Genomic DNA, 144,179 nt, shown 5'->3' with positions numbered 1-144,179 from the left:
TTGGCAGCATGTGAGATTGCATGGCTGCTCAAGCTTATGACTGATTTGGATATACAGGTAGATGCTCCAGTGACTCTGCTATGTAACAATCTTAGTAGTGTACTCCTGGCCATGAATCCAGTATACCATGCCAGGACAAAACACATTGAGCTACACTACCACTTCATTAGAGAGATAGTTCTTACAGGAAGAGTTGATCTCATGCATGTGAAGACTGATGAACAAGTTGTGGATATCTTTACCAAGTCTCTGGGTAAAGATAAGTTCAGTGTTTTCAAACTATTGCTTGGTGTATAGATGATGTATTGAGCTTGAGGGGGAGTGTTAGACTTCAAGTCAGAGCTCGGGGAAATGGCCACAAAAAGTTCAAGATATGAAAAGGTGGACACTTGGGAGGCCAAAATTGGGCATGCCTTTTGAGTTTGGACTCCCCCCCTAAAATTTTATGCACCTTATGAAGCAAAAAACATGGAGAGAGAATGAGGGATAAAGAAAAAATGTGGAGCAACATGGCGGCCGTTTTTTGCGTCCTCTCATGATGGAGATGGAGTATGCAGGCTGAAAGCAACCCATACAACTGATCATGGGCTGATCTTCTCCTTTCTTGCTGGTCTTATCGCCTGTCTTCGCTCGTCAAATGGCTGTGGGAATGAAAAGATGGAAATCTAGTCTTTCTCTCTCCTCCCTCTCTCTCTTCTAAGGGCTGATTCATGTGGTGAAGAAGAAGAAGAAGAATGGATGGCGGATGCTTGTCCAATGGAGATGGGATTGCTCCGTGATGCAAGAGGAGGGTAGATTGCTGATTCCGGACTGTCATCGACATTAATGGTTGCTGAAAATCAGTCCCGAAACATAGCAAATAAAAACCCGCAACCCGCAAAGAACGGTAATTTTATTTTTACAAAGGGAATTGATGTTTTATGCAATTTGCTTCATGAATATTTGTTCCCATGGGTTGATTATACATTATGTTGTTGTTTGCTATGAGTTTGATCAGTTTATGCTCAGAAAATCAGAAAATCATAAGTGTTGTGACTAAAATTAATGGTGTAAAACCCGTAAAACACGCGAAATATGAGAAAATTGGGTATTTTTTATCTATAAATGGAAAATATGATAAGACATCCCAAATAAATTTGTGTTTTTGCTGCAAATGAACCTAAGGGCCACAGCCCACAACTCATTTTGTATTTTTAGTTATTTAATATTGTAAAAAATACAAGAAAAATAGGAAAAATTGAGAAAAATATGGAAAAAATAGATTTTGAGTGCCGAAAATTAAGGAAAAATAAGATTCATGTTTGTGAATGTATGGGGGGTCTGAAGTATGAGGTTTAGCCTTAGTTCGGCCTTACCTTTATGTTTTAGTGAGTGTTTATTGTTTTTATACAATAAAAACATAGAAAAATGAACCCTAAACCGATCAATAATGCACAACCTAAGCGGGTGAGGGGGTAGAGTGTATAAAAGATGTTTAAATGCTAAATGAAATGATGAAAAGCTTTCTGGTTTTTATGCATACCATTTAGGTTGGTCGATAATTAAAAAATAAGGATCTAGTAGCACGAGGTCTCCTTGGTGCCAGGTTCGTGCAACGTAGCAATTACACGTTAGAGAAATTCATTGAAAGAATGCTTTTGCACTAAGCACAATGCTAATTTTCTTAATTGTTTGAGCACATGGACATTCACAATTTTCATAAATCAAAAAGAAACTAAAAGGTATCAGACAATATCTCTTGGATGCATAGCACCTGTATTCTCTAGATTGTGACCAACGTTGAGTGAGTGAAGTTGTCCAAGCTATAGGCTAGGTGTTGGGTCCTAGGGGAAAGTAAAGTGAAGAATGGTACATTCTTGGATACGAAATAATTGGTACCTTGAGTGGAAATATGTGCGATATTGTGTTATATATGTTTAGCGACGCATCGAGGGGCCAATCCCCAAGATGTAGGAGAGTCGCAGTGAGGTAGTGGCAGTTAGCTATGGGAGGACCTCCTATGTTTGTACTTTGTGCTATTTGGCAATGTGTTGGGTCTCCCTCTGAGGAGTGTTAATTGGTTTAGAGTTGGACTACGAGATGTGATACAAACGCAAGATGTTTAGGAAGGCAGTGTATGATGTATGTGTCATCAACGCTCCTGGCCGCAAGGCCGTGGGGTTGTTGAGCGCATGATAGAGGTCTGGCTAGTGCATGAGCCAGTGCCGGCCCATTTTAGGTCCCATCAGTATGACTGTACCCAATACTTGAGTTGTCCAGTTGTACTACATGATGCGGACATTGAATAAGTTGGTGCTTAGGACTTAGTTGTTTGATGTGAATGGTCCTTGAGACCTTAGGTTGTAAACAGTCATTTGAGTTATGGGAAAAATATATAATAAAAGATACATGAGAGAGCAAATGGCTTCTCACTATGTGTTAGCTCCAACCTCTCTCTCTGACTTTTAACAAAGAGTATTACCTTACACACTGCTATAGAGAGATGCACAATAACAATGAGAAGCGGTGAGGCAATAACTATGGACATGGCATCATATCAAATTAACACACGTATTACAGAGCATCAAGATGGTAAGCTTGCTTTTGCACAAAACTCATGATGTGAAGACACGTAATTCTTGTTCACCACCAAAGTAACAACAATAATATTTTCTGTTGTGTAAAGGGTAGAAGAAATGAAGATCTTGGATTTGAGGTGATATCGGATGTGGATGGTGCATAGAGAGGTAAAGAAATGATGCTCATAAATTCCACACGTATCGTGATTGGATGACATTAGAGCTTTAAAATATTCTATCATTATACGATGTTAATAGTGATGTGTGTCCCTATGTAGGGAAGGAAAGAATGCAAGAACACGGACTAGCCATGCCAAGGGACATGGCAGCTATCTATCGATAAACAAGCATGACTCGTGGTTTTTTTCCCACCAATACAATGCCAATAATAATGGTCTATATTTTTGCAAAAGAGGATACAATTTTTTATTATCAAGCTATAATGTTGGAGGATGTGCCAGCCACAGACGTTGGTGAACTAACTTTCCTCAAGAATACTATCTACAATAATATTTTGAAGGAAGAATATGTTGTTAATTGTGAACTCATTATACAAAGGGCCATATTGAAAGTCACATGGAAGTCCCTTTGCAAGACATTGTCTCCCACAAAGCTACAATGGTGCAAGTTGTGCCAACCACACACATAGATAAACAAACGTGTATCAAGAATATTATCTATAGTAACATTCAGTAAGAAGAATATGTTACCAATTGAGGAGTCAATGCGCAAAGGTCTGCACTGAAAGCCCCATGAAAGTCCCCTTGCAAGTCACTGTCTTCCATGCCACTATGATGGCAAAGGTGGAGTGGCATACTGTTTTGTGCAATGCATTCGAGACAAGAAATTCATTATGAAGTGATCAGCCGAGTGAGGCATTCTCTCAATTGATAAAGGCATTGGAGGAAGTCAACCAACACAAGATGGTTGAGGTTGATGAGGAAACCACAAACACAACATATGATATCATGGTGGTTTGTCTCCTTGAAGATAGTGCCGTGCATGGATTGGGGGATGGAATTCTGTCATGGAACTCCCATACTAAGCTAGAGTCAGTCAATGCCATGCACCTGGTTGATTGTGTTCTCAAGGATACATGGATGTTACTTTTCTTTGCCACAACATACTCCATAGTGGAGCTTGTCAAGCAAGTTGTGGAGGATGGACACCGACAGATGGAGCAGATCGAAACAATTCCTTGCATTCATCATGAAGAAGTCCCCCCAAGAGATCTTCATCTCCACACCACCAATTAGATTATCAATCCCTGAGATAATGCCTCTTCTCCACTTATCTTAAAACATGGTGTGTTTCCTCTGTCGTTCGTTGTCATCCATAGTCATAAAAGCTACCTTCAAGCACATCAAGATTAATAAAATCAGCCCATCTCTTCGTGGTTTTGCCACCTAGACACACTAAGAGAAACGGGTTCATGTCATATCCTCCACCAAATCATCTCTCCGTAGTCTTCCATCCCCCCTCAAACACAACGCCGTCCTCATATTTATAGCCTGCCACTTGATCTATGTTCCATAAGATTTTTCAATCTTCTTCATTTGTTGAGAGGCTTTTAGCCTTAGCTTAAAAGCTATATCACCTTTTTCTATTGTAATTGTTTGTAATAAAAATCTTGTGATGCTAAAGCACGTGCTTTTCGAGACCTTCCCTTGAAAACTATGATAAACTACCCTTTGTCATGTCTTCGTATTTCATTATTGGACATTATATTTGGGCACAACCCGACTTTTGGGATGCCCAACCACTTTATTCTTTATTTGGGCAAAAGCAAACACAAAAACCAAAGCATGCTAATTGTAAATTGGGATATTTTTTATCTTGGAGATCAATTAATTTATAAATACATGCATTGTGGAGCGTTCACACAAGGCATGGGGGGAGATTGTACCCAATTTGTCTTTTTGTCTCATGTTGTGCAAACCTTTCTTCTTGATTTATGAGCTTTTGTAGAGTTCTTTGTTCCTGGGGACCTTCCAGTGTTCACTACGCACACATACAACATCCGATTTTCCCACCAACTACCTCCCTGGGTATGCCTCTTGATCAACCGATCCAAGTTGGCATCATTAACGCACACAAAGCTAATCTTCATCGACAAACCTTGAGTGATGAGCACTATCATCCTAACTAGACAGGGATGTGAGTATGGGTTTCCCTCTGTATTCATCAATAGATTGTAAGACTGAGGGTGGGGTGAGTGACCAGTCCTTGCCCTTTAAATTTCACAGAGAGGTGAGATGTGTGAATGGAGCATTGCACGCATGGGATGGGCCTCTCAATGCACAAAGCATAAATTTGTTCCTGTGTGCATGACACTATAAGGCTCCCTGGCCATCCTTCTTGCACCGTATGCTAGCACAGGGCAGGATGGACTATTACACCATCAATTGCACACAAGGTGACATACAACCTTCAGACAAGTTGCAATGAGGATTCAACCAATGGGGTGTAAGGAACTCGGTTGCCCTCCTGTAAAACATCACCAAAGCATGAGACAGAGGGGGGGCTGAGTGTGATTGATTTCCCTTTTATCAACTAAGAGGTGAGGATTGAGAAACATTCTACCAATTGGAGATATGTACATTCTTGTTTTCCCATGCACACACGGGACAGGCCTCCTCCACCATTATTATACACCTCATTCTATTTGGTGCACCATATGATGATTCTCCCTGGCCTTCCTTCTTGCACCTATGCCAAATGGGTTGGGATGCACTGATGCACCATCAATTGTGCACATTGGCATACTCCTTTTGAACCATTCCCATTGTCAATTTCTAAACCAAGTGTGAGCTATGGGTTTCCATCATTATTCTCTAAGTGATGTGAATCATGGGGCAAGCGACTGATCTACCATTCCAACATGAGTGACGGTCGAGATTGAGTGTTATATACTTTGCCACCACTGATAACCTAACCAACACTTCATCAACAAAGCTACCTTCATGGGTGCTGTTGCATGGTCCTTGCCATGCTCAACGCATATGATGTGGTGAGTTGTGGTACCTCCTACCGACGACTACGATTCTTCATGCGATAGCGACAGTTTCCCTCAACCATCTATAAATTGGGCCTAGTTCTTCTAACCCTACCACTTTTGATTGCAAGAGTGATCCATGTTTTAAGTGTGGGGATGTACGTGTATAGGTTGTGATTAAGGGTTAGGCCCCTGTTGATTAGTCAATCCAATTTATTAAGATTTTAAGTGTGGGGGCACGTCCTTGCACGTTTGCTTTGCATACTCTCCTAGAAACCTCCCTATGAGCTAACTTGAACATACCATATCCTACTTTTGCCTTGCTGGGGTCCCTTCCCTACCTAGTTGTTGCGTTTTTACCCCGTCTTGCGGTCGGTCCTTGACTATTTGGCTTTATCCTTCGTTTTGTCATTTTTCCATGTGAATGCATCCTATATTTTCCAATATAAACATCTGGTCTTACACCCCTATTTATCCCTTTGAATTGGTCACTTTGTTTTTTACAGCCCTCAATTTTGATCCATGATTCATGAGTTATTAATTTTTAATGGATTTTTAGACCCTTTAATGTGTTTCCATGCAAATGTGTCTTCTTCACTTCAGAACAATAATCAAATGGAACAGCCCTGACCTATACCTTCCTATTGATATTTTTTCTTTTTACTGCCCATCATTTTTATGTATGGTTTGTCCATTATTTATGTTTTTGTATTTTCGAGTATTCTCACGTATATTTTTTGCCTTTTTCCATGAGAACCTGCCCTAAACACCTTGGCATTCACTTTTGATTAGATAGTCTTGTCTAGCTTGCTCCCTTGCACAATTTTCCTTTTTCCCCCACCCTATTCTGGCCCATCAATTTTATGTGATTAAATTTTTTGTGAGTCTTTGTGCTTGTTTTTCCTATTTTTCCCCATGTGAACGTCCCTTCACACCACCAAAAATGCATTCTAACCTGATAACCCTATCCCACAAATTTTCCATGATATTTTTTCTTTTTGTTGCACTTCTTTTCGATGCATAAATTTTCTCTGATTAATTTTTTACTATGTTTTTGTTGGTATTTTTGCAGTTTTTTCCATGCGAATGCGGTGTACCGACCCCGAAACCGCGTTGTACCTTATCCATCCTATTTGTCACTTTCTTGCATACATTTTTATTTTTATTCTGCTTCATTTTGATTGCTGATTTTTTAATGTTAATTTTTATTTCCATTTTTGGATGTGTTGTTATCATTTTTTCCATGCAAACATGTCTTATCCTTGTCGGAACCACATGCTAAGGTGACAAGCCCATCCGCCACATCATCTTGGATATTTTTCCTTTTGATTGCCCTTCGTTTTGGTAGACAAATTTTTTGGTTTTAATTTTTGTGTGTGTTCTTACGCCTGATTTTTGCCTTTTTTCTATGTGAACGCCCTTCCTTGTCCAATGGGAGATGACGGGACCGTCCAACAGTAGGGTGGTCCCAATTAGCTGGGAGCTTTTTATAAATTTGTGATAGAAATAGGAAAACCCTCTTACCTTGGCATTCACGTCAACCCTCTTACCCATACGGCAAAATCCCATTCCCGTCTCCTAAAACAATGCAAGTCGGTTCTACCTAGCAATTAGATGGTCATTTTATCGTTTTCCTATTTCTATCACAAATTTATAAAAAGCTCCCAGCTAATTGGGACCACCCTACTGTTGGACGGTCCCGTCGGGGGTCATGCCCACCCGCTTTTCTTCAATGATGGTATCATCTTTAGTTTTTTTAATTACCTATAGTACATTTATTGAAACATATACAACCAACTTCCTTAATTAGTCCCTTAAATCACATGTTCCTTCACGTAATTTATCTCACAGACACACATACAATTCAAGCAATCCTTGAATAAAACAATTTCCTTTATTATATTGGAAGTTTATTACAATTTCCATCTTTTCGACTCTGTGGAAGATATACCCCCCTTCCATTCCTTTTTTAAAATTACATGTAAAATTCAAAAAAAACACCCATTTATATATATATATATATATATATATATACTTTTTTAAAAGCTAGTCCCTAAACACCCCCACCTTTTCAAAAAATCTATTTCAATTAAAAAAAAATCAAACTTAATTTAATACAAACACAAAAAAAATCACTCTAATAATACTAATCACATAAACACAACAACTTACCTTTCCCCTCTTGATTTTTGGTCTTCGTCGTGTATATTTCATTCTTCATCATGTGACCATCTTTTTTTTCCACCGTGTCATACGCATGTCCCTTCCCAAGGTCTCGTATGCGTGCGGGGTTTTGGACCGTGTTGCGCGAGTTCGTGATTGTGGTCGTTCATGTATGAGAATGCACGAGCTAGCTGTTATTCACACGTAGCTTTTCGGGTATATTTTTCTAAAATTTTAATCTTTCAAAATTGAAAAACTTTAAAATCACATTAGAAATTATAAAAACCCATACAAAACCATAAATTTTCCAAAAAAATCTGAAAAAAAAATTAAAAAATTAATACAATTTTACACTTTCTAAAAATTTTAAGAATTTTTCTTAGCTACAAATGCCAATAGAAATTAGAAAATTTTTAAAAACCTTCAATTTAAAGAAAATTTATCCAAAACTTCTTGAAATTTTGTTTAAAAATAAAGTAAAAATCCAAAAAACCATACTAACTTTTATTTATATTTTTGGATTATTTACATATGCAAAAATTATCAAAATTAGTTGGGAACCAATTATTTGCATAATACATCCTTATTAAATATGTATATTCTTGGAAAATTCTTTTTAAACTCCAAAAAATGGCTAGAAACATTCTTAAAAATCTATTGGACTTTTGTGCTTAGCTTTCAACCTACATTGGTGAATGAACCAAAAAAAAAAATCACATATCCATATCAAAACTAATTAAGAAGAAAGACAAAAAATTACAAAAAATTTCCAAATTGACAAACAAACCAAAACACATATAGTACAAACAAATTCATCACATTTTATGGACATAATTAAATGAAAACATGACAAAAAAATATATCATAATTTATTGAAAATTATTTGCCATGGTGTTTGGTTTGTTTTACTTATGTTGACAAAAATTTTCAGGTCGTTGGATTTTCTTTTTGGATTCCATTGTGGTTGTATTATCTCAGTTTACTAATTGTGCATCCATATTGTACTTGCATACACACCCTCCTCTAGGTACTCTATTTTTTTCTTATTTTTCTTTTTGTACTAACATCACAAATAATTATTAAAAATAAACTAGTTGATCACATTTTCCACGCGCATTCGTGCTAAACACACCTTTTAATTAATTAAAAAGACTAACTGTTCACGAAGCACGCACTTCGTGCATCAAACACATTATTGATTTGTAATAAAATAAACCCGCCCGTCACAAGTGCATGCACTAAACAAAAAGTGCTCCACGCACAGTAATTTATAAAATCGAACTTGCAATTAGAGATCCAAAGTTGGAATGTAGTCCCGATGGCACGTTAATAAGCACCGTCAACTTAATAAGTTTTTAATGGATAAAATAAACTATTGTTTTTTATTAAGGTTTATCACCTAATTAAAATTTTCCTTTGATAACTAATTTGTAAAATGAATCTACAATTAAATCCCCATTTCCCCTCACATTGCACAATCCCCCTTTCAATGAAGTGTTACGTGGGGTGGGTGACGTTCCAGTTAGTCAAAGTCAACAATAGATTTGGATTTTGGTTTGGTAGTTTTTTTTGGGTTATTTGATTAAAGTCAAGGTTATGGTGTATATTTATTTTTCTTTTCTGCGTGATACAGGAATATTGGGTGCTTATATATATGCATCGCATGAAGTATTCGATTGCATAAGTGCAGAGGTCATGCCAAAATTTTTCTAGGATGCGGATTGCTTGGGGTGGTCAGTCAATTGGTCAAGTCCGTGAGAGTTTCTTTTTTGTGGTCGATATCTTATCTCTTGTTATTTTGGTTGTTTTGCAAGCATTATTTGTGATTATCTGTGTGTGAGTGTGATGTGTGTAAACCATCTGAATGGTGCCTCGTACTCCTCCCCCAGTCCAATATGTTCCTTTGGTGTCTCATGATTACTCATTATTGCTGGATTCAAATATTATCACTAAGGTAGGCTTAGCCAAGTTTGTGACCTCGGGGGGGGGGGGGGGGGGTTGTCACTCATAAATAAATAAATATATATATATATATATAACGTGAGTTCAAAATAAGGGGCTTTTAAAATACCATTTTTATAGATTTTTTACATACAGAAGGGTATCATATAAAGGGATTACTTACAGATTTAATAGAAAAGGGTTGTGTTTTATTCAAGAAAAATTCACATATTAGGATATTTATAAAGAGGCCATGAACGCACATTATATAGAGAATATATATATAGTGAACCCCCCGAGTTTGTGACGCTTTCCTTGCCGCTTATCCCAGAGGATATTGATGTTTGTGTGATCATTTTTTAGCCTCTTACAATAAGATGTTTGGTTCTTTTTGAGGAACAATTATCCATATGACGCCTAAAAGCTTGGGCAAAGCTCTATCCTTATTGTATCGAGGAGATCCTTTTCCTATTGCTCGACAATTATTCTCTAATGAGGATATTTTCAAGTTGTTGTAGAAGTAGACCCAGGATGTCTTGGACCCTAAGAGGGTTATTACTACTTCAGGCATTAGTGTGTCCATGATCTCTAATCATGTCTGTAAGTAGTCATGTCAATTCCTTCACGACAAGTTTATGTCTGTCAAAACACCTTCTAACTACCTTTCGAAGGAGTTATTCACAACTTCTTGAATGGTGTTGAAAGAAATTACTATTGATTGGAGTTCCTATCCCTTGTCAAAGATGGATCAACATTTTTTCAGAGCCACAGCAAGGGGTAATGTGACTAATGTCACATTTGGTTCATATCTTTCTATTTTCTTGGCATATGCTACCCTTGTAAAGGAATTTCCTACCTTATTAGTTAATCCTCCAGAGGTTCCTCTTCCTCCTACTGAAAGCATTGATGTTGTTATTAAGGATCTTGATCCCCTCTGGCTTGTGGTAATTCAGAGGAAGCGACTTAAACAAGTGGCTGAATCAGTCCCAGCTCCTCCTCCAATCTCCATTTCTATTCAATCTAGTAGTTAGCTCTACAAGCTTTCCTCACAATGCCGAATCTTTTTAGAGCACATCGAAATGGTACTCTAGAGATTCCCATTCCCTCTATACAACGCTTGGTGACAGGAGATGCAATTCCTTTCTTGTGCAAAGATATCCAAAGTTCTATTGAACTCTCAATGATGATTGCATGTATTTAATAGCTCTATTATTCTTGTTATGACGAAGCTCAATAAACCAAAGAAGAGTTGAATAAAGCAAATGATGAGCTCGCTTCTTCTCAAGAAAGGTTTTTTGATCTTTGTACCCAAATGGAGCAGCATACTAAGATTATTGATGCTTAGAAATTGGAGAAGAGTCTCAAGAGCTTAAAGCTTTGATAGCTGCCTAGACAAAAGAGCTTAAATCAGCTAATACAACCCTAGATCAGAGGAACATTCAGATTCATTAACTTAAGGAACAATTGGCTCAATCTCATTCTACTTTGCAGAGTCCTATTGTGTAGCCAGTTCCTTCCTTATCCTCTGTGGATGTTATATTGTGGTCTTCATTTGAGCTATTTCAGGAATTTGTTCCTCCAGACCACTCTTTCTTTGTTCATTATCAGCAACACAAGCTGGCCTTCTATATTAAGCTTTCAATGATGGATTTTCCTCTTCTAGATGATGGTTGAAGTGGAGCTTGGTATATTGATTTGTTGTTGACTAAAGTGGCTAGAATGATTTTTTAGGACTCTGTGACTACATACACTATGCTGATGTCTTATATATACTTGAGAGGTAATTTGTTAATTTTCGATGATGAAGATTTGGCTTGGTATGTAGGGGATGTGGTATTACAAGCTACATTGTATGTTAGATATTTGGAGTTGCAGATTAATCAAATGTTCTAGGCCTATTCTTCTAAAGTGACTAATTGCCATGAAACCTCTTGGCATAAAATGATTGACTTTGTGATCTCGAATCTAGGACCAAACAAAGCCTCTATACATGTATAGAGCACTAACCAATTGAGGGTGGACCTCTTAGCCCACCTCTCAAAACAACCTCCTTTCGATTCATCTTTCTTTGATTCTTACCATTGTTGATCGATCTTAGGTCCATTAGTTTCTGGCTTATCTTATTATAAGCAGATGGCCCATAGATATGATGCTTATCTTTCCCTTTATAAATCTAACTCACCAATTATTTTACTCCTCAAATTCCTATTTTCACTTAGTGTTTTTTTTATTGAGGATCGAGTATTTTCCCCTCCTCCGACTTGTCCTTCCCCATCCATAAATATTCCTTCCACTTTTCCAGCCTATTTATTAACATCATTTTTAACATAATGTCCTAAGTTCTCAGCTAATCCCTCTTTAGCACATTCTTCCTTTTATAATTTTACTTACCATTCCTTCATCCTCTTTCACTAGTTCCTCTTTCCTCTCCTACCACTTCTATCCCTCATCCCCCTCAGTTGTTTAGTGGTTATGTAGGCTTTGGTCAAAAGATTCCTAGAAGATGAGAATGGAGTGCAAAAGATTCACTTACAAGACCTCAGATCAATTGGCCATTGATTCCAAGAGAATTGACAACTACTAGCCAAGCTTTTCAGAACTATCTTTATTTTTCTCAGCAAAGCATTCATAGTCTTTAGACCCTTCAGTGAGATTGACTGCTCACTTGGCTTGGTATATGGCGCATATGCATAGGAATTCACATAATGATCAATACCAAAGCTGTGCATGAATGTGAATGTGACTATTGGTCCTCAACAGCTCGATATTCTATATTTTTATGCTCTTAGTTTACCTAACAGATATCTTGTCTTGGTGGAGAGGATGTGTTGTTTGCAAATTTTCCAAAATCTTCCTAAGACTTTTGTAGATCTATGGATCACTTTCGTAATCACAATCCTTCAAAATGGATCATCTTCATCGATACCCATGAATGTAATTTTGATTATTCATAATGATATCTCTTTTGGCGATGCCATTCAGATGGTTGTTTTATGTAAGTGTGTGTGTGATAGTTATTTTGTTTTATGATGGGGTCGTGGTGGTTAGAGATTCAACACTATTCAAAAAGTTATCTTTTTGAAGATTTGTGGTGGTGGTGATGCTGAATGGATAGCTCAAGATGCAAAGATGCATAACCTCTTATATCCTTGAACAATTTGTCATGTTTTTATGTTTCAAAGTTGTGATAATGGATATAGGTGTTTTCCTTTCGTTGTATTCTTTATTAAATGCCTGTTATGAGTTGGGATCGTACTTGGATGGTGTTTTTGAAGATACTAAAGAAGATCGAGATTGAAATTTTATCCTCTTTTTCCCAGGTCAAAGGATGCTCCCTGATTGTGGGGATATGTTGAGGGTTGAGATGACTTGATTTTTTGACTGATTTTTGTTGTTTTAATGGAATGAATGGTTGATTTTTGATGGATTTTGTATTTTAATTAGTTGTTTTAGAAGTGTTTTGGAGTGTTTTGGATGAGATTGATTATGTTTTGGAAGCTCATGATGGTTTATAGTGGAGATATAATGTTCTAATATCTTCTGTTGATGTCTTGTTAATGTCTCATTGGTTCTGTTTGAGTCTGTTGACCTTCTTTTTTGCTCTGGTTTCCTTCTGTATGAGGTGTTGGAATAAGAATTGATGAATTTTGAGAGTTTTTGGAAGCTTATTGATTGATTATTGATGGTTTTGAGTGATTTAAGATAAGCTCAAGACTTTCTGATGACCTTCTATATGGTACTGTAAACCCTCTGTTGACCATCTGTAGAGCCTCTATCTATGTTTTGTTCTATTCATGCCTCTATAAGTGTGATGATGGATGAATATGTAGCTTGGGAAATTTTTCCAACCTTGAGATGAATATAAGTTCAAATTAGCTCAAAGAAGTGGAAGAAGTAGCTGTTGAAGACTTGAAGTAAAGATTGAAGTGATAGTGACCCTAGAGTTACGAGGAGACATTGTAGTGGCTCTAGCGATCTTTCTTATCAGAAATACCTCTTGGGAGGAGTGAGAGCAAGTTTTGAGCCCGGGATGTGCCTAAAATTTGCCAAAAAATCCGAAATTTAGGGGAAAAATATTTAACATCGAAGGCGGCGGGCTGCAGCTAGGACGATTTTAAGCACCAAGTGAAAGACGGCTTTTAAAAGGCACCCGAGCAACACTTGTGGATTTTTGATAATTTTTTCGACTGCCCTACGGGATGCCAGGAGTTGCTACTCAGTGTGGGATGCTGAGACGGATACATAGGATTTTTCAAAGGTTGAAATGGAGCCCGGACACGAAAGAGGCCACAAATTGGCCAAGATACGAAAGGGTGGACACAACTTGGACCAAAGGGGGGGTGCCCTTTGGGGACTTTAACCCCCCCCTCAAATTTTAATGCAACAAATCATGGAGATGGCATGAAGAAGCGTGAAAAGGATGGCGCCGATTTTTTCGCCCTCATCCTCATGGATGATGATTCCAGGCTGTAAGTAACCTATCCAATTGACATTAAGGCTCAACTTCTCCCTCTTGGCTGATCATATCACCAGTCTTCACGCGAGGAATGGCAGTCTGGATGAAGAGATCAGATTCTAGTCTTTCTCTCTCCTCCCTCTCTCTCTTCTCTATGGGCTGTTCATGTGAACCATCTTGAAGGAGGAATCGGGGAAGGAGAATGAAGGAAGTGGTGATGGAGATTGATGGAGATGATGAAGATTGATGTACAACATTGGATTAAGAGCAATGGAGACTCCATTTGCTAGTTATGTAGTTATTCAAGGCATCTCGGGTTACATAAAAACACAGTATGACTATTTTTATGAAGAAAATGAAGGATTTTTTATAGTTTATGATGATAATTATGTTCTTATTGGATGAAAATTTGTTTGTGTGCTGGTTGCATTATGAGTAATTGCTGTTTATAAAAAAAAATTGATTTTGCAATGATTTACATGCTTTATTTACTTTTCGTAGACCCGAAATGCGGTTTTTAAGCAGTAAAATGGTAGTTTTTCCATTTCGGGTGGGTAAAAGGTGTTGCCATGGGGGGAATATGGAAGATAAATTGAATGTTAGTATGCTGAAGTGATTGGAATAAGAAAATTAGAAAATAGTATATTTTATTTCCAAATAAATTAAAAAAATGAAAAAAATAAGAAAAATTTGGAAATACGTCTTGAAAAAATAAGAAAAAATATAATGATTGTTTGTGGATGTATGGTAGTGGCAAAGCATGAGATTTAGCCTCAGTTTGCCCTATCTCTTTGTCAAAGTTTGTGATTTACCGCTTTTTATACATCAAAACATGACAAAACGAACCTCTACACCTATGCAACGAAAGCAATACCTAAATGTAGGGGGTTGGGAGGTTTGAATGGTGTGATTTGCATGCTGATTGTTGCTGATTTTCTGATGCATATCATGACATAGAGTTCGTGGTATTTTAAGTAAGAGGATAGTAGCACGAGTGTTGTCTTGGTGCTATCCTTACGTCGCCGCAACAGGTTAGTAAATGCATTGAAAAGCCTGGTTGTGCATTACATGTTTCTGATTTAAAAATTATGTTTGAGCACCTTAGGATCATTCACTTTGCATGTGCATGAAGATCATGGTATTGAAAAAAAAAAACCTGGATGCATAGCACCTATTTTCAATGACAATGACCCATGCTTGAGTGTGAAAAGGTATCCTAAGCCGTAGGATAGACGTTCGTTTCTTGGGGGATTATTTGGTAAGGAAAGATGGTATCTCTTGGATCACTTTCGAAATGAAAGAGTGGAGTTTGTTCGTTCATTCTATATGTTGAGCAGCGCGTTAAGGGGCTAATCCCTGCGATGTAGGAGAGCTGCAGTGGGGCCGCGGTGTTTCCACCGAGAGGTTGCCTCCCATGTATGTGATTATCATGGTATTTATTGCCAATGTGTATGGGTTCTCCCTCACTGGAGTTTATAGAAAGGGAAACGTTGGACTACAAAACTATGAAACTATAAACGCATAGATTAGGCTTTAAGACAGTTAGTCCTTTAGCAGCAGATAGACACTCCTGGTCCGCGAGGCTGTGAGGGTGTGTTTGTCTGTTATGAGCATGAGGTCTGGCTAGTGCCATAGCCAGTGCTAGCCCATTTGAGGTCCCATCAATGGTGCGCCTGCCGGGAGCTGCCAACAAGTGGTGGTTCTCGAATCTAGGGTTTTTAGGGACCAAAAAATTGGTTTATGTCCTTTGACAAGGACCGTCAAGCCGAAATACAAAAAGCAGAACGTGCTGAGAGGGCTAGACGGCACTTGGAGATTGTAAGTCGCTATTCTCCTCAAAGGAGTAGCCCGATACGCATAAAAGGCAATGGTCTTAGTAACCCAACTGCTGCACACAGTCCTTTAGCTGCAGGAGGAATCGGAAGTTCTTCCTCTCTTCCACCAAGTCAACCCACTTCAAGTGGGGGTGTGATTCCATCAGTCCAAACTCCTACTGTTAATCAGATTGTCGTCATGGCACAACCCATTGCAATCCTTACAGGGATGCCGGATCTACTAGCTTTAGGAGCGCCTTTGCCCATTTTTAATGGGCTAGCTAAAGAAGATGCGGAGTTTCATAGTTGTGAATTCCAAAGATTAATGTTTAATTACCGCATCCAAGATGAGGGACATCTTATGATGTTCTTTAACATGACATTAAAAGGAAGGGCTGTGGTATGGTATCATAGAATAGAGACTGGAACCATAACCACAATTGACCAATTTTATGCAGCTTTTCGAGGAGAATATGACCTTGAAAGAGGTGGTCAATACTGGTTGCGTGTTTTGAATGTAACACGCCAAGACCCCCATGAGAATGTGAAAGCCTATGCCAAGAAGCTTAAGTGTTTCATAAGCTACAAACTTACATTTCCATTCCTCCAGCTGCCCAATTGCAATACTTCTTGCATGGATTGGATTTCAATATTCAGGTACAATTGAGCAGTGTGGCTTTGGCTGATATAGACACTGCCATCACGCGGGCAGGAGTAGAGTCACGATTACAAACGGCCTGCTCCTCTCGAATAAATCTTAATGTGGGTCTAGTACCTGGAGGCAATTTACCATTGATAAATGGAAATCAAGGGATGCCTATGAATAACCCTAATGGGAGAGGAAGCATGGTTCAAAATGTACCTTTGTTGCTAGCTCCTCCCAGTGTGACTATGCCTATGGCTAGTTAGGTGGCTCCACCAAATGTTGGAGGCCAAGTTTTGAACCCTAATGTTATTCTTGTGAGTCAACAACCAATGCCCAATCAAATTGTTAGGCCCATGGAACGACGAATAGACGATCAAGGCTATGAGTCGAGTGCCTCTAATGTCCTTGGCAAAGTTAAGGATATGATGAAGCACTACACCGACATGATTTCTAAACAATATCAGCAAATAGCTGTTGACGTCAATTTCCTAAAGAAACAGCAGAATCTGATAGGGAGTCAACGCCCTGAAGAGGGTGGTCCATCAAGATTCAGTTGTAAGTGGTGTGGTGGACAACATTTCCCTAGAAACTGTCTAAATGTTAAATGTGATATTTGTGGAAAGTTGGGCCACTTATCCACTACCTGTTGAAGTAAGATTAGTTCCCTCAAACAAGGGAGTAAACAGCTAGGTCTAGTTAATCATAGAGTGCAAGGTAATAACCTGCAGCAAAATGATGGACCAAGACAAATACTGCAAAGGGGAAAGACCACTATAGAAGAGTTGCCACAAGGAAATGGAGTCAGCCTTATCGAGGTTGTACACATCAATGGCGCTGAAACCTCTAACCTACAAGCCGTGACAAGAGGCCAAAAGTCTAAAGAGGTTGATAAAGATAATGCAAAACCAGTCAAGGGAAACCCTAAGCAAGGGGATAAGGGGACGCAAGTCCTGAATCCTAGCATGGAAGGTGGACCTCTAAGGCCTGTTGACAAAAAAGTCAATCCTAAGAAGGATGAGGAAGTGCCAAGAAAGAAGTGTTGAGTGTTGAAATGACTTGTTTTTTGGCTGATTTTTGTTGTTTTTGAGAGCTGAATGGTTGATTTTAAGGGATGATTGGTTGATTAGGAAGTGGGTTGAGAGTGTTTTGGATGATATTGATTGTGTTTTGGAAGATCATGATGTTTGTTGATGGTTCTGTGATGTTTTGATAGGTTCTGATTGGTTCTGTATACCTTCTGTTTTGTTCTGTTTTGGTCTGTTTTGTTCTGATTGTCTTCTGTAAGGAGGGATGGAGTATGGATTGATGAAGAATGAGATATTGTGAAAGCTTAGTGAATGTTTTGTGAGAGTTTGAAATGGTTTGAGAATGAATTATGTAGTTTTGATGACCTTCTGTAACCTTCTGTAGGTCTTCTGTAGAGCTTCTGTTTCTGTTCTGTCTCTGTACTGTAACTGTTCTGGTACTGTTCTGTAGACTGTTCTGTAAGTGTTCTGTGGAATGTATGTGTGACTTTGGGGAAAGTTTTCTAGCCTTGGAAAGAGGTGAATACAAGTGCAAAAGAGCTGAAAGAAGTGGAAGAAGTAGCTGTTGAAGACTCAAGAGAAGACTAGAGTGAAGTGACAGTAGTGAGCTATGAAGAGACACTGTAGTGGCTCTGGTGACCTTTCATATCAGACATACCTCTTGGGAGGGGTATCCACGACCTAAGAGTGATTATTGAAGAGTAATTTTGAGAGATTGTAGTGAGGAGATGATGTATTATTGATGGAGTGTGTGAGAGAGAGTCAGAGATAGCCAATTCTACTGAAACAAAGTGATTGTATATGAGAGATTGAGAGAGAAGACTATGAAGACATTGAAGATGAATACTATGTGATGTATTTTCATTCAAAGATGGTGTATTCCTTTGCTTTCTTTGTGATATTGATGGATTTTGTGAAGATGTTGAAGAATATGGTTGATTCTATTAAAAACCGTGGGAGATTTACATGATGCTGCATGAAGATTTGTTGTACCTGGTGTTCTTTTCTTCATTGTGATCATATGAAACATGATAAACAAGCTTGTTGATGTTACAAGATAGATTTTCTTGCAAGAGAATTCCCTTTTCCTTGGTGTTCCTCTTGGGGCTCCATGTTTTTGGTGCGCAGCCGGGGAAACTTGCCATCAACAAGCACCAAAAGAGGCTGAAAATGAAGGAATTGGCATTGCCAAGAAGAGAAGAATTCAATGGATGATTGTAAAGTTCCTTCTTCCACTGAAGAGTTGGAATTCCTTATAATCAAAGCCACTTTCCATAAGAAGTTCATCCCACAATGGCGGAAACATATCACCATCATGATGCATGCTCTATGTGGTGGGCAGTTTCCTCTTCCTATTAAAGCAGCAGAAACTTGCATCTTGGTGGCAAACTGTTTGGGAACAAACTGAAGAACAGAAACAGAGAGAATGAACATCCATGGAAGATTTGGCATTCATTGAGAAGTTTCCAGACAACATCAAGTGGGAGATTGTGAAGAAGCTTCAGGAGTCTTGGTCTGTAGAGGTTCACAGGGACAAGAAGGAAAAGAGTTGGAATTTGTTCGTGGATGCTCAACAGCAAGATACATGGGATGCTTGGTGTACTGATAATCTTCTGTTTGTTCAATTAGCAACCCACTGGAAGTTGGTAGACAAAGTGTTTTTCACAACATACACTGTTGAAACCATCAGAAGCTGGCACTACTATGATGATGGCACCACCACCATGCTCAGACGTATGCATTTTGACACCTTCAGAACCGAATACCTTCCTCTGTGTAGTGGCATGAAAGCAGAATTCAGGGACGTTGAAAAGAAAGAAGTAGAAGAAATGTTGGCACGAGAGTCCTCCAGGGACTGAAGCCTTCTGTTAACCCTCTGTGGAGCACTAACAACATAGTGGAGCCAACCCCCTGATGAATGACGCAATAAAAAGGCAAGCGTTAGAACGAGTCCAGAGGTACGTGAGAAGAGAGAAAGTAAGAATCAGAGCCGAGAGCGAGCTCGCAGCAGAAGCCGCCTTTGACGCCCTTGCGGAACTCTTTACAGAAGTCCCAATGGCACATCAAGCCCTTCCTCCTCCTGCTGGAGGTCCACTTCCAAGCCAGATCCGTCCTGGAAATATTGATGACAGACCAGCGAATGTAGTCCCATTGCCAGTTTTTAAGGGAGAGTACAATGAAGACCCCGATCTTCATGTAGCAGAGTTTATGGTAGCATGTGTGGCTAACAATGCCAGAACCCCTGAGCATTGGTTAGCAATATTCCCCGCCACTTTTAAGGGCGCGGCGTTTCAGTGGTATGAGAGACAAGCAGCAGGAACTTTTGGCACATGGGACGACCTGAAGTTGGCCTTCCTCACTAAATTCAGGCGTGAAGGTTTTGAAGAGCGGATGAGAGAGGAATTTATGAACCTAAGTCAGTCCTCTGGAGAAAGAGTGGAAGCCTATGTCTCACGAATGGAATCCATCCTGAAGAGATGGACTAACCATAATCTAGATGATGGCATTCAGAAGGGAGTGTTTCTCAGAGGATTACAACCAGAAGTCCGTAAGTTTGTGGAGCTACAAAGACCAGCCACACTGCAAGCTGCAACAGAAGGTGCAAGACTGTACGATGAAGTGGAAGCTAGACTAGCAATGAATGCAGGAAGAGGAGTCCTACCTCCTCTGGTGCCAGGAATGATGTACCCACCTAATGCAGTCCCTGGGACTGTTCCCTATCCCTACCAACAGATGCCCTCAGTATCACAGTACAATGCACCAAATTCACAGTGGCCACAATCCATGCCTCAAATGGTGGTTCCACCACAACAACCATGGTCTCAACCAATTTCCTCAATGCCAAATCAACAGCAACAGTGGAACCCTACCAACTGGAGTCAACAGCCAACAGTTCAAACAGGAGCTCTGAATCAGAACCAGAACAGAGACCCCTCTGTACCAACCCAACCAGTTTATGCAGTGATTACAGAGACTCCTCAAAACCCTCCTGCCAGTACGCCCGGAGGAGAAAGCTTGAAGGATTATTTATCCAACTCAGTTGCAAACATCAAAAAGGAGTTGATGGATGTGATTACAGAGCAACTACAGACGCTGAAAGTGAACACAGCGAGCATATCCAACGTTGCAGGAGCAGGAAGAGATGTGATGCGGTCAAATACTTGGTGTGGTAAGTGTCATCAAGCAGGCCATTTAGCCACTGAATGTACACGAAAACCAACAATCCCTGGAGCCTTCTGTTCCTACTGTTTGCGGAAGAACCATACAGAGGACATTTGCTCCCTGAAGGAGATGCATGATAGGAGAAGGAAGGAAGAAGACGCAAGATTCAACTTGCTGGAATCCAAAATGACAACACAAGATATTGGACCCAAGCCTAGAGAGTTTGGTCCTAATTTCGGACCCAGAAGATTTCCTTCCCAAAGTTACAGAGGAAGACAGTCTGGCGGTGGTCAGAGATCAGAAGTGGAGTGTTACAGATGCGGAGAAAAGGGACACATCTCACCAAATTGTCCAAATCCTCGAAGGTCAGTGGATTACAAGCCCTTATGCAGTCGATGCAAAGGAGAAGGCCACACTGCAAAAGACTGTCCAAGCCCAGCCCCAGTGAAAAACAGTGCTACTGATAGTCCGTCCAAGGCCCAAGAGCCTACCTCCAATTTAGTGGAATTGGAAGTTGCTGCCATCACTCGTGCAAAGCAGAAGGAACCACCTACCCAGAAAGAAAATAACCCTCCTGCCAGAACAGTGAAGTTCAATCTTCCATCAGAAGAACAGAACAGAACAGAGCCTAACAGTGCCGTACAGAGCCCTACAGTGCCACAGAGAGTTACAGAGACAGTTACGAAGACAGGACCAGAGGTCCAGGAGGCAGAAGAGGAGGAAGTGCCACAAGTGGCAGAAGAAGTTTCTGTAATGCCTCTGTTGGAAGAAAGAGGGAAAATGAAAATGGGTGTTGCCCCATTCCCTAACCGATTAGAGAAGCCAGTGGATCCTATTAAGGAATACGATCTAGTTAGAGATCTAGATACCTTTAAACCAAACCTCACATTCCGACAATTATTGATGTTGTCCCCCAGTTGCCGGAAAAGATTCAAAAATATACTGACAAAAAGACGTGGCTTAAGGATTGCTTCCTCAACAGTGACAAAGTCCAACAAGGCTCCAGAGCCTGTAAAAGAAGTGGATGTGGCTAATGCTTTTCTAGATCCGGGTACTCCAGAGACTGGCGTGTGGATAGAAGGCTGCTTCATTGCAAATGCACTGATTGATGGTGGTTCATCAGTAAACATTATGACGGATATTACAATGAAGGATCTAGGCCTACAAGGTGTGCAACCAACCCAATGGCTCATCAGACTGGCGGATCAGAGTAGAATCAAGCCTTTGGGCGTTCTTCCATATGTGAAGACTACAGTGGCTGGAAAAGATTATTGGCTGACCTATTTGGTGGTGAAGCCAAACTCTTATGGTACATCCTATCCCCTATTACTAGGCAGACCATGGCTTTTTGAAGCCCGAGCAAGGACGGATTGGTTCAAAGGAACCTTGACCTTGGGCAGAGGACCCAACAAAGTGGTGCTGAAACTGTATGGTTCTCAAAAAGGACATGGATCCACCTCCTTGGAATTATCTTCTGACTCCCCTAATGAGGTTACGGATGGAACATCAGCAGACGAAGATGCTGTCAAACAAATCCTTCCTAAGAAAACAGTGGCACATTCCTTAACAGTGGATACAGTAAGCCGACTTCCAAAGGATGCAAAGCCATTATCAATGGGTGAATACTTCCTGCCTGAACCAGGCATGACTTCTGAAATCACTTCTGATAGTGAGATAGAAGCATGGATGTACTGCTCTCCCTGTTACATGGCCACAGCAGAAGCAGAGACAGAGGCAGGAGGGGAAACAGAGAATCTATTCTTCTGTTACAGAGCTCCTACAGCGACAGAAGCAGAAGCAGAAACAGAGACAGAAGCAGAAGCAGAAGCAGAGACAGAAGCAGAGACAGAGACAGAAGAGGATGAATATGATATGGACGAAGAGGATTATGCAAGTGAAATGGAAGAGTCTATCCCACCTGAAGAGGATACATTGGAGGAAGAAGTTCCAGAAGCATCAGAAGCCGATGAGCTCATGCTATGGGACAGAATGGCGATGGTACCATTTGGTCTGGTAAATGGATCTTCTCATATGCAAAACCTTTATAAGAAATGGATGAAGAAGAACAAGCCGTCTTTCAAGTATGGCTCCTGCCGTCCTAACCCATCCTTGCCAAAGAAAGATGATGATGATGCACCGTGCCAACAAGCACCAGTCCCACAAACCCAACAGGCATTAGTAGGTCCCTGTTATGTGACGTTCCTGGATGTATCATCAGAAGATGAGTCTTCAGGCCAAGAGGTAATTAATTTTGAAACCAAACCCGAAACAGCTCTTATCCCATTCCAACATCTTAAGGAGCAACCTAAGTCTCCACCAAAAGAGGAAGTTGGTTCTAGTGGGACATCAGAAGAGGACACCACTCCCTTGAAGGAGTCGGATCTGTATCCAGAAGCAGTCCGCGGGACCTTCATCCGTGAAGTAGAAGGTGAAAGGCAGTTAACCTTTGTGGATGCAGAAGGCACTGAACGCCACTTGAAGGTGGGTAGCAGTCTCCCAGAAGAGGAGTTGTCAACCTTGTACAACTTGTTGAAAGAGAATTTGGACGTGTTTGCATGGTCTTACAAAGACCTAAAGGGGATTGATCCCACAATATGCCAACATCATATTGACTTGGAGCCTGATGCCAAGCCAGTACGGCAATGACAGAGGCGAATGAACCCGAATTATTCCACATTAGTGAAAGCGGAGCTGCTGAAGCTTCTGGAGGCCGAGTTCATCTATCCAGTGGCAAACAGTGAATGGGTTTCACCCATCGTGGTTGTACCCAAGAAGAATGGAAAATTGCGCATATGTGTGGATTTCCGAAAGCTTAATTCCAAGACGAAGAAGGATCACTTTCCTATCCCTTTCACAGACCAACTGTTGGACACAGTGGCAGGACATGAGCTTTATTCTCTTCTGGATGGGTTCAGTGGATACAACCAAGTGCAGATCGCAGAAGAAGACCAGTCCAAAACAACCTTCACCACAGAATGGGGGACCTACGCTTACCGAGTGATGCCATTTGGGCTCTGCAATGCCCCTGCTACTTTCCAACGAGTCATGATGGCCGCATTTCAAAATCATCTGCACGACTTTATTGAGGTATATTTGGATGACTTCTGTGTCTACAGTTTGATCAGTGAACACTGGGGACATTTGGAGCAATGCTTTGACCGATGCCGGGAGTATGGGATTTCCCTTAACCCCGACAAATGCATCTTTGGGGTCTCTTCTGGAGTCTTGTTGGGCCACATTGTCTCAGCACAAGGGATATCAACAGACCCTGCAAAGATCGAAAAGATCTCAGCTCTGACAGCACCCACCAACCTCAAACAGTTGAGGGGATTCCTAGGCCATGTGGGTTACTACAGAAGGTTCATAGCCCATTTTGCGACAAAGGCAACTTCCTTGCACAAGCTCCTGAGGAAAGATGCAGAGTTTACTTGGACAGAAGAATGTGACAAAGCCTTCCACACTCTGAAGCAGTGTCTGATAGAGGCACCCATCCTGCAACCTCCTGATTGGACGAAAGAGTTCCACGTACACACTGATGCATCAATTGAAGGTTTAGGTGCTGTCCTCTGCCAAAAGGGCTCCTCGAAGCTGGATCAACCGATCTATTATGCAAGCCGAAAAGTCACTGATAGGGAACGGAACTATACAGTGACCGAGTTGGAGTGCTTGGCAATGGTGTTTGCCCTGGAGAAGTTTCGCCATTACCTCCTATCTACCCCCTTTAAATTTTACGTGGATCATGAGGCCCTATCCTTCTTGATGAACAAAGCAGATGTGAAAGGACGAATGATGAGATGGCTCCTTTTATTCCAGGAGTTCGACTTTGAGGTGATTACTAAGCCTGGTCGTTCCCATGTTCTGGCTGATCATCTGTCGCGTATCCCACAAACTGCAGACGAGGAACGAGATGATCCGGACCTCCCTGATGCTTCCCTATTCTTGGTAGAAACTGTAACTCCCTGGTATGCAGACATTGCCAATTTGCTGGCAACCCAACAATACCCTCCTGGTATTTCTAGTCGGGAAAGGAAGAAGCTCATGCTAGAATCAGCCCCATACACCCTGCTAGGTGGTGCACTGTACAAGAAAGGCAAAGATGAAGTACTCAGAAGATGTGTTGCAGGAGAAGAAATTGGGATTGTTTTGAAGGCTTGCCACGACGAGCCATGTGCTGGCTTTGAAGCCGTTTGAGAAGTGGGGCATTGACTTCGTAGGTCCGATCGATCCTCCTACCAGAAGGAAACAGAACAGATACATCCTCGTATGTACGGATTATGTCACAAAGTGGTGTGAAGCTAAAGCCCTCAAGCGGGACGATGGTAACAGCGTGGCCCTGTTCATGTACGAGAATATCATCACCCGTTTTGGCAGTCCCTTAGAGCTGGTAAGTGACAGAGGCACGCATTTCCTTAACAAAGTCATGGAAGAGTTGACAGAGTTGTATAAGATCCGCCATCGCAAGTCCACTCCTTATTACCCCTGAGCCAACGGCCAAGTCGAAGTCACCAATCGCATCCTTTGCTCAATTCTGACAAGGACGATTGCCGCACATCGTCGTGATTGGGATGATCGACTTACAGAGGCCCTCTGGGCGTACAGAACCTCCCATAAAGCAGCAACGGGACAAACACCTTTCCAGTTGGTGTATGGTACAGAAGCTGTTTTTCCTGTTGAACTGGAACTACCCTCTTTGAGAGTGGCGATCAAAGAGCGGTTGGGGGATGACGATTCACTGCAACGCCGTCTCTTGCACTTGGAATGTTTGGACGAAATTCGCAGGATGGCTCTACAGTGCATGGAAGCCACGCAAGCCCGACGTAAGGCTTACCATGACAGTTTCATCAAGCACAAGGAGTTCAAAGAAGGTGATTTGGTCCTAGCCTATGATTCACGCTTTGGCAAGTTTCCTGGCAAGCTTCAACAGCGATGGATGGGCCCCTATAAGGTACTTGCAGTCAACCCTAATGGCTCTGTCCAAGTACAAACTGTTGATGCCTTTGATGATCCCTTTCTGATCAATGGATATCGCCTGAAGAAGTACTTTCCTCCTTGGGGATCTTGACAATTACGGTCACTTGATCTTTTCCCTCGTTGGCGCGGCACTGTACTTCTTATGATGCTACTTCTGATAGCCGTTCTTCAATCACTCCTGCTGAAGTGGATGCAACCCTCTGTTCCCTCAAAACCTCCTTTCAGCCTTGATCTCTTATCTTCTATTTTCCACCAGCGACAGTACAGAGGTTGGTTCTGACACATGGTCTTTCTACCATTCCCTTGCTCACTTTGGAAAAAAAAAAAGAAAAAAAAAGAAAATATATCGGTCATGGGAGAAAAGGACTGAGGGCCCTGTCATGCCGACCTATTCTTCGAGAAAAGGTGGAAACACCCTCGGGAATAGGGGAAAATAAGAAAAAAAAAAATCAAAGAGAAAAAAAAAAAACAAAACAAATCTGTTATGAGAGAAAAGGAAGCAATTCCCTGTCATAGCAGGCCTCGTTCCAAGAAACGGTGATAAACACCCTTGGACGGGAAGCTGGCAGTGGAAAAGGTGGTAACACCCAGCAGTCCAGAAAGTGGATTCATTGATTGATATCCCTAGGATCCAATTCCGAAGCTGCCTCCCTTGGTACGCTGGGTCTTGGGTCTCTTTGCAAAATGACTAACTGTCCTCTAGCAGACGACATATTCCTATCCACCACAATGTTCGAATTTGATGGCTACCTCCCTGGGTACGCCTCCTCAACAACTGATGACGCGATCTTCATCGACAAACAATCGAGTGATGTGAGCTTTCATCCTAACCGGATGAGGAAGTGAGTATGGTTGCCCTCTGTATCTATCAACAGAGCGTGAGACAGAGGGTGGGGCGAGAGACCAGTCTTTTCCCTTCAAATCAAATGAGAGGTGAGAAGTATGAATGAAGTGTTGCACGCACGGGATGGGCCTCTCAAAGCACAAAGCACGATTTGTTTCTGTGCACTGCACCATAAGGCTCCCTGGCCTTCCTTCTCGCACCGTATGCCGACACAGGGCGGGATGCACAGTTGCACCATCAAATGCGCACAAGGCATACACCCTTTGCACAAGTGATTGTGAGGATTACATTAATGGGTTTCAGGAAAAGGCTGCCCTCTTGTATCTATCCATCGAGAGTGAGACAGAGGGTGGGTTGAGTGTGACTGGAGTTCCTTCAATCATTTACCGAGAGATGAGATTGAGGGACGTTACGACACTTGGAGTCAGGTATGTTCCCGTTTCCCTATGCACCCACGGGATGGGTCTTTACCGTCAATACAAGACACATCACCCTGTTCTGTACACTGCACTGTAAGGCTCCCTTGCCTTCCTCCTTGCACCTATGCCAGACGGGTTGGACGCACTAATGCACCATCAACCGTGCACCCTGGCAAAAAAGCGCTCCACATCACTTTAATTATAATCAATGAATTGCATTTAGAGACCCAGTCGGGAATCGAAGTCCGGGACTCGTGTAACTGCACCGGTTTAACCTAATAATTGGTAAATACATTTGTAATAAGGAACCGCCGTTTTCTTATTAAGGTTTATCACCTAATAACAATTCACCCATTTTTAATAATTGATTAAAATCCACCCTTCATTAACTAACTCCCCCCTCACTGCACTTAATCCCCTTTTTAATGAAACGTTTCGTGGGATGGGTATACGCCGTTCTTAGTGATGTTTTCCATGGTCCAGTCTTGGTTCTATCATAGATGTCGTATTGATATGTGTTGGCTATGGTATGGTTTTGGTTTCCTGTCTTTGTTACGGTTACGGGTACGGTATGTAGTTTTTTTCTTTTATTGCCTGATACGGGGTTCAGGGTGTTTGTTTGATGCATCGCATGAAGCTTTCGGTCGCATTTGTCTCGAGGTCATGTCAAATTTTTTCTAGGATGTGGTTTGCCTGGGGTTAGTAGGTCGTGTCACGTTTTATTTGGTAATTCTCTTATCCTTGGTTTTTTTGTCTGTTGGTTTGCAGGCATTCACCTTGATTGTCTATGTTTGTGGTGTGTGTGTAACCATCTGAATGGCGCCTTCTCCTGCTCCTCCCCCTATCCAGTACGTCCCACTAGTTAGTCGGGATTACTCGTCCCTACTTACTTTTGAGCCCCTCACGAAGGCAGGACTTGCTGCTTTTGTGGCCACTCCTTTTCCATTACTTCCAGAGGATCCTTCCGTATGTGATGAGTTCCTGGCCTCTTACAGCAAGAAGACAGGAGTAGTCCAAGGCATGTCTATGACATTGACGTCTCGAGGCTTAGGGAAGGCTTTGTCCTTACCCTCCAAAGGAGAACCTTTTGTGACCACTCGTCAGCTCTTCTCTAATGACGAGATTCTCAAACTGTTGCAGAAGCAGACAAGGGACGTCCTTGATGTTAAGAAAGTGATAAACTCTTCAGGAGTTTCGTTTTCTATGATTACTGATCCCGTCTGGAAGAGATGTGCCAGTTCCTTCAGGACAGGTTCATGCCTGCCAAAACGCCATCCCACTATTTGTCCAAAGAGCTTTTCACAGCTTCCAGGATGGTGCTAAAAGGAGTTGCCATTGATTGGAGCACATACCTTCTTACTAAGATGGATCAGCATTTTGTTAAAGTCACGAGGGGTAATGTTACCAATGTTACCTATGGATCCTATTTGTCTGCCTTCTTGACCTATTCAGGTTTACAGAAGACTGTGCCTCCACCTCCTCCATCAGATCCAGTACCTCCTCCTCCACCTTCAGAAGAGTCCGCACCTATTGACATAGAGGATGATGATTCTCCGCCTCCCCTGGTGATACAGCGCAAACGCTTGAAGCGGGTAGCGGACAAAGCCCCTGCTGTACTTCCCTCAGTGCCTATCCCTGCTACTTCTGGCAGTGACCTCCCTGGGTTTCTCACTTGCAATAACCTATTCAGGGCACATAGAGAAGGATCCTTGGAGATCTCCGTTCCTTCCCTGAACAGTCTCGTTTCAGGAGATGCCATTCCTTTCCTCTGCAAGGATATTCAAAGTTCCATTGAGTTGTCCGTGACAGCCTGTGTTCAACAGCTGTACGCATCTTTCTATGAGGAGCTCATACAGTCCAAAGACCAGTTGCATAAGGCAACATCTGAATTAGCATCTACTAAGGATACCCTAGCAGATCTATTTAAGCAAATGGAACAGCAAACCCAACTGGTTGCCACTCAAAGTGATGAGCTTTCTTCTTTGAAAACCCAGTTATTCGAGGCTCAATCCCAGGTTACTAGCCTTTCAGCAGAGAAGGAGAGGATGTCCACCGAAGCGAAAGAATTCCAAGTTCAATTAGATGACACGCTTTCAGCTTTACAAATGGCTAATGACACAGTGGCCAACCAAGCCTCCCAAATCCAGCAGTTGCAAGATCAGCTTGCAAAGTCCCGCTCTGTTCCTCCCAGCCCTCCTGTTCCATTAATTCCTTCTCTTTCACAGCAGGACTTGGCTGCATTACAGAGACAGGCTACTTTGTGCCCTCTATTCCAAGACAAAGTGGAAAGATTGCAGTCCCGAATGGACTTGTTATGGTCTACTTTTGAACAATTTCAGGACTATGTCTTACCAGACCATTCTTTCTTTGTCCACTACCATTTACAGAAGCTGGTCTTCTATATGAAGCTTTCCACGATGGATTTACCTTTTCCAGAGGATGGCTGGAGTGGGGCTTGGTCTGCTGAGTTGTTGACAGAGGTAGTCAGAATGCTCTTTGAAGATTCTGTCACGCCAGACACCATGCTGATGTCATACATGTATCTCCGAGGAGATTTGTTAATTCCAGATGAAGTAGATTTGGCATGGTATGTGGGGGATGTGGTCTTACAGGCTGTTCTCTATGTCAATCATTTGGAGTTGCGCATAGCTGAAATGTTTCAGAGTTATTCCTCCAAAATGGCTGATTGTCAGGATAATTCGTGGCATCCCATGATTGAGTCAGTGGTCCTAAATCAAAGACAAAACACAGCTCCTACCTTTGTACAGAGTACTAACCAACTGAGGATGGATCTCTTAACCTATCTTTCCAAACATAATCCGTTTGATGCTACTTTCTTTGATGCCTATCATAGACGATCTCTTTTAGGACCTTCTGTTCCTACCCTCCTTTATTACCAACAAATGGCTCACCGCTATGCTATATATTTTTCCCTTTGTCAAACTCATTCCACAGTAATTTTACCACTTCTTTTCCAACCTTCAAATTTCCCTCAAATTCCTATTTTCACCTATTGTTCCTTTATTGAGGATAGGGTATTTTCCCCTTCCCCACCCTGTCCTTCACCCCTCATAAATGTACCCTCCACGTTTCCTATTTATCAATTAACACCGTTCCTTAGTGATTCCTTACAAATTTCTGCCACTCCTTCTTTAACCTTTTCTTCCTTTTATGATTTTTCCTATCCTTCCCTACATCCACTTTCCCTTATTCCATTACCCTCTCCTAACACTTCCATATCTCAACCACCTCAGTTGGTTAGTGACTGTGACGGTTTTGATACTCAGATTTCCAGACGAAGGGGATGGAGTTCGGATGATTGCCTTACAGGACCGCAGATTAATTGGCCAGTAATTCCAGGGGAATGGACAGTTTCAAGTCAAGCTTATCAAAACTATGTTCATTTTGCCCAACAATATTCACAGTCTGCAGATCCCTCAGTGAGATTAACTGCTCACTTTGCTTGGTACCTGGCGTATATGCATAGGCATTCCCATACTGATTCAAAGCCTATCCCAAAGTTGTGCATGAATGTCAATGTTAGCATTGATTCCCAACAGCTGGAGATACTGTATTTTCATGCCCTCTGTTTGCCTAGCAGATACTTGGTCCTATTGGAACGGATGTGCTGTCTCCAATTTTTTCAAAATCCTCCTAAAAACTTTGTAGATGAATCCTTATCTATGGATCGATTCAGACAACATCAATCTTTTAAGAGGGATCATCTTCATTGATGCCTTTCCAATGTATGGTGCAAGCTTTTTAATGCCAAACTCTTCTTTTTGAGAAAGTCATTCAGATGGTTGGGTTGTGTATTAGTGTTTGTGTTGTGAGTTCCTGTATGTCCTACGAACGTGGTGGTTTCCTATTGGATCTTGTGTACGAGCTATGTTTTGGAGATTTGTAGAGATGGGGTCGTGGTTGGAGAGTTGAAGCAAATGAAGATGATGAAGACGAAGCAAACTCTTATATCCTTTACAAATTTGTGGTGATTTTTAGTTTGATAAGAGGTGTTAATGTGTGAAAGAGTTTTCCTTTCTTTGTATTTTTATATCAGAAACAGGTTATAAGTTGGGGTCGTGGTGGATGGATTCTTTGTAAAGAAGATATTGAAGATCAAAAGTGAAGCTTTGAAATGAACTTGTCTTCCCTTTTTCCTGGGTCGCGAGGACGCTTCCTTATTAAGTGTGGGGATATGTTGAGTGTTGAAATGACTTGTTTTTTGGCTGATTTTTGTTGTTTTTGAGAGCTGAATGGTTGATTTTAAGGGATGATTGGTTGATTAGGAAGTGGTTTGAGAGTGTTTTGGATGATATTGATTGTGTTTTGGAAGATCATGATGTTTGTTGATGGTTCTGTGATGTTTTGATAGGTTCTGATTGGTTCTGTATACCTTCTGTTTTGTTCTGTTTTGGTCTGTTTTGTTCTGATTGTCTTCTGTAAGGAGGGATGGAGTATGGATTGATGAAGAATGAGATATTGTGAAAGCTTAGTGAATGTTTTGTGAGAGTTTGAAATGGTTTGAGAATGAATTATGTAGTTTTGATGACCTTCTGTAGGTCTTCTGTAGAGCTTCTGTTTCTGTTCTGTCTCTGTACTGTAACTGTTCTGGTACTGTTCTGTAGACTGTTCTGTAAGTGTTCTGTGGAATGTATGTGTGACTTTGGGGAAAGTTTTCTAGCCTTGGAAAGAGGTGAATACAAGTGCAAAAGAGCTGAAAGAAGTGGAAGAAGTAGCTGTTGAAGACTCAAGAGAAGACTAGAGTGAAGTGACAGTAGTGAGCTATGAAGAGACACTGTAGTGGCTCTGGTGACCTTTCATATCAGACATACCTCTTGGGAGGGGTATCCACGACCTAAGAGTGATTATTGAAGAGTAATTTTGAGAGATTGTAGTGAGGAGATGATGTATTATTGATGGAGTGTGTGAGAGAGAGTCAGAGATAGCCAATTCTACTGAAACAAAGTGATTGTATATGAGAGATTGAGAGAGAAGACTATGAAGACATTGAAGATGAATACTATGTGATGTATTTCCATTCAAAGATGGTGTATTCCTTTGCTTTCTTTGTGATATTGATGGATTTTGTGAAGATGTTGAAGAATATGGTTGATTCTATTAAAAACCGTGGGAGATTTACATGATGCTGCATGAAGATTTGTTGTACCTGGTGTTCTTTTCTTCATTGTGATCATATGAAACATGATAAACAAGCTTGTTGATGTTACAAGATAGATTTTCTTGCAAGAGAATTCCCTTTTCCTTGGTGTTCCTCTTGGGGCTCCAAGAAGGCAAGAGCTAAAAAAGAAGCACCAAAGCCAGTCCTGAGACCAAAAGAGAGAATGGTTTGGCGAGAAAAGAGAGCTTTGGCTACCTATCATGATTTTGATTTAGCAAGTTCTCTTTGTGAAGTCAAACTAGATGTAAACCTCTTACAGTTGATTAAATTATCTCCAAGAGTACGCAAGGAATTCAAGAAGATCCTGCGTATTGGGTATATTGTAGAACCTTTGGGCATAGCACGAGTAGGGGAAGATTGGTTTGATCATGTTGAAAAGAATTGCCCTAGGGTTCCAGCATACGTGGATGGAATATTAGTGGAGCACGCTATCGTAGACACTGGGTCCTCCGTCAATATCATGAGTTCAGAATTGATGGAGAGGTTGGGTCTAGGTATCCAAAAAGATAGCTCCACCCTTCTTAGAATGGCTGATGATAGTCTAAGGCAACCAGAAGGTTGTGTTACTAAAGTCCATGTTACAGTTGCAAGTGTAGAATGCTTCTTGGACTTTAGGGTGATAAGATTTTCAGAACGTCCTAGCTATCGAGTCTTGCTAGGTAGGCCTTGGATCTTATGAACAGACTGTCAAGTTGAAATACCCGCCGGTCGAGTGGTTCTAGGTAGAGGTGCTAATCAAGTAATAGTCGATGCTTACCCTAAGTCTCCTCAGAGTGAGAAAGCTCCTTTATGGAGGGAAAGGATGTTGATTATTTTAAGAAAGTGCTTTGAGCGCTGCAGACAATTTTGTATTGCTCTTAACCCACGGAAGTGTGTCTTTGGAGTGCCTTATGGGCTATTGCTAGGCCATGTGGTCAGTTCAGTAGAGATCGCAACTAACCCTGAAAATATCAAGGTTATAGTTGCTATGAGTCCACCACGCACTCCGAAAGAGGTACATAGCTTCTTGTCATCGATAGGGTACTATCGGAGGTTTATAAATGCCTTGGTAGAAAGGACATTGCCATTAACAAACTTATTATCCTTTAGATGTCTATTTGTATGGAGAGACCCTTGTAAAGTAGCTTTCGAGTATGTGAAACAGGAGCTAGTAAAAGCACCAGTTTTAAAAGCACCTAAAAGAGGCGAGGTATTTTACATATTTTCAGCAACCACCATGCATAGTATCAGCTATTGTTTAGCCCAAATTTGGGAGGAAAAGTGGTATCATCCAATAGCTTTTGCTAGTCGAAAATTAGGCATTTCAGAAATTAACTACACCTACATGGAGAAGTTGTGCTTTGCGATGGTCTTTGGAACTAAAAAATTTAGGCACTACATCCTCTATGAGAAGGTAGTTTTCTATACGAAGGCGGAAGGGCTTAGATTGCTTATGAACAAGCTGCAACCGCTTGATCGCCTGGCAAAGTGGTTAATCACTTTGTAGGAGTTCGATTATGAGATTAAGAGTAAGCCACCGAGGTTGCAGGGTATTGTGGAATGCCTTGTGGATTTCGGGGAGCCAAAAGAGACTTTGGCTGAAGGAAGTGATATTGAAGAAATGTTTAAAACTGATACAGCTTTTATTCCATCTTGGTATGCTACTATCACACATTATCTATCAACGGGAGAGACTAGAGCTGGTTTATCAAAATCTAAAAAGAGGAAAATCAGACAACATGCTTTGAAGTTTTCCTTGATCGCAGGAACACTATATCGGCATGGTGTTGATGATATCTATCGCCGATGTGTGATGCCTGATGAGGTTCCTTTCATCTTGGAAGAGTGCCATGACTCTGCATGTGGAGGGCACTTCGCTGGACGGTTGATGGCACAGAAAGCTTTAAGAGCTAGATATTGGTGGCCGTCCATCTTCCAAGATTCCTTTGAGTACGTTAAGAGATGTGATACATGTCAAAGACATGACAACAGAGAGAATAGGAAACGCCCACTTATGCCTATTATGGCTATCCTTCCATTTGAGAAGTGGGGCATTGACTTTGTGGGTCCTATCACCCCGTCCTCTACTACCCAGAAGAGGTACATTATAGTAGCAACTGATTATTTTACAAAATGGTCAGAAGCGCGGGCGACGAGGCAGGACAATGCAAAAGAGACTGCAAGTTTCCTTTTAGAGCAGATTATCTGCCGTTTCGGTCCACCGAAGGAACTAGTATCGAACCGTGGAACCCACTTTTTGAATAAAGTGATCAAAAGCCTGACTGAAGCTTGGCAAATCAAGCACAATAAAACGACCCCCTATAATCTGCAAGCAAATGGACAAGTCAAAAGTACTAATAAGCAGCTTGTGGGTATCTTGTTTAAAATAGTCTCGGAGAAGAAACAAGACTGGGACAGGAAGTTGTATCTGGAAGTATGGGCATACAATACAATGTTCAAGCGAGCTACCGGCCATACTCCATTTAAATTAGTTTGTGGGGAAGAGTGTGTATTACCCCTCGAAATCGAGTTTCCAACCATACGGTTTGCAATTAATCACTCTTTGGGAGATGAGGATTCACTCTTTGAATGTTTCATGACCATAGCCCACCTGGATGAACTGAAATTGCAGAGCTTATTACACTAGGAGGTAGCTAAACGTCGGATGAAGCAGTTGCACGACCTTAAAGCGAAGAATTATACCTTTAAAAATGGGCAATTAGTTCTGTACTATGATGCGTGTAGGGAGCTGTTTCCAGGGAAGCTGGAACCTAGATGGGATGGCCCCTACAAGATTGTCAGGATAGGGAAAAATAGGTCTACGGCTCTACTAGCTGATCTGCAAGGATTTCTACAATAAGGTTAATCTTAATAAGATTAAACCTTATTACTTCTAAGTATGCTAACACAGAGAAATGCATTGCAGGTCCATGATGTGGTTGATTTGAGACCTGCAAAAGAGCTTAAACTTGGTTGATGGGGCGGTTAATTCCTTATTTGGAGCACCCATATCTGGAGCAGAGATACCATCAGGGAAAACTTATGTGGTGGAGCAAAGGATACAAAGTGATTGAGCAAGAAGATGGAACCTTTGTGTGGGAGATCAAAGTCTTCTACCATCACTGCTTACGAATGTTGACAAGTATCCCTGTTGAGTTTAATGAAGAAGGTGGGATGGAGCCGTCAATTCATCCTCTAAACATGCTAAATTTTGACTATCATAATTACGAATAGAGGAGTTCGTGATGGCAAGCTGTGTAAACCCATTGTGGACGTACACATTATATTTTGACGGAGCGTCCAGGGGCCCTAATAAAAAGGGGAGTGTTGGAATAGTAATATGAGATCCCCGACGTAGAGTTACGATGAAGTTAGCTGCTTATCTCGGGGTAGGATTCACTAACAATATGGCGGAGTATAAAGCCTTGATTATGGGACTGTATATTGCCAAACAAGGTGGTATTCGGTGGTTGTTAGTAAAATGGGATTTCCAGTTGATCGTGAATCAGCTAGGTGGGACATACACAGTGCGGAATCCCATCCTTTGTTTAAAATTAAAAAAGTTAATGGCTAAAGGGCAAAATTTATCTGATGTTGCTTTTCACCATCATATTATTGGAAGCCGGGACCGGAATTGAACCAACGTACAAAGATTTGCAGTCCTCTATATAACCACTCTGTCACCCGACCGGCCTAAAAGGAAGATCACTATGAACATCTTGCTTTGAAATATCGATAGATTTCAAACTTAAAGAATCTATCCAAGTACGTTACAGCTTATTCCACATTACTGGAATTAGTTTGCGGATTCACTGGCAAATCTTGCTTATGAAGAATACATTTTCTTCAACTATGGTCCTAGTTTGGATATTGCTATCAATAATGAGACAGGACCCGGTCGCTTGTGGGGAATGTTATCAGAGCATGCAATATATGGCAGGCGATGGTTGATATGGGTGATGCAAAGAGTAGCCGAGACCAATCTACCGTTGTTATCCTGGATCCATAGGCTGATTACACAACATGTTATGCGTACGCCTCTTGCTATATATGTAGGAGGGATGGGTCATAATCTTATGCATTTAGCTTAGGGCTGCGAGCCCTATTTTTTCTCCTTGGAAAGGAGTATATTATTGTATATCTGTACTATTTCGGGGAGGGATGTGTAGGTGCTATTCTGTTTGATCTCGTTTGGCCAAGAGGGCCAATTTTGCAAGGTTTTAAATGTTGTATTTCATTAGGCCAAGAGGGCCAATCAGTTTTTGTAGTGAAGTGCTCTATTTCATTAGGCTAAGAGAGCCAGTTGTCTGTTTAGTATAGGTGCGGTTAATGGTTTCTTGTTTTAGTCCTATGCTAGACAGGTTTAAAGAAGAGCTTGGAAGGAGCCTATGTCGGTGGAGACTTCTCGTGGCCCTATCCAGGTGATATCTCTCCTTTACGAGTACCATGTTTTCTTTTGCTATATGTGTCTGTGTACTTGTAGGGGATTTTTCTTTCTTAATTGGGGACCGGTGTCCAAGGTATGAAGTCCCAGGTTTAGGTTAGGTATGTCTAAGGGAGGTTTGAGTAGTCATTGCCTCCTATAAAGACATTGCCAAGCATCGAAAGACCTGTTTCAGAAGGCTGTTCTAGTGACCCTGTTCTGCTAGCTTGCTAGGCAGCCGTTCTAGGAGTTCTTGTTCATTGTGAGGCAGTTACAGAAGCCTGCCGAAGGGAAATGATGATGAGAAAGGGAGGAATAACCCTAAATATCTTAAAGACAATAAATATATACAAAGGTGTGTAAAAAGGGGTTCTAACCCCTATAAAAATAGAAAAGAAAAGAAAGGAAAATTTATAAGCAGTTGATCATCACCTTGTGAAGACCTGGTAGGTTCCTGGGGATGAGTCAACTCAAGGCCGATGCCTTGTCTTCCTAGGGATGGCATCTCACTAGAAAAAAAAAAGTAAGAAAGGTTGGAGCGAAAATAAAAGTGAGCGTCAGAAAAGGATTAAGTGTCGCCTTGCGAGGGCTTGGTAGATTCTTAGGTATCGAGACAGGACTTGAGGCCGATGCCCTATTCTCCTTGGGTCACTACGCTCAGCTCCCTCCTTTTTACACGCCCGAGTATGGAAGAATAAAAACCTCAAAGAAGAAATGTGCTAACAGAAATACTTCTTGATCAGGCTATAGGAGCCCTTGCCTAGTAGGAGCTCCTGGTTGTGTTGTCCTTAGTTAGGTAGGTAGTTCAGACCACCACTTAGGGCGACCTCTTTGATAGTTCTTTTTAGTTTGGCTGTGTTGGAGCAGTCGATTAGTGACTAGCTTCAGACCTTCTATTATGCTACGCCTACTCCTTGTGGATTTCATGCCTTGGTTTTGTCAGGGGTAGGGGTGAGCATTGTGCTGTGTTTTAGTATGTCTCTATTTTGTATCAGCTTGATGCTTCCTTTGGTTGTTTTGTGCAGATCTATTGTGGGATTCGACGGGCTGAGTCACCCTATCCCGTGGTCGCCAATGAGAGCGGATTTTTGAGCCCGGGATGTGCCTAAAATTTGACAAAAAATCCGGAATTTAGGAAAAAAATATTTAACATCGAAGGCGGCGACGGCAGCTAGGACGATTTTAACCACCAAGTGAAAGATGGCTTTTAAAAGGCGCTCGAGTGACACTTGTGGATTTTTGATCATTTTTTTGACTGTCGTACGGGATGCCAGGAGCTGGCAGTCAGTGTGGGATGCTAAGACGGACGCACAGGATTTTTCAGAGGTTGAAATGGAGCCCGAACGCGAAAGAGGCCACAAATTGGCCAAGATACAAAAGAGTGGACACAACTTGGACCAAAGGGGGGGTGCCCTTTGGGGACTTTAACCCCCCCCCCCCCCCCCCCCCCTCCCCCCCCAAAATTTTATGCAACAAATCGTGGAGATGGCATGAAGAAGCGTGAACAGGATGGCACTAATTTTTTCGCCCTCATCCTTATGGATGATGATTCTAGGCTATAAGCAACCTATCCAACTGACATTGGGGCTCAACTTCTCCCTCTTGGCTGATCATATCACCAGTCTTCATGCGAGGAATGGCAGTCTGGATGAAGAGATCAGATTCTAGTCTTTCTCTCTCCTTCCTCTCTCTCTTCTCTATGGGCTGTTCATGTGCACCATCTTGAAGGAGGAATCGGGGAAGGAGAATGAAGGAAGTGGTGATGGAGATTGATGGAGATGATGAAGATTGATGTACAACATTGGATTAAGAGCAATGGAGGCTCCATTTGCTAGTTATGCAGTCATTCAAGGCATCTCGGGTTACATAAAAACACAGTATGACCATTTTTAAGAAGAAAATGAAGGATTTTTTATAGTTTATGATGATAATTATGTTCTTATTGGATGAAAATTTGTTTGTGTGCTGGTTGCATTATGAGTAATTGCTGTTTATCAGAAAATTTTGATTTTGCAATGATTTACATGCTTTATTTACTTTCCGTAGACCCGAAATGCGGTTTTTAAGCAGTAAAATGGTAGTTTTTCCGTTTCGGGTGGGTAAAAGGTGTTGCCATGGGGAGAATATGGAAAATAAATTGAATGTTAGTATGCTGAAGTGATTGGAACAAGAAAAATCTGAAAATAGTATATTTTATTGCCAAATAAATCAAGAAAATGAAAAAAATAAGGGGAAAAATAGAAATACGTCTTGGAAAAATAAGGAAAAATAAAATGATTGTTTGTGGATGTATGGTAGTGGCAAAGCATGAGGTTTAGCCTCAGTTTGCCCTATCTCTTTGTCAAAATTTGTGATTTACCACTTTTTACACATCAAAACATGACAAAATAAACCTCTACACCTATGCAACAAAAGCAATACCTAAACGTAGGGGGTTGGGAGGTTTGAATGGTGTGATTTGCATGCTGATTGTTGCTGATTTTCTGATGCATATCATGACATAGAGTTCGTGGTATTTTAAGTAAGAGGATATAGCATGAGTGTTATCTCATTGCTATCCTTACATAACTGCAACAGGTTAGTAAATGCATTGGAAAGCCTGGTTGTGCACCACATGTTTCTGATTTAAAAATTATGTTTGAGAACCTTAGGATCATTCACTTTGCATGTGCATGACGATCATGGTATCGAAAAAAAAAACCCTGGATGCATAGCACCTGTTTTCAATGACAATGACCCACGCTTGAGTGTGGAAAGGCATCCTAAGCCATAGGATAGACATTCGTTTCTTGGGGGATTATTTGGTAAGGAAACATGGTATCTCCTGGATCACTTTGGAAATGAAAGAGTAGAGTTTGTTCATTTGTTCTATATGTTGAGCAGTGCATCATCCCCATGGGACATTCTTCGCTTGGAGGCCATCGTTTGCAAATAGATTCGGGAGATAAGAAGGAGGAATGGATTTTGAGATGGAAGAGTGTAAGAGAATATGGCTTAGTCGCGGACCGGGATAGGGGGAATTGAGCTAACTCTCTCTCTCTCTCTCTCTCTCTCTCTCTCTCTCTCTCTCTCTCTCTCTCTCTCTCTCTCTCTCTTTGTGTCTTTCTCTCTCGCAGCCTCTCGGGGTCTCCTTATGCTTTCTTGTGCCTCCCCATGCCTCATATTTATAGTGAATTAGAGAAGAGGGCTTGTGACTAAGAAAAAGAGCTCTTGGTGGAGGGAATCTTTGAAAAATCAATGATTTGATGCTCAAATCATAAATCTGATGGTTCCATTGGCTCCAAAAGGGGGGTAAAACCCTTAGACACTTGATTAGAAATATTTCAGATCACTCCTTTTTCTCCCTGTTCGAAGTATTGTCTATTGCTTGCAAACTATGATCACGGCGCGCGTGATTTCGTCAATCTCTCTCTCTCTCTCTCTCTCTCTCTCTCTCTCTCTCTCTCTCTCTCTCTCTCTCTCTCTCTCTCTCTCTCTCTCTCTCTCTCTCTCTCTCTCTTTGTGTCTTTCTCTCTCGCAGCCTCTCGGGGTCTCCTTATGCTTTCTTGTGCCTCCCCATGCCTCATATTTATAGTGAATTAGAGAAGAGGGCTTGTGACTAAGAAAAAGAGCTCTTGGTGGAGGGAATCTTTGAAAAATCAATGATTTGATGCTCAAATCATAAATCTGATGGTTCCATTGGCTCCAAAAGGGGGGTAAAACCCTTAGACACTTGATTAGAAATATTTCAGATCACTCCTTTTTCTCCCTGTTCGAAGTATTGTCTATTGCTTGCAAACTATGATCACGGCGCGCGTGATTTCGTCAATCTCTCTCTCTCTCTCTCTCTCTCTCTCTCTCTCTCTCTCTCTCTCTCTCTCTCTCTCTCTCTCTCTCTCTCTCTCTCTCTCTCTCTCTCTTTGTGTCTTTCTCTCTCATAGCCTCTCGGGGTCTCCTTATGCTTTCTTGTGCCTCCCCATGCCTCATATTTATAGTGAATTAGAGAAGAGGGCTTGTGGCTAAGAAAAAGAGCTCTTGGTGGAGGGAATCTTGGAAAAATCAATGATTTGATGCTCAAATCATAAATCTGATGGTTCCATTGGCTCCAAAAGGGGGGTGAAACCCTTCGACACTTGATTAGAAATATTTCAGATCACTCCTTTTTCTCCCTGTTCGAAGTGTTGTCTATTGCTTGCAAACTATGATCACGGCGCGCGTGATTTCGTCAATCTCTCTCTCTCTCTCTCTCTCTCTCTCTCTCTCTCTCTCTCTCTCTCTCTCTCTCTCTCTCTCTCTCTCTCTCCCCCTTTTTATAAAATCTCCAAAACTAACTAAAATATCACTTGTCGCTTTTTTTAAAATGGCATTCAGTTCTAGAAATCTCCATATATTTTTAGGACAATATCTAAAATATCTAAAATATGCTATTTTTTCCAAAAATATAATAATTTTGGACCATCCATACTGTACACATTAATATTAGTGACTAATATGACTCATAACTCTCATTCATGTTGTAAATTCTGTGAAGGGTGGCTACGGTCCTTGTCAATCTAAGAAAAATATTGGATTATGACTCTTGATTTTTTAAACATATAATTTTAATTAAATAAAAATCGTTAGTTATTAACATTAGTTAATTTTTACTTTAGTTAGTCTTTAGTTAGTAATCTTACTAACTTATTAATTAACTAACTAACTTTTAAACTAACCAACTAACTTTTAATTGTATGGAAATATTACATCCTCCTCCCCTTAGAGAAATCGAGATGTCCTCATCTTGAGAGAAACTAGGGGTTTCATTCTGGAACCTGTGGGGTAAGACCCATCATGCATTTTTTGTGATACTCTAAGTAATCATTTAGAATAACAACTTATTGTATTTGATTTGTCTGAGTCTGGATTACAAGAGAAAAGTTTATTCTAGTTACATCTCATGAATATCTTCTAGGTTTTCCCTAAGTATCGGATAATTTCTTATAGGCTCTAAATCATTGAAGCTTGTGCAACTTCATTTCTTGTAAGCTCGATTTCTCTTCGAGTCTTGTTGGGACAATGGAATCCAATGATGTGGCACTCGGAGCATCGGTGTTTACGGTGCTTTGGAATATTAAAATACGTGATATCTAGAGCATGGCAGATGCGGAAGCTATGGAGGTTGAAAGGGGAAAAAGAAACTCATGACAACATTGACCCTAACAATGACAAATTGTTACACAATTGAATTAGGTTCCAAGATTGAGACTTGGACTCATAAACACAATCTTGTGTATTGACAGTGACATGACACTTTACTGAAAAGAAAAGAGTACTATCATTGCATTAGAAAAAGAGTGCAAGTACAATGCTTAATAGGAATTGAGTGGTGGTACTTTCTCCTATTGTGCATATGGGATTCTGGTCTTGAGCCCTCACTGCTCCTCACAAAGGGACTGAAGTAGGTGTGATTGCAAATATCTCAACACCCCTCCTCAATCACAACCAAATATACGAAGAATATAGAGGCTTTAGTGAAAGCAACACTTGCAAAGTGTGGGCACACCATAAACATGGCAAAACACCAAAGGTTATCGCGCAGAAAAGGCTAAGTGTGGGTACCACAAACATGATGGACATCTAGAGGCTGTAGCAGGGGCCTCACAAAGTGTAGAGAGGCTGTAGTACAAGGCTAACTGAGGAGTTTACAAGTTTATGTTTGAGGCAATAGGGCTAGGAAATAAAAAACTAAAAAAGTTTATCTGAATAGAAGGACTGATGAGGTTTGTCCTTCTCATGGTGGTCTTCTTCTTCTTCTTCTTCCTTTGCTCTATTTTATTCTTCTTCTTTGAGTGCAACTAGATAGGCCTTTTGAGACTTCTTTCTAGCGTGGCAGAACTTCTTGGTGTGTCCGATCCTTTTGCAGAAGTCACAAAAGAGCTGATCTCTCTTGCCTTTGTACCTGTTGCAAACATATAATGCGTGTTCATCTCTAGAGGTGCTTGGTTCTTCCTTAGTTTTTAACTTCTTTTCCTTCTCTAACAGTGATGCTTGGATATCAACAAGTTTAGGATTTGGCATGTTGATTAAATTTGTTGATACATTATTATATTCAGGAGGCAAACTCTTAAGTAGAACACCGATGCAAACATCTTCTTCCATTTTAATGTTGATTCCTGCAAGTTGGGTTAGAAGTCCTTCCATGTAATTTAGATTCGTGGCAAGTGATGTGCTGGACTTCATTTCAAGCCTGAAAAACTCAATCAGGAGACCATACTTTGATGATTTAGACTGTGCACCAAACAAAGTGTTAAGTCTCTTCCATGTATCCTGTGAGGTCTCACAATTATCCACATGGTGGATATAGCTGTCGTCTAGCCCCAGTTTGATAATGGCTTGAGCCTTATCATCATTCTTTTGCCAAGTGACAGTAAGTTCCGCATCGCGAGGCTTCTTTTCTTTTCCAGTGGTAATGGCCCAGAGGACCTTCTTCATCAGGATGAGTTTGATGCGGGTCTGCGAGGTGTGAAACCCGACTCCTTTGAAGTAATCAGTTGGAGAGTCTTTGCCCATGTTAGACTTGTGAGAACATAAGCAAATCAAGTTTAGACTTATCAGATTTGAGCACTAGAAGAGTTGGTTGAGATGTGTCAAAAGACACAAGTGCTAAGAGCACTAAATGAGTGTCAATGGACACTATGTTTCTTCCTTAAGTCTTCAAATTTGCAAAATCCTTCAAGTTCTTCCAAATCCAAATCTTCCCCTTCTTGACTTGATGTTGGGACAGTAGATCGGAGTGGCAGTGGGTTGTTCCAATGGTAGAAGAGAGAAAATGATGAGATTTTTGAGCTTCAGTGAAGTTTTGCTATGGCTTCCTGGATTAGGGTTTTGACCCAGCCCTGGTTTTTTGCTAATTGTGGGAGCTACAATGGATCATTTTTAAATTTTTTTAATCAAAATGAAGCTTGAATGATGAGCTATCAATGCCCTACGGTGATCGTCAACATCGCGACCTGTAGTGACGGCAGTAGCAGCACGAACGGCAGCAGGCGCATTCTAGATAACGATCATGAATTTCATCAATGCTGGGATCTGGAGTGGCCAATGTCAAGGTGTCAAGTGATTGGAATCTTCTCCTTGAGCAAAGGCACAACTCTCTAGAAGGAAGCTTCCAATGAGATATGAAAGCTCCAAGTGCAGCAGGTCCTGTCTGGCTATAGAGGCCACAGAACAGAACCTGAGAAAATTGACAATGCTGAGTAATGGATGAGGCAGTGTCAAGTTCTGAGATGATACAAAGAAGAGTAGTGGGGGAACACTTCTCTAGAAGGAAGCTCGATAAGATTTGGCCTATGTAGTGAGATACAAGAGCTTCAATCTAACAGGGTGCTATTGGCTATGGTAGCCATGAAGGCAAGCTTGAAGGTGGAGATGGAAAGTGAGTTCATAGACTGAGACAGAGATGAGTAGATATGGACCAGAGGTGAAGATCTAATAAACGAGCTAAGCCATGCTCAGTTACACTCTGATACCATGTTGAAATACACGGGATCTAGAGTATGGCAGATGTGGAAGCTATGGAGATTGAAAGAGGAAAAAGAAACTCATGAAGGCCTTGACCCTGACAAGGACAAATTGTTACACAAGTGAATTAGGTTCCAAGATTGAGACTTGGACTCATAAACACAATCTTGTGTATTGACAGTGACATGACACTTAACTAGAAAGAAAAGAGTACTATCATTGCATTAGAAAAAGAGTGCAAGTACAATGCTTTATAGGAATTGAGTGGTGGTACTTTCTCCTATTGTGCATATGGGATTCTAGTCCTGAGCCCTCACTGCTCCTCACAAAGGGACTGGAGTAGGTGTGATTGCAAATATCTCAACATGGACATTCCCTTTTGAAATGACCTAGCTCTTTGCAATAGAAACAACACAAAGCTTTATCACTTGGAGTCACAAGATTCCTGGTTATCCTTGGCAATATTTTCTTCTTTAAACCAAATTGTCCTAGGATCCTTTCAGTAGACTGAAGTGGTCATTTATAGCGAAAACTTTGTTTTCGAATTGTCCTTTTTTTAGATATGGATTGAGGTCCATGGTCAATTGACTTGGCTTGTAATATTAAAGAATACTCCCAAACTTCGACATTCTAGCAAGACCCAATCTATATTAGTTGAGAAGAACACTTAAGGAAAATTCATTGCAAGTTATAATTATTATTCCTTACTAGAGTATCTCTAATCATTTGCAAGTTCAAGGCCCCAAATAGATGCAACTCATATTACTCAGGTTTACTGTGGTTACAAGAGTAAAGTTTATTCCAATACAAGTTGGGATACATGTTGATAGAACTTCTAGGATTTCCATCTTGAAGAGGTGTAGTAGGCTCTAGGTCTTTGTCTTCATCTGATTCCTCTATATATCCATAGACTGCTCCTGCATGGCTTCATTTTCTTGGAGGCTCAATGTCCTCTGGACTTAGGTCAACAGGGTAGTCTGCTTGGATGTGTCCTAGCTCATTGCAATGGAAGCATTGACAGTAGGGACATCTCCTACAAATGTGCCCTATCTCACCGCATGTGTGGCATCTCTTGTCCGGATCTCAGGAATCATCTATGTCACATTTTTCTGAATTAAGTTCTTGGATGATTGGCTTTGCTCAAAGTAATGCATCTTGCAAGTCCATAAGACTGTGGTTCCGAGGAGTGTTCAAGCCATGACAAAACTTGGATACTTGCTACGCAATATCCATAGGTGGCGCGTATTTTAGTAGGGTTACAAACTTCGAGTACTAGGCTTCCAAGGTTAATACCAGCTATTTGATCTTGAAGAATTCATTCATCTCAAAGTCTGCTAGGTTGGTGGAAGGTATTGTTTGTGTATAGCATCTTTCAGTTGAGCCCAAGTGACAGCGGCTTCAAAAACACCTTGATCTTTGCACCAATGCTTCCACCATAACTGATCCTAGCCAACTAACTTAAGTTTTTGGCTATCATTGCTTGATTGGTAGCAATAGTTCCTGAATCAAAGAAATAATCATCCATCGACTCAATCCATATCTCCGCCGCCTCTGTTGCGACGTCTATCCCTTCTCCATCAAACTCGGGTGCCTTAATTTGCTTGAGAAGGAATTTCTTCTCTTGCATGTTAGCATTCGTAGGTGCAAAAGGTGCCTAACAATCAAGTCCTACCACTTAGATTATTTTCACTTAGGATATGTCTACGAACCATACATTAATTAATCACATTACGAAGTTTTTGCTCTGATACCAACTATAATGTGCCCGCCTATCGGCTGTCTAGGCTTGTTTTTAGCAGTCCATCGAGAGATGAGTCTAAATGATGCCGCTTATCACTCCCATGGAATGCCACGGGGTTTGTCACCTAGGGTTTGCCGAGTCTGCCTCGCAACGGAACGTTTACAGTCTGAAGCCACTAGGATTGACTTGAAACTTGAGTCCCTAGTGGTCAAGGTCTCCTGACAACATTCTAGCATCGAGTCTTGGACATCCTACTTTATGCAGAGATACCCAAGACGAAGCAGACCCATGTCGCACTTGCTTCAAAGAGAATGGGAAACGAGAGGGATGCACCACTCAACCTCTCTGCTCGTAGGGCGGCGTCCCCTAAAAAGGCACGAATCAAGTTCTAACCTAACAATACATAAAGGTCCAACAGTGATAAAACCTTGTGAGAAGCCTCCCAGTTCTTTAGGACCACCCTACCGTAGGACAAACCCGCCAAGTGTTCTGCCCACCCGCTTCCCTCAATAGGCATTCTTTAGTTATCTAATTAGGTCCTATCACATTTATGTGTGACATTTAAAATCATCTTCCTTAATTAGGCCTTTTAGGAAACGGGGTTCGTTTGCGCAATTTATGGCACAAACACGAATACATAGATATTTGACAAACAAGTTTCTTAACTTATCTTCAAGTTAATCTTTGCCTTCTGCCCATACATGAGAAATTATGTGTCCCTTCTATCAAATAGAAGTACCCGGTCCAAATCACATGGCACCATAATTTCAATCCATTATCTAGAATAGGATCTTCCAACGCCTCATGTCGAGACTTAAAATAGGCTTGACACTGGCTCTCTAGCACTAGCCAGATCTCTAAGACACACAAGACACCCCACACGGCCTCACGGCCAAGAGCATCTAAGGGTCACACTACACTAAACTCTAATATCGCTTTTGTATTTGTAATAGGACACAATCCAACCTTTTCCTTCCCTTGCTCCTCACAGGGAGATCCCATAAGATACATGTATAATACCTTGTATCACATACACAAGAGGCAACCTCTCGGTTGAAATACTGCTGCCTCACTATAGCTCTCCTACATCTTGGTGATTGGCCCTAAGATGTGCCGCTTCAACATAAAGAACAAGCGTACAAGCTCCACTCTTTTGTTACCAAACGATCCAGGAGTTGATGTTTCCTCATTGAACTTATCCCAAGGAACCACTCATCTATCCTATAACAAGGACTTCCTCACACTCTCAGCATTGGTCAATGTTTGGCATACAGGTGCTATGCATCCAGGATTTTATACCATGTGGCATGCAAAATGAAAATGTGGATGCTTATGGTGCACAAATCTAAAACAAATCAGCAAAGTGGAGTGTAAAACCAACCCTTCAATGATTTCCAATCTATACGTTGTTGCTCCGTTTGCTAGAGACTGGCACCGAACTTAATCGTGCTACTAGCCTCTTTAGACTTAAATGATTATCGCCCTATATGACGTGCACAACCAAAAGATCATACTTTACTTCATTTTTAGCACTTAAACTCTTGCACAACCCTTTTTTCCCCCTAGTACCGGTTATGTATTGCATCATTGCATAGGTGTAGGGGTTTGTTTTTTTTTTTTCATTTTCAATATATAAAGAAATAAAAATACACTAAAATATACAAACAAGGATGAGCTGATGCTACACCTCATGCCTCAACCTTGCTAAACATTCGTGAACATTAATCATATTTTTTCTTAATTTTTAAAGCACAAAAATCCATTTTTATCTCATTTTTTCTATTTTTTTCTATTTATGTATTCATAAAAATGGATATTTTCTAATCTATGATTATTGATTGATTATGAAATCTGAAAGATGTTTTTTATCAGAATTTTATCGCGCATGAATCTCTTTTTCCCACCCGAAACCAACAAAATCTTCAATTTTTCTCAAAAAAAGTGCTTTTCGGGTTGGAATTTAATTACTATGACTATCTATCATTAGGGTTTTGCATTTCTTTTATGCACAACCCTCAATCATGATGCAAAAAAGATCCAAATAAATTTTGATTCCATATGAATTTCATTTAAACCATCAAATATAAAAAAGAAGTAAATTTTCTTTGTAAAAATGAGGCATACTGCTTATGCGTCGTTGCGGGTTTTTTGATAATTAATACAGATAGCCAATGGAACAAGCAATGATCATTCTTCAGTGCTAACCACCTTCCCTTAGCCTCTTCTTGATCTTGGAGCAATCCGATCATCGCCGGACAAGCATCCTTCAGCCCCTCTTCTTATTGATTTCATTTACATGAACTGCCATTTGGAAGAGAGAGAGGGAGGAGAGAGATATATTGAGTTTGAGTCTCAGCAACCAAGCAGTCATTTTCAAAGGCGAGAGTGGCAATGGAGAGTGAAGATAATCTTCATCCTGTTGCTGTGATCAATTCATGGGGTTGTATTGAGGTGCCATGACCCTCTCTCCCTATCCCTCATGCAATCGTCACTGCACCCCCTCCATTTTTTCGCCACGAAAACAAACTGCCCCCCCTATGGCATTTCATTTTCAGGGGGGGGAGGCCCCAGTGGTCATACCCCCTCTTCCATAAGTTCATTTACATTGCTTCCATACTTTGGCCTTTGCCTCGGGCACCACCATTTCCGCGTCCGGCCTCCGTTTAATAATCCAAAAATTTCTGCTTGACCCATTCAAAGTCCCCCACTTCTGACCACTTCTTGAAGTCTAATTGGACACTCCAAAAATTTATGAAAATTACCCAACCTTAGCTCAGTGGGTCTTCAAAGCACTTTTGAAACCCGTCTGTTGCTTGTCGCTTAAAATCGACCCAACTGCCTCTGCCACCTTCGATAGAATCCAAATTTCCCCTGAAATTCGGATTTTTTTTTGGCAAATTTTGAGCACTTTCGTGGGGAAAAAATCTACCGCTCATTGGAGACCACGGGATAGGGCAACTCAGCCCGTCGAATCCCACGAATAGATTTGCACATCAACACAACCATAAAAAGCATCAAGTTGATAAAGAAAATACACAACAAAATACATCCCTACTCTCACCCTACCCCCTGTCAAAACCAAGGCATGAAATCCACGAGGAGTCTATGCCTAGCATAATCTGATAGAAAGCCTAAAGCTAGTCACTAACCAACTGCTGCAACACGGCCATGCTAAAACGAACTATCAAAGAGATTATCCTAAGTGGTGCCTGAACTACCTACCTAATTGAGGACCATTTTATCCACACGAGTATTAATGTCTTTGTGAATTAATTATTGTATGGAATTCCAAATTAATTGATTTATGTGGCTAGCTACAATTATTCAGTTGGTTATTATTCTAACATGATTTTTTGAATTTTTGGCAGCTGATATGTAGAGCAAAGTGAATTGGAAAGGCGCGGCACACGCAAGCATTTTAAAGATTATTTCCTCAAGAATTTTTTTGAAAATTATTGGATTATTGTATTAGACGCACCACTATTTCTTATAAAGCATGCACATAGCCTCTATGTAAATATTTATTAGCAAAATAGATTTTTAGAAGATATGTCCAATAAAATATTAAAAGTTCTAGAGAGTTGTGGGATGCACAATTGCTAGCATCCATTAATTTAGATTACTCTATCTCTTTTCGAGTATACTCAAACTCTTTATGCAAAGAGTGATTGTAAAGGGCCTAAATCTTGGGCAGAAGATTTCATAATATTATTATGAATACGGCATGAAGGGAGCTGCCCACTTCATGTCAGGAGGAGATTGTACCCAATCTTGTGTCGCTTCATCTTACTTTACCCTCTCTTTTAGTCTATTTTCAATTTCTCATGAGTCGTATTCAATTTTATGAGTAAAAGAGAGAAAGAGGGAGCTTCTTCCATTCGCTATGCGCAAACCACTCATCAGTTGATCGCAATAGTGGTATTAGAGCCCAGCCTACCTCTTGGGCTTCCAATTGCCTACCCTCTGGCGTGAAGGCGAGCCCTTTGCTGCAAACGGGCTCTACAGTCTGTCTCATCGCGAATCAACTACATGGCTAGATTCCTAGGCCTTCAAAACCCCCAACCCCTCTATCATAGTCAAGAAATTCTGTTATTTTCTCAGACATTGAAGAAGACCCACTCCCACATCATGGCACCATGTTTCGTGAAGAACTGGAGCTTTAAGGTGATTAGCAAGCTTAATTAAAGCCTAATTAAAAGCTTTGCTTAAGCTTAGTTTTGAGAGCTTAAGCTCAATTTTGATTTCATTGGGGGGGTGTTTTTTTCCGTCACAGCAACATCCACGACGTCCTCTTGTCCTAAATTGTCAAGTTTTTTTTTAAGGCTTAAAGCCTTATTAAGCAAGTTACATTACCTCTTTTGTCACTTACATAATCAACTTCATCTTCTCTTACTCCGTGTCATACATAGACTCTGCAAATCTTCACAAGTCGCAGTTGACTATCTCTTTCATAGAGGCAGTTCTTGCGCAGTTCTTTCCAGCTTCATAAATTTCATAAAATTCCCATAAAAATTTCCCGCCTTTCTTGCCTACTTCCATCCATAATTTCTTGTCCAAAGGCCGCTTAAAATTTTGGTCTTACACGCCAAAATTCTCCAATGACAAGCAAGGCATCTTTTCATTTGCAAGGCATCCTAAATCTCCGAATATCTCCATCAAGCAATCATGTCACATGAAGGGCCATCCGACACTACCAATTTCGACTCTGCATCACCGCTTCCTGAGCCAACCCTAGAGCAGCGTATGGATTTAATATCCATGCAACTTGAACAAGAGCGTCAACATCGCGTACAACTGGAGCAAGAACTGAAGTCCCTTAAGCATCTTGCCACTAAAATTTCTACCAACGACGACAACCTAGTTCGCACCGTCAATGCTACTTTGGATATCCACGCTAGTCGAAAGGAGTCCAAGATAAGCAAGCATACATTAAAATTTAATTCTTTTGATGGTCTTAAAGATGGTCGCAAAATTCTGTCATGGTTAAGTCAGTTCGAAGCTTATTTTGACAATGAGAAATACTCAGAAAGTGATAAAATTAAATGTGCATCTCATTATTTTATTGAGAAAGCTGCATTATGGTGGGATGTCATGCGTAAAAGCATTGATTGTCCTCTCACATGAAATGATTTTCGCAAGAAGGTTCTTGCAAATTTTCTCCCTACACAATTTGAGCTCCACATGCAACAACAATGGGACCTATTCATGCAACAAGAACGTGAATCTATCCCTCAATACACAGAAATATTTTGGAGCACTCTCTTGCAGCTCCAAATGGTGGAGCCAGTTGGCCAAGTCTACCTTCAAGAGAAAGTATATGTCCGGCTTAATTCCATCCATCCAAGCCGAAGTCAACATGTTCAAGCCCAATAATCTGGACAAAGCCATATCCCTAGCTCACGACGTTGAAAAGAAGCATTCTAAAGACCGAATGCAATTTCTGGCATCCAACGGTAACAACATGGGTAACAACTTTCATTTTAATTCTTTCCGTAACTTCAATTCTCAATATGGAAAGAATCGTTTTAACCGACGGCCATGGATGTGAAATGTTCTTAATAATCATGGTCAATCAGTTTTCAATTCTAAACCTCCCAATCTACCTTCAAATTTGCCTAAATCTGATGAACCTAAAAATATTAACCCAAGTGTCTCCAATGCCATTTCCAAAAATATAATTTGTTATAATTGTAAGCATCCTGGTCATATTGCGAGTCGTTATCCCATAGGCAACACTCTTGATTGGAAGAAACCCACGGCACATCTGAATTTTCTTGGAGCTGAAGAATCCAACGAAGACCTTGAAGCAATGCCTGACTTCAATGAGGCTACACTTATGGGCAAAAATTGTAACAAACCTGAAGACCTTGCTAGTAAAATTTCTATGCATGCCTTATTAAAGATGTGATGTAAAATCAATAATAATGATATGACTGTTTTGCATGATGATGGAAGTACTCATGATTTTGTTTCAGAAAAAGTAGTTAGAAAATTACAACTTAAAACTGTTCCATCTGCCTATAAAATTAAGGCTGCATTTCTAGGACAATGATATAATGGTACTAAAGAAGTTCATAATTTAGAAATTTGTATTGGATCTTATAAGGAAAAGTGAATTTTTTTAGTAGCACCTTTGCAATCTGCTGACGTAATTCTAAGAATGCCATGGCGTCACCAATTCAACCCCAATATAGATTACAACACACACTCAATGCACATTGAGCATAAAGGTAAACAAATTTTACTCGAATGGTAAACCAAATTATTTTCAATTATTAGTCATACACAGGCGAAGCGAGCTTTACATAAACAATCAAAAGCTTTCTTAGTATGGATTAATGAAGTTGATGTTACAAAAACTGAACTAACTCCAAAGCAACACTATTTTATTGCTAAATTTTTTTATTGTTTTTCTAATGATTTACCTTTACAACTTCCTCCATCACGACCCGAAGACCACCAAATTGATTTACTTCCTGGTAGTCAACCACCTTGTAAAGCTCCCTATCGCCATAACCAATTAGAACAGAAAGAGATTCAGAAGCAAATTGAAGAACTTCTGAGTAGAAAATTAATTCGTCCAAGTAGTTCGCCTTTTGGAGCTCCCGTATTATTAGTTAAAAAGAAAAATCAAACTTATCGCAAGTGTATAGATTATAGAGCACTTAATAAAATAACAGTTAAAAATAGGTATCCAATACCTAGAGTAGACAACCTTCTAGTTAAATTACAAGGAGCAACAGTGTTTAGTAAAATTGATTTAAAATTAGGATATCACCAAGTTCGTATGCCTATTTCGGATTTTATGATTAAAACCGATCACGAGAGTATTAAACATTTATTGTCACAACCACAAATATTCTGATAGACACATACAGTGGGCATCATTTATTCAATCCTTTCATCCACTCATTCAATATCAACCAGCTAAGGAAAATGTAGTAGTCGATGCACTTAGCCGTAGGCCATCATTAAATAATAATTCTATCATTTCTACTTCTTCGTTAGACACAATGAAAAATACTTATCTTCAAGATCCCGATTTTCATGATGTTTGGGTAAATTTATCTAACAATCAATGGATCCCTACTAATAACTTTTCTGTTTCCGATGGTTTTCTGTTTTATGAAAAAAGGTTATGTATTACTAATCCTTTTCGTCATTTCATTATGCAAAAATGTTATGTATTATCTCCACACTTAGAAATTTACACAAAGATTTTTTTTGGCCAAATATATAACGTGATGTCTCTAATTTTGTTTCTAAATGCATTGTATGTCAACGCATAAAAAGACATCATGGTAAGTCATACAATTTATTACTTCCATTACCTATCCCTAATTCACCTTGGGAGCAGATTTCTATGGACTTCATAATATAGGTTTACCACAAACTTCTTTATAGAATAATTTGATATGGACCATAGTTGATAGATTTAGTAAACAGGCTTACTTCATTGCTTGTAAAAAGACCTTAAGTGATGCACAAGCCACTAACTTATTTCTCAACCATATTTTTGTGCACCATGAATTGCCGAAAATTATTGTGTCTGACCGAGATCCTCGATTCTGTAATAATTTTTGGATTACATTTTTTACTAACTTAGAAACTAAGATTGGTTTTAGCTCTGCATTTCATCCAGAGACTAATGGTGAAACAGAGGCCACAAATAGCACAATTTTGGATTTAATTCATGCTTAAACAAATTTTTCTCCAGCCACATGGGATAATCATTTGCACCTTATATAGTTTGCTTACAATAATACCACTTACACTACTACACAAAAGGCACCTTTTGAAATTGTTTATGGTCACAAATTGCCAACTTCTACATTTCGTCTAACATAGAAAATACCTTCTGTTGATGATTGGATTCAAAATCATTCAAGTATTTATGAGCAAGCTAAACAAATGCTAGCAAAGGCCCAACAATCATATGTGAAATAAGCAAATAAAAAGAGGCAAGCCATGATTTATAAAGAAGGAGATTATGTTTGGTTACGTGTTGAAAAACTTAGACTCCATAGTGTAGAAAAGAACCCGAATGTAAAATTAGCTCCTCGTTTCTTTGGACCTTTTAAAATTCTCCATTGTATTAATCCTAATGCTTATAAATTACATTTACCTCATCATTGGAAAATCCACAACACTTTTCACATTAGTCTTTTGCGCCCCTTTAAAGGTTCTCTTCATGTTCATCCTGTTTATGACTCACCACCCTTGATTGTAGATGACCATGAAATCCTAATCCCTGAAACAATTATTGATGTTGACTATATGACCACTAGAACTAGAAATACTTATCATTGTTATCTTGTCAAATTCCACAATCACCATGTTGAGGAAGCTCAATGGATGCATGCTCGTAATTTGCGACCTTTTTCCAATTTATTGTCTCCACATCCAGCCAATAGCAATTAAGCACAATTGCTATCCCACCTCGGGAGTATGTTGCCAGGTGGCACCTACGCAAAGGGATGAGCGCCTTAAATGGTTCTCCTTTGTGTGTATGTTGGTAGGATTGTCAAGATTGTGGGAGAGAAGGAAGGAGTCTCGCTTGAAGCTTTCTTGCTTGCACAATGGGGGAAGACACACAAGGGTGGAGGCTGAAAACTGTTTTCCTCTTCTTAGTTGTGTAAGCCAAAAAGAACTCAAGTACAAAGAAATAGAAGAACCCTATATATGGGTCTCAAACCAAACTCAACTAACTAAGGTGGCATACTAACTGAGCCACGAACTAGAGTAGATAAGGATAGCTATCATGTAGCTATTATTCATGGGCGGTGTACCAACCGCGTCTGCAACTGACAAGTCGGTGACATAAATACACAACGGTCACCCTGGCGTATCACGAGTGGAGCTCGATATCTCAACACCCCCCCTTGAGCTCAATCCCAATTCCTGCACACCAAGCAGGTCTCTGAACTTGCGCAGCTTCTCTGCGCCCAATGCCTTTGTGAATATGTCAGCTACCTGATCCTCTGTGCTGACATAAACTAGATCAATAAGACCTAGTAAAACCCTCACTCGCACATAGTGATAATGCACCTCAATGTGCTTTGTTCTAGCATGATAGACTGGGTTATTTGCCAAGTGTATACTACTCATGTTGTCACAATAAATGACAACTGGTTCATCTGTAGACTGATGCATATCATAAAGTAGCTTATGCAACCAAGCTACTTCACATGCAGCCATTGCTGCACCCCTGTACTCAGCCTCTGTGCTCGACAAGGCAACTGTAGGTTGTTTCTTACTGCTCCAAGTGACTGCAGCACTCCCAAAAGAGAACACATATCCACTAGTAGATCGTCTATCAGAAATACTACCAGCCTAATCAGCATCAGTGTATCCATGCAACTGTATCTGAACCCCAGTCTCATAAAATAGTCCATACTGCAATGTGGACTTCACATACCTGAGTATGCGTCTAGCCGCATCCAAATGTGGTTTCCTTGGAGCCTGCATAAACTGACTTACCAATCCAACAGCATAGCTCAAATCTGGCCTGGTAATAGTCATATAAATCAAACTTCCTACTATGCGTCTGTACATAGTAGGGTCTTCTAGAAGCTCACCTGCATCTGTGCTCAGCTTCACATTTTGCTCTAAAGGAACTGAAATAGGCTTACAGCCTGTCATCCCATATTTGGACAGCATGTCCAATCCATACTGCCTCTGCAAGAGCTGTATCCCACTTGGTGATCTAATCACCTTAATGCCCAAGAAATAACGCAGCTCTCCCAAATCCTTCATCTCAAACTTCTGCTTCAATAGCATCTTCACATGAAGGATATCTTCATCACTGTCACCTGTCATAATCAAATCATCAACATAAATGACAAGTAGCATAATACCTTTCTCTGTTTTTCTCACATAAAGTGAGAAATCTGCCTTGAAAATCTGAAAGCCAATAGTGACAAGATACTGTCCTATCTTGTTAGACCATGCTCTAGGTGCTTGCTTCAAGCCATACAAGGCTTTCTTCAACCTGTAAACAAACTCAGGATGAACAGCATGCACATAACCTGGTGGCTGCTCCATATAGACCTCTTCTTGCAAATCACCATGCAAGAAGGCATTCTTTACATCCATCTGATGTAAAGACCATCCCTTTGATGCAGCCATAGCAATGACTGCTCTTACAGTTGCCATCCTTGTAACTGGACTGAATGTTTCTTCATAGTCAATGCCATATGTTTGTGCATACCCCTTGACTACTAATCTTGCCTTGTATCTGTTCACAGAACCATCTGCATTGTGCTTCACCTTATAAACCCACTTACAGCTAATTGCATTCTTACCTTTAGGCAAAGGTACTAACTCCCATGTAGCATTTGCTTCCAAGGCATCCATTTCTTCATCCATGGCTTTCTCCCATTTTTCTTTTCCCATGGCTTGCTCAAAAGATGTGGGTTCTGGTTCATGTATCACTTTGACCATATATGCATAGTGAATGGCTGTAAATCCATCATATTTTAGCCTATCCACAAGATACCTAGCTCTCATAGACCTGCGCAAAGTAGGTTCACTCCCAGGTGCTCTCAAAACATCCCCGGTCTTCCTTACTCCAGGTGTAACAATAGAAGGAATATCCAACTCATCATCAATGCTCTGTTCTGAGCCACTGGATTCACCATCCACATAAGAGTGACCTGCATTCACATCAAACATGGGCTGATCAACCTTCTCTTTTCCTTTTCGTGATACCTGCATACCACTATTTGCATTGCTTTGAGAAGATTCTCCTGATCTCAATCTGCCTGTCCATGGCGAAGAATGTGAACCACTGCTAGAGGACGCTCCAGGTCCACTAATATTTTGTGACTACTGTTGTGAATTCTGTGCAGCATTACCATTTTGTGCATCTACATCATCAATCACATTTACTGGTTTATACCAGCTACTCATCTCATCAAAAACAACATCTCTGCTCACTGTAAACTTACGAGTAGAAGGGTTATAACATCTATACCCTTTTTGCTGCAGAGAGTAACCAATAAAGATGCACTTCTCAGCTTTTGGATCCAACTTGGATCTCAACTCATCTGGCACATGTACATAGGCAATGCAACCAAAAATTTTCAAATGAGAAATATCTGGTTTCCTACCAGTATACCTCTCCTCTGGAGTCATCCCATGTATTGCTGCAGTGGGAGTCCTGTTCATTATATAGACTGCTGTAGCAACTGCTTCAGCCCAATAAAAATCTGGCAAGTCTTTTTCATTGAGCATGGCACGAGATACCTCTCCAATATGCATGTTTTTCCTTTCTACAATTCCATTTTGTTGTGGGGTATAACTGCATGAATATTGCTGCTTTATGCCATGCTCCTGCAAGAACTTTGCAAACTCATTTGAGAGGTACTCTCCCTCTCCATCTGACCTTAGGCATTTTATTTGCAGACCTGTTTTTTTTTCAGCCATAGCTTTAAGAATTTTGAAATGCCCAAAAACTTCACTTTTCTTTTTCATAAAATACACCCAAACTTTTCTGCTATAGTCATCAATAAAAGTGACAAAATAATGACAGCCTCCAAGAGATGCAGCTTTAGTAGTCCACACATCAGAGTGGATTAATTCCAATGGCTTCTCACTCTCTTGAACATGTCTAGGAAATGGTTTCCTTGCATGTTTTCCAAACTGACAGGCTTCACATACCTTATGCATTTCTGCAACCTTGAATTTTGGCAATCCTGCAACAATATTTTGGGCCTGCATTGATTTAAGTCACTGTACATTAACATGACCAATGCGTTTATGCCAGATATCAATATCTGCAACTACACCGGTCCCATGTGCAAACATTGCTGCACTCAATTCAGACATGTCTGCATCCAACGTAAACATTCTGCCCTTCTTCTTTCCTTTTGCTATCAAGCGACCTTTATTTCTCATATCCTCAACAAAGCATCCATGAGGATTAAATCTGACCTGCAAGCCCTGCTCAACCATTTGACCGACAGAAACCAGATTCTTGGTGATATTCGGGACATGAAATACATCGGACAGGTATTTCTTTTTTTCATCCTGCATAGACAAGGGAATTTTTCCAATCTACACAATAGGATGTGCAGTATCATCACCAGTCTCCACAAATCCTGGTTTTTCCATTTTCCTTGCATCCTTCATCCATTCTGCATGATCTGTCATATGGTTTGATGCACTTGAGTCAACATACCATACATCGTTGCTTTCTTCTGCACTTGTCACAGAATTGTTCATGTGCTGCACCATAAACAGATGCTCATTTCTATCATCACCCTGTCTACTAGAGGATGCATAATTTCCTTGTTGCAGTTTTCCATTCATGATGTAATTCTGCTTTTTATAGCAGTCTTTAGCCATATGACCCATTTTACCACAATAGTAGCATTCAACATTACTGTTTGCATTTTGGTCTCTTTGCCATCCATCACGACCTCTTTGGCTCCCCCTGCCTCTAGAGTTACCACGTCATCCTCCATAGGACTGGTTTTCTTGAGTTTGCTGCATATTCTAATTTCTACCACGGCCTCCATATCGGCCTCCTCTACCTCTGCCTCTACCTCTTCCAGCATTTGAGTAGAAGACAGCTTCTTTTGAAGTTCCTCCTGAAGAAGATGCACCACCATTTCTTTGCTCCTCAGAAATTAAAAGAGCAATCAGCTCCTCAAAATCAAGAAATCTTTCACGAACTGAAATGGATGTCCGAAACTGTACATGATCCTTTCCTAGACCATTCAAGGTCATAGAAACTAAATCATCATCTTCCACTGGCGACCCGATGGAAGCAAGTGCATCTGCAATCTTCTTCACTTTCATGTAGTAGTCATTGATGCTCATATTTTCTCTTTGCACATTATGCAACTCTTGCTTGAGCTGCATTTTCCTGGCTTGCGTATTTGTGCTATACATTTTTGACAAAGTATCCCATGCCTCCTTTGGCGTACTTGCATCCTGAATATGCACAATCATAGAGTCTGAAATGCTGATAGACAGCCAGTACATAACTTTCCTTGCTCTCTCATGCCATGTTTTGAATGCCTGCATTTGCTATTGATTGGGAACATCAGGAAGAACTGGTTCTTCTTCATTTCCTGCAACAAATTTCCAATATCCTTTTCCCATAAGGAAATTCGTCATTCTAAACTTCCATGCTTGGAAGTTGTTCTTGTCAAGCTTTTCAGTGACAATCTGTGAAAGAGAATCAGATGCCATTACAGAAGACTGAAAAAAATTCTGTCACTACAAAAACCACAGCTTCACCCTCACACGGGAAAATCTGCAAAACTGGCGAAAGTGATATTTGACCACACAGTCACTTCCTAGTGACGATTTCGCATCAACAGGCAACAGGGATGATTCTGTAACTCCCAATGTCTCTGTGCACAAGCATACAATGCAATTTTTACAGTAACTTTTTACCGACCTGTAGAACAGTGGCTGTACAGCATAAAACTGGGCCTTTTTCTGAGTGCGTGCAGAGAACTTCCGCCTCCAAAACAGGCCCCGAAATGGCCTCAAATAAAAAAAACAAGGTCGCCAAGGGCTAAAGCCCTTACCCGCAGCATATACTGCCCTCTTGCTTCACCGCGAAGGGCGTCTCAACCTGAGACAATACACTCCTGCACTTTTCGGCTGTGCTACCTGCAGAGATCTGCTCCCAAAACAGAAAATGAAAGCAACACTGCTCCTCTTACCAGAACACCGCGAGCTTGGCTTGCTTTCTTGAGCTCCTTACCACGAACAAGGCTCTGATACCATGTCAAGATTGTGGGAGAGAAGGAAGGAGTCTCGCTTGAAGCTTTCTTGCTTGCACAATGGGGGAAGACACACAAGGGTGGAGGCTGAAAACAGTTTTCCTCTTATTAGTTGTGTAAGCCAAAAAGAACTCAAGTACAAAGAAATAGAAGAACCCTATATATGGGTCTCAAACCAAACTCAACTAACTAAGGTGGCATACTAACTGAGCCACGAACTAGAGTAGATAAGGATAGCTATCATGTAGCTATTATTCATGGGCGGTGTACCAACCGCGTCTGCAACTGGCAAGTCGGTGACATAAATACACAATGGTCACCCTGGCGTATCACGAGTGGAGCTCGATATCTCAACAAGGATGAGCGCCTTAAATGGTTCTCTGTCAATGGGGGGCACGTTTCTTAAGAATTGTCTTATACGGAAGGACGATGGGGATGCCTATCCTTTCCAGGCGTCGATGTAAGTGTGAATGTGGGTGATACTATTTTATCCACATGAGTATTAACGTCTTTCTGAATTAATTATTGTATGGAATTCCAAATTAATTGATTTATGTGGCTAGCTGCAATTATTCAGTTGGTTATTATTCTGACATGATTTTTTGAATATTTGACAGTTGATATGTAGAGCAAGGTGAATTGGAAAGGCACGCCACGCGCAAGCATTTTAAAGACTATTTTCTCAAGAATTTATTTGGAAATTATTGGATTATTGTATTAGACATGCCGCTATTTCTTATAAGGCGTGTGCATAGCCTCTATGTAAATATTTATTAGCAAAATAGATTTTTAGAAGATATGTCCAATAAAATATTAATGGTTCTAGAGAGTTGTAGAATGCACAATTGCTAGCATCCATTATTTCAGATTACTCTATCTCTTTTCCAGTACACTCAAACTCTTTATGCAAAGAGTGATTGTAAAGGGCCTAAATCTTGGGCAAAGAAGATTTCATAATATTATTATAAATATGGCATGAAGGGAGCCGCCCACTTCATGTCAGGGGGAGATTGTACCCAATCTTGTGTCGCTTCATCTTACTTTACCCTCTCTTTTAGTCTATTTTCAATTTCTCATGAGACGTATGCAATTTTATGAGTAAAAGAGAGAACGAGGGAGCTTCTTCCATTCGCTACGCGCAAACCACGCATTCGTTGCTCGCAACACTAACCAACGTATGGGTCCAAGATAACAAAGGTAAATGGGTCTTGGCCACCCTTTGCATTACCCACAATAGAGGCCATGTTTTGATAAAAGCCCCCATAATCCACTAGTGGGTCCTATCGCATCATCCATAGAGATATCCAAACTAGGACCACAGTTAAAGAAAAGGTCTTCTTCCTAAGCGAAGTTCGCTAACGAGTTTGCAAACTGATTCCAAGAATGTGGAACTAGCTGAAGAGACACTCTCTCAAACTCATCAAGTAGGATCATAGCAGTGCGATAATACATAGAGAGAATAGGATTTTGAATTGTGTATGTCCTAGTTAGTTGGTTCAATACCAATTGGGAATCCCCTTTTTTACTAACAACTGACGGATACCACCTTTCTTAGCAATATTTAACCGCATAATTAAGGCTTTGTATTATGCCATATTATTGGTAAATCCAACCTTGAGATAAACTACTAATTTCATTACGACTCTAACTATCCCTATACTCCCTTGCTTGTTGGGACCCCTAGATGCTCCATCAAGGTACATTGTGTATGTTCACAATAGGTTCACATAGCCAGCCATCGTCAACTCTACTCGTAATTATAATAATCAAAATTGAGCATGTTTAGAGGATGTACTGAAGGCTCCATCCTACCCTCTTCATTGAATGCAACAGGGATGCTCGTCAAGATTCGTAAGCAGTGATGATAGAAGACTTTAATTTCCCAAACGAATGATCCGTCCTCTTGCTCAATCACCTTATATCCTTTACACCACCGAAAAAGCTTCCCTTGATGATATCTCTACTCCAAGTATAGGTGTTCCAAATAAGGAATCAATCGTCCCATCAACCTCTTTCGTCTCTTGCAGGTTCTTGATCATCCCAATATGGATCTGCAAGGCATTTATTTTGTTAGTGCATTTAGAAATAATAAGGTTTAATCTTATTAAGATTAACCTTATTTTTGAATTCCACCCCCTCAAGATCAGTCAGTAATGTTGTGGATTTATTCTTCCCTATTCTTACAATCTTATAGGGACCGTCCCATTTGGGCACAAGTTTTCCTAGAAATAATTCTCTCTGTGCATCATAATAAATAACTAACTGCCCCTGTAGTCAGTCCACCATGATAATATATCGCTTTTGCATAATGGACGATGGAGTAAAGGACCATAAAGTCGATCCCCCACTTTTCAAATGGAAGTATAGCCATAATCGGGGTAAGTGGTCGCTTCATATTCTCCCTACTGTCATGCCATTGACAAGTATCGCATCTCTTAACATACTCAAATGAATCTTGAAAGATGGATGGCAACCAATATCTAGTTCTTAAGGCCTTCTGTGCCGTCAACCGCCCAACAAAGTGCCCTCCCCAAGCGGAGTCATGGTACTTCTCCAAGATGAATGGAACCTCGTCAAGCATCAACATCAGCGATAGATATCATCAACACCCTACCGGTATAGTGATCTTGCGATTAATGTGAATTTTAAAGTTTGGTGTTTAATTTTTCTCTTCTCGTATTTTGATAGAGTAGCTCCAGTCTCTCCTATAGATAGATAGTACATTATAGCAGCATACCAGGAAGGAATAGAAGATGTATCAATCTTAAACAGTGTTTCCATGTCGCTTACTTTAGCTAAGACCTCTTTTGGCTCTCCAAAATCCATAAGACATTCTACAATGCCCTGTAGCTTCGGTGACTTGCTCTTAATCTCATAATCAAACTCCTCCTGTAAAGTGATTAACCACTTTGCTAAATGATTACACAGCTGTAACTTGTTCATCAACAATCGAAGCCCTTTCGCCTTCATATAAAAAACCACCTTCTCGTAAAGAATGTAGTGCTCGAACTTTTTGGTTGCAAATACCATCGAAAGGCACAACTTCTCCATATACTTGTAGTTAATTTCCAATATGCGCAACTTTCGACTAGCAAAGGCTATCAAATGGTACCATTTTTCCTGTCAAATTTGGGCCAAACAGCAGCTAATACTATACATTGTTGCTGTTGAAAATATATAAAACATTTCACCCCTTTTAGGTGCTTTTAAAATAGGTGCTTTGGCAAGCTCTTGCTTCACATCATCAAAAGATACTTTGCAAGCATCACTTCATACAAACATACAATTAAAGGATAATAGGTTCATTAGTGGCAACGTTATTTCTACTAGGGCATTTATAAACCTTCGATAAAACCCTACTGATGAAAGCTATATACCTCCTTTGGAGTATGTGGCGGACTCATAGCAACTATGACCTTTATCTTTTCAAGGTCACTTTCGATCCCTACTGAACTAACCACATGGCCTAGCAACAGCCCATAGGGTACTCCAAATATGCACTTCCGTGGGTTAAGAGCTATATAAAATTTACTACAATGCTCAAAACACTTCTGCAAAATAATCAACTGCCTTTCTCTTATGGTGGTTGCCCCTAGGTCATCGACAAATATCTTCAACTCCTCTGGGGAGATGTCACCAAAGGTCTTATGAGCTGTTCTTTGCCACGAACCAGGTGCATTGCATAAACCAAAGGCCATCACATGGTATGCAAAGGTACCGAAGACAGTAATAAATGTCTTTTTCAGCATGTCTTGCTTGGCAATCACCATTTGATTATACCCCACAAAGCAATCCATGAACGAATATATTTTCCTACCCGCTAATTGATCCAAAATTTGGTCAATAAATGGCAATGGATAGTAATCCTTAATAGTTTGCTTATTCAGCTCTCTAAATTCTACACAAAGCCGGATTTGATTATTTTTCTTCTTCCTAATCACAACTGGTGAACACCATTTAGTATTCTAAATAGGGAAGATCAAACCCACTTTTTGTAACTTCTGTAGCTCCTCGAACAGCCCATCCCTTAGTTCAAAAGGCATGCACCTTACCTTTTGACGTACGGGCTGACTTCCTTCCTTTAGAGGAATGGTATGCACAACCAAGTTGGGAGGAATGCATCCTTAATTTGTCATAACTCCAAGTGAAGATGTCGCAAAACTCTTGAATTAAGGACACATAGTCCTCTCTTTCTTCTGAACTAAGCATGGAACCTAATTTGGTTGGCTACAAACCATTTGGCGTACCAAGGTCCAACTCAATTACATCCGCATCTCTTATCCTATCCTACGGCTTTATCAGCTCATTCAAAGTTATCTGATAAATGTCCTCTGTAGTGGATTCTTCTTTAGATCCATCGCTCGATGACGTCTCACTGCCAGATGGATCATCTATTGTTTCTAGTTCAATAGAGGATAAAGGAGCTCTCTCACTCTAAGGAGACTTAGGGCAAGCATCCACTATTACACGACTAGCACCTCTACCTAGAATCACTTGACTAGCAGGTATATTGGCTTGATAGTCTGTTCGTAAGATCCATGGCCTACCTAGAAAAACTTGATAGCTAGGACGTCCTACAAACCTTATCACCCTAAAGTCTAGATAGCATTCCATGCTTGCAACGATAACGTGGACTTTAGTGATGCAACCTTCTAGTTGCCTTAGATGGTCATAAGCCATCCTAAGAAGTGTGGAGCCGTCTTTTTGAATTTCTAAACCTAGTCTCTCCATCAAGTCTGAACTCATGATATTGACGGAGGATCTAGTGTCCATGATAGCATGCTCCACTAATATTCCATCCACATATGCTGGAACCCTGGGACAATGCTTTTCAACATGCTTGAACCAATCTTCTCCTACTCGTGCTATGCCCAAAGGTTCTACAATATACCCAATATGCATGATTTTCTTGAATTCCTTATGTACTCTTGGAGATAGTTTAATCAATTGCAGGAGGTTTACGTCTGGTTTAACTTTACAAATAGAACTTGCTAAATCAAAGTCATGGTAGTTAGCCAAAGCTCTCTTCTCTTACCAGACCATTCTCTCCTTTGGTCTTTGGATCAGCTTTGGTGCCTCTTTGTTAACTTTTTCCTTCTTTCTTGGCAATTCTTTATCCTTCTTGGGATCAACTTTACTATCAACAGGCCTTAGAGGTCCACCTTCCATATCAAGATTCAAGACTTGCTTTCCCCTAGCATCTTGCTTAGGGTTTCCCTTGATATATTTTACATTTCCTTTGTCACCCTCTCTAGTATTTTGACCTCTTGTTACGGCTCATAGATTAGAAGTTTCAATGGCATTGACACATACAACATCAATAAGGATGACTCCACTGCCATGAGGCAACTCCTCTACAGTAGCCTTTCCTCTTTGTAGTATTTGTCTTGGTCCATCATCTTGCTGGAGATTATTCCCTTGTGCACGATGATTGACTAGATCTGGTTGTTTACTTCCTTGCTGAAGAGAACTAATCTTACTCCAACAGGTAGGATCTAAGTGGCTACACTTTTTGCAAATATTACATTTGACATTTGGACAATTTCTAGGGAAATGTTGGCCACCATACCACTTACAATTGAATCTTGAGGGGGCACCCTCTTCAGGGCGTCGACTCCTTATCAAATTCTGCTGCTTCTTAAAGAAATTGACATCAACAGCTATTTGTCTATACTGTTCGGTAATCATGTTAGTGTAGTGTTTCATTATATCCTTAACTTCACCAAGGACATTTGAGGCACTTGACTCATAGCCGCGATCGTCTATCTATCATCCCATCGGCCTAACCACTTGATTGGGAATCAGCCACTAACTTACTAGGACAACATTAAGGTTTGTTGTTTGGCCTCCAACATTTAGTGGAGCCATCTGACTAGCCATAGTCATGGTCACATTGGGAGGACTTGGTAACATAGGCAAATTTGGCTGATACTCCCTCTTCCATTCGCATTTGACATGGGGTTCCCTTGACTCCCATTGGTCAGTGCTAAATTATTGCCATTCCAATTTACCCTTGCTGCATAAGCTGCTTGCAAGCACGACTCTATTCCTTTTGCTTGGGTGTAGTAGCATTGTCAATGTCAGCCAAAGAGACACTACTCAGCTGCACTTAGATGTCGAAATCTAATCCATGTAGGAAATATTGCAACTGTGCAACAGGTGGGATGGGAATATAAGTATCAAGTTTGCGAAGAACTTGCTTTAGTTTCTTGGCATAGGCCTAGACATTCTCATTTGGCTCCTAGGGTGTTATATTCAAGACATGCAACCAATATTGTCCACCCCTCTCAAGGGAAACTCTCTACGGAATGCTAGTTATGGTTCCGATCTCTAGACCATGATACCAAACTATTGCCCTTCCTTTTATTGACATGTTGAAGAACATCATTAAGTGTCCTTTGCCTTGGATTCGATACTTGAACATGAGTTTTTGAAACTCATTAATATAGAGTTCTCCATCTTCTTCTGCTAACCCATTGAAGATGGGCAAAGGTGCTCCTAATGCTAGTAAATCCAATGTGCTTGCTGGAATTGCAATGGGTTGTGCCATGGCTACAACCGGATTGAAAATAGGAGCTTGTGTAGATAAAACTACATCCCCCACTTGAAGTGGGCTGATTGACAGGAAGAGGGGAAGTATTAGGACTTCCTCTTGCACTCAAAGGGTTGCTTGCGACACTTGGGTTATTAAAACCACTACCTCTTATGTGTATCGGGCTGCTCCTTTGAGGAGAATAATGCCTTAGAATCTCAGCTTGCTGTCTAGCCCTCTCAGCATGTTCCTCTTTTTGTATTTTGTCTTGATGATTCTTGTCAGAGGACATAAACCGACTATTTGATTCCTAGAGATCCTAGATTCCGAATTACCTGTCGGGACCTAAAATGGGACCGACACTAGCTCTCTAGTACTAGCCAGACCTCTAAGACACACAAGACACCCCACATGGCCTTACGGCCAAGAATATCTAAGGCTCACACTACATTAAACTCTAATATCGATTTTGCATTTGTAATAGGACACAATCCAACATTTTCCTTCCCCTGCTCTTCATAGGGAGATTCCATAGCATACAGGTATAATACCTCGTATCACATACACGAGGGGCAACCTCTTGGTTGAAACACTGTGGCCTCACTGTAGATCTCCTACATCTCAGGAGTTGTCCCCAAGATACACTACTTCAACATAAAGAACAAGTGTACAAGCTTGTAAGAAGCTGAGAATAAGGAATTAGTGTAAATAATATTGATATTATGCAATGTCACACTGTATAGTAAACTCTTTGGAGAAATCCAGACATACTAAGATAGGAGCAGAGGTAAGGAGTTCCTTTAACTAGTTGAAGGTGCTATCTGCAAGAGCATCCCAAAAGAAAGCCTCCTTCTTCAACCTATCAGTCAAAGGAGCTGCAATTGCCGCATAATGCTTAATAAATCGGCGATAGAATGAAGATAGACTAAGGAATCTTCTAAGAGAGGTAGTAGTAGTAGGTGTTGGCCAATCTCTTATGCATTGCACCTTCTTGGGATCAGCCTATATTCCTTTTTCACTGACAATATGTCCCAAGTATTCCACTTCAGCCTGCATGAAAGAGCACTTCTTCTCCTTAGCAAAAAGCCTATGATGTCTCAATACATCAAAAACCTTCCTCACATGTGCCAAGTGATCCTGTAAAGTCTTGCTATAGATCAAGATGTCATCAAAGAACACCAAGACAAACTGAAAGAGGAAAGGTTGTAAAATCTTATTCATCAGGCTTTGGAAGGTAGCTGGAGCGTTTGTAAGCCCAAATGGCATCACCAAGAAATGATAGAGCCCACGATCAGTTCTGAAAGGAGTCTTGACTTCATCACTCTCTTGCATGCGAATCTGATGATACCCTGATCTCAAATCAATCTTCGTAAAGAATCGAACCCCCTTAAGCTCATCAAGCAAATCACCAATCCTGGGTATAGGATACCTGTTTTTCACTGTGATCTTATTGAGATCCCTGTAGTCAATGCACATTCTGAAAGATCCATCTTTCTTTTTGACTAACAAGACTGGAGATGCGTAAGGAGAAGAACTTGGTTCAATAAATCCCATTTCAAGAAGTTCTTTGATTTGCTTGGCTACTTCCTCTCGTTCACACTTTGATAATCTGTAAGGTGGCTTATTGATTGTCTTTGAGTTGGGCTCCAAATCAATGGGGTGATCCACTGCTCTCTTAGGAGGTAATGAAGTAGGTACTTCAAACAGATCTCTATACTCCTCAAGAAGAGCTGTCAAGGCTGGATGGTTTGCTGAATTATTGGACTGATCCTGTGTTTCTTTATTCAAATGCAAAACAAATATTTGTGAGCGCTTCTTGTACTCTCTTTTGAGTTATTTGATGGTGATAAGCTGAAAATCTGATCTACTAGGAATCCCCTGTAAATGGATAAGCTGTCCATTGGAGATAAACTCCATATATAACTATGAGAAATCCATAGTGATCCTGCCTAATGTCATCAACCAATCACAACCGAGTACAATATCTATAGGCCCCATTTCCAGAGTGATCAGATTTATCTTGGCTTCAAAATTTTCAGCCAACTGTAAAGAAACCTGTGGGCAAATCTGTGTGCTGATTTCTTCTTCACCATTAGCCACTTGAACTCTAATGGGCTGTTGTAAGTCTGTGGAAACACAATTTAGCTTGTCCATGATGGACTTATTCACAAAACTATGAGTACTGCCACTATCTATCAGGATGAACACTCACTTTCCATATATGCTTCCCTTCATACGAAGTGTATTAGGACTCTTAGATCCCGTCCAAGCATCCATAGAGATAGAACAATTAGTGGTAGCAAGCGACTCATCACAAGATCCACCAAGGTTAAATGGAACACTTCTACCTAGATCAAAAGGAAAAGAGTCGGCTGGATCATAAAAATACTCCTGTCCAACTTCCTCCTCAAGATCTTCATTTTCAGCATTAAATGCCATTGCATTAGCTTCATCTATGTCATCTTCAAAATCCTCAAAAACCAACATACTCTGAAGCTTAGGTTTGGCATTTTTGTATACACACTTTGAAGCATGATCAGGTGTATACTTTTCCCCGCACTTGAAACATAAGCCTTTGTCCTTCCTTTCTTTGATAAGATCCACAGGAATAGATTTGGGATTTGTATTAGCTGAAATGGACTTAGGCTTGCTATCCCCCTGTTTGAAAACAACTTTTGGACTGTTTGCTGTCCTGAAATTACTTTGAGGCCTAGAAGCATTAAACGGAGGATAAGTTGGTACCCGTAAGCTCCCATTGGGCACATGATTACTGCCATAAGTGTTACCAACTTGTCCCTGCTTTAAAACAGTCCTTGGCTGTCCAAAACCAGGCTGAAATGAAGATTCTTTTCTATACTTCCTTCCATAGTGCTCTACAGGCTCAATAGTCTTAAAAAGTGAAGTAGGATTTTGTGCCATAACATCAGCTGATAAAGATGGCTCCAGACCATACATAAACTTGTGAAGCTTAGCCTCATCACTGATGCTTTCCACATACATGGTCAAGTTGAGGAATTGATTTGTATATTCTCTTACACTCAAGTCCCTTTGTTCCAAACCATACCATCTCCGTGCTAACTTCTCTTTCTCAAGAGGCGAAACAAAAACTTCAGCCATAAGTGCCTTGAAAGCTTCCCAATTCTCTACAAGTATATTTTCTTTCTTGATATACCTCCACCAAGTATGGGCAAATCCCTCCAGATGCAAGGAAGCAAAGTGAATCTTCATATCATCAGTTTTAGGGTATATATCAAAGTAGGACTCCATCTTAGAGGTCCATTCCTCTAAATCAGATGGTGAAGATGACTGACCATTAAATTTGGCTAAAACAATTTTGTCCTTAAACTCCCTTTCATGAAAGGGTTGCTGTCCCAAAATTGGTTAATCAGGATTACCAAGTACGGAGCCTCCAAATTGAGACGGAAATCTTCCAACATGTGGCTGAAAATTACTATGAAATCTTCATGTTGGTAGAGCACCCCTAGACTTTTGAGTATGCAGTCCAAAAGCTTGAGTATTGGCCCCATTCAAACTGCCCAAATAGTCATCATGCCTCTGTGAAGCCTCTTCTACTTCATACTGACTATTTGGAATGCCTCTTCTTCCAATAATCCCATTTCCGTGACCATTTTGGTTAGATGGCTGAAGTGGGGCTGAAGGGCCACTGTTTGAACAAGCCTTCTCATTAGCTTCTCTTGATGCCATTTGCAACTGCCTGAGCTGAGAAAATTGTGCCATAACTTGAGCATTAGATTCCACCAATTTGTCAATAGAAGCCTGGGTTTGAGTAGTTGAATTCAGCAACTTATCAACGGAAGACTTCGTTTGATCAGTAGATAAAACCATCTGCTCCATTATTGACAAAAGGGCCTCATGTCGTTCCCTATGTCTTTGTTCATGGGCACACGAAGTATTATTGAGTATACTGACTTCTCCTTGTTGTTGAAGCTCTTCAGGGCTCTCTTGAAGTGTACTATCCATCATGGAATCCCTGATTTGCTGAGCATAACCTTCCTGGACCTTATTTTTGCCTTTATGTCCTGCCATGTTAGTGCAGTCCTGCAGTATCCCCTGTCAGAAAAATGGCTATAACTTTTGCTAGGGAGCTCCGATTTCAGAACTTTTTAGTGAAAATTGAAGCTAAGAATGCCCTCTTCGAGATGAGCTATAGCACGCTATAACAGGTTTAGGACAAAAAATTCTGTAGCTAGATTTCAGAGTCTAAATTGTCCAGTCCTGCACCCTGTCTAGACTTGTAAGTGCCCTGTTTTGACCCTGTAGTGCAAGATAGTAACTCCAAATGGCTACCAAACCCTACAAAAGGGTATATAGGACCTATGGGTACCCTGTAGTACCTACACCTATGCTTCAGTAATGAAGGGTGTACCTGTAACCACCTGTAAGTACCCTGTAAGTGTCCTGTAAATTCCATGTTTTACCCTGTTTTGATCCTGTAGGTACTTGAGCCCTTGGAAAGTCTTCAGTCTTCAATTCTCCACTCGTTGTACCTGTGTGAGGGATAAAACGGCATGACATGCTCCCTACACGGGCTCCGAATCACCGGGAGGTGGGCAAAGTTTCCCCCGGGTCGGTTGGTTGCACCCCTTCGGGATCTTCGATAGTGAGGGAGGGTCACCTCTCTTTTGTCCCACTATCTCCCCCGGCATCCACCTTTTTCCTCGGTGGGAATGTCAACATGGCAGAGGCTAGTGTTCTAATCAGTTAGCATGATATGCATTTCTGAAATATTCGTTCGGTCTTTCATGAGATGCAATTGAATGAGGTTTTGAAAATTTGGGATAGGAGAAGGGTCTTACCAATGCAATTCAGTGACTCACTGATTGCTAGTACTTATCCTTTTACAATATTTCAACTTGGGCAAAAGAAATTCAGCCAATCAATTGGATTAGAGTAAACAAGTTCATCAATCAATGATTCAGTCAATGGGATTCAAGTGTTATGCTGAAATTTCAGATTGAAGCCTCTAATTCACTGATTGGAACTAGTATACATAAAGCAAGCATTGCATTCATGAATAGATGGATTCAAGCAAAGGTTGGTTGAAAATTTGATGAATATTGTTCAATTCTTTAATCTCTTAATCAAATGAATTAAGCTCAGCAATTGGATTAATGAGAGAGATTAAGAATTGAAAAAAAATACATTTGACATGGTTGATGATGACTTGATCAATCTCATATGCTTGATAGAACCTCCGGTTGTCCAATGTTGGTAAAATAATCCCCAATACTTGTTTATCCAGGACTTAGGAACAATCTTGGAGCCTCAAATGCTTGAAATTGAGGCATTAGACCCGTTTCTCCCATTTTTTTGCTCCATAGAAGCTCTTGATCTTCAATCTTTAACCATTTCGTGCTTAATCCTTGCAATTTGTTGAAGAATCCTTGCTGAGATGATCCCACGGGCTAAAAGGATGAAGAATCTTCAAGAAATTGTTAAGAAATAAAAGCTTGGGTTGAAGCTTTCATGGCTGCCCATGGACTATTCATATAGGGTTTCAAGAGAGTAAAAAGATGAAGAATATAGCCCTATTTTGGAGTAAACACACCAAGAAGTTGAAGAAATCACTGCCAGGGATCATTTAGGAGCACCGTAGCTGAAGATTGACTGAGAAATGATGGAGAGCAGGCTAGAAAAATTAGCACAATTTTCGGGTTGCTGTCCAGTCCACGTGGCTGTTCATCCAGGCCATAAAATGGTACTCCACTTGTTGCATTTGATGTCTAAAGTGCCATTATGCAAGCCATTGTTGATGGAGAGCAAGGATCAGTGAGTAAAGAAGATATCTCAGCCAGAAAACTCCATGGAAGCTTGGCAGAGCTTGGAGAAAGAGGAAAGGAAGACCTCTTTTGAAAAGTAATTGTAGTTTAGTCTCTAACTAAGCCCGGTTAATCATCCTTTACCCTAGTTACCTCTATTTTTGCATGAAGTTTGATGATGTCCTGCCATTTAAGCCATTATCCGCCATATCTGACCTTGCATATCTCCAGATGTAGTCTCTTACTAACTGTAGATGATCTGCAGCACTCCACTAGTCACCGTCTTGTACCATTTTTGTCTGAAATTGATTTTGAAATAGGAAAATGGGATTGAAAATGGAAGAAAAGAATGTATCAAAGACTCAAGCTCTGATACCACTTGTCAGAGAGAGAACTAGGGAGAGAGAAAGAGGAGAGAGAAGATTGCAGAAGAGAGAAAGACCGTAGGAAGAGAGAGAAGAAGAGTGACGAGGAAGGAGAAAGACTAGATTTAGAGAGAGAAAGACAGGAAAGAAAGGGAAGCCATAGAAGCTGTAAGCAAGAAGGGAGAGAAAGTCTGTAATTGTATTATTGTATCCAAAAAGATGTGTAAAATTACATGTCCTCTCCTTTTATACCAATGTCAGTGTGACATGGCATAATATCAATATTATTTACACTAATTCCTTATTCTCAGCTTCTTACAAAGCTCCACTCTTTTGTTTACTGAACAATCCAGGAGTTGATGTTTCCTCATTGAACTTATCCCAAGGAACTACTTGTCTATCCTGTAACAAGGACTTCCTCACACTCTCAGGATTGGTCAATGTTTGACATACAAGTGCTATGCATCTAAGATTTTATACCATGTGGCATGAAAAATACAAATATGGATACTTATTGTGCACAAACATTTTATTGTAAAACAAATCAATAAAGTGGAGCGTAAAACTAGCCCTTCAATGATTTCCAATCTATACGTTATTGTTGCGTTGCTAGAGACTAGCACCGAACTTAATTGTGCTACTAACCTCTTTAGACTTCAATGATTATCGCCCTATATGATGTGTACAACCAAAATATCAGACTTTACTTCATTTTCAACACTTAAACACTTTCACAACCCATTTTTTCCCTACCGGTTATATATTGCATCGTTGCATAGGTGTAAGGTTTTTTTTTTCATTTTCAATATATAAAGAAATAAAAACGCACTAACACATACAAACAAGGATAAGCTAAGGCTACACATCATGCCTCCACCTTGCTAAACATTTACAAACATTAATCATATTTTGCCTTAATTTTTAAAGCACAAAAACCCATTTTTATCTCATTTTTTCTATTTTTTTCTAAGTATTTATTCATAAAAATGGATATTTTTTATCTATGATTATTGATTGATTATGACAGCTCAAATATATTTTTTATCAGAATTTTATCCCATATGAATCGCTTTCCCTCACCCGAAACCAACAAAATCTTCATTTTTCCTCAAAAAATACACTTTTCGGATTGGAATTTTATTATTATGACTAGCTATCATTACAGTTCTACATTTCTTTTATGCACAACCCTCAATCATGATGCAAACAAGATCTAAACAAATTTTGGTTCCATATAAATTTCATTTAGACCATCAAACATAAAAAAGAAGCAAATTTTCTTTGTAAAAATGAGGCATACCGCTTATGCACGTGTTGCAGGTTTTTTGATAAGCCCACTAACCAAGCAGTGATCATTCTTTAGTGCTAACTACCTTCCCTTAGCCTCCTCTTGATCTTGGAGCAATCCGATCATTGCCGAACAAGCATCCTTCAGCCCCTCTTCTTCTTGATTTCACTCACATGAACTGCCATTTGGAAGAGAGAGAGGGAGGAGAGAGAAAGACCAAGTTTGAATCTCAACAACCAGGCAGTCATTTTCGAAGGTGAGAGTGGCGATGGAGAGCAAAGATAATCTTCATCCTGCTGCTGTGATCAATTCATGGGGTTGTATTGAGGTGCCATGACCTTCTCCCCCTCTCCCTCATGCAATCGTCGTTGCACCCCCTCCATTTTTTTGCCACGGAAAAAAAACGCCCCCCAGTCACGTTTCATTTTTTGGGGGGGAGCCCCCAAGGGTCACACCCCCTCTTCCATAAGTCCATTTACATTGCTTCCATACTTTGGCCTTTACCTCAGGCACCACCATTTCCGCGTTCCGATCTCCGTTTAATAATCTGAAAATTTTTGCCTGACCAACTCAAAGTCCCCCAATTCCGGCCACTTCCTAAAGTCCAATCAGTCACTCTAAAATTTTACGAAAATTTCCCAACCGTTGCTTGGTGGCTCTTCAAAGCACTTTTAAAACCTGTTTGTTGCTTGCCGTCCAAAATCAATCCAACTGCCTCTGCCGCCTTCGAGTGTCATTCGCTCGTTTGCTCACCAATTTCCGCTCGCCATTTGGAGATTCCCCTAAAAACCCTTGAGTCTAGGCACCAACGCTCAAATTGATGTTGATGAGCAATTCTATCATAGATCTTGTGAGAAGAATAGCAAGTCGACAGAATCAAACACATGCAATGCTACCTTCGAGTGGTTTGAGTGGACCAAGTAAGTCGGTAGTTGTATGAGTATGAGCTCAGTTTTATAGTTGCATGAGAGAGGGCAACCAATTCCTTTTCCTTCTCTAAAACTTTGGTAAAAGCATCATGAAGTGCATTTGTAAGTGGTCCATCACAACTTTCAACTTAATGTACAAAGAATACTAGAAATTGAATGTGTAGAGACAAATTTCAGCTTAAACTTGATATATATTACACAATGGCAAGACCTGAGAAGAGATTTTATCTCACCATCAAAGCTGCCTTCAATCAATCAGATCTGATTCTCTTTTGACAGTTGAAGTCAGGCTTCTCCTGTGGAAGTTCAGTTCTGCAGATTCCCAAAGATCCACAGCGAACACTGCTCGATAGAATGGGCAGTCAACTCAGTAGATCAATTTTCTGATGAGTCTCTGAAGCCTAGTTTGTATGTATGTATGTCTGGGCAATAGCTCCACATTAGTTGATTTGGAGCAGGTTGCCAAGGACCTGAGGTGCTCCATCTGGAAGATGTCTAATGCTGGCATCACCTACATTTCGAGCAACACTTTCTCCTCCTACGATTAGGTGCTGGATGTGACAGATCTGGTGGGTTCTCGTTCCCCTTCATTATGGTCGGACAACTTGACACCATGCCTTCTTTGGTGCAAAACTCCTCTCCCGTGTGAAACTGAAGCAATGGCTTTTTTTCTGTGCTAACAAACACTTCTTTGAGAGACAGCAATGGAAGCATCTTGTTCTCGGCCAGGCTTTTTGTCACCCTGGTCTGATGATGCAAGACGCCATGGTTTTGCTGCAACAGAATCAGATCTTGTGAACAACATGCTTGCAAATATCAAGTTTTTGCTCAGGTGCAAGGCGCAGGGTAGATGCCATGGCGGCCTACATGGAGAGTCTATGAGACCTTACTCAAAGATCATCGAAGGCAAGAAAGACAAACCCTAGGGCTTCATTGCAGATCGCTATCTGCATCGTGCCATAGCACTCCAAGCCATGGGGAAGGTTGTGGATGCCTCACTGGACTCCTTTGTTGACTCACAGCCTATTTGCATACTACTTGCTGATCCCTGAATGGTAAAAGTAAGGGCCAGAATCCTTGATGTCCTAAAACATGCATCAGTGGTGGATGTTGCATCTTGCCATTAAAGCTCCCACTTGCACCTCACGAAGGACTTCTGAAAGCATCATGGATGCCGGGAAGAAAACTTGAAAGCATCAGTGGTGGATGTTGCATCTTGCCATTAAACCTCCCACTTGCACCTCACGAAGGACTTCTGAAAGCATCATGGATGCCGGAAAGAAAACTTGAAGAAGAAGAAGAAGAAGAAGGAAAGATCTTCTCCTTAAAGCCTGTTCAAGCATCAACAATGGTGCCCTATTTGTTGCTTTTGAGGTCAAGAAGGTCTTTGTTGCAAGCTTTGATAGTGAGGAGTGAAGATCAAGAAAATAGCTGAAGATTTTCTTACTGGACAGATTTCCTTCCATAGAAGCTTGCCAAAACTTGAAAGAAAAGAGGAAAGAAGAGTATGTTTCAAAAGTAACTGAAACCTTTCCCCTTCTCCAACTTCAATGGAGATCCATTATACCAAAATACCTCTTTAAAAATACCTTTGAGAGAGTGAAGACATGCTAATTTGTCTGTCCATTGTGCCAATTTGTCCATCCATTGCCGTATCTATCCCTTCCAACTTCAAAGATCTCTACATTTGTCTTCTTCCAATTGTAGGTGTCCTACAAGTCACTACTAAACACAATCCATGTCTTATGTGTGTAGTACTTGTTTGAAATAGGTTTTCATGAAAATTGAGACTGAATATGAAGAAAAAGAGGAAAAAATGGACAAAAGACCAATGCTCTGATACCATTTGTCATGAAGGGACTTGAGAGAAGAGAGAAAGAGAATAGAGAAGATTGCAAGAAAGAGATGAAGAGTGTAAAGGAGAGAGAAAGTCTAGATGAGGAGAGAGAAAGACTAAAAATGTAGAGAGAAAGACAAGAAAGAAGGAGAGAGATAGCTCAAAGCCATAAAAGGACGGGAGGAGCTAGACAGAAGAAGGACAAAGTTATATTATTCTGAAAAAAAAATGAGGATATCTTGTACATATGTCCTTTGTCCCTTTTATATGCCCCTTACCCACTCTCTTACATCATAGAACAGCCATCTATATCAAGTTAACATCACCCTTTAGACCAATGCAAGTTATTCAAATGACACATCTTTTTTATTTACACTACATACTGTCTTTTAATTTTCTGATTTTTGAGTTTGTGAGCATTGTATGTTTGGTAAAATAAACCAAATTTTTGCGTAAGGATGTTGATAATGTAAGATCAGAATGTTGGATTTGATCCATATAATTCATGTGGACCGATGCCCATTATATCTATGGGTGGAGCTTTTGATTTTCTCATTCTTATTGATGATGCCACTAGAAAGGTATGGGTACTTCCTATTCATAAAAAGAGTGATGTCTTGGATATCTTTCAAAAGCACTTGGCTTATGTTAAGAATAATCACTTAATAAAGGAAGCTGTTGAAATGCTTGGAGAGTGATAATAGGAGAGAGTATACTTCACAAGATTTTTGAGATTTATGTGATATTTGTGGCATTAAAACAAAGCTAACAACTCAAGAAAACTTAACTCAAAATGGGGTGGCAAAGAAAATGAATCAGACTATTTAAGAGAGGATTCATAGTATACTATCTAACGCATATCTCAATTATGGATTTTGTTGAGATCAAGCTCAACATGAGCTGACATACACATATTTGGATGATCGTTTCCATATTCATATCAATGGCATGGTTGGTATCTACATTGATATATCATTCTAGAGATAGTTTATGACTAGAAATCAATTAGTCCACCTACCTGAGTTATGGATATCTATCTAGTCATCCTTCTAGTAAGCATGTTGACACTATGGACCACTTTTATATTATGTATATTTTACTCTCTATTATTCTTGGTAGACTATTATAGTGGAGAAAAAGAAGAAGAAGAAAGACTAGGGTTTTTAGCTTCTTATCTTGTGTGCATTTTATATGTATTGTGTATCTTGCAAGAGCTCAAGCTCCCTCTCTCCCCGGGGGGTTCACTATAGATGTTGTATGGTATCACGTGAGTTTAAGAGAGGGGGGTTTTCGGAAGGGGACACTTAAGCGTATACATTACAGGTAGACTCCTCTTAATTTCCTATATTGAACTTAAATTTAAGGAGGGGATAGAGGGAAAAAAGAAGGGGGGGAGGGGATGCATTTGATCACCTTTCTCCATAGATTGGTTTCTCCATGGCATATTGTAACAAGAGACCTTGACAAGTAAGGTTAAAACCCTAAACCCTCACATAGTAGGGTTATTAAACCTAAGGTTTCTAACAAAAAAAAAAAGCAAACTGTGATATGACCATTTTTATACTTTTAATTTCTTAGGATAATTCCAACTTTTTTAAAAAAAAAGTTAGTATATGTTCTATGAAGACTTACATTTAAGAAAGGGGATACATAAAAAGTCATACATGTATATATCTTATAAGCTTAAATAGGGGGATATATTAGTCTTGCAAGCTTCATAAATATGGGTTTTTTTAGAAGTCCTTACACGCAAGTCACATGTCTTCTTTACTATGAGTAAACCCCTTGTGCCTCTCTCCCCCAATCTTTTCATGGTATTAGAGTAGCATTCATGCAAGAAGCTCTAAGCCACAAGCACAATAGTCTACAAGAAACCCTATTGTGGAGTACACTTATGGAGATCTCTCTCATACAATCTCTAATTGATGAGCTGTCTTCATAAGCTTAGAGTGCTTGAGGGAACATGATAGATATTTGACATCACATTTCTATTCCAAGCATGTTTCGGCATCCCTTCAAGAGTTAAAGGTTATTTGTACACAAATCTAATAAGGTATATGAACTCTATAAATCTCATCATTTCACAAACAAGTTGCAAGTGTTGGGTATGACAAACAATATTTGGATACTATTAGACATTATAGGTCTTGATCAAGGTATGCTTATGTATTGAGTTTAGTACATGTGATAGTTTACTTGAATTAGTAAGCTGTAAAAGAATTTTTTTGGAATTTGCTACACAATGTCTGAGGGATTTAATCAAATTATTAGTGATAAGCTTGATAAGTATAGCTTCTATGCTTGAAAGTTTAGACTGACCAATTTTCTAATGGGCAAAGGTTATAGAGACTACATTGAAGGAGATAATACTAAGGCTGTAGAGCTACTGGAGGAAAATGTTATGCATGAGTAGGCCAAGGTATTTAAGAAATGAAACTAGGATGCTCAAAAAGTTATGTGTTGGTTTTCCATCAATGTTTTACACAATATGATTAGGCATATAAATGATGTAGATAGTCCTACAAAAGCATAGAATAACAAGTCAAACTATTTGGTACAAACACCAAAGTTAGAAAGTTACAGTTGAAGTCTGAGTTAAAAAATGTCAAGTATGGCAATTTATCTATTAATGACTATGCATTAAAGATTAAGAGTATCGTTGAAGATCTATTAAAGTGTAGGTTAATATTGATGATATAGTGGCTACATGTTTGGATAGATTATGCAAGGGAGTACAAGTAGTTTTGAACCTCCATCAACACAAGAGACATCATACCTAATTTTGCAGACATAGTCTATGTTAATATTAGAAGAGAAAAACTTGGGTCTTGTTGCATGTTTGTCACAAAGCAATAAAAATTCAAAATAGATTCTCTACTCTAGCACAAGTAGAGATAGAGGTCATGGTGGTAGAGGCCATGACGTTGGCTATTATGGAAAAAATTAGGGGCAATCTCATGACTCACATGAGTAGTCACATACATGTATTAGATGCTAGACTTGAGGTACAGGGAGCCATAGAGGACATTGTAGAGTATAATTTACCCATTGCTTGATTCAAGGGGTGACATTTTTTGTAGTCACCAAGGGCCTATTCCCAGTCACCACTATCTGTACTCCACTAGCATAATCAAACTGAGTAGCCCTGGGTCCACCTCACAGAGAAGCACCTGCCTTACCTACAAGGATCGACCTAAGATTCCTAAAGACCTAATATTCTTTAACAACATTCTAGCAATTGACCTCAAAAATCACTTAACAATCATTCAAAGCCAAGGGTAGACAAGTTGCCACACTTATTGAGTGAGAGACGAGGGGGAGTTGGACTCAGTCCCTCTTCTCATGAGGCAAAATATCATCTTCATTCCCCGAAAATGGCACATGGTTTCTAGACCCTAGAAAAATTCAATGATTTGTCTCTTATTCTAATTCTTACTTTTTAGGAAAGCACCTGACTCTTTGGGTCCACCTAGCCCCATCGATCGCTTCTGTCTCGAGGATAGACAATCATCCACTTCCTAATTGAACCATGATTTGTTTTAGTTATTTAAACAAGGCATGCTATCATACTATTTAACATTTAAAAATAGCTTCCTTAATTAATCTCTATATGGAGTCCATTTCACGACTTCACTAAAGCATAGCATTATAAGACGCTAAAAAGACATGTTTTAGTGGGAGAATATTGATAATACCTTGTCACACTAGCATAGGTATAAAAGGTGTCAGACATGTAGTTTTTTATATCTTTTGCAATAATACAATTACTATGTCTCATCTTACGTCCTTGTTTATAGCTTTCATGATTTCTCTCTCTTCTTTCCTATCTTTTTAGTGTTTCTTTCTCCTCATCACTCATAGTCTCTCCTATTTTCTCTCTATTCTACACACCTTGCTCTCACCTCTTAGCCCTCTTCTTGACAAGTGGTATCAGAACATTGGTCTTAGACTCATTTGGTTAAATCTTTCCTTAGATTTCCTTCATAGAGACTAGTTACATTCCAATTACTATGGACAAGGTGTTAGCTTGGAAGTGGATAGGTGCAGAGACTAAGGAGACCAAGGAAAACCTAGTCAAAGCTAATTGTAGTATATGAAGGCAAAGTTGGACGCATCATGGACAAATGGCATATTATGGACAAGAAATAGGCCATTCTGGAGATAAAATGGTTAAAGAATGAAGAAATAGAGTTAGTCAAGGTTAGAAGTTCAATTACATTTCAAAATAAGCATTCTCTTTCCTCTTTCTTTCAAGCTTTTAGAGAAGCTTTAATGGTAGACATCAAAGATCTTCTTCTCTTGATCATGGCAACTTCTTCATCTCTCTCTGAAAGCATGGGATAATGATTCTTCATCTTCCACTAATCATTCCAACCACCAATATTGAAGCATGACACTCAGTAGGCATAAAAAACAGGCTTGAAATCAGTACCATATTTTGTGTTGATTTTCAACTCTCTCTCTATAGTTCTAGCAACCATTGACACCTTCTCTATTGCTTGCATACTCCTTGGACAAGTATTCAACATCATTCTTAGTTAGGGATTGACCTCTTTGAGTCTATAATCTTCATTCTTATCTCACAAAATCCTACAAACTAGCAAGCTAACCATAGCCACAAGTTTGAAAGCTTCAATGTCTTCAATATTTGGCTATTTTTGACTTCTAAGGCTTCCCTACTACCATTTGCAAGCAAGATTGGCTTCAATAATGAAGATATTGGGAAGATTTAAGCGTATCAAGCTTCTTGGAGTGCATAATGGAGTCATATTTTGGGACTTTGGATCAAAGATATTAAATGTTTAGTATTTAAGTGTTCAAGAGTACTCAAGGTATTGATTCTTCAAGGATTTAATGGCCTTCAAGCATGTGCAGGTTGATTTAATTGGATTCTTGGAAGCATAAACCTGTTGAAGTGAGATTGGGTAATATTTTCAACTAATAGATTGAAGTTTGATTTTAAGTGAATCAATCATCTTCTTCAAGTTCAATAGAGGTATTTCACTTGCTTAATCTCTAAAATCTCTCCAATCCACTTGTTCTAAGATTTCCCACTTGGTGATAGGAGATTTTTGAATAGTTAAGCCTCTAAATTGATCAATAGATTAGATATTAGTGCTTCTCTTCATTCATAAAAGCCTATCAATTAAATTTCAATATTTATTTCATTTCTCTTTCATCATAATTAACATTTACAATGTCTTGATGTGTAACCTTGATTTGATTGTGTGATTCTCTTGTACCCAAGAGAGAAATATTGTAAAGGGTAAGTGCTTGCAATTAGTGAGTCATTGAATTGTAGTGGTAAGACCCTTAGGCAATCTCCATTTCTTGATTTATTTTTTCATCGATAAATCATGCATATCATTGAAGGCTAAAAGAAAATTTTAATTATGCATTTCATCCATGTTTGCTTAAATAGAATGCTCTTAGACCCTCAAAGAATATCCATTTCTTGATTTTTTTTCATCAATTCTTCCATATCATTGAAGGCTAAAAGAAATTTTCAGTTATGCATCTCGTCCCCATTTTCTTAAATAGAATGCTCTTGCCCTGTTAATATTTCCACTTAGGAAAAAGGTGGATACCGAGGAAGATAGTGGGACAATAGAGAGGTAACCATCCCCCACTATTAAAGATCCCAAAGGGGTGCAACCAATCAACCTAAGGGAAAAGTTATCCACCTCCCAATGATTCGAAGCCCATATAGGGAGCCTATCATGTTGCTATATCACTCACCATAAGTACCCCAAGTGGATTCATTGAAGACTCGAAGATTTCAGTTGAAGATTATTTATCAGAGCCTCATTGATTAGTGTTACAAGGATTATACATGTCTATTATAGGTTTACTAAAGGGTATTTCAATTTATTTCACCCTTCATTAGCAAGGTACAGGTGTGCACATGAGTAGCAAGGCACTTGGGTAGTGATTGGGGTTGATATTCAGCTATCTATAGGTGCTACAAGTTATTCGAAGTTAATTACGAGTTGTACACATGGTATTTCAGTCAAATAGTGATTTGGGACCCATTTTAGGGTAGTTCCTACTTGGTTATAAATGTTACATAGTAATTCAATATTTTTCCAAGGCTATATAGGATCTCGCAAGTCATATTCACTCTCTTTAGGTCATATATTAGGTATCACAAGGTTTTGAGACCTTAGTTTGGACCTAAGAGAGGTGGATAAACCAAAACAATACTTTTGCAAGTTATAATGGTATTATATGTATTTTTTAAAAAGAACATTCTCATAATATTCTATTTTAATTTTGAAGTGAATTTCTATAGCTCATCCTAAATATCTATTTGTTAGCTTTTTTTTCCATCAAAAAGTTCTTGATTCTAATATTATCGGAGCAAAAAGTTATAGCCATTTTAGTTACAAGTGATCTACTGGGACTACACTGTAACAATGAGTAGAAATGGCTAGAAAAAATAGGAAAGAACAAGCCTAATGATGATTTTCAGCAATAAATCAAGAAGGCATGTAAGGAAATACCTAAGGCACATCATAATGAGAAATAATCTCAAGAATATGGCACATATAGCACTCTCAATGCCACTCTTTGTAACCATGAGACTAGACATTCTATCAAACATATGGAATTAGTCTCTAAACTATTTCAAAATGTTGAGTAGATGGTTCAATCCAACATTCAAATCAAAGAATCCGCGGAATAGATGGCCCACTCTATAAAGGATTCCTTAGAAAAGTTTTCCTCGTCTACTAGAGATTTGTTAGACAAACCCACTATTCAAATCTCTATGCTCACAAATGGCAAACAAACAGAGGAGAGACAAATAGTCCTTTTAGCCATCTAATAATTGTTAAAATGTATGTGTGGTACTAGAGGCACACATGACTAAGTCCCATAAGAAAAGAGTGAGGTGTATGTCCAAGGTGGAAAGCTATAAAATAATGTACTTGAAACCATCAAATCAATTATGTCTTCTCCATGCTATCATGGTCTCATTATTGTTCTTCTTCTTTTCCCCATACCTCTTTATTCTCTTTTTTCTCAACCGTGTTTTGTAACATGGTATCAAAGCCTCTTTCCTAGAGGTTTTGAGATTGTGGGAGCTTCCATAGTTGCTACTCAAGTTTGAGAGCTTAATTATTGGTGGTGGTGTTGTTTAAGAAGGCATTGGATTGAAGATTGAAGGTTAGAGTTACAAAGCTCATTGTTGAGAAGGAAAGAAGGTCATCTTCCATTAAGGTATAGATCTCCATTGTGCATTTTTTTGGCTTGCCTTGAAAGCTTCCATGATCAAGAGGAGGAAGAAGGGCTGCCATTGAAGTGTTTGTATAAGGTTTACTTTGTCAAGTTATTGTGTTTTCTACCATTTACAAAGGGATTGCTTCAAGGGCCTACTTGTGTTAGGCATAGGATTGCTTCTTGAGAGATGCTCAGGGGTGGTTGCTTTTCCATTAAGATGAGGGCTTGCTTAGCTGAGGGATTTCTTCTGTCTATGAGACAAGGAACTGAAGGGAAAGAGAAGACAAGGAACTATTATTGTTGCCAATCTAGAGCTTCATCAAGTGTTCCTTGAAGGCGTTTGGTATCAAAATGACTACAAATGACACATTTTGAGATCAAACGTCATCTTGCAGGTGGTTGATAAAATGCTACCCTGCTACAAGTTGACTTCTTCTTATCTCCTATTTTAATCCTCTTTGCTAAGAGTTATGACAAGACCTCTTTGTTTCCAAAATGTCAAAAATAAAAGCAGTGGAAAAAATTAATGGCAATGGTTTTCACACTTGGAAAATGAAAACCATGTATCATCTAATGAGGAAAGACCTTTGGGAGATTTTGGAAGATCTTGAAGATCCTAATGAGCCAATAGGGAAGACGAAAAATAATAAAGCCCTTGGGATAATAGCTTGGGTTCCATCTAATAATGTCCTACACCACATTTTAGGAATCAAAAGTGCACAAGAGGCATGGGATGAGTTGGATAAGATATTCAATTGTTAAGAAAAAAACTCTAAAATTAATTTGCCAATGGAAATTTTCAAGCTTGATATAAGCCAATATGATTTCCTAACATCATTAATAAAAAAGTTAAAAACTTGAAAGCACAACTATCTTCAATAGTCAAAGATATTGAAGAAAATGAAGTCATTGTCGTGCTACTCGTCAATAGTGTAAGATAAACCTAATAAAGGTTATGAGCAAGTGGTAGCAACACTAAGGAGGAATGTACCTAATAGAAAACTCAATGCAATTGAAGCTACCTTATATGAGCAAAAATGTAAATTTAAAGAGAAATCCCAAGACTTTCCATGAAGCCCCCATAGTAACTACACTTTACAATAGCAATGGCTCTTCTTCAAGAATTATTTGCAGGATCTGCAGTAGCAAGAGAAATGGACACAAAGAGCAAGACTATTGAAGCAAAGAAAAAGGTGTAAAAGCTACAACAAGTTTGGACACACTAAGAAAGAATATTGGGGCCAAAATGCAAATTTTGTAAATGAAACAAACTATGAAGAATATACTTAGTCTAAAACTCTCTTCTAAATTGCCTACACTTTGTTCAACACTGCATGAACTACAGGCCTCGCAAGAATTCAAGGGAGGCAACCTACATCCTTAGGTGTAGTTATCTAGAGGATAAGCTAGTACCAAAGGGGTGTTAAAATTCATATGTAGTGTTAGAGGCATAGGTACTAGAGACACATATAACTAAGTTCCATAAGCAAAGAGTGAGGGCTATGTCCAAGCTGGAAAAAAATATACTTGCAACCACTAAATCAATCAAGTCTCCTCCAAGCTATCATGTTCTCATTCTTGTTCTTCTTATTTCCCCCATAGCTCATTATTCTCTTCTTGCTCAACCATATTTTGTAACAATAATATCCCTCACCAACGTATTATTGGAAAGAAGGGTATACCACATACCACTGATGAGATTGGCAATACTTTCTTTAGGATTGATAAGCCTATTTTGAGTATTCATAATCCTCCTCCATGAGCTAGAAGTCATCCACCTATTCCTCCAAGCAAGTTTCAAATCAATTATCATAGGAGTGCCTCTAAACTTTAAAACCCCATTGGTAGTTACACGGATACGTAGCCCCAAGTAACCAATGGATAGTAAGGCTTTGTTGAGAGGGAACTCCATGATAATATTGTGTTGACCAAATATAGTAGCCATTCATCATCACTAGCTGATTTGGAGGAGTGAAGATTTGTATGTTTGGGGAATGACTAGGCATTGCAAATAATTAGTATTGGTGATATCCAGCTGCCATTTGGTTTAGGCATTATTTTTACTTTGCATAATATTTGACATGTATACGAGCTCTCATGAAGAGTCTTATTTCTACTGGCATATTGGATGATGAGGGTTACTTTGTTTCCTTTGGGGATCCTTCTTAGAAGATCACACGTAGAAACCTTGTTCTAGCATGTGGTGCCAAGTCGACACTTTATATCCCTTGGTTGTATCTAGATCCATAGATCATCTTTTGTTTGTGGTTGCAATTCCACATGTATCTCTTTGGCATCGTCACCTTGGCATATGTCCTTAAAGGGAATGAAAATGCTTACTCATTTATAGTATCTTTTGTCCCTTGACTATAAGTATTTTGAGTCATGTGATCATTGTTTTTATGGCACGCATACACGTTGTATGCATAAGAGGTCTTGCACTCCGCGCATGGATGAGCCTATGGCTCTTGTTCATTTTGATATCTATGGAACTATGTCATGTTAGTCTCATTAGGAGGCAAGAAGTACTTTGTCACATTCATTGATGATTACTCACATAAGGTTTGGGTATATCCCATAAAGCTAAAATCTCATGTTTTGGCCATAAAGCTAAAATCTCATGTTTTGGCTATCTTTCAGCATTGACTTGCATTGGTCGAGAACTAATCTAGGTATAGACTGAAATGTCTATGATCGGATAATAGGGGGAAGTATGTCCCTAAAGCCTTTGAGCAATTTTGTGAGGTGAGAGGGGTATTAAGCATTTGTTGACCGCCCCGTACACCCCACCCCAAAATGGTATGGGGCTAAGCACATGAACAACAAATACAAGAAAGGGTCCATAGTATGCTTAGCTAGGTAGGCCTACCATAATAGTTTTGGGTTGAGACAATGACTACTGCCATACACTTGATTAATCAATCTCCTTGTAGTACTATTAAATTTCAGGTTGGAGAGGAGGTGTGGTCTGGAAAACCTCCCTCATATGCTCATTTTCATATCTTTGGTTGTGAGGCTTTCTGCCATGTGCCCAAGAATAAGCACATAAAGTTAGATCCTAAGTTCGTGAAATGCATCTTTCTTGGTTATGGGGATGCAGGTGAGATGGGCTATCGCCTATGGGATCCACAGGCTTTTGGAAAGCCATTCGTAGATAGTTAAGATAGGTAGGGTTATATTTAAGGAGGAGCCTCCTACTCCGATATAGCCAACTAGACACCATGTAGCAACAGTAGAGCTAATGTTCCAGTGGCCCATGACCATGATGTTAGACAAAATGTGCATGATCCTTAGCCTGCCTTGAGACACTCTACTAGAACTAGATGATGTTGGGCCCTAAAACAGGTCCAAAATTGGCTCTAAGGCTCTAGCTGAGCCTCTATGCTTAGCCAAAATACCCCATGACCTCGCGGCCAGGAGCATCTGAAGGCTACACACTGATCTAACCAAATAAGCATTTGTATGGCTTGTAGTCTAATAGATAATCCTTTCAAAACTCCCCACATGGAGCCTCTACACATAGGGAGCATCCCTTGACGAATTGTTGTAGCCCTTTTATGGTTCCCCTACACCTCAAGGATTGGCCTCAAGATGCACCATGAACACATAAAGCATGTACAATATATCGTCCTCTCTTTTAAACAATGGTTCCAGGAGATAAAAGATAATCCTCACTGCACACTCCCTCCCTAAAGGAAACGAATAACTAGTAACTAGCCCTGCAGCTTGGGATACCTCACTCTTAGCATGGGTCAATGTTTATGAATACAATTGCCATGCATCCAGGGTGATACCATGTATGTGTTGAATGCAATGAAATTGTGAATGATTCATAGTGCTCAACCATTTTTATTCATTTACAATAGCATTGTGACAATGCGAAACCATTTCTTTTCATGCTTATTTTTCTAAGCATAATTGCTACATTACGTAGGGTCAGAACATCGAGCATGCTCATGCTACTGAACCCTTTAATTCTCAAAACACACGTATCCTATATGAAAAGTGCATTTAAATAAATCAGATTCAGCACATGTAATCAATACTTATTACCCCCTCCTCTCCCTACCGTTTAGGGTTGTGCATTCGATGGTAGGTTTAGAGAGTGTTCTAATGTATTTTTCTTCATAAAAACCAATAAATACTCACTTTAACGTAAATATAGGGCTAAAATGAGGTGAAACCTCATGCCTCAACCCTACCATACATCCACAGACACATATTATTTTTCTTTATTTTTAAAATATTAAAAAACCTTTTTTATTTTCTCTTATTTTTTCTATTTATTTATCAATAAATATTGATATTTTCTAAATTTTTATGTTACTTGAGTAAACTTACTGATAATTATTTTCATTCCTTATTTCATCCCATGAGAACACTAGTAACACATCAAAACCTTCGAAATCCATGATTTATCCTAAAATCGTAAATTTACGGGTTTTGTGTATTTATGGAAAAATCAATAGATGACTAATTCTTGCTGATTTTCTCAATGTTTCTTATAAAAAAATCATTGATAATTAAGAGCAATCATTCGCAACCAAGATCTATCATAAAACAATAAAATTTATCACTTTCTCTCATAAAACCATGCTTTAAATCACACCTATCTCATATTTGGAAGGTTGTTGACACTCACTAATAGCCGCTAATGCTCCTCCCAACATCGATCTATGCTCCATTCTATCTGAGTATAATATTCCAATCAAAATCTCTCAAATCAGCCCACCCCCTTCTCACATAGATTAAGGCATAGAAACATGCATCAAGAGAAGAGAGAGGGAGGAGAGAGAAAGAATGAAATTTTATCTTTTCATTTAGATAGCCATTTCATGCAAGGAAGGTAGCGAATTAGAGTTAAAAAATCAAGAAATCCATGAGTATGATTAGTTTGGTGCCTTGCTTTTAGCCCCCCAACACCCTCTCTCTCAAATCGTGATGGGAGGGGCGATGTTTCCTAATCAACGCTGTTTGAAAAAACCCCCCCCTCTAATTGATTTTTTAAAAATGTTGGCCCTTTTTAGCCCTCCCAAAGGCCATACCCAACTCAATTTTGGTCAAATTTTGACCTTCTAACCCGGGGCTCTAGTTTCGTCCATGTCCTCGTCCCTGTCCCGGCGACCGATTCAAGATCTAGAAAATCCTACATGTTTGGCTTAAGGTCCTGAACAACTAAGAATTTGTCTTTCTTTGATCCAAAACTTGAAAATTTTATGAAAAATTTGCAACCACTGCAAAGGTCAAAATATGTATTCCCATCTTTCATGGTCACTTAACATTGTTGAATAATCTGCATCTTCCGCTTCCATGCAGCTTTAAATTCTGCGTTAGATTTACTTTATTCCACACTTTTCTAGCATGTCTTGGGCGTTTAAATTCTGCTCTCATTGGCCACCATGGGATAGGGTGACTCAGCCTATCAAATCCACGAACTGAACTGCACAAAACAATAATGATAAAAAGCATCAAGCTGTCACAAACCAAAATACCACCCTACCTCCTGCTAAGATCAAGGCATGAAACCCATGAGGGAGAGGTCCAACATAATCTAATAGAGTTCCAAAGCGAGTCACTAACCAATTGCTCCAACACAGAATGGCTAAAAAGAACCATCAAAGAAGTTATCCTAGGTGGTGGCCTGAACTTCCTACCCAACTTAGGACAATTGGACCAGAGGAACTTCTACTAGGTGAGGACTCATATAGCTTAGTTAGCATATGTTTTCATTTTATGATATTTTTCCTTCAATTTTCCATACTAGGGCATGTAAAAAGGAGGGAGCTGAGCGTAGTGACCCAAGGAGACAAGGCATTAGCCTTAGGTCCTGACTCGATACCTAAGAACCTACCAAGCCCTCACAAGGTGACACTTAATCCTTTTCTTGCGCTCACTTTTATTTTTTCTCCAACCTTCCTTTATATTTTTCTAGCTAGATGCCATCCCTAGGAAGACAAGGCATTGGGCCTGGGTCATCTCTAGGGACCTACCAGGCCCTTATGAGAGGTGATGATTATTTGCTCTTAAGAGTTTTCTTCTCTTACTTTTCTATTTGAGGGGTTAGAACCCATTTTTACACACCTTTGTATTTTTATATTTCAAGTATATTCAAAATTTCTTTTCTTTTTATTTTGATAGGCTTCTCTAATTGCCTCACTACTAACAAAAGCTCTTAGAAATAGCTGCCTAGCAGGCCAGTAGAACAAGGTCACTAGGATTACCTTCTAAAATAGTTCTTAGAATGCTTGACAATGTCTTGATAAGAGGCATGCTTAGACCTCCCTCAAACACACCTAACCTAATCCCGGGACTTCACACCTTGATTGCTAGTCCCCAATAACTGAAAAAGTCCCCCACAAGTACATAAATACATATAGCACATAGAGAAAGTACTCGTAAAGGAAAAATGTCACCTTGACTTGTCCATAAGAAGCTTTTGCACAACAAGAGACTCCCCTAGGTTCTACTAAATCTGTATAGCACAACACCAAAACAAAATGATATCTATCTTTCCCTTTATCAAACCAATTCAATAGCAATCTTACCCCTTCTTTTCCAACCTCAATCTTTTCCTCAAATTCCCATATTTACCTATTGCTCTTTTATTGAAGATAGAGTATTTTCCCCTTCTCCACCATGCCCTTCTCCATCCATCCACGTACCTTCTACCTTTCCTATTTATCAATTAACACCCTTCTTAACTGATTCCCTAAAATTTTCAGCCACTCCTTCTTTAGCCTATTCCTCCTTTTATGATTTTGCCTACCCATCTCTTCATCCACTTTTACTTATTCCACTTCCATCTCCTGCCACTTCTATTTTTCAACCCCCTCAGTTGGTTAGTGAATATGAAGGGTTTGATCAGCAGATTCCCAGAAGAAGAGGATGGATCTCAAATGATTCTCTTACAGGACCTCAGATAGACTGGCCAATAATTCCAGGAGATTGGACAACTGCCAGTTAAGCATACCAGAACTACCTTCATTTTGCTCACCAATATTCACAATCTCTAGATTCTTCGGTGAGATTGACATCTAATTTTGCTTGGTATCTAGCATACATGCATAGGCATTCCCATAATGATCAAAAGGCCATTCCAAAACTTTGTATGAATGTCAATGTGAACATTGACTCCCACCAGTTGGATGTCCTGTATTTTCATGCCCTATGTCTCTCTAACAGATACCTTGTCTTGCTAGAAAGGATGCGCTGCTTGCAGTTCTTTCAAAATCCTCCAAAGACATTTGTAGATGAATCCTTCTCCATGGATCGCTTTTGAAACCACCAAGCCTTCAAAAGGGATCATTTTCATTGATGCCTTTGCAATGTATCTTGAATGATTCTTAATGATATATCTCTCTTTTTGGAGGTGCCATTCAGATGGTTGTGTTAGTGTTTGTGTGTGTTGTAATAATTGTATGTGATGAGTTCGTGCTGATTGAGAATAACTTGTTCGAGAGCTCGTTTCAAAATATTGATGGTGGATGGAAAGCCTATGGTGGAAAGCTGAAGAGAACCTCTTATATCCTTTACAAATTTGTTCTACTTTTTAAAATGATTAATCAGATGAGTTAATGAATGATGGAAGTTTTCCTTTAGTAGTGTTTTTCTATCAGATACAAGTGATAAGTTGGGATCGTGGTTTAGCCAGATTATTGAAGATCTGAAGGAAGACAAAATTGAGCTCTTTAATGAACTTATATTCTTCTTTTTCTTAGGTCGCGAGGACGCTTCCTTTCTAAGTGTGGGGATATGTTGAGAGTGGAAAAAGACTGAAGTTTTGACTGATTTTTGTTGTTTTTGAGGTCTGAATGATTGATTTTTGATGGATTTAGAGTGATGCATGGTTGTTAAAGGAAGTATTTGACAGTGTTTTGGATGATATTGATTATGTTTTGGAAGTTCATGATGATTCTCAGTGGAGATATGAAGTTTTGTGATGTTCTAATAGGTTATGTATACATTAGGGGAGTTTTGAGGTCTCGAAATGCCCTGTAAGAGATCCTAGAGAGAGAAAACAATTTACGAAATAAAATCATTTTATAGAATTTTTAAAAGGTTTATATTTTGGTAAGTTAAAATATCAAAATTCATTAATAAGTCATTGTCGTGATATTCTCGTGGTCACATCAAACCTAGAAATCTAGGTCACCATAAAGTTGGCAAGGTTGTCATAATGAAGATCTTACCTCTCCTCATTAAAGTGAAAAGTAATATTCAATTTGAATTTTGGTGGATACTCGATTGCCTCCCTCCATCGTTTCTCCATCGTTTCTCTCTTCTTTTTTTCTTCTCCTTATTAGTCTCTTCTTTGTTTTCGTTCTTGCTTCTAATCATATCCTTAGCTATGGATCAATCACCCAAATGATCTTTGTAACTCAGCTATGGATCAATCATCTAATGATCTCTGTAGCTCTCATAAAAGACCTCTCTATCATCTTCATATTGAGTTGGACAATGAGTATGAACCGATAAGAAAGAGAACAAAATCTATCACGGTTACAGAGTTTATGAAACATATACTGAGGTTTGAAGGAAAGAAGAATATTGCTCTTTGGTTAGATGGAAAGCTATATCCCAAAGATCCTAGCAGAAATAGCACTCCTCCTTTCTATAATAGCTCGTCATTAATGAGGTTTATTGGTGATGGCTACAATGGATTTTTAGGTTATACACTTAATCTTGTTGCAGAAAAGGATATCCTTGGACTAGAGAATCATCTTTTGATGAAACACAATATAGAGTTGTTGCAGAAGCTAGAGGATTGTCAACAAAAAATTCATTAGCGTATCAAAGCTTATCAACAAAAGCAAACTTTATTAGGCCTTCGAAATCGACAAAGAGCTCTTAAAAATATTGAGAATCTCAAACGAGGAGGAGGAGGCTGTGGTAAAAGAATCCAAGCAGCAAGGTATACTTTTTTTCACTTGAAAAATTTTAAATATGGCTTTATTTAAACTACTTGCATTGATTTGTGATGTTAATTTTGCTTAGATCTCTTCTATAACCAAATGCAAGTGAAAGAGATTCTTTAAAAGCAGCTCAGTTTTATTATCATCTTCTTCCTTCAGTGGTTTCAAAGGATATTTTGGAGAAGAAGAAATTTAAAAAGGCAAAGAAACAATGCTTGGAGTCATTTGTGAAGGATCATTCTTTGGATTCTGAGTTGGTACAGAAGACACTGGATAGTATTGGTATGAGTCGAGATGCTTATATGCAACTTTTTCAACTTTTACAATCAAATATGAAGCAAGGACAGGTACACAACTGCATACTTCCGAAACCATTTGTGGTTAGGACTATCAGATAGAGAGTTAATAACAAAGTGATGGAGATTCTAGGTGAGCCTTTTCATATCAAGGCTAGCTTCAAGGGCAACAAAGGAGGTTACATTCAATGAATTTAACAATATTTTCCTCGACTTGCCCACCCTACAATGCTTAATGATCAAATTTTATGACTTGTCAGTAGCAGAGGCACAGGGAGTGGCTAGATTTGTGATTAAACTTAATGAAAGTGAGATTCTGAAATGTAAAAAATTGGAGAGAATCTCTATCACCTTGATGAATAGAGCACTTTCGTCAAGTCATTGCAATCACTCAACATCATTTAGTGTTCAATCTGAATATAACATCTGGTGGCTAGTAGCATTTGAGGTAGATATTGAGAATTTTGATATACTATATTGGGTTTTTCATCAAACATCAATACCTAATGTTATTCAAAGGCAACAAGCAGGAGAAGAGCTATTTGTTGAAGGATTAGGGAACTACAGGATTGAGTGGCATATAGCTGGTGACCTAAAGACACTCAAATGCATGTATAATGTATCAAAGGGAGCTAACTCGAGATCTCCTTGCTTATACTGCATGTCACCAGCTGTAGAGTTAAACTCAAGCAATTGGAATAGAGCTCCCTCTAGGCACAATAAAGATCCACAGTTTAAACCAGTCTTGGACATTCCTTTAGCGAATGCCCATATTTGTACACTTCATGCACTTTGCAGGATAATCGAAAAGCTTGTTCATCTCTATATAGGATTTGCATGGAAGTTGAAGCCATTATCAACTAGAACAGATGCTATAACAAAGGTTGAAAAAGTTCTCTCTGCAATTGGTTTGCATGGTGGCAATGTTGTTATTGAACCAGATCTTCAAAAGTCTAAGGATGGTAATTGTGTCCCAAAAAAACCATCTATTGGTGGAGTGAAGGCTAGAAGGTTTCTAGGCTTTCATGGGAGACTTGGCAAGATAAACTCAAGAAATGGTGGCTCAACTATTAAATTTAATCAATGGAAATCCCTACATAATGCAATTAAGGATCACACTGATAATGGACAAGCTCGAAATAGAAAAGCTAAAGTTTGGGAAACACTAGACAAAGTGTTTTTTTATTGTGATAAGACTGAATGGAATGATGATGATCTCAAAGACTTTAAAAACTAATTGAACCTTTTCAAAAAGGCGATGACAGAAGCTTGGGGTGATCAACACTTTACTCACTATATGGTAAGAAGTTTGTATATGTTTGTTTCTTCATTGTCGAACTCATATAATGTTTTTTAATAACTTTCCTTATTTGTTGACTATGCAGCATATTTTGTACAACCATGCTCCATACTTTATTAAACAATATGGATCTCTATCTATTTGGTCAACCCAAGGTATGGAAAAATCACATTATCAAGCAAGAACAAAATATTTCAGACACACAAGACATGGAGGTGGAAGACACAAAGCCAACAGTTTATTAGAGGTCTTTCAATGGTTCTATCGACAAATTTGGCATAAATTCAAGCTTAAAGATACAACCACATCAAGCAATACATCATCTTTAGCAAGGACTATACAAATTGTTACCCAAATAAGAAAAGATAGATATTTAAATTCTTGCGCAAAGCAAAGATTTATAGAATGGTTACAAACCAAACAAAGAGTTGGAAAAAGATGGGTTTCAAGAAACCCTTAATCTTTGGCATCTTCTAGTCTGATTGTGTTGCAGAAGAGTCATTAGTTTCAGGCACCTCAACAGGGCCTTCAGAGGAGTCCTTGGTTTCAGGTACCTCGACACGGCCTCTAGAGGAATCTTTTGTTTCATCCCACTCAATAAGACCTCTGTATTTCAAAAACTCTTGTTTCCGATAGCCTGGAAGAAACTTCAAATTCTTACTATCTCCTACATAAGAGAGCAAATAGGAGCCAAGAACTCCAAAATATCCAGCTCTAGATCCATTGTATCCAGGCATAAAGCCAAAAACTCTTATGGCTTCTTCCTTCTCCACCAAAATGATCTTGTTCAAACCTCTGCTGAAAACTTAAGATCCAATTACGTTTGAGATAGCTCTCAAAGCCATCATTGGTAGACTTGGAGAGCTTGACAATCTACTATGATATATTACAATTGTTTGATTGTTTAAGTTTCCAATATAATGGCCAAGGCTTTGATTTTTTCCAAGCTTCATTGGCCTAGAGCCCTTGGCCCTTCCAAGAAAGTTGTCCAGATCTTCAATCTCAATCTATAGAACAAACCACAACAGTACAAGATATAAGATATTTATCTATAATGCATAATAAAGTCTAACATAAACTCAATGGGTAACTTCGAATTATATTTCATACCTTAGGGTGTTCATCTTCTTCAAGAAGACTATCATCATAAAGATTTATTGAACTCTTGGGCTTCTCATATAATGAAGACTTCAATCTCTCTTCATACCCTACATCATCAATATGAAGTTTCTTCTGGACCTGCAAGAACTCTTCTTCTGTAGGTAGCCCCCCCTTTTCGTATTCTATGATTTGATTAATACATGTATGTAAGGCTATAGAGCTATCTTGGAAATTCTCTCCCTCAACATCAAGACTTGCTAGTGGTTCTTGTTCATAACCTATAAAATTCATGTCATTTTTGCCCCAAACTGCAAGGATTTCTAAGCAATAATCTTCTCTAAGATCAAAAAGATGTTGAATATCATTTAGCAACACATATCTCTTCTTGTTGATAAGATAAGTGGGAAATGTTGGAACACAGGCAAGAGGACCTTCTTCATCAACCTGTGCACTTGGCTCAATCTCCTTTTCTTCCACCATTGTGATATTGTCACTCTTGAATAAACCTACATCAAAACCTTGGACAAGTTGATTCTCAACATCTTCTTGGAACATCTCCTCCTTCTCTTCGACCTCCTTATCCATACTTGCAATATCCTCTAGCTTTTTCTGTTGGTCTATATCTGGAGAAGAATTTTCCATGTACTGAAGATACACAATAAATCCAACATCCTTGTGGATCAGAAGGCATTGGTGTTGGTACCTGTGGAAAGGGCAACATGTTTCTTTCTTTCTGAATTCCTCATCAATGAGGTTGAACCTGTCGAGCAAAGTTGACCTGGATGTATTGGTGGCTCCCATGACATCACTATAATGAACAAATCCATTGACTTCCAAACCTTGGACATGTCTATCATAAAAATATATGTACTCCTTAAGTTTATCATCAAGATCCTCCAATAACTCCTTCAAATCAAAAGGAACATTGAAAATTTCCCTGATATAGCAAAACTTGGAAGAATTTCCAGTGGTGTGTAAAAAATCAAAGAGCCTATCATCAGATGTCTCAATTATCTCCTCCTCATCCATTCCTTCCAGAGATAGCTTCCTCTTTGTCATCTTGACCAGAAAAATATTTATCCCTGAAAAAAAAAAGCACAATAGAACCAATATCCAATAAAACAAGATGATATCATGGAAAGAGGCCCCAACATTGATTTTCCAAGACAAAAAAATCAAAATAGGAGAATTTTTTTAGTTGACCGGTGAAACGCGAAAATTCAAGTATGTAAGGCAAATGCCTATGAAGAAATCGCGTTTCATCAGACACTAGCTTGAAGACAAAAATTATTCTAATATGTGGCGGTGAAACGCGATACTAAGCAAAATATCATCAACAGAGACATTGTCTCGCGTTTCAATGTCAAAAATTGCAAATGAAGAAAAAAAACATGAACAATAAATAAATTCTATGGAAACACACAAATTGATGATATAATCATTTTTGGAAAAGCTATGCTGCTTTGGAAAGATAGAAAGCACATAGCATCTTTAATTGTTCAAGTGTTATAAAACATTCTTTCTATATTAATCAAATTTATTTTGTTAAAATGCTTGTAATAAAAAAATTTGTTACCTATCAAAGATTGTTGAACTGCTCTCCACACAGGATACACGGACCTTGAAGGGAAGTCGAGACGAAATTTTGGCAGAGAAGAAGACAATGTCGGAGAAATGGGTTTGAAATGCTTTTATATCGACCGTTAAGCATGTGGTGATAGTTCCAACGAAAAAGTTTGTGTAATAATGGAAAAATACGTGTACACGTGTCTGACTTAACACAACGTAATAAACTCCTCAGAAGACGTGCACATTCTCTTTTTCCAAAAATACGTCACACGTGTGTTAAATAACCCTTTTCCAACTAAATAAAAAATTCCGGTAAGCAAGAGTACGTCACACGTGTGTTATTAACACTTTGCGAAGAACGTTGAGTCCATGCAAATTCACTGCCTTCACCTTTCATCGCATTTCATCGTTACTCCATCTTTGTTTTTGGTGTTCCTTCCAGTCTCCAAGCATTTCCTTCCAATCTCCAACCATTTCACTGCTTCTCCAACAAAGCAAACCTTCAAGCATATTGTCATCTTTAGGCTGAGATTGTGAAGAACAAGCTAAAAAGAAGGTATGATTTCTGCATCTTGCTTTTCAATAACAAGCTCTATTCAATGCATTGTTTTGATATTTTTCCTTAATCCTTTATGTTATTATTAGCTCTAGACCACTACAAAAGAATTTTTTCCACAGTGAAAGCATTCCTTAATATTGTGGATATTTAAGGAAATCTTCAAATTTCCTCCCTAATTCTGTGGATATTTTAAGTAATCTTAAAAGCTTTCCTTGGATCAAAGCTCTTTTTTCTTGGTTTTGTCAATTTTTATGCTATTCATGAGCTGTCCGGTGAAACGCAAAAATAAGGTACTTCAAGCAGGTTTCCTGGCTTAAGTTCACGTTTCACTGGACACGATGGACAACAAGTCCGGTGAAACACGAAAAGAAGCAGCTGCAAGGAGACACCTTGCTTGACACTCGCGTTTCACTAGATAGCTCGAGAAAAATTCAGCTGATACCAGAAAACGCCATGTAGCATAGATAACTCTTATCTGGGACTTGTGTTTTGCTTTACATGCTGGAGAAGAAGTAACATATGTTTTTTTGGCAGATGGCTAGGACTAAGGCCACAGCAAGAAAAGAGAAGATTGATCCTAGGGATTTAGCATCAAAGATTCATCAGTCTTCAAAGCCTCAGAAGCTCTCTAGAAAATCAAAGCCAAGGAGAAGGTTTTCTCAAAATGTCAGGTGTCTAAGGGAGATTAGGAAGGCAGTAAATGCTCTTGACAATGCAATTCCAAAGTTGTCTTTTCAGAGGCTTGTCAGGGAAATTTGTGACAGATATAGTTTGGATAGTTTCAGATGGACAAGAACAGCTCTTAATTGTATACAAGAAGCCACATAGGATTTTCTAATTGAGTTTTTTCAAGATGCCTACATTTGTGCTGCTCATGCTCATAGGCTCACACTCATGGACAAGGACATGGTAATTCTTAGGAGGCTAAGATATAGATTTTCAAAGGTCCTTGAGCCAATTCCCCTCACTGATATGAAGACATTTAATATCCTTAATGTGCCCCCAGCTAGAAGAAAGAAAGATGATTCTAGTGTCAGGGTTGAGGATGTCACCCATGAGAAGGATACAAGGCAACATGAAAAAGAGGAGAAGGCTAAAGAGGAACAAGCAGATAAATGGAGAGAGTATAGGGGGCAAAGGGTTGAAGAAAGGGAAATAGAGCAACTAGAGTCCTTTGAAAATGAGCTAGCCACCCTTCTTGAAGCAGCTAATCCAAAAGGATTCAGTGTGTTTTGTTTCTTACCTGGTGACTTAGGCAAAAGAACTGAGGTTATCTCCTTTGATGCTGCATGTGTTCAAATTCTTAAGGATAAAAGAAGAGAAGTAAATGACAGTCTTATTCTTGCTGGCCTAAGGTATGTCTATCCATAATTACTTATATTTTTTGATATTTTTTTAGAAATAAGATTTTTCTTGTCTATACTCACTATTTATATGCCTTTTCTAGGTGTATAATCCATGAGTTTCCTTTGGATATACAACAAAAAATTGAGGTTTTTGATCCATCTATCTCATTCTTTATGAGGAATGAGCTTGATGCAAGTTTTATTGAGCACTGGCTCAATTTGATTGACTTCGATACTTTGGAGCTGCTTATAATTCCATATAATGAAAAGTAAGTGATTCAATATTCTATTAGAGTTTTTGAAATTTTATCCTACTAATTTGTTGATATATGATTGCTTTTAGTTCTCATTGGAGCTTGATTGCAATAGACCTTGTGGATAAGCAATGCTTTTTAATCAACTCTATGAAAGGAAGCCATGGAAATGCTAAATTGTAAGTTATATTATCCAAGGGCTCCTTGATATTTCAATTCTTTTTTTTGTAAGTACTCTAAATTTCAACATATTTTATATACAGAGGTGCCAAAAGATTAATTGAAGAGCTAGAGAAAAGACCCCTATGCCATCTGATTTGCTTGCAACAATGCAATATAGACAAGTTGCGGTAAGTTATTCATTAAAATAATTGAAACATGAGTTTATTCTATGAACTACCATTCGTCCTCTTTATAGTTTTACTTTGTGTTGGTGGTTGCAGTGTCCCCATCAGGATGATAGCCATTCTTGTGGCTGGAGGGTGATTGCAAATGCTAGAAGAATGGTTAACTTTGTTTATCTTAATGATGATAAATATGTAAAGGTAATATGAAAGATGCTAAACTTTAAGATAGATATTAATTGCAAATAGTCCATTGATGATAAAAATATAGTCTATTGTAAGAACAATAATGAACTAAAACTCTTTTTTCTATAAATGTGTGACAGTTTTCGAAGGATTGCTATACATCTGAGCATGTTTGGTACATCAAAGCAAAGCTCTTGAAGTATATGATGGTCAATTGTATACAACCAACAACAGAGATTGGTGGGGATTTGCACCATGAAGGAGATGTGGTGCCTATAACCACGGAAGGCAAATCCACAGCTTCAACACCTTCTATACCTAAGACATCAAAGAAAGGAAGAAGGACTCCTAGAAAGGATAGTTCTCCAAAAAAGAAATAGCTTTGCCATATCGCCTTGTAGGCCTTCATATATAGAAATTTGCCCTTCAGCCCTTGTATATCTCATAGAGATGGCAGATAGACATCTGCTACAAAATTTTTACATGTATTTTATATTGATAGTAAAGATATCTTTTCTTGAATGTCATTGCAGTGTATTTTATTTTTTCTCCTTTTTTATATATGCAAAAAATAAATTACAAATTTTTGTTAGTTATAAAGTGAGATCTTGATATACATCTAAGTAGATATAATATGATGTGAAAACTTACTCGTTTCTTGTCAAGTTGGAATACAAAGGAGCATGGTAGTTCAATGTCTTCATTTTGTAAATCCATCCTCACTTGATGTAGCGTACATGATTTTCTGATCTTTAAGATTGCAATAATATCCTCGTTGAACCAAATATCAAGATCCACAATAGGATCCTTGCTGAAATCATTAAGATTCTGGTCTAAAGCAACTAGACTACTACCAACAAAATGCCATCGACTATAGTAAAAGCTAAGGATAAAATTTTGAGTAGCAATCATATATTTACAAGCTATGGAGTCTTGATCTATCTTACATATAATTTTTCCTTCTGTCCTTGTATCCCATCCTTCATCAACAAATTGTATGATATGATCATATGTTAGTCTCTTCACTGAAAGCATGGTTTTTGTTATTCTTATCTCCATATTAGAGAAGAAATCAATAAATATATTAATAGGCATAAATAAAGTAACTTTGCTTAGCCTACCTGAGATATTAAATTTTAGTGCTTTCTGGATCTCAGAAAATATCTTACATCTATAGCCCTCACTAGTAGCTGGACTTGGCAAAGGCCACTCAAAGCTTGAAAAATCTGGCAAAGGAAGGACTTTTATTGATCCCCATTGGCAACGCTGCATAGGAATAACATAAGAATGGTCATAAAAGAATATTCCATTCTCTGCAAGCTCTGTCTTCTTTCTACCTCTATACATTTCTTCTCCAATTGAACCATGTATAACATCAATAATATCAATAATAGATTCCACTGGTTGCCATTCCTCAAGATTAGAGGGATAGACATCTACAAGACAAACAAATATTATAATGGAAAAACCTAAACCATGTTTAAGAAAGGAAAAACTTTAAGAATCAAATTCTTACAATTTGGTCTATGCATTGGAAGCTTTGAAGATCCAGGTTTCAAACACAGCTCTTTATGCATGAACACATATTGCACTAGTACATGTTTGATACTATTCTTATTTGCTCCAAGCTTAAAATCTCGAATTCTGCCCTTCCAAGCAGAGATAAACGAGCTCTCATGTCTTTGCCTTTTTCCACATTTTGCTTGTTGCATGGTGATCCAACTACCTTTGTTAATGATAGTAGGAATCCATCTTCCATCAGTTTGGAATGAGTTAAATACTGATATGGATGTGATTTGGGAGCTTGGACGCCTTGTTGAAGGTCGAATTTCTGTATCCATGGTAGAAGAGAGAGATACATGGAGAGAGAGAGAGAGAGAGAGAGAGAGAGAGAGAGAGAGAGAGAGAGAGAGAGAGAGAGAGAGAGAGAGAGAGAGAGAGAGAGGACTAGGCTATCATAACGGAGGGAAAAACAATAGAGGAATAAAAGAAAGGAGGGAAAAAACTAAGCCCCATGCTTTTCACCAATTTGAATTTCGATTACATTAGTCATTATCATTAATCTAGAAACATCATTAAATAAAAGTAGCCGAGACTCTATGCCATTAATGCAAAAGATGTCATAATCACGAATATAAGAGACTAAAAATACATAATAAAAATACAAATTCGTAATACTATCATATTTATATATTTTTGTAAGATGATTTTTAATTTTTTTTAAAATAGAAGTTCCGTTACGGAGGCTTTGCTCTTATTGGTCTAGAGCACTCTCTCTCCACATCCTAAAAGGCATTTTCGAGACCTCAAAACTTCCCTAATGCCTTTTGTATAGCTTCTGTTTTGTTTTGATTGTCTTTTGTATGAAGCATGGATTGATGATTGATGAAGATTGAGATCTTTTGAAAGCTTATTGAATAGTTTTTGATAGTTTGGAATGGTTTGAGTATGAGTTATGAGGTTCTGATGACCCTCTCTAGACCTTCTGTAGAGCCTCTGTCTCTGCTCTGTCTCTGTATTGTAACTGTACTGTAGCTGTTTTGGTGCTGTACTGTAATTGTTCTGTAGACCTTCTGTAAGTGTTTTGTAGAATGTATGTGTGACTTTGGAAAAATTTTCTAGCCTTTGGAAAGGATGAATCTAAGTTCAAAAGAGCTAAAACAAGGGAAAGAAGCAACTGTCGAAGACTGAAGAGAAGACTAAGTGATAGTGACAGTAGTGAGCTGTGAAAAGACACTGTAGTGGCTCTGGTGACTCTTCATATCAGACATACCTCTTGGGAGGTGCATCCACGACCTAAGAAGGATTATTGAGGATTATTATGAGAGCATTGTAGTGAGGATATGATGTACTATTGATAGAGAGAGAGAGAGAGAGAGTCAGAGATAGTCAATTATATCAAAACAGTGTAACTGTATATGAGAGATTGAGAGAGAGAACTATGAAGAAATTGAAGATGAATAATATGTGATCGATTTTCATTCAAAGATGGTGTATTATTTTATTTTATTTGTTATATTGATGGATTATATGAAGATATTGAAGAGTATGGGTGATTCTATCAAATCCATGGGAGAAATCTACTATGATGCTGCGTGAAGAATTGCAGTTTTCTTTGTTTTGATGATCAAAAGAATGAAATAAAAGCTTGTTGATGTTAAAAGATAGATTTTCTTGCAAGAGAATTCCCTTTTCCTTGGTGTTCCTCTTGGGGCTCCATAAGAGGGACTAGTATCCCTTCCGTTTCGGGACGAGATCTTGGATCAAGTGGCTCGTCATGAATTTTACAGTGTGTGTGATGGATACCCTAATAAATGTAAGATAGTAAGAACTAGAGTGATACTCTTGGGTCATGAAGTGTGTGCTAATGGTATTTCACCTGAGCCTAGTAAAATTGAGGCTTTACTTCTTATGGATTCTCCAAAAACTGTAAAAGAACTCATGAGCTTTGTTCAAAAGTTGAGGTATCTATCAAGGTCATTCCATATGCTAGCTAAATATGTATATCCTTTACAAAAAGTAACTCAAAGGGATCCTTTAGTTTGGATGCAAGTTGAAGAGGATGCATTCTTGCAGATTAAAGAAAAGTTAAGCACTTTGCCAGTTCTTATGTCTCCAAACTGGGGTGAACCTTTCTTCATTAGTATCAGTGTTGGGAAAAATGCAGTGGGAGCCATTTTAATGTAGAAGGGAAAAGGGATGTCTCATATGAGGTCAGTATTTTATATAAGCAGATCTGTGAGAATGAAAAATCTTGGATGGAATAAGAATTTTTGATATGGGGGCTAGTATATGCACTTAAAAGATGGAAATCATACTTGATTCAAAAACCATTTGTGGTACTTAATGGTTCTAGTCGCTTCCATAGGTTTTGTGATCTGCTGAAAATACTCCAGGAGTTACTAAGTGGCTGTTGGCTTTGCAAGAATTTGAATTTACATGTTTGAAGGAGGATACTGTAAGAGCTAGCTTAGTTGATATCTTGACTTATAAAGAACCTATTGAAAGTGCAGCCGTTATAAGATGGAAACTGATTTTGCATCTACAAATTCATGAGGAGATGAAGGATAAAGATGCTACCTTGTTTTTCGATGGTAGTTACAAAAGAGTGTTGAAAAAGGGAGGATTGGTTTTGTTATGGATGCTCAAAATCGAGAAGTCTTTTCTAGAAGTTAAGAGAGTAAAGAAATACAAAATAACAATGAAGCAGAATATGCAAGTTTACATGTTGGCCTAAAACAGTGTATTCAGCTGGGATACATGAAGATAGTTGCAAAAGGAGATGCTATGTTGGCGGTGAGACAGGTTCAAAATGTTTGGAAAGCCAATAAAGATATTTCGAAGAACTGTTTGTTTAAGATAAAAGGCCTCATGAGGCAGCTGCAAAAATTTGAAATTCGGCATATTGGTAGGGAGAACAACCATAGAGCTGATGAATTGGCTGAAAATGCTATTTCCTAGTATGTTGCAGCAATGAAGGTGGATAATCCTATATATGAGGGTAGGGAGAGCCTTCACTTGATTGAAGAGTTTCTAAAAATTGGGGAGTTAAGGTCATTGATTGATAAATACAAAAGGTATGCCATTATCAAAAAGGCCACGACATATGTGCTCATAAATGATCAGTTGTACATGAAGGGGATTGATAATGTACTAAGAAGGGTGATGGATAGTTTTGAGATTCTTGCTTGTTTATATTCGTGTCATGAGGAATCATGTGGTGGTCATTTTGGTTTTGAGCTTACCAAAATGAAAATTCTGCTAGCAAGACTTACTTGGCCTAGTCTAAGTGATGATGTTTCTCATCGGAGTAAAAGCTGTCATGCTTGCCATTCATATGCAAAAAGGGTACTAATTCTAGAACTTGCTAAAGCCATCGTTGCCTATGGACCGTTTGAGAAGCGGGGTTTGAATTTTATTGGACCTTTTCCTGGTACAAAAATAGGAAAGTCTTACATCATTATTGCAGTTGATTATATGACCAAATGGCCTGAAGCTAAGGCTACAAGGAATTGCAAGAAAGAGGATGTAACTCAATTTTTCATGGAGCACATATGCTGCAGATTTGGAATACCAATAGAAATAGTGATAGATCAAGGTCATGGCTTCATAAATAAGCTATTGAGAGAATTAACATGGAAACTAGACTTGAAACACGGATTTTCTACTCCTTATTACCCTCAATTTAATGGACTAGTGGAAGCATTCAATGGAATGTTACAGAAGATTCTCTTTAAGCTGGTAGAAGATCATCCTAAAGTTTCTCTTTAAGCTGGTATAGAAGATCATCCTAAAGATTGGGACAATTATCTAGATCAAGCTTTGTGGGCTTGTAGAACAATGCAGAAGACAAGCACAAGATTCACCCCTTTTCAATTAGTATTATTAAGATAAAGTTGTGGATAAGGATAAAAGTTTGGATAAGATAAGGACAAGCCAGCATGTGGACAAAAGGATCTCATAGATATCCACTTTGTAAATATCTCACATATTTAGAGATAAAGCTCACCTACCTCATTTAATGTACCATGTATATATACAACTACTAGCAATGAAATTTTCAACTACAGTTCACTCATTTCTCTATATTGTCTCTATCTCTTTCTCTTATTGTGCACATCATCCTCTTATCTTCAAGTTCCTAGTTTTCACTACATGGTATCAGAGCACCAGGTCCTATCCTTCAAGCTTATCATACTCTCCTCAAAATTCACAAACTACTCATCCTCCTTTATTCTCATTCTTCCAATGGCTCTCGTCAATGCCACCACCTCCTACAACCAACACATCAAGATCGACAAACTCAATGGAAGCAACTATCAAGTGTGGAAGATAAGGATGGAACTTTACCTATCTCAAGAAAACCTATGGAATATTATCAATGGCAAGGAAGACAAGGAAGATTGGATACAAAGAGATGCAGTTGGCAGAATGGAAATACTTGTCCATTGTAGAGATCGACAAGTACAAGTAGTAAGAACAATACCCATTGCGAAAGGTATTTGGAAATTCTTCAAAAATACATATGAACACACATATATTGTTTATCAAATGACCATGTTTAGAAAACTATCTACTGCCACTATGCATGAAGATCAGTCTGCCACTAAGTTCTTAGAACAGTGGCAATCTTTACTAGATGAAACCATAATATCTAATTTAGTCATCTCAGAAGAATTACAAGCCATGTTTCTACTCTCTTTCCTACCTCTATCTTGGAGAGCCTTTATTACTACTCAAAATTCCACTGATAAACTCAAGCTTCACTCAGCCACTAATTAATAGAATCAAGCAAGAGCAAGTCATGAGAGATACTCTTTCTAATTCTTCAAATCAAGAATCCAAAGCTCTAGCTATAACTGCTTACAACCCAAAACATCTTCACAAAAGAACTCAACACTTTCATCAAAAGTCCAATTTTTCTTCTCTGTCTAATTTCAAAGGGATTCTTGGTAATCCTCAACATATGCCCAACTCTTACCAGTCTTCCTAATCCCTATCCTTAGCAAGAAACCCTCATTATCATCTCATATGTAATGCTTGCAAAAGGCAAGGTCATATTGAAAAGTATTATCGTCAAAAAAATAGATTTAATAAATATCAATCAAAAGGTCAGGCTCTCTTTGTTAGCATTGGCAATTATGACATAGAAGAGAAACCAGAAACAATCATCAGCCTAGCCACAAGTGTTTGGGCACCTTCATCAAACTCCAAAGAAGAATATACATGGTTTCTAGATTCTGAAGCTACTCATCATATGACTTTTCACTAGGAATGGCTAGTCAACTTCAAAGAGATCTCTACTCCACTCCGTGCTGCCATGGGGGACAACGACATTCAACAAGTTCAAGGCTATGGGACAATTCAAGTGGAGCTTCCCTCCAATAACATAATCAAGGTACATAAAGTATATTATGTTCCCAATCTCAAGAAATCCTCTCTCACTGCTCACTTTTATAAAGACCACTACATCTTACAACTACTCTCACCTTCTCTCACAGTTACCTGCCCCAAAGTAGGTCGGCTTTATACACTTGGGTATTCACTACTACAACCTCCTTCAAGTGCTTCAGCTAACTCCACTTCACTCACAAGTATACCATAGAACACACTCTTGTGGTACTCTAGGCTTGGTCATGCCTCTCAAACAACTTATTCACAAGAAGCTTGTCTGTAGCATTCCACCTTCTCTCTCTCAACTTCCATTTTGTCAAACTTGTGCTCTCAGTAAAGCCACAAATCTTCCTTATCCAAAATCTTACTCCATTATGACTCAACTACTTCAGTTAGTACACTCTGACATTTGTGGTCCAATAAATCATGTATCTCTCACTGGAGCAAAATACTTTATGGTGCTTACTGATGATTATTCAAGATGTACTATTGTATATTTTCTGAAGAGAAATTCACAAGTCTTCTCCAAGTTCCAAGAATATAAGAAAGCAATTGAAAACAAGCACGAGTTACGACTCAAAGCTCTTCGTATAGGCAATGGAGGAGAATATACTTCAAATGAATTCAAAGATTATTGCAAGGCCTTTGGCATTCAACATGAGCTTAACATACCACATCAACCAAAGAAAAATGGAGTTGTCAAAAGAAAGAATCATACACTACTCAATGCTACAAGAGCTATGCTATCACTAGGTTGACTAGGAAAAGACTATTAGGAGGAAGCAATTGCTACAATAATATATCTTCAAAACAGGTTGTACTCCAACTCTCTACAAAATATTACTCACAAATTGTGGTTTGGTCACCCTCCTGACTTATCACATCTAAAAGTCTTTGGATGCACTGCATTTCTTGTCAATCAAGATCACAAATCCAAGTTTTCTCCTAGAGCCACACAATTGAATTTTACAGGTTATGGAGAGCCACATGGTCACAAGGCCTATTGCTTCTATGATCCAACTAACAAGGTCTTTATTTATGGCCGAAGTGCCATCTTCTATGAAGATAATCTTCTTCCATCAAACACAACACAATGTCCATCTCTCACACTTTTTCCCGTCAACCAATCTCCGACATTAGATATGCCTCATACAAGGCCCAACATAGGATCCACTCCTTCTAGTTCTATCCACACAAGCTTATCTCATTTTAGATGTTCAAAGCTCGTTAGTTCATGTGAACAACCCTCGCCTCCAAAATATTCAAAGTTTAATGAATATAAAACCTTATTAAAATATTCAAAAGCTATTAAATCTCCAATTCGTCAAACAATGAAAATCATGCCTACTATCCATCCAAACGGTGTTGAAAGCTAGGCAGCAACTTGCATATTCAATGCCATGCAGCAACAACCATCGTCTTCACAATACAACACACAACATATGGACTCTTCAAATAGTTCCAAATCACCAGTTGCTTGACTCCATGCCAAGCAGGTACATGCGACTTCACTAACTCCAGAATGGCAGCAACTGGCACACAATGCCAACTCAACTACCGTCTATCTGGCACACTAGCCTGCCACCATTTACACTGAATGAATTCACGCTTCCACTCCGCCATACACTCTTTTATCTCCATATCTTCAAAGCTCCCAGTATAGTACATGAAATCTATATAATCACTAGGTTTCCTATCTCCCACAAGCTTCATTTCATCATGAAAATTCAATTCCTCTCCATACCTCTGCTCCACAATTAGCTCCATCCACTAATGAGCACAAACCTCGAAGGTATGCTCACATAGAAGCAATGTCTTCAAATATAAAGCAATAACTCAGCTACAACTCTCATTGTTACCACTCTACGGCCTCCATCTCCAACTTCTCCATCAATGTCCATTACTTTATTCAGTACTTCTGACTCTGACACTGAAGAGGTACAATCACAATCAACTCCTTGCTTCAAAAACTTACATGACCTTCATCTTCAAGCCAACATTGCCCTTGGCCAAGCTCAAGATTCACCTCCAATCACTATTCCCGAAGCTCCAATTTTCCCTTCTGTCACTCAAGCACTTCAAAATCCTCAAGCCTCTCAATGGCAAGCTGCAATGCTTGATGAATACAAAGCTCTTCTTCACAACAACACCTGGAAATTGGTACCCCTTCCTCCTAGAGAATCTCTAATAAGCTATGAATGGGTACTTCGCAAAAAGCTCAAACCAAATAGCTCCATTGACAAGTACAAAGCTTGACTTGTAGCTCGTGGTTTCAAAGAAATTCAAGGCCTCCACTACGGAAGTACATTCTCTCCCATACTTTCTTTATCCTCTTTATGGGTATTACTCTCCATGGCAGCTCATTTTAAATTGATTCTTCACCATATTGATGTCAAAACTGCCTTCTTGCATGGTCACTTAGAAGAAAAAATCTATATGTCTCAACAGTAAACTTTTTTGATCCAAAATTTCCTACACATGTTTGTCTACTGCATAAAGCTCTTTATGGCCTAAAATAGGCACCAAGGAAGTGGTACACTCGTATTCATTCTCACTTACTACACCATGGCTTTTGGCGGCTAGAAATAGATCACAATATTTATACTCTTCTTCAGGGCAACAAAGTCATTATCTTAGATCTCTATGTTGATGACATTCCTATTCTTGCCAACACTCCTCAAGCAATGTCCTAAGCAAAATCTATCATATCTTAGATCTCTATGTTGATGACATTCCTATTCTTGCCAACACTCAAGCAATGTCCAAAGCGAAATCTATCATATCTTCACAATTTTCTATAACAAACTATGGTCCTATACATTACTGTCTTGGCATTGAAATTGAACAATCACCCACATCCATCAAAATGCATCAACATACCTACATTATGTCTATTCTCTCTCGTTATTCCATGCTAAAATGTAATCCCATGGTCACTCCACTTGCCCAAAATCTCCAATTGAGTACATCCTCATCCCACTCTCTTTCAACTGACTAGGCTCGTGAAATGGAGACTATTCCTTATATGGAAGCACTTGGATATCTTCGATATCTAGTTACTTGTACCCATCCAGATTTATCTTATGTAGGACACATTCTCTCCAAAGCCATGCATCAACCCACTTATGAACATTGGAAGTAGCTCAAACGAGTTTTACAATATCTAAAGGAAACATCAAATGTGGGAATATGTTTTACAAAAGACAGCAATGATTTTCTTTTACGGGCCTATTCCGATGGAGATTGGGGTGGTGACCTTGCTACCCGAAGATCTCTCAGTGGTGTTATCATTACTCTAGTAGGAGGTCCCATCTCTTGGAGCACCAAACATCAACACTTCATACCACTCTCTACTATTGAAGCCGAATATGTGGCATGCAGCATGGCCGCCCAGGAAATAATTTATCTGAAGAAACTCTTGGAAGACATCAATTTTGGGTATCCGCCTCAGCAAATTCCAATCTTCACCAACAATAAAGCATCAATATCTGTTATTTAAGGCCCAAAATTAAGTATTAAACTCCGCCATATTGATATGAGATATCATTTTGTACGTGAATTAGTTGAAAATTCCCATATCATCCTTCAATATGTACTATCATGTGATAATGCTGTTGATTTCCTCACCAAATCGGTTCCTCACTTAAAGCACAAAATTGCCATGAAAATCCTTTGCATGATATGATGGGGAGGGGAAAACATTCTAGCTGAATTGATGAATTGAATGTAATCTTTCATTTCTCTACAAATACCTATGGAATCCTTTTGAGGGGGGATGTTAAGATAAAGTTGTGGATAAAGATAAAAGTTTGGATAAGATAAGGACAAGCTAGTATGTGGACAAAAAGATCTCATAGATATCCACTTTGTAAATATCTCAAATATTTAGAGATAAAGCTCACCTACCTCATTTAATGTACCATGTATATATACAACTAGTAGTGATGAAATGTTCAACTATAGTTCACTCCTTTCTCTATATTGTCTCTATCTCTTTATCTTCTTATGCACATTATCCTTTTAACTTCAAGTTCCTAGTTTTCACTACAAGTATTGTTAGAAATCAAGCTCACCGTCAGTGTGACTTTATCTATGACCGACATCTATGACAGCTAGATTGTGCAGCTGTCTACGTGTGACTACATTGAGGTTCACTACCATTTCATTAGGGAAATGGTTTTAGTAAATCAGATTGACTTGGAGCATGTGAAGACTGAAGACCAGGTAGCAGATATCTTTACCAAATCACTTGGTAAAGATAAGTTCATTCACTTTAGACAGCTACTTGGAGTGATACAGATGATTTGAGTTTTGTTTTGAGCTTGAGGGGGAGTGTTAGAAATCAAGCTCACCGTCAGTGTGTCTTTATCTATGACCGACATCTATGACAGCTAGAGTGTGCAGCTGTCTACATGTGACTACATTAAATAAGTCGGGTTAGTAGTCAGTTAGTGACCTGACTAGAGTTAGTCTTCTAGTCTACACTTACACTAGGTCACTTTATCTTTGTTGTGTGTGTTACTCAGTTAGAGAAAAAGAATAATGGAAGAAAGCTATGGAACCTGAAGGTTCATGACAATGGAGTTTCCCTGTCTCTCTCTCTCTCAACTTTGAACAAGTATATGGTTAAGATGCTTTATTACCTATGTATGCCATGTTCCCTACAATGGAGTTTGTAAGAAAGAATTAGTTAGATCAAATAGAACTGGGAATTGACAGAGGACTGAACTTGCATACCCTACAGTTGGATAGGCAACAAGCAATGGATTGTTATGAAAAAGAGATTGTGAAGAGAAGGGAATGGTTTAATACATAGTTGAAGAAGAAGAATCTTACAGAGGGAATGCTGGTTATGAGATATGATAGTAGCTTGGACTCTACTTTTCAAACCAAGTTTCGAGTTAGATGGGAAGGACCTTTCCTCATCAAGCAGAAGTTTGAAAATGGCACTTACTTGCTATAATATTTAGATGGGACTTTTCACAACATTAGGATCAATGGGTTCCGTCTAAAGAAATATATCTATAGAATCCTGTAAATAAAGAGGATGTAGGTAATGTACATACTATACATAAAGTAGGTTGCTTCCAGTTTACTGCTTGGGGAAGTTTCAATTTTCTGAAATCTAGTGTTGATTAGATGGTCGTAAATGATGAATAACATATTCATAGTGTGCTTTGACACCTACTAAAGGTCTCTATCAAGTTTGTGGAGCAAGAATGTCAAAGTTATGGTCTTTGGAAGGTTGATATATGAAGTGGACTACATGTAGGAATTTAGGAGTGCAAACTGTATAGAGCTATTTCAGAGCACTAGATCAAGGATTTTCACTATGGGTTGTTCTACAACATTTTAGATTGGAAAGAGATCTACAACTTTCCTGTTTAAAGCTTGGCGATCCGAGGTCTGGTTAGAAAGTTATGAGCTGTTTGGTGCAATGCTCTATGAAGCAAATTTTCAGGAAAATGAGTTTGTCTTTGTGAGATGTTTTCAAAGCTTTTAATGAAGGTTTGTTTACACTCTGTGTTCCAAACCAAGGGGTGGCTAATCATGGTGAGTGAAAATGAGTGACCAGGGACATGATGCTACGTGAAGTCAAGTGGGGTAACACATGTAAGTATCATTTTTTTTGTCTTTCTGACACTTACACATAGCGGGAGTCGGGTTGATAAATGGAAATCCCAAGTGGTACCATGCATGTTCAATAGCTGGTTGTGATATTTCAATTTTGAGACACGCGCCTCATGCAAGAAGAGTAGAAAATATGTTCTCACTTCTAATTTTGAGTCCCCGAGTCGAATTTTACGTGGCAAGGGGCATGTTTACCATATAATAATTAAGGGGAAGCAAGGCGCAACTTGGAAAATAGGGGGGAAAAGTAAAAACGTGAGTATTTTGCTTGAGAGAAGTGTTCCACAGAAGCCAATCAACGTGACACAAAGAGAGAGAGAGAGAGAGAGAGAGAGAGAGAGAGAGAGAGAGAGAGAGAGAGAGAGAGAGAGAGAGAGAGAGAGAGAGAGAGAGAGAGAGAGAGAGAGAGAGAGAGAGAGAGGGAGGGGGGAGGGAGAAGAAGAATCTTGCAGGCTAAAGAAGGGAGAAATCTAAAGCTTAGAAGAAGAATAATAATTTGTCAGAAGAAAGAGACTGTGAAGTTGAAGTAATTGGAGCCGCGGAGCATGATGGCAGGGCTACTGAAGTCAATGGGCTGATGCGAGTTCTCAGTTTTCAGATGATGGTAATAAGAATCTTCCTTTTGTCTTATTTTCTTCTACTGCTTTGTGTGGCAGAGAGTTTGCATATCAGTTCTGGTGTATGGATATGAGTGAAATATAGCAGAGGGATGTTTTTCATTATGAGAGTGATGTTTATTAGTTGTTGCATGAGGCTTTCCATCAGCAAAGAAGAATAGAAGTAAAGGGCCTCTCCATCTGCAATTGGGTATGAGGCATGGAATATATATTATGAGCAAGTGTTGAATGCACGGGTTTGAGTTAGTGGAAATCTAAAAGGATTTGCAGCCAAGAAAATAATGGATCAGAGTTCATAAAGTTTGAAGCTCCCGCAACTCTTCATCAATGCAAGATATGCTGAGATGTATCTGCTGGTATGTTGAAATGACAATCTGAAGTCAAAAAATGTGTCTTTCCATTTGCAAGATTGTGCTTTTGAAATAGAGTAGTTGTATTTGTTGTATAGAGCATGTAGGAATTTAGGACGACTGGATATACAGAGCTGTTTTAGGGTAGCACACAAGGAATTTAACTCTAAGTTGTTCTAAAGAGTTATAGATTGGAAAGAGAGCTACAACTTTCCTTTTTAAAGCTTGGGGGTTTGAGGTCTGATTATAAAGTTATAAACTATTCTGTGCAATGCTTTACGAGGCAATTTTTGTGCTCTATGAGGCAATTTCTGTGCTCTATGAGGAAACATGTGAATTTAGTAGCATCTATGTCACCAACTCAGTTTCCCATGAAAGTCATCATGATTTTCCATTGCTATGTCAATGTAAACTTTGTTTTGATGCAATAATGGAATGTCTACAGTAGTGAAATTCTTGAAGCGTTAAATGGGCACAAAAAATTGTCGTATAAAGCTTTGATTCCCTGTGTACTTGGTTTGTATTTATGTGTGCTCTGAGGAAAGAAGAATAGAGAGGGTCTACAATTGATTTTGTACTTCTTGAAGCAATCACGCTTTGTGGGGAAATTCATTGCGTGGGGTTGCCATCCCTTAAAAATAGTTGTGTGAATCTAAAAGCTCGTGCTATCAGAGTCTCTACCATGGTTATTTTAGCATCAGATTCTCTCTAAAAATGGTAATTCTGAGCTTGAAGGTTTAAACTTCTTAAGTTGTTAAGGTGAAGCCTCAGTGAGGAGTGAGCGACCAAGAATTTTTTATCATGTGTTCAGTGGTTCCGTCTGGTCAATTTTGTTGAGGTGAGATCCTCGGTCTTTATCTTGTGGTGTTGCCTTGGGGGTTGTTAGAGGCTTACTACCTAATTCACCTACCATCGTCACCTAGGAGGAGACATCCACAATCGCGCAAGGCTAAGAACCCCACCTCGTCCCCTAAGAGGCCAAGACACATCTATAGACATCAACGTAAGGTCAAGCCACAATGGGTCCCCAACACCCTATTGCAAGTGCAAGGCTATTACGAGGGTAATGCCTAGATATGGCCTGGATATGGATTCCTAAGGCCAAAATGGCCAAAGGTACTAATTGAACGCTGCCCTTAGGCTTTGATCGCACAATACCACATGACACATCCAAGGCCAAGGCTACAAGAGCCTCTAGATTCAAAGCCTTGAGAATCACAAACACACAAACCAGTGAAGACCGAGCAAGTCTATTGACCCAAACCACAGCCTACTACTCACTCACATGCCATGGCCAGTCCTACATCTCATGGAACATCATCAAATGTTGCAGTGCACATCAATAACTAGCCCACCCGAATGTCGGAGTGCAATGTCAAGAGCTATCAACAACCTAGTCTATTGTACGAAGGCTAACCCACAAGCTCAGGACCAACCAAAGCGGCCACCATCAATTGAGCTCTCTAGTTCTGTCAAACCCCACCAACCCCCCACTGGCCTTATACCCTATTATGAGAGACGATCGATTTTGACTGTGACCCTAGACTTAGCAGAGAACAGAGGGGATGATTTGGTTGCATGGCTTAGATGCTTAGATACCACCTTTATGTCGCTTGCTAAAAGCTATGACCGTTGAGACTTGGCACTCTTGGACAAGCCTTTAGTGATGGAAGTATGAATACTCCCTTGTTCTTGGGAAGAATCAAAATTTGTGTTTGTCAAGGCTTCTAAGGCAACTGAGGAGCTAATTGCCACTGACATTTCCCGTGAACAAGCACAGAAACAATGCCTCATCACCTCATATGACAAGTGCACAACTTATGGTAATGATCAAGAGATAGGAGACTTGAAATAACTTGTTGACATCGACTCCCCTTTCTTGAGAAAATGGTATGCTCTTCGCCTTCAATGGGAGCTCGAAGGATGTCAGATCATGACAAATGCAGAGGAATGGCATGCAATCAAAACATCAGAGTATGACCCAACTTATGTCACTCCACTCTTATAGGGTATTGATGACCACCGACCCATGGAAGAACACATTCAGGGACACCCCTACTTAGATCGCATCCTCACCGAGGAAGAACTGCACCTCACTAGTTGTGTAGAGTTTGGTGACTTCTTTCTTGATGTCCTTACTTACATCACCCAGGTAGGCATTCGACCTTTCCACATGGACTGATATGCTCATATGGAATATAATCCGAATTTTTATGCTTGGCTCATGTGAAAGTAAAACAGTATGGCCATGCGTTGAGCACCCTCTACCCTCTATCCTTCAATCCTAGGAAGGACCCTTCTCAATGTTGAGATATCGAGCTCCACTCGTGATATGCCAGGGTGACCGTTGTGCATTTATGTCACCGACTTGTCAATTGCAGATGCGGTTGGTACACTGCCCATGAATAATAGCTAGATGACAGCTATCCTTATCTACTCTAGTTCGTGGCTCATTTAGTATGCCACTTTAGTTAGTTGAGTTTAATTTTGAGACCCATATATAGGGTTCTTCTATTTCTATGTACTTGAGTACTTTTGGCTTACACAACTAAGAAGAGGAAAACTGTTTTCAGCCTCCACCTGTGTGTATTCCCCCATTGTGCAAGCAAGAAAGCTACAAGTGAGACTCCTTCCTTCTCTCCCACAATCTTGACATGGTATCAGAGCCTTGTTTGTGGTAAGGAACTCAAGAAAGCAAGCCAAGTTCGCGGTGTTCTGGTAAGAGGACCAGATTTGCTTTCATTTTTCTGTTTTGATTTGAGGCCTATTTTGGAAGCGGAAGTTTTCTGCAAGCACTTAGGAAAAGGCCCTGTTTTATGTTGTGCAACCACTGTTCTACAGGTCGGTGAAAAGTTACCACAAAAATTGCATCATATGCTTGTGTGCAGAGACATTGGGAGTTACATAATCATCCTTGGTTCCTGTTTATGCAAAATCGTCACTAGGAAGTGACTATGTGGTCAAATACCACTTTCGCCAGTTTTGCAAATTTTCCCTTGTGAGGGTGAAGTTGTGTTTTTTGCAGTGACTGAATTTTTTGCAGTGTTTTGGCGTCTGATTCTCTTTCACAGATTGTAACTGAAAAGCTTGACAAGAACAACTTCCAAGCATGGAAGTTTAGAATGACGAATTTCCTTATGAGAAAAGGATATTGGGAATTTGTTGCAGGAAATGAAGAAGAACCAGTTCTTCCTGATGTTCCCAATCAACAGCAAATGCAGGCATTTAAAGCATGGCATGAGAGAGCCAGGGAAGTTATGTACTGGCTGTCTATCAGTATTTTAGACTCTATGATTTGCATATTCAGGATGCAAGTACGTCAAAGGAGGCATGGGATACTTTTTCAAAAGTGTATAGCACAAATACGCAAGCCAGGAAAATGCAGCTCAAGCAAGAGTTGCATAATGTGCAAAGAGAAAGTATGAGCATCAATGACTATCACATGAAGGTGAAGAAGATTGCAGATGCACTTGCTTCCATTGGGAAGCCAGTGGAAGATGATGATTTAGTTTATGTGACCTTGAATGGTCTAGGAAAGGATTATGCACAGTTTCAGACATCCATTTCAGTTCGTGAAAGATTTCCTGATTTTGAGGAGTTGATTGCTCTTCTAATTTCTGAGGAGCAGAGAAATGGTGGTGCATCTTCTTTAGGAGGAACTTCAAAAGAAGCTGTCTTCTACTCAAATGTTGGAAGAGGTAGAGGCAGAGGTAGAGGAGGCCGATCTGGAGGCCGTGGTAGAAATCAGAATATGCAGCAAACTCAAGAAAACTAGTCTTATGGAGGAGGATCCTATGGAGGAGGACGTGGTAACTCTAGAGGCAGGGGGAGCCAAAGAGGTCGTGGTGGATGGCAAAGAGGCGAAAATGTAAACAGTAATGTTGAATGCTACTACTGTGGTAAAATGGGTCATATGGATAAAGACTGCTATAGAAAGCAGAATGACATCATGAATGGAAAATTGCAACAAGGGAATTATGCATCTTCTAGTAGACATGGTGATGACAGAAATGAGCATTTGTTTATGGTGCAGCACATGAACAATTCTGTGACAAGTGCAAAAGAAAGCAACGATGTATGGTATGTTGACTCAGATGCATCAAACCACATGACAGGTCATGCAGAATGGATGGAGGATGCAAGGAAAATGGAAAAACCAGGATTTGTGGAGACTGGTGATGATACTACACATCCTATTGTGCAGATTGGAAAAATTCCTTTGTCTATTGATAACCGGGAAATCAGTGCAAATAAAGGCACAAAAATGTGCTCAACATAGAAACATCCTTTGCAAATTAACACTTTGCTTTTGTACTCCTTTGTCAAAAATCAAATATGAAGCAATGTAAAATGTGTAGTCCAAAAGAGACACACTATAAAATATTCCTAGGAAAAGGAAAGGTCAAAACCCTTTTATCTCATTCCAAAAATTGAAAGGTCCTTAGACCTTAGCCAATGTATGCAAATTTGAATTTTATAATTCAAGAAAGGAAAAGGAGGTGGTTGCAGCCGTGGGATTTGGGGAGGTGGGAGGTTGAGGTGGTTACACCCTCTCTCTTCCTTTATCTTCTTCTCTCACGGTTCATTTCTCCCTCTCTCATTTTGGCACAACACTTGCCTTCTTGTTCTTGCTTCTCTCTCTTGTGCTCCTTTGCAAGATCTTATGGAGAGTGAGGAAGAGGAAGAGGGTGAGGATGGAAGAATTTCTCTCAATTTCTTGTGTGCCTTCCTCTTGTGTGTTTGGAGAGCATGGTTCTTGGTGAGAAGAAGGAGAGTTTTCTTGCAGGTTTTGTGGCCAGCAAATGTATTTGCAGCCTCTCTTGGCCGGTTCGTGGTTCTCATGGTGCCGTGGCAGGGTGCTCTTCATTTGGTGCACTGGCCGGGAAAGAGGTGGCTATGAAATCTCCAAGAAGGCATATTTTGAGTGAAGAGCTTTGACATGACAAGAGCTGCATTCTCAAAGGTAGATTTCATGACAGATCTGTTCATAGCCTTAGTTATGATGGTTCAATGGTTTCACAAGGCTTTAAGCTCTTCAAAATGCAAGATGCTCTCAAGAAAGAGAAAGATGTAAGAATAAGAGAAAAATTTTAAGGAAGAAGATGATGCTGTAGCTTGTGCTTCCTGCAACTCCCTCCATATCCTCGTCTTCTCTGAATTGGACTTCAGGGCTTTTTCTGAGAGATCTGCAACAATTCGAAGCAAAAGAACCCCTTCTTTGGCCGGTACTAAATATCAAAGACTGCTCCGCAGCTGCTTTTGCTGGCCTTTATCAGCTCAGCTCTATTGGGGAGGATTTGGTTTTTCTTCACCTACACTGCAGGTCTGTTAGGGTTTCGGCTTTCGTTGTGGCACGAGCAGGACCTCTCTTTCGAATCAATACTCTTTATCACGGTCAGCAGAAGAGCCGTTAATTCGAGATCTAGGGTTCTGCCTTTTCAATTCAGGAATTAGCAAACCTATCTTTTGGCTCCCCAATCTGAAAGGTGATATCACTCGAGGGTGCTCTCTCTCTCCGTCCGTGCTTCTGCAATAGTACAATTGAGAGCAAGGCTGCGAGGATGATGGGGATTTTATGACGGGGCTGTCTACAACTTTGTGATTGAGAAACCCAATCTGCAACGGCGGTCACAGGGTAGCCGAGGGGGAGTGAGAGCATCGGTTGCATCAAAGTGGTCAGGGCAGATCTTTACGATAGTCATAACGGCATCCTCACCTTGCCATGCTCGCCATCATCCATAAGGCATTATTCATCGTCCTCGGCAGACTGTCATCATCTTCTTTCTTAGTTTCGTCCACATAGCGCCACGAACAGTTATTCACTATTATCCTCTTTCTTTTGATATTCTCTAATTCCTATAATTTTCAAATCTTGAAACCTTCCAAACGAAAAAAATCAAAATCTAAACACTTAAATACCTATAATACCCATTCATATGCAATGCCTACCTACAAATGCCTTTCTTTGCCAAGATTACCTTTCGAAACACACTAGAATCCAATTTAGTTTGTCTTTTCTTTTTGAACCTATCTCTCCTTTCCTCTTTCAAAACAATCGGGTGGAGTGCTTTAAATTGACTTATCTTTTGTGAGGGTGTGCATCAAGGTTATATCTTCTTTGGGTTTATTTGTCGAGCTTCATGGTGTGGTTGTTTTTCTTTCTATCCTTAGTATGAAGTTTTTTTTGTGTGCAAATTGTATGAAAAGCCCTATCTTTTGTGTGATGCATGATTTTATGTGGTATGCTCATGACTTAGGCACAACGTCCTAGTTGCGTTTTTCTATTGTGTGTTTTTTTTTCCCTATCCAATGACAATTCAAAGAAGATTGAAGAAAAGAAATGAAGATTGATGATCGAAGATTAAAGATGAAGATTTTTCCAAGAGCTGATTGTGGTTCTTCTTCAAGTTTGTTCGCGGGGACGCTTCACACTTAAGTGTGGGAGGAATGATAACCGGGAAATCAGTGCAAATAAAGGCACAAAAATGTGCTCAACATAGAAACATCCTTTGCAAATTAACACTTTGCTTTTGTACTCCTTTGTCAAAAATCAAATATGAAGCAATGTAAAATGTGTAGTCCAAAAGAGACACACTATAAAATATTCCTAGGAAAAGGAAAGGTCAAAACCCTTTTATCTCATTCCAAAAATTGAAAGGTCCTTAGACCTTAGCCAATGTATGCAAATTTGAATTTTATAATTCAAGAAAGGAAAAGGAGGTGGTTGCAGCCGTGGGATTTGGGGAGGTGGGAGGTTGAGGTGGTTACACCCTCTCTCTTCCTTTATCTTCTTCTCTCACGGTTCATTTCTCCCTCTCTCATTTTGGCACAACACTTGCCTTCTTGTTCTTGCTTCTCTCTCTTGTGCTCCTTTGCAAGATCTTATGGAGAGTGAGGAAGAGGAAGAGGGTGAGGATGGAAGAATTTCTCTCAATTTCTTGTGTGCCTTCCTCTTGTGTGTTTGGAGAGCATGGTTCTTGGTGAGAAGAAGGAGAGTTTTCTTGCAGGTTTTGTGGCCAGCAAATGTATTTGCAGCCTCTCTTGGCCGGTTCGTGGTTCTCATGGTGCCGTGGCAGGGTGCTCTTCATTTATGCAGGATGGGAAAAAGAAATACTTGTCCGATGTATTTCATGTCCCGAATATCACCAAGAATCTGGTTTCTGTTGGTCAAATGGTTGAGCGGGGCTTGCAGGTCAGATTTAATCCTCATGGATGCTTTGTTGAGGATATGAAAAATAAAGGTCACTTGATAGAAAAAGGAAAGAAGAAGGGCAGAATGTTTACGTTGGATTGCAGACATGTCTGAATTGAGTGCAGCAATGTTTGCACATGGGACCGGTGTAGTTGCAGATATTGATATCTAGCATAAACGCATTGGCCATGTTAATGTACAGCGACTTAAATCAATGCAGGCCCAAAATATTGTTGCAGGATTGCCTAAATTCAAGGTTGCAGAAATGCATAAGGTATGTGAAGCCTGTTAGTTTGGAAAACAAGCAAGGAAACCATTTCCTAGACATGTTCAAGAGAGTAAGAAGCCACTGGAATTAATCCACTCTGATGTGTGGACTACTAAAGCTGCATCTCTTGGAGGCTGTCATTATTTTGCCACTTTATTGATGACTATAGCATAAAAGTTTGGGTGTATTTTATGAAAAAGAAAAGTGAAGTTTTTGGGCATTTCAAAACTCTTAAAGCTATGGTTGAAAAAGAAACAAGCCTGCAAATAAAATGCCTAAGGTCAGATGGAGGGGAAGAGTACCTCTCAAATGAGTTTGCAAGGTTCCTACAGGAGTATGGCATAAAGCAACAATATTCATGCAGTCATATCCCACAACAAAATGGAATTGCAGAAAGGAAAAACAAGCATATTGGAGAGGTATCTCGTGCCATGCTTAACGAAAAAGACTTGCTAGATTTTTATTGGGCTGAAACAGTTGCTACAGCAGTCTACATAATGAACAGGACTCCCACTGCAGCAATACATGGGATGACTCCAGAGAAGAGGTATACTGGTAGGAAACCAGATATTTCTCATTTGAAGATTTTTGGTTGCATTGCCTATGTTCATCAGATGAGTTGAGATCCAAGTTGGATCCAAAAGCTGAGAAGTGCATCTTTATTGGTTACTCTTTGAAGCAGAAAGGGTATAGATGCTATAACCCTTCTACTCGTAAGTTTACAGTGAGCAGATATGTTTTTTTTAATGAGATGAGTAGCTGGTATAAACCAGTAAATGTGATTGATGATGTAGATGCACAAAATGGTAATGCTGCATAGAATTCACAGCAGCAGTCACAAAATATTAGTGGACCTGGAGCGTCCTCTAGCAATGGTTCACATCCTTCGCCATGGACAGGCAGATTGAGATCAGGAGAATCTTCTCAAAGCAATGCAGATAGTGGTATTCAGGTATCACAAAAAGGAAAAGAGAAGGTAGATCAGCCCATGTTTGATATGAATGCAGGTCACTCTTATGTGGATGGTGAATCCAGTGGCTCAGAACAGAGCATTGATGATGAGTTGGGTATTTCTTCTATTGTTACACCTGGAGTAAGGAAGACCAAGGATGTTTTGAGAGCACCTGGGAGTGAACCTACTTTGCGCAGGTCCACCAGAGCTAGGTATCCTGTGGATAGGCTGAAATATGATGGATTTACAGCCATTCACTATGCCTATATGGTCAAAGTGATACAAGAACCAAAACCCACTTCTTTTGAGCAAGCCATGGGAAAAGAAAAATGGGAGAAAGCCATGGATGAAGAAATGGATGCCTTGGAAGCAAATGCTACATGGAAATCGGTACCTTTGCCTAAAGGTAAGAATGCAATTGGCTGTAAGTGGGTTTATAAGGTGAAGCACAATGCAGATGGTTCTGTGAACAGATACAAGGCAAGATTAGTAGTCAAGGGGTATGCACAAACATATGGCATTGATTATGAAGAAACATTCAGTCCGGTTGCAAGGATGGCAATCGTAAGAGCAGTCATTGCTATGGCTGCATCAAAGGGATGGTCTTTACATCAAATGGATGTAAAGAACGCCTTCTTGCATGGTGATTTGCAAGAAGAGGTATATATGGAGCAGCCACGAGGTTATGTGCATGCTGTTCATCCTAAGTTTGTTTGCAGGTTGAAGAAAGCATTGTATGGCTTGAAACAAGCACCTAGAGCATGGTCTGACAAGATAGGACAGTATCTTGTCACTATTGGCTTTCAGATTTCCAAGGCAGATTTCTCACTTTATGTGAGAAAAATAGAGAAAGGTATTATGCTACTTGTCATTTATGTTGATGATTTGATTATGACAGGTGACAGTGATGAAGATATCCTTCATGTGAAAATGCTATTGAAGCAGAAGTTTGAGATGAAGGATTTGGGAGAGCTGCGTTATTTCTTGGGCATTGAGGTGATTAGATCACCAAGTGGGATATGGCTCTTGCAGAGGCAGTATGGATTGGACATGCTGTCCAAATATGGGATGACAGGCTGTAAGCCTATTTCAGTTCCTTTGGAGCAGAATGTGAAGCTGAGCGCAGATGTAGGTGAGCTTCTGGAAGACCCTACTATGTACAGACGCATAGTAGAAAGTTTGATTTATATGACTATTACCAGGCCAGATTTGAGCTATGCTGTTGGATTGGTAAGTCAGTTTATGCAGGCTCCAAGGAAACTGCATTTGGATGCGGCTAGACGCATACTCAGGTATGTGAAGTCCACATTGCAGTATGGACTATTTTATGAGACTGGGGTTCAGATACAGTTGCATGGATACACTGATGCTAATTGGGCTGGTAGTATTTTTGATAGACGATCTACCAGTGGATATGTGTTCTCTTTTGGGAGTGCTGCAGTCACTTGGAGTAGCAAGAAACAACCTACAGTTGCCTTGTCGAGCACAGAGGCTGAGTACAGGGTACAGCAATGGCTGCATGTGAGGTAACTTGGTTGCATAAGCTACTTTATGATATGCATCAACCTACAGATGGGCCAGTTGTCATTTATTGTGACAACATGAGTAGTATACACTTGGTAAATAACCTAGTCTATCATGCTAGAACAAAGCACATTGAGGTGCATTATCACTATGTGCGGGAGAGGGTTTTACTAGGTCTTATTGATCTAGTTTATGTGAGCACAGAGGATCAGGTAGCTGACATATTTACAAAGGAATTGGGCACAGAGAAGCTGCGCAAGTTCAGAGACCTGCTTGGTGTGCAGGAATTGGGATTGAGCTTGAGGGGGAGTGTTGAGATATTGAGCTCCACTCGTGATATGCCAGGGTGACTATTGTGCATTTATATCATCGACTTGTCAGTTGTAGATGCGGTTGGTACACTACCCATGAATAATAGCTAGATGACAGCTATCCTTATCTACTCTAGTTCGTGGCTCAGTTAGTATGCCACCTTAGTTAGTTGAGTTTGGTTTTGAGACCCATATATAGGGTTCTTCTATTTCTATGTACTTGAGTTCTTTTGGCTTATACAACTAAGAAGAGGAAAACTGTTTTCAGCCTCCACCTGTGTGTGTATTCCCCCTTTGTGCAAGCAAGAAAGCTGCAAGTGAGACTCCTTCCTTCTCTCCCACAATCTTGACACTCAATTCCGAGGAGGAGGGGATAAAGGGGTAAGGTGAATCAAAATCAAAACCTCAATCCACATCTAAGAACAGAAAATGAAGGAAAACATTAATTAGAAATTGAGGAAAATATCTCAAAACTTTGAAATAAATCTTGAAGGGAAAGTCTATTTCTGTACTAAAAACATTTCAATTCAACAAGCGTGAAGTCTTTTCTTCCAGTAAGTAACTGTTTTGGAAAGCACTAATGATAAACCATGGTTCATGACAAGAGCTAAAGATGTCACAGTAGGACCAAGCCCATCACCTTCCCTTCACGGAAGAGGAAAGAGCAAAGTATGGCCTTTCTCTTGAAAATCGGGCCTACAACCAGCTCAAATTCAGGAGCATTCATAACATCAAAGAGGTGATGGTCAATGAGGAGGCTACGAGGAGGGTTGTAGAATAGTGCAACCTCACCGAGTACATCAAAAAGTTTGGACAAGAGCCCAGTGGAAAAGAGGCAGAAGAGAGATGTTTATGCCATGCTAAAGATGAAAAAGGAGAATGTCTTGACAAAATGATGGCATAAGTATCCAAGACATCCCCGACTCTGAGGTCAAATTGCAGGCTAAGGTGATCCACTCCCTCTTCTCCAGCCAAAGGTACAACTCACTTATGCATAGGATCAGTGTGGCCATACTACTGGAGAGCGTGGCGGCCCACTTACTAGATGAGGTGGATTGGAATGGCTATGTGTAGAAAACCATTGACCAATTCACTAAGGCACTAGCCATTGGAAGCCTCGTTCATTGGGTATGGAGGAATCTTAACCACTCTTATCCATGAAGTGATAAAGGAGGCACAAGATGGAGAGGAGGGAGCAGATAAGACACCTAACATGTCACCTCCTCAACATGAAAGAGAACAATCGAGTGAGAGGACAATTAATGAAGAGGAGGGAGAGCAAGAAGCTCAGCCTGGTAGAAGGAAATCAAAGAAGTCGAAGAAGAAGACGACACGAGAAAAGTAGGAGGAAGAAAGGAAGAAAAAGGAGAAAGCGAATTTGCAAAAAGCCAAGAAAGATTCAAAAGCAAGAGGGAAAGGAAAGAAAGAAGAAAGAGAGAGACGAGTTTGAAAGGCTAGATGTAGAGTAGAAAAGATCTGAGGAAGAGAGGAAGAGAAAGGCCGCTAAAAAGGAGGAGGAATTGAGGAGGAGGGAAGAGAAAGACATCAAAATGGCCAAATGTAGGTCAATGGAGCAACAAGGTGAACAAGACGAGATGGACACCTTGAGCTCGAGGAGAGATGAGAGCCCGAGATCAAGCATACGAGTACCTGAAGGCATGCCAACTGCAACATAGGAGGGCAAGGGCAAAGCCCCCATCCACCCCATTCCGCCCCTCATGGCACCTACCCCCACAATAGTAATGCCTACCCAAGGCACCCCGTCAACACCAATAATCTTATGGCATGGGTGCAATATTTTGTTAACAAGGAACTAGCTCAAGCAAAGAGCGTAGAAACCCCAACTGTAGGGCAAAAGAGACCAGCAGTAGCAATAGACGCCGATTCAAGGTAGGACCCTAAATGGCAAAAGGTGGAAACTTCCACAACTCCCATCCCCACAACTGTGATGCCACCCACTGACTATGATGAGTATGTCACGGAGCTACTCTCTTAGTTGGAGAAAGGCAAGGAGGAAAAGAGTATAGCCATGGCTGAGTTGGAAGCCGAGAAAGAGTCATTGGTGGCTGCCTTCCTGCTAGAAAAAACCCGACAGGTGGCCATGTACCAAAAAGAAATTAGCAAGCTAAAAGCAAAGCTCATTAGCAAGGAAGAAAAGGAGGGAGAAAAAAACTCGAAGATGAGAACCAGAAGCTACTTGGATTCCAATGAGAATATAAACTCTTAATAGTGCAGCATGAGGATGTGGAAACTCAGCTAAAGAGAGTTCAACTGGGCATAGATGAGCTGGCTGCAAGAGAAGCAGAAAGAGAGTAGGAATAAGATGAGCGTCACTGAGAGGTCGAAGACTAGAGATAGATGAGCAAGAGAGGTTGGAGAGAGAAATTGAGCACTTGGAAAAGGAGGAGGTAATAACTCAAAAGTGGGAAAAATAGGAATTGGCAGTAATAGCCCTAACACAAAGGCAGGGGGAGAGCTTTGGGGAGATGACAAAGAGAGCATAAGAGTGGGCAATCCGCAATTAAAGGAGGGTGAAAACCTTGGCACACCATCTAGCTCAAGTGGAGAAAGACAAAGTACTCAGCTGAAAGTAGAGCAGAGGCCACCCAAGTGGGCCTACAAACTCAGCAATGCACCTTCTTGAAGACCTTATTGGATATCATGCAAGCAGAGGAAGGAGAATCCATAGAAGCCATAAAAAAGAAGCTAGGAATAGCACGTAGGGCATTGAAAGTAGGCTTGCATATGCCACCACAACCCATGGGAGTTGTCCTTAGCCTTGTAGAGAGCAGTGCCACTATCTCTTGCTGGCGAGCCTAACCCCACAAGAAGTTGACACACTTGGATTCACAAAAGGGGCACAATAAGAGCCAAGGGAAGAGGAGGAGGCAAAAATGAACTTTGAAATGGGACTGCAAGAGGAAGAGCTTGTCCCACCGCCTCCTTCCCCACGACCAGACAAAGGTAATGACAAGCAGATACCTCCATAGAAAGAAAGGTGGCATTGAGAGAAAGGAGAAAAAAAATGGTGGAGGAAACAAGAAGGAGATGGAATGCCAGAGGAGTGGTAGCACCACCGGTACCTATCCCTCCATGTAAGGACGAATCCCCAACAAGCTTCCACACCGACCTTGTGATATGGGAACGGAAATAAATGGCTAGGAATCCCTTCTATTTTAATTTCCAATTCCCCACCACTCTGCATATAGTTTTGCCCATCAAGGTAGTGGAGGAGGTGATTAATATCGAAGGCAGGCTCGAGAAGAGGTGGCTGAAGGATAGAGAAAAAAACCCCACACTATGGGGCACTGAAGACCCTAAATTTTGGCAAAACAAAGCTTTTGAAGTGCCGAGGTCTGCGCCTGGTTATGAATGCCAACCTACATGGAGAAGGTGGATCTACGGCGTCAACATGGACACTTGGATGACCTTTTGCAACACTCAACCCTTCGAGTGGAACAACCCAATGTTCATGCCATATCCTCGAAGGGTAGGATTGGATTTTGACCAATGTCCATGGCTGGTATGACTTTGCGATAATCTATAATATGCATTGTACTACATATGAAGATGCCCTTATTTTCACATTATAAAATTTGTATGATACCATGCATGGTCCACTTCATCAACGAATTCTCTTCATGCCCTGACCCCACCTTTATTACCACTTGTAATTACCTTAGATTTCTTAGGATCCTCCTTAGGAAAGACCCCACTCCACAATAGCACGGCCTCCTAGCCCTCCATTTTGATCCTAATGCTATGGATAGTTACGCAATGGCTCGACTAATGATGCAAGCTGCACTACTACCTAAGTTCATTTTTCTTAGCTCTTCTAGAGGATATGAATGATAGCTACCTCACTTGCTGCAATCATCCATTCCTCTCCACCACCACCCTTCATCATCGTCAATTTCAAAGATGGATCCACCCATTAGCCTCTCTCCAAGCAGGGATCTATCCAACATGATATTCGATTTCAAAGGACAAGTTCCCTTAAGGACAATAGCAAAGAGGGACCCACCCCAACTACATCTTCAATTTCAAGGATCAATCCAACATAACCCTTACAAGGGCTTGCATACAAACTCAAAAAAGCCATCGGGCTATACCCATCCCTCCTTCCAACCCCTCCACATCAGTGCCATGGGACTGGCACTAAAACAGGAGGGAGGTAATGTTAACCTCAGTACAAGAAGAAATAAGGAAAAGTGGAAAGCACAAGTTGTCACCTAAAAGAAGGGTGGCCTCTAAAATCAAGTTAAGGGCAAAATCGCATTTTTAAGTGAAAGGCGCCCCAAAACTTTTGTAAAATAGCACCAAGCATGCAAATTGTAAAAGGGTAGATGGGTATAGGCTAAAGAAATAGGCCAAGTAGAAGGGAATGGAAAAGAGGACCTTGTCACAATGGCCGGTCATGTAAAAAAGGGGATGGGTGCCCATGGGATTTTAGGGCATATATATAAAGTTCAAAAAGTGAATGAGAGCTCATTCTTTGGTGTGTGGCAACAAGAGACTCTTCTTCTCTTCTCTTTGCTTACTGCAACAAGAGACTCTTCTTCTCTTCTCTTTGCTTACTTGTGTGTGCTTGAGAGAGGGACTGTGAGAGTGTGAGGGAGTGAGTGTGTGAGGGTGAGGGATCAAGGAGGTGAAGCTCTCCACCATCTCCTCTCTTCTTCTTCTCTTCCATTCTCTTGTCTCATGTGTGGCTATGGAGGATGGAGCTTGGAGGTGGAGATTTGAGGATGCTTGAGCTTGCATCAAGAATCATGGAGCTACCAATGTGCTTGAGGGAGGAGGCAACTCATTCGGGCATCGAGGTAAGCTCACTACACCTCAGTAGGGTTGAAGGCGCATTTGCTAGGTGAAAGAGAGCTATAGGTGCTCACTTGAAATGCTTGAACAAATAAGCGGTCTATGGGTCTTAGTGGTTGAGCGTGAGCTCCACCTCTATAGACCTTTCCATTTGACATACCTTAGTTTTAGATGTACATAAATTGAGGTTGTTGATTGTGTAATGAAACATCAAATTCTGTAAACCCTACCCTCAAGTCTATATTGTAATACATGCAATAAACCTTAGCTAAAAATATGTCTATGAAGAAAATGGTAATGAGGCACACACTCTACGTTTAGGACACCTCACATGTCTTAGCTATGCCTTAGTATGCTGCAAGCATTCTCCACTGATTGGTGATCAGGGCGCCTGGTTGACATTATTTCTATTACTATATTGGCTATTTGACACATTCTAATGTTGGAATGATATAGGTAGGTCTCCACTTTGTTAGATAGATGTTGCATAAGCACGATTTGGTAATGATATGGAGATTATCGGCATTGATATGTTGATTATGATATTTATATGGACACATTGCAAGTAGGAGGAATTGTTTGATTAATAAGGATAAGGAGGATGGATGACCAATATTGTAACGTGTCCGCTTGTCCTCTTGTGGGACTCGTCTTAGCAGCCCATCGGAAAGAGAGTCCAGAAAGTGCCACCTGGCACTCGCAAGGAATGTCACAGGGTTTGCAATCTAGGTCTTCCTGAGTCTGCCCCGAAGAGAAAGTATCCAACCGTTCCCACTTAGGATCGACCTGAAGTCAGGGTTTTTTATTCCCTATCAGCCAAGTCTCTAGGAAGTAGCTAGCGTCGAGCTCCAGATGAACCACTTTGCATAGGAACAACAAAGTGGAAGTGGATTTATGCTGCACTTGGTTCATGGAGAATAGGAAATGAGAGGGATGCGAAGCTCAACCTTTCTGCCCATAAGGAATAGTCCCATTCCACTCTCCTAAAACAACATAAATCGGGATCCTAACTCTATTGACTCTAGGTCTTCACAGTTTCGTTATCACATCTTTTGAGAAAAGTTCCCAGTTAACCGGGACCACCCTTTCGTAGGATGGACCCAAGTCACGTCCATCGCACTTTCCTCGGGTTGCTTAGTTATCTAATTACCCACCACATTATGTTTGACATGCAAAGGCAACTTCCTTAATTAATCAATTTAAACACAGGTTCCTTCACGTAACTTAGGCACTGACATAAAAAAAATAGTGTCAAGAAAGTTTCTTTTTCAAATATTTGATCTTTATTTATCATAGTCTTGGAATACATCAAGTATCTTGCCCGAAGGCTATCCCAACAATCATCAGGATTGCTGCTCCAAGTTTCACTCGTAGACTAGTACACGGGCCTCGAGATCCCATCTCAAGGCCGATCTACCTCTTGTGTAGGATCCAAAGGTAAGGAATTTACGGTGAGAGCCTCCCTTGGCACCCATGCGTCCTGTCGCTCCAAGCATCACCCATGGAGAGACCTCTCGGGGCGGGTTCAGTCCATGTACCCAGCGCGGCTAACAACCCCCTTGGATAGGGCCAGGTAGGCAGTCGAAGATAATTGAACCTGCCTCTCCCTCCAGGCTATTAACCTAAAGCATCAAGTGTTTGGCCTTGAATTAGTTCCTTGAGCAAAGAAGTTCAAACAACGTACCTAAGTGTACAACCATTATCAGTTCTGTGGTCGTTCGTACGACCAACTGTTAAGGTGTGATTCCTTCTTCCCAAATACTCCCAGCATTCGATCCTAGATCGTTTGCGACTCGTTCACGACTTGGCCAGATTCCAAGGGCTTGGCAAGCTAGGTTGCTTGTTTACCCTTTTTCTCTGGGCTAGGGTTTATACCCTCTAACCGACCCCAATCATCATTACCTTAGGTTTCCTTGTACTATAGTCAAATAGATCAACCCCGTCGTCCTTGGTTGGTCAATTTGCTTCTTGGCAGTTCACAATTGCCCTAAGTTTGACAAATCAATCCCCAAGAGAGAGAGTTGTAGTAGGGCGACTACTCAACTCTTAACGAATCTAACTTGTAATTAGGACTTGTCTTCCTTGGCCTAGGATGTAGTAGTGTCATCATATGATTTAATTGCATTATCATATGACCTTGCAGACTTGATGCACGAGATAGGTACAGTACCTATCTTGAGGAATTGCATTTCCTATCATATGGCAATCTTTGATTAAGAATACATTTGATCAAGGTATAGGATTTGGGAGTCCCATTGACCCCAATACAAAACCCTAGTCCCACTAGGTTGAAGATTGATTTGGGTCTAGGATTTCTTGTGGGATTTTATCATTTGGTCCTTCGATCTTTAAGATGAAAACCCTAAGATCACGTCCTTTTCCCTTATGGAACACTTGTCCCTAGTAAGATTGTCCAATCAGACAATCTAATGATTGTCTGAAATTATCCTCTCCAAATGACCAAGGCGTAGGCCTTGATCAATAATCCAACCTAGAGTTTAACCTATCGATTTATCTTGGAATAGAGAAACATCCTAGTTCTGTAGTCTAAGGTCGTAACGACAGTTTGCAAGCAACTCGCTTGGTCGCTTAACATCCCTTGTTTGTCGATATTACTAGTGATCGTGTCCTAAAGACCTATTACCCTCTCTTACTTGCAACATAGAACGATCTAAGTACGAGAACGTTGGATTAACTCTGCAAGCACAATACTAAATACAATTTTAACTTAATTTAACATATCTTTTCGTATTGAATGTAACTATCATTTCATGCGTATTGCATCCTATATGCTTTTCATCAAATAAAATATAACCCTTTTTCTTTTCATACATTTACTTATGCATGCAAGTTATGCTATGTACATTTACAATGATATTGAAACAAAAACATAATCTTTTCTTTTCCCATGCAAGTCATGCAAAATAGAATAGGAAGTAGCTAGCGTGAATCACTTTGCGTAGGAACAACAGAGTCGAAGCGGATTTATGCTGCACTTGGTTCATGGAGAATGGGAAACGAGAGGGATGCGAAGCTCAACCTTTCTGCCCATAAGACATAGTCCCATTCTGCTCCCCTAAAACAACATAAATCTGGATCCTAACTCTACTGACTCTAGGTCTTCATAGTTTCATTATCACATCTTTTGAGAAAAGTTCCCAAGGACCACACTTCCGTAGGATGGACCCAAGTCACGTCCACCGCACTTTCCTCGGTCTTAGCTTCTTGTACTCTCCCAAGGACAGTGAACTTTTTTTAGGGCATACACGGATGAAGACCATATCACCTTCGACGAAGGATCTGTCTTGTCGCTTCAAGTCAGCATAGGCCTTCTGGCTATCCTTGGTAGCTTGAATGTCTTATCTTATTGATTTGATTTGATCATCCATGTCTTCCAACATCTGTCTTGAAGCTTCTACCCTCAAGGTTGGATCTGAGAAGTTCAAAGGGGTACAACAATCATGCCCATACAATGCTTGGAAAGGGGTCATCTGAATACTCCGTTGGTAAGAAGCATTGTAAGAAAACTCAACCAGTGATAAGTATTGAATCCACTTTTTGGGTTTGCGACAGCAGTATGCCCTAAGCATATCTTCAATGACTTGATTGACTCGTTCTGTTTGACCATCAGTTTTTTGGGGATGGTAAGCTGTGCTGAAATAGAGTTGAGTTCCAATGGCCTCAAAGATAGCCCTCTAGAAGTGTGATGTGAAAAGAGAGTCACGATCATAATGATTCTTCTGGGTAACCCATGAAGTTTGAATATTTCCTTGATGAATAATCTTGCGATGTCTGAAGCTTTATAGTTCGTCTTGATAGGGATGAGATGTGCGACCTTGATGAGCATATCTCCTACAACCAAAATAGAGTTATATCCTCCCTGAACTTGGGGTAAGCCAACAATAAAGTCCATACTAATGAACTCCCATTTCATTTGTGGAATGTCAAGTGGTTGCAATTCCCCAGGCATTTTAACATGTTCTGCCTTAATGCATTGACAAGACAAACATTCCGTGACATATTTGAGTACGTCTCCCTTGAGCCTTTTCCAATAATAGCTCTTTCTGACTGTACTAAGGGTCTTGGCATAACCAAGATGCCCTAAGAAAGGGGAGTCATGGGCTTCCCAAAGTATCTTCTGCTTGAGAATTTGGCTCGCAGGGATACATAATCTTGTCCTAAAGTAGACAATCCATTACTAATGGAGAATTCTTGATACTTCGTCTTTAACTTCAGGTCTTGATCCTTGATGGGGATCTCCCTTATCATTTTCTGATAGACTGGGTCATGATATGCCCCCTCTTTTGCTAGCTCAAGAATCGGGTTGTTTGGCATTGATACTTTTGTGGCTAGAGACCATGCTATTGATCGATCTTGCAAAATGAGAGAATTTAGAAATGCCTTGCGACTAAGTGCATTGGCAACTACATTCTCTTTTCTAGCCCTATATTTGATTTCAAAATCATATTCTTCCAGCACTTCGATCCATCGACGTTGCCTCATATTGAGCTCATTCTGGGTGAAAATCCATTTAAGACTCTTGTGCTCCGTCATCACTAAGGTAAATTTGTTATCCAGCAAGTAGTGTCTCCAAAGTTTGAGAGCATGGATAACAGCCAACAGCTCCAGATTGTGGGTAGCATAGTTCCTTTCATGACTCTTCAGTTTCCTTGAAGAGTATGCTACAGGATGACCTTCTTGCATGAGCACGCATCCCAAGGCAAGTGCGCTAGCATCAGATATCACTTCAAACTCCTTACTAAGATCAGGAAGTTTTAGGATGGGTGTTGATACCAAGCTTTGCTTTAGTTTGTCAAAGCTGGTCTGTTCAGTAGGTGACCATACAATTGCTACTTGCTTCTTTAGTAGATCAATCACAGAGGTGCCGCAATTAAAGCATAATCTTTTATGAAAATTCTGTACCACCCTGTCAACCCAAGAAAACTATGTATTTCTTTGACAGAAGTTGGTGTTGGCCATTCCAAAACGTCTCTGACCTTAGCTTTGGATCTACTAAAATTCATTCTACTGATATAATGAATCCCAGATATTCAATCAGTCACTTGAAAAATGTGCACTTCTTCTTCTTGGCATAAAGCTTGTGTGCTCTCATTGTTTCAAGAACAATGCGAAGCTGGGGTTCATGATCCTTTCCTTGTTTTGAGTAGACTAGGGTATCATCAAAAAAGACGAGAACGAATTCATCAAGATAGGGCCTAAAGATATCCTGCATTAACCTATTGAAGGTAGTAGGAGCATTCATCAGTCCGAATGACATCACTAGGAATTCGAAGTGTCCATACATTGTACTGAATGCAGACTTCGGGATATCTTCTTCTTTGATCCTTATTTGATAATATCCATATCTGAGATCTATCTTTGAGAAGATCTTTGCCCCTTGAAGATGGTTAAGTAATTCATCTATTCTTGGAATGGGGTATTTATTTTTTATGGTTACTTGATTCAACCCTCTGTAGTCGATGCATAGGCGAAGTGTTCCATCTTTCTTCTTTTGGAACAACACTAGAGCTCCCCATGGAGAACTACTAGGATGGATGTAGCCTTGATCAGTTGCTCTTTTAGTTCGATAGCTTCCGGGATGGACATCTTATATGGCCTCTTTGCGACCAGTGCAGCTCCTGGCACAAGTTTGATTTCATGGTCGACTTCCCTTTGGGGAGGAAGTTCCGTCAGATCTTCAGGGAATACGTCCACATATTCCTTTAACCATGAAGGTCCTTCTCCAGATTCTTGATTCTGATCTAGCTAATTCAGCTTAATCAGATAGATAGGTAGACCTTTTTGAACACCTTTTATTATCTGTGTTGCTTTTGCCAACTGTATTTTTGGTTTACGAGCCTCACCTTGAGTCATGACTAGTTCCCCTTCAGAATTGCGGAAGGAGACTTGGCTCTTCCCATAGTGGATGTGGGCATCATTGGGTATTAGGCAATCCATTTTGAGTAAACATTCATAGACACCTAGGTTCATTACCCTGAATCTCATAAAAGTTGGCTTCCCACCTAGTAGGAATTTCACCTTAGCAATTTGCCTAGTACAGGTGACCTCATGACCATTTTCTAATTCCACAAGTAAAGTAGGTGCATCTATTGTGGCTATCCCTAATCTTTTTGCACAGATTGGTGAAATGAAGGAATGTGTACTGCCACAGTCAATCAAGGTTTTGAAATTTTTACCTTGATATTCTGATGGAGCTTGAATCACCGAGAATTGGCAATTCGGGCCCTTCTTGTGAAGAGTGGCATGACCTGTTGCCCTCTCAATGTCAGCATCCATGGATGGATCTTCTTCATTGTCCAATTCCCTGATAGAAACATTGGAGGTTCTCCCTCTAGCCATAATGGTGGTTCCTTGGCCATGAGCAGCTCTATTTTGACCTTGGAACTGGCGATGCCCTCTGCCAAGCTTGGGATACTCCCTCTTGAAGTGTTCGGGCTCGTTGCAATGGAAGCAACGTGGGTTGCAATCATTGCTTTGTGTTGGAACAAAGTTGTTGACAACATTGACTCTAGCTTTCTTTCTTTGACCCTGATTTTGACACTGTGCTCTCTTGGTCTGAGCCTTAGACATGCCCTTATTTTGATCCTTGTAAAGCCAAATCCTGTTGTTCCTTGGTTTGGTCTGCACCTCCTATATTATTGGAGCAGCTCGAATGAGTGCATCTTGTAGGTCCGTTGGGCGCATTGATTCCAATCGAGTGTTTATGGGTGGATTCAACCCAATACAGAATTTTGACACCTGCTGTGTCATATCCATTGGAGGTGCATACTTTAGGAGTGAGACAAACTTCAAATAATATGCTTCAAGGGATAATGCTAGTTGCTTCAAGTCATAGAATTCATTCATCTTTTGTGTGTGGTAGGCATGTGGCAAATATCTCCCTCGCGCAGCTTCCTTAAGCTTATCCCAAGTGACTGTCCCCTCCGAGATCGCTTGGTCTCTGTACCACTATTTCCACTAAAGTCTCGCTTCGCCTATTAGCTTAAGTTTGGCAAGCATGGCTTGGTATGGACTCAATCCAGATCTCGACGTCGGCTTGAACAGTCCTTGCCTTGCCATCAAACTTGGGTGGCTTAATTTATTTGAGAAGGAATTTATTCTCTTGAGTCACAGCTGGACTTAGTGCAGGAGTCGGATTTGGAACCTGCGCTTGGGGTTGCGTCTGAACAATAAGATTCTTTACGTTAACATCTTATCATACGTTCTCATATTACATTAATATGACTAGCACAGTTTTTTAGCTAAGTGATTTAATCACTTAATACCTTAGTTAACATTTATGATCAAGATAGACAATTGTAAAAAGTCTTATTTATTCATGAAGGCATAACCCTTTGAGTACATTTATTTTGGATAAGTAGGACAAGCTGATTGATACATCAGTTTGGGGAAAATAGGATTGTGTTACAATCGGCTACAGGGACAGAATAATAATATGGAGTGGGGTCATGGATTTTTAGGAAACGGTAAGTCATAGAAAGCTTGGGGTATCCCTTCTTTTGATACATGTTCTTCTCATAGCGTCCTAACACTTTGATTCTATCATCACTTCTTCATAGACATACTTGTTCTACTTGACTTGCCGACCACTAACATGCAAAGTTGCGTTTACGCGAGCTTCGACAAAGATGAACAACTTCACGATCTTTAAATCCTCCATCCACTTGATTCTCTTCAAGTTGGTCTAAAGGTACGTGAGTCAATGGGCTGCTAGGTAGGATATTCTTGAGTCTCCCGTCCATCTCCGCTCCTCATACAGGGGCGCAGGATTATAGATACGGTCTAGAATATTCATCATACCAAGTCTCTGATGATAATTCGAAGCATGCATTGCAGTCATGAACATGACCTGGAACACCAAGAACTTGCTCCATGCTTCGTGACTCTACAACTCAGCATCCATAAGTGAGTATCTCATTAGTTCGCTCTGATACCAACTGTAACGTGTCCGCTTGTCCTCTTGTGGGACACATCTTAGCAGCCCATCGAGAAGACCTAGATCGCAAACCTTGTGACATTCCTTGCGAGTGCCAGGTGGTGCTTTCTAGACTCTCTTCCCGATGGGCTGCTAAGATGTGTCCCACAAGAGGACAAGCGGACATGTTATAAATATGGATTACTTATGTAAAGTTAATAACATAGAATTTTAATACCCCCATTTTTTAAAAAAACATCTAAGATGAGGGAGAAGCTTGGATAGAGTAATGCATTATCTAGGAATTTATATGGACACATTTCAAATAGGAGGAATTGTTTGATTGATAAGGATATGGAGGATGGATGACCAATATGGATTACTTATGTAAAGTTAATAACATAGAACTTTAATACCCCCCTTGAAAAAAAATCTAAGATGAGGGAGAAGCTTGGATAGAGTAATACATTATCTAGGAATTTACTAAGTTTTATCATCTAGAGAATTGAAATAGCAACAATATGCTTTACCCCCCTTGAAACTAGTGTATAATTAAACTAAATTTTAAAAATAATATATTGTCTATGGACATGAAACCTAATGGCCCTTTCAAAATATCCTGCTATACATAAATAATGTAGTGTGACCTAGCTTGGACATTTTACATGTTAACATCTTATGATATACATGGCCTTTGCTAGTTCCTTGGAGGTTCAAACTTTTAACCATGGGATGAGGAGAAATTAACACTAGTACTAATCACATCAAGTTTTAAATGTTAAGGATCTTATGATATACATGGGTTTTTCTATCTCCTAGGAGATATTGGGTTTTACCCATGGGATACATAGAAATTAACACAGATACAAATCACATTGAGTCTTAAAATATCTAGGAGCAACTACTCTTGGACATGTTTTTCAAAGAAGCACTAGCAAGTTCTACCCACACAAAATCCCACATGAATTGTTAGGACATATCTTTTTTGTTTCTATATGACCTATTGTTTACAAAGTACTAAGATGGATTCTAGTTATCTTAAGCTCTATGGTAAGGAGTCTCTAGTTACTTAATAATAATGATTATAGCTTTCTAAATAGAAGAAGTTCTTAGTGTAATAAGTTACATGGGAGAAATTGACTAAAAAGAAACGTTTCATTGTACTTGATTGTCTTTCAAGTAGTTTTTCTATTACGATAATTTATCAATAATTGATCACTACTAGAATTATGGGTACTAGGGAGTTAGGTCAAACTATTATGTCGTTTTAAGTAATATGGGTTATGTAGCTACTTGAACAAATATATCATGCAATGGTGTGTACTATTTAATTACCTTAAGTGGTGAGATGGAGATAAAACACCAGTTTTAGTAAATACTTAATTTGTAATACGTTAACTCTTGTCTGGCCTCAATTGTAAATTCTATTACAATAAAATAATTCCTAGTAGCTTGATGGTTTTTTTGTAACGTTGAGGCTTCACCATGACATGCAATTAAAATTTTTTAGCAATTGTAATAACCCTCCCTACAGTGTATAAAATCCCCCATTATAAATTTTAAATAAGTCAAAATTTTGTAATTATTACCCTCCCCTTGTCACCGCCGAACAGGTGGTAGGGAGGGAGGAAAAAGACGATGGTCAAGGTGATGATGATGGGGAAAGAATAAGAAATGAATGATGATGACGATGGGAGGAGGAAAACGAAGATGATGTGGAGGAAGAGGGAGATCACAATTGTTTATTGCAAAATGAAGGAAGCGAAAAGGCCCACCAGGAGTACAAGATGCAACCATAGAAGCCGCAATAAGCCAAAAGCAAGGAGGCACACCTTTAAATATAAAGGCACAACCAAATAATCTAGAAAAGAGCGCCAGGGTCCCTCATGTGCAATTTGTAACGATGAACAGGCAGTAGGACTAAGCTAGAAAGAAAGGAGGACAATGGGAAAAAGGGCCTAGCGGCCATGTAAGAAAAAGGGATAACGGGATGACCGCCCAAAAGGGATTTAGGGTTTTGTATATAAAGTTCAAAAAGTGAATGAGAGCTCATTCTTTGGTGTGTGGCAAAGTAGACTCTTCTTCTTGCTTGCTTGATCTTGTGCTTGAGGGAGGGAGTGTGAGAGTGTGAGGGAGTGAGTGTGTGAGGATGAGGGACCATGGTGGAGAAGCTCTCCATCTTCTCCTCTCTTCTTCTCTTCTCTTCTCTTCTCTTCTCTTCTCTTCTCTTCTCTTCTCTTCTCTTCTCTTCTCTTCTCTTGCTCACGGAAATGGAGTGAAGCATGGAGCTTGAGGATCAAGCTTTCTTGAAGATTGCACTTGGACAGTGGAGCTACCGGAGTGCTTAAGAGAGGAGGCAACTCAATTGGGTATGGAGGTAAGCTCACTACACTTGTAGAGAGAGATAGCATGTCAGCTATGTGAGAGGTAGCATTAGTGCTCGGCTTGGAACGCTTGAACAATAAGTGGTCCATGGTTTTTGGTAGATCACCTCTACCTTTTGGTTCTGTTGCCAAGACAAATGGATTCAAGCTTGAGCGCTTACACACTTCAAATCGAGCATCGAAGTAAGGGTTTCATCCCCAAAACGGAGCTTGAGATAGATAGAAGGTTTTGGATTTCAATCTGTGCTACAAATAATTATTTTTGGTTTTTGATGATTAGTTGAGTAGGAAAATTTGATTCAGTACTTTGCTTTTGATTTTTGTCGCATTCAGCGTAGGATAGGAAGGAGAAATCAGAGTGGGAAGCTTAAATTTCACTGCTGTAAAACAGTCCTGAATAGGGCAATAATAGGGAAAATTGGGAAAAAAAGAGAGCTTAGATGTCTCGAAGTCGTAGGTGGAGTGATTGGGAAGGTTGAGGTGCTGGCCAACAAAGGTTTAAGGTCTTGAGTGACTAGGGAAGACCTCATTTGCAGTCCTAGCTTTGTGTGTGTGTGTGTGTGTGTGTGTGTGTGTGTGAGAGAGAGAGAGAGAGAGAGAGAGCTTGCAAGTCATTAGTCTACGTCAAATCGATCGGAGCATACCAGGGCTTTTTGCGAGATTCAGATATAGGATGCCCTTGGCCTACATCTCTACTTAATTCCTCACAATTTTTGTGGGTAGAGGCAACATCAGAGTCTAGATTTTTGGCAAAATCGTGATCGACATGCATTTTGGACGGCGAAATCGGATGCTTCCCACAGTGTTCGATTCCCATAATCGGACCCAATGTTGACCAATCGATTCCTAGAATCGGACTCAAACAAGCCCATCCTATTTGATCGAACATACCCATTTGATTTTGAAAAATTGGACCAACTCCAACCCCATAATCAGACATCTAATTCCCAAAATTGGACTCCTTGAATTGAACGCACGAAAATGGGACACACAAAAATCACGCCAACCCACAATCAGACCATAGACTTGGACTTAGTATCCTATCCAATCGGACGTACATTCAATCAAACCAAGCACCCCCATCTGATTCCGAGAATGAGACGTATCCCAATTGGACCAACTCGAGTTGTCCAATCGAACATACCTTTACAATCGGACCACCCGACCCTTCCCAATTCCTAGAGTCGGACATTGGTAAATCGGACGTCCGATTTTCAAATCAGACATAGCCTGAGTAAGAAAAAAATCAGAATCTTGACAAACCCCGGCTAATGAGAAGCATGACCCACTCTAGAAGAACCCACTGAATGCCTCATAGGTAGTTACAAACCTAGAAATCATGGCCGAACAGTCTGGAATCCTATCTGGTGTTGTGGGCTGATTGCAAGACCCCAACTCAACCCTGAACGAGCCGAATAGGATAGCATAGCAAACAAACCTAAGAAGCCAACAAGAATAGCTAGGAACTGAACACACGACCCTATCAAGACAACCCATAGACAAGAGCGTCAGAACTGCACACACTTTGTTTTCTCACTCACTCTGATTTCCATCACTCGAAGCTCACTTAAAAAGAGCTAAAAGCCTAATTTTGTACAATGCATGGAAAAGAACACACACACGCACAGAGTGAGGGTAAGTTGAGAACTGGTTGCAATTAATAAGGAACTCACTCAAACATAAAACTTTGAAGGAACCCACCAATAAGAGAAGACCCAAAGACATAGAAGGGTGATTGAATCCCCAAAGGTAGGCCAAGTGGAGAACACAATCAAAAAGCCGGACGCAACAATGATAGGCACTATCGTGGAAGTGGATCTACCTCAACTTATCAACTTGATCGACAACTTGGCAGAGCAGGAAGCTTTGGACATGGAAGAAGGCATCTCATGGCGTACAATCAATGGAGAGTTGGACCTAGGTGATTTTCTAGAGGCCGTCCAAAAGTTAGTGCACAAGTATGATGTTCAAACCCGGCTAGAACACTGCAGTAGACCTATAGACGACATCATAACAGACCTCGAGGAAGAGTGGAAGCTAGCTTGCAAGGCTTTGTAAGGCCTAACTGTGTACAACCAAGACCAACAAACTAGGAGCTTGTGCTAGAGTTTGGAAATGTGAGAGATCTAGAGAGTGCTAGCCCTAGTAGGTAGAAGTCAACTGGATAGTGAGCGAGTGCTAGAGGGAGACCTCACACTGAGTGAGCTTTCGATGAAGCGACTGCTAGATAACACATAGTAGAGCAAAGCGCTATAGCATTAGCAACATCACTGCTAGCAAGGTTAGGGGTTAACCAAGGCTCCAAGAGCCAATTGAAAATCCCTATGGTGGTGAAGCAACTGGACAAATACCAAGCAAGCAATGATCTGTACAGCTTTGTGGAATAGTTCGAGCAGGTTTGTGATGCCAATGGCCTTACCAATCCTACTCAATGCTCCCTAAGCCGCCCATCCCTAGGATGGAAATAAATCCTACAAGTATCCCGAGACCACCTAGACCCTACGTAACCCACCCACCGAGTGATACTCCAGTCCACTATGTGTACGAGCCTAGTAGCGATAAGCCTTATGTAAACCCATACGTGTCATATGATGAGGAAGGCAATGCAGTCCTTATGGACTACTGACCAGTACTTGTGATGGCATTAGGTAAGGGGAGAGGCAAAGGCCTAGAGGCACAGACCCAAGAGCCAATCGTGTGTTGGGGACTTGCGGTCACCCAAGACACATCTCTTCGCACTGCCCTGAGAGGGAGCAAGCAAATAGAGATAAGGTGGACTTGGGATGCGGTGAGTGTGGAATCACTCATATTTTTGTCAATTTCCCTAGGTGGAGGCCATCATCTAGTTCGAGAAATAAGCCATCGGTTCCATTGGGGTTGTTTGGTGTTGAGACACTCAATGGGGAGGCCACATCTATTGCATTGCATGTCATGACCTACACGTAGACAAAGCAAGCTGGCATATCATTTCCAGGGCCTAGCAACCTTGATGCAACCTTAGTTGGAAAGAAGAGCCGAAGACAAAGGAAGAAAAGACCAGACGCTAAAGTCACCCTCAAGATCAACAATGTCATAACACTACCGGTTGAAAGGAAAGTCATTGACGCAAAGGAAGAAACATCGGCCCCATGAATAGCTGAAAAGAGAAGTGCTAAGGTTGGGGAGTACTCCAAACCCAAAGCGCCAACTCAAAGCCATCAACAAGATGAAAGAGTGGGTGAAGGAGGCCCAGGAGCACCTAAGGATGCTAAGCCCATACTAGAATACGAGATCGATGATCTCTCAATAAGCACACCAATCTCTCTCCCACAACCAAGATGAGAGGAGGCAAAGGCACCACAAGCAGGGCCACCTAGACAAAAGCTAAATGCTTCGGGCCAGCAAAAAAGTCAAGGCTAGATGAGGGGAGGCGGAGGCACCACAAGCAGGGCCACCTAGACAAAGGCTAAATGCTTCAGGCCAGCAAAAAAGTCAAGGCCATTGGCCAAGAACCGTAGACTTAGGAGAGAGGCAAGTGAAACTAGCAACCTCCTCAATACACTATTAATCACCCCTGTAACTGTAGGCTTGGGCGACCCACATAGGCAACATCCAATGCTATGGCTAGAGCTGAAACAGTGGGTCGAAGAATCAAATGAGCCAATCACCACAGACTTGCCGGAGCATGACACAGAAACTCAAATACTCAGTCTGACGCTATACTCCATGCCTAAATCCTTACACATCAATGCTTTTTGGGAAGGCACGAAAATGCATGCAGTCCTCTTAGTCCTAGCTCTGGGGGATGACATAAGAAAGGGAATTGTAGACACAAGGTGCAGGAGTGAGTGTGGTAAGTCATGTAGTACTCCAAACTTGGGATAGCCCACCGGTCGAGACTGCTAGGTTCATTGGCTAATGGAATGAAGGTGAAACTGTGTGGAGTATTGAAAATTTGGCCAGTGAAGATTGTAGGAATCCAAATCTTGGTTGACTTTATAGTCATGAAGGGAGTGAACTATGACATCATGCTAGGCTGACCCTAGATGCGCAACACGAGAGTCATAGAAAATTGGGGCAATGGTCTTATCTTCTTGGGCAATAGAATGGAGGCTGTAAGAGTAGATATGGACACTTGGAAGATTATGCTAGTCAACCTAGATGCCATCTCCACCATGCTAAAGGGTGATGAATAGACTAGGGCATCCTATGGGGCCCTTATCAAGTATATCATGTGCCTTGAGGACAAGTGAGACTGGATGCATGTTCTTACTAACATTGACCTACCATTCTCAGACACTGAGGAGTACAAACAAGTCATCAAGGCAATTGGCAAGCTCAAGGACACACCTTCAGTGTCAGTCTGTAGCATGATTGAAAGCCTACTTGGAAGACCCAACCCTATTGCATTCCAAGTCCTGAACAATAGACGAGAGCTCCTGGAGGTCCAAGGGGCACTTGAACGAAAAGTTGGCTAGCAATCGAGCAATGAATATTAAGCCACTCTGAGATCTCTTAGATGAGCATAAATGGCGACGGTCCAAAGTGCACGATTTAACCTTGAGATACAAGTGGGCCTTAATCCTCGACCTTCAATGATGAGAGCAAAAGGGGAATCAATGTCCACGCACGAGTAGCCACTATCACTAAGGTAGACGGCAAGGATGAGGAAGCAGTAGCACCAGCTTACCTGAGCATGATGGCCGCTGCTAAGCACACATGCACCATCAACGCATTGATCAATGAGGGTGATGATTTTAATATCTTAACCCATGACCATTGGACCCAAATTGGCAGCCGCAATTGCAGCCCACTAATGCTAAGCTTAGCCCTTATGGTGGCCAACCCTATGCACTTTTGGAAAAGTTCATGGTTGTAGTTTCTATCAAGTCTAAAAACATGCCGATAATCTTCTATATGTTGCCCAACACTAAAGATGCAGACACAAAGTCGCTGTTAGGACAAACTTTTAAGAAGCAATCTCATTGCAATGTCAACTATGAATCGCAATGCATCCTCCTAGCCGTGGGTAACGTCAGCATAGTTATAGCTTTCACCAAGGGTGGTGTGACTCCTTCAAAGTCCGCAAAGCCACCGGTAGAGAAACCCACTGTCAAGACTAAAGAGGGGGTCATGACTCATCACAACCTACCAAGCCTCAATGCTAGCAACTCACTGAACCTAACGTTGAAGCCCATGAGCCCTAGTTCAAATGGGTACCTAAGCAACAAGGACTTCCACCTAGAAATAGAAACCCACGGCCTCACAAGGCTAATGGCCCACACTCAAAACCTAGGAGGCCAAGAAGAACCTATAAAAAAGGATGCACACTCAAGTCGTGATGGGTCCCCAGAACCTTATTGCAAGTACAAGGCTACTACAAGCATAACCCCTAGATTTGGCTACCTAAATCCAAATCAACCCAAAATCCTACCCAAACGCCACCCTTGAGCCACACGAAGTGGTGAGTTAGAGATACTTGGGAAACAAAATAATTGGGCCACCAAATCCATGGAACTGCCAAAACCTATCTCAACAATGCCTAAACCAATCTATCGTCCACAATCGCAGTCTACTACAAACCAAACGCCCACATCTAGCGCTGGTGATACCCCTCAAATCTCCAATGCATGTACTAGCATGACACCTACAACTACAACCAAACCCATCAAACATGAGGCCTAGCTACAACCTAAGGAGCAAACCAAGCTGCGACCGGTAGTTGCTAAACTCTTTAGTTCTATCAAACCTCATCCACCTGTTGGGCTTAGACCCTCTTATGAGCAGTGATCAATTCTAACTTTGGCTGTAGATTTAGCTAAAAATACTAAGGATGACTTGGTTGCTTGCCTCTAATGCTTGGATGCTACTTTCATGACATTCCTAAAAGCTATGATCGACTAGACTTAGGCCTCTTGGAAGAATCTATAGCAATTAAAGTATGAACACTCCCTTTCTCTTGGGAGAAGT

This window comes from Lygodium microphyllum, chromosome 6 (genome assembly GCF_053477565.2).
Source record: "Lygodium microphyllum isolate KBCC chromosome 6, Lygodium_microphyllum_v1.1.10, whole genome shotgun sequence".
NCBI lineage: Eukaryota > Viridiplantae > Streptophyta > Polypodiopsida > Schizaeales > Lygodiaceae > Lygodium > Lygodium microphyllum.
Note: the sequence above shows the minus strand (reverse complement) of the source record.